This window comes from Pipistrellus kuhlii, unplaced genomic scaffold, assembly GCF_014108245.1.
Source record: "Pipistrellus kuhlii isolate mPipKuh1 unplaced genomic scaffold, mPipKuh1.p scaffold_m20_p_8, whole genome shotgun sequence".
NCBI classification, from domain to species: Eukaryota; Metazoa; Chordata; class Mammalia; order Chiroptera; family Vespertilionidae; genus Pipistrellus; species Pipistrellus kuhlii.
The window spans coordinates 33,260,112-33,369,152 of NW_023425584.1; the positions used below are offsets into that span (position 1 = coordinate 33,260,112).

General features: G+C 43.6%; 1 protein-coding gene across 16 annotated transcripts; it reads right to left on the reverse strand.

Annotated features, from left to right (window-relative positions):
- Positions 1 to 421: 421 nt before the first annotated feature.
- On the reverse strand, positions 422 to 102,150 carry LOC118710749 (transformation/transcription domain associated protein). 16 transcript variants are annotated; one of them, XM_036423401.2, is made up of 73 exons: positions 101,988 to 102,141; positions 99,348 to 99,507; positions 98,889 to 98,938; positions 97,933 to 98,043; positions 96,227 to 96,331; positions 95,184 to 95,267; positions 93,576 to 93,632; positions 92,126 to 92,251; positions 90,161 to 90,238; positions 89,882 to 89,970; positions 88,229 to 88,325; positions 86,906 to 87,044; positions 83,781 to 83,859; positions 81,678 to 81,912; positions 80,651 to 81,017; positions 80,466 to 80,560; positions 79,174 to 79,368; positions 78,573 to 78,764; positions 76,107 to 76,272; positions 75,105 to 75,361; positions 72,249 to 72,449; positions 70,052 to 70,203; positions 68,234 to 68,433; positions 66,209 to 66,426; positions 65,890 to 66,087; positions 65,031 to 65,291; positions 64,393 to 64,554; positions 62,736 to 62,832; positions 60,852 to 60,973; positions 60,390 to 60,560; positions 58,792 to 58,860; positions 56,318 to 56,371; positions 56,172 to 56,192; positions 54,439 to 54,558; positions 53,602 to 53,721; positions 52,786 to 52,950; positions 52,517 to 52,698; positions 52,139 to 52,337; positions 51,054 to 51,182; positions 47,773 to 48,039; positions 46,101 to 46,307; positions 44,744 to 44,902; positions 44,519 to 44,653; positions 42,652 to 42,762; positions 40,814 to 40,960; positions 39,019 to 39,232; positions 38,368 to 38,493; positions 35,941 to 36,087; positions 34,501 to 34,700; positions 32,327 to 32,448; positions 31,800 to 32,013; positions 30,737 to 30,916; positions 29,898 to 30,044; positions 28,563 to 28,682; positions 28,064 to 28,351; positions 27,763 to 27,900; positions 26,982 to 27,094; positions 26,445 to 26,580; positions 25,576 to 25,767; positions 23,346 to 23,574; positions 20,309 to 20,574; positions 19,010 to 19,110; positions 16,008 to 16,209; positions 14,401 to 14,565; positions 11,823 to 11,913; positions 10,505 to 10,704; positions 9,576 to 9,837; positions 6,579 to 6,804; positions 5,331 to 5,548; positions 4,319 to 4,503; positions 3,880 to 4,083; positions 3,600 to 3,794; positions 422 to 1,359 (listed from the first exon to the last, which is right to left on the reverse strand). In XM_036423401.2, exons 2-73 carry the CDS (start codon positions 99,445 to 99,447, stop codon positions 1,075 to 1,077), a joined length of 11,655 nt encoding a protein of 3,884 aa, XP_036279294.1. In that variant the 5' UTR covers positions 99,448 to 99,507; positions 101,988 to 102,141; the 3' UTR covers positions 422 to 1,074. The 16 variants fall into 16 exon arrangements, with proteins under 16 accessions (XP_036279294.1, XP_045432718.1, XP_036279296.1 ...); XM_045576762.1 differs by having other exon boundaries at positions 64,408 to 64,554; positions 80,466 to 80,563; XM_036423403.2 differs by having other exon boundaries at positions 23,379 to 23,574; positions 80,466 to 80,563.
- Between the last annotated feature and the right edge of the window lie 6,891 nt (positions 102,151 to 109,041).

A 109,041-nucleotide genomic window follows, 5' to 3' on the forward strand; every position in this document is an offset into this window, starting at 1 on the left:
TCTCACCGGTGCACGGACTCGCCTCCCTAGACCCAGATGCCATCCTGCAAGCACCACGCTGCGCCTCCCCCAGGGCACAGGGCACCGGGACCCCAGGCTCGCCAAGCCCGAGCAGTGAGGCGGGAGGGCACCAGGGCTCGGGCACAGGGGCGCTGCCTGTGCCATCCCCCCGGCAGCGGCTGAAACACGGGAACAAGGCTGAGACCCGATTCCTGGGCACATCACCGTCAGGACCAGCGCCCTCAGGACCGACAGACCGCGGAGCGTCTGCGTCAGAGCCGCCCCAGCCGAGACCAAGACCTGCAGGAAGGACACACGGAGAGGCCGGCCGGCCTGGCCCTCCAGCCCCAGGGGCCAGGGAACACCCAGGCAGAGGAAGCACCTCACAGAAACAGGCATTTAACACGCAAGGGACACCACCTCCTTTTATAAAATATTTATTCTAAAAAAATCACACTGTACAAATTTAGATAGAACATTCTCAATACTCGTATTTATAAAAATGTGAACACAGACTGGAGCGAACTTCTGTTGCTGCTTCTCTTTAAATTAGGAAGAAGTGATTTTCTTCGGGTACAATGATGTGAGTGAGTGTCTCCAGACGTTCAGAGCCGCTGGCAGGAAGCTGCCCGGGCTCAGGGCTCAGGGCCCCGGCCTGGGGCGCGGAGACCCGGGCTGGCCCCGCAGAGGGAAGCCTGAGCTTGGGTGGAACCAGCGGATCTGTTCCGAATTCCCGTTTCCCTCACCAAGGGGCCCTGCACGGCGGTCACCGCGGTCTGTGCAGGGCACGCGCTCCTGTCGGGGTGACTTCTGGGTTAAAAGGACGTTCCGGACTGTTCCCTACAGCTCGGTCTGCCGGCCGCAGCCGGAGGGCGGGGCCTTCACACGGGTTACTGTAAAAGCTAAGGGTTCAGCTCCAGCATTCGACGGCCTCGCCTCCGTGGCTCAGCGCCCTCTGCACGGCCTGGCCTCTCCCCCCGGCGAGCGGAACGCTGTGCGGGAGCCTGGAGGACGAGGCAGGGGCGCGGGGAGGGCGTGCGGAGCCCAGGGCGGCCTCGCCTCGGTGGGAGCGGGTCACAGCCAGGGGTGCCAGGCCGGGTCCATGCGGCACAGGTTGTCCAGGCTGTTGGCGGCAGCCACCAGGGTGTTCACCTTGCTCTCCCCGCCTTCGAACTGGGCGAGGTTGTGCAGGCGGGTCATGATGGCGGTGACGGCCTTCTGGACCAGGGACACCAGCTGCTGACTGTCCATGTTCTCGGGCTGCCCGGCGGCCGAGAGAGGGGAAGAGGTGTCCTCCTGGGTCTTTTTGTGCCAAGCGATGATCTCGTCCCGAAGCACCGTTTTCAGGATGCCGTCCACCTGGGCGAGGAGAGAGAGGAACGCTCACATTCAAGCAGCAATGACCCGAGGGGCAGCTGCCACCGAGAGCGGCGAGGAGTCCGCAGGGCTGGGCTCCGCCGGCGATGCTTCCCCCGCACATGTGGCCGCCGCCCGGGCGTCTGGGCTGAAGAAAGAGGCGCGGGAAGGAGCACGCACATATGCTGTGGAATATTAGCCACAAAAAAGAACAAAATCTTGCCATCTGTGACAACATGGATGGACCTAGAGCGTTATGTTAGCATTATGCTAAGTGAAATACGTCAGACAGAGAATAACAAATACCACAGGATTTCACTTATATGTGGAATCTAAAAAACAAACAAACAAACAAGACAAACTAACAGATACCAAGGGCAAACAGAGCACGGCCAGATGGGACGGGGGCTGAGGGGCTGGTGGAAAAGGTGGAGAGATTACGTAGCACAGATGGGCAGTTACAACATAGTCACAGGATGTGCAGCACAGCATAAGGAATAGAGCCAGGAATATTGTCACAACTGTGTTCGGTGCTAGGTGGGCACTAGGCTGACGGGGTATTGCTTCGTGGGTTATATTAATGTCTAACCACTGAGCTGTACGCCTGAATCACTTAGAGAGCCTTCTTCCTGTCTAGTTTCAAACTGAATGCCATTCTAAGGAGCCCCCTACACTGGTCTCCAGAAGGACAGCCTTTCTGTCCACCCTCACGCACAACGGCGAACAGTGAACTGCCATTCGCTGCCTCGGAGCACCGACTCTCACCAAGGAGCCGAAAGGCTGTACATTTATCCATGTTCACAGCAGTCACCACACCCTCCCACAGACATGGCACATATGTGCAATGCACATCGGAAAGAGCCGACGTGTCTGTATGTAAATCCTCATTCACAAGTAAGAGCTTATTCAATAGCTTAAAGGCTGTTCCCAGTCAATGTTTTGGGAAAGCAATTCGGGTCTGAAGCCTCCTCCAGGCACAAACTGCCTATCTGAAAAAAATGGAGAAAGGAAAAAGAGATGGCTCATCTCAGAAGTTAGAAAAACAGAAAAGAAAACTGTGTTCTGTCCTCACTGTGAAGAGATAGGTCCCCCTGACTGTATGACCTCTGACATCCACTCACCTTCCCTGGCCTCAGTTTCCCCACCTGCACAGCTGCTGGGAGACCATGACGACAGTCAGTCAGGACCACCAGAGCAGCGCCAGGCGGAGACCGTGCCGGGATGGCGGACGTGCAGCCTCCTGCCCCGCGAGAGCCGTCCCCGCACGCGGCCAGGCTCTCCCACACCTCCCACCACCGGGCTCACAGCCGGCCCATGTCCGCGTCCCGTTTAGGCCGTCTCTCCGCCCTGAGAGACAGGCCCCCCTGTGAGACAGGCCCCCTGTGAGACAGGCCCCCTGTGAGACAGGCCCCCTGTGAGACAGGCCCCCCTATGAGACAGGCCCCCCTGTGAGACAGGCCCCCCTGTGAGACAGGCCCCCTATCAGAGAGACAGGCCCCCTATCAAAAAGACAGGCCCCCCTGAGAGACAGGCCCCCCTGTGAGACAGGCCCCCTATCAGAGAGACAGGCCCCCTATCAAAAAGACAGGCCCCCCTGAGAGACAGGCCCCCCTGTGAGACAGGCCCCCTCTGAGACAGGCCCCCCTGAGAGACAGGCCCCCCTGAGAGACAGGCCCCCCTGTGAGACAGGCCCCCCTGCGAGACAGGCCCCCCTGCGAGACAGGCCCCCCCTGCGAGACAGGCCCCCCCTGCGAGACAGGCCCCCTATGAGACAGGCCCCCCTGTGAGACAGGCCCCCCTATGAGACAGGCCCCCCTGTGAGACAGGCCCCCCTGTGAGACAGGCCCCCCTGTGAGACAGGCCCCCTATCAGAGAGACAGGCCCCCCTGAGAGACAGGCCCCCCTGAGAGACAGGCCCCCCTGTGAGACAGGCCCCCCTATCAGACAGAGAACACATCTGCGCTTTCAAAGGAAAAAGGTTTGCAAAGCGACAAGGCAGCTTTAAAGTGGAGTAAACCAAACTGGCACGCAGGGTGACAGGGGGGAGGTTACCCAATAAAGGCTCCAGGTTCCTCAATCCCAGCGCCTCTCTCTAACGCCCTTCTCCCCCTTCTCCGAGTGCAGAGCTGTCCCTGCACAGCAGCAGCACGCTCTCCCGGCTCAGCTCTCTCCTCCTCACGCACAGGCCAGCACCTCCTGTGGCGAGCCCCGCCCGCGCTCTTCGCAGACAACCCATGACCTACCTTAAAGTTTGGTTGAGCAAAGCACCGGGCAACAGCGATCATGGAGGCGGTCAAGGGGCCAGAGACGCCGATGGTGGTCAGAAACTCGGAAATGTTGGGCGTGAGGCGAAAAGGAACGGGACGGTTGGCGTCGAGGTCTCCAGTCGCATCGTTTATGTCGAATCGGAAGTAGGCGACGTTCAGCTTGCCCGTGTCCTGCGTTTCAGAAGGAGGCGCTTTAGACCGGAAGCAGCAGGACGCAGACGTCCAAGGAGAGGGCCTGGCTATTCGCACCATCTACCTGAGCAATCTGCAGCATCTCGGGGTTGAGCCGATTCAAATGCAAGACGAACTCGGCGAAGCCAATCAGCGCGAGCTGGATGGTGAGCATCTTCCGGAAGGTCCAGTAGTCGGTGGCGTGGGGGAAGGTGTGCAGAGCCCACTCCTTCAGCATGCTGCGCGGCACCATGTTACTCTGCACCTCCTTGAGGATGTCTCGAAGGACCTGAAATGACACGTCACTCCATGGCTCTCCATCCAACTCTTTTCTTTTCCTCAAAAGGAAAACTCTCAAATGGTAACTGCTTACGTGGCACCCACAGAGCTAATTTTGTCACAAGGAACGTCGGCAGTGCCCTCTGTCTGCACGGGGAGATGCACAGATAGTACATGGAAGCAGAGAGCAGCCGTTTCTGAGGCCTCGGGCGGCAGCCCGGACGCCTGAGGTCCTGGCTCAGTACCTGGTGGCTGGCCTGCGTGCCGCGCGCCTGCACCGTGGCCAGCCGGTCGTAGTAGCGCGAGATGGGGTTGTCATGCTCGATGCCCTTCTTGGCGCAGCGCTGCTTGTAGATCTCCACGAGGGAAAGAGAAGAGGGGTTGTCCTCCACGAGGCGCATCTGCGGAGACACCGCCACTACTCGCGGAACTGCGGGGAAAGGGGGAGAACGGGACAGCTCAGAGAATCGCCACAGGCTCACGCGCTTCGGCCTGGATGTCCTGGGGGCAGAGGTGCCTCAGCCTGAGCAGAGGAGTGCGTGTGGGCAGATGGGTGAAGCCGGAAGAACACTGATGTAGCACACGTGGCAGAGCTCCACCTACTGGTGACGTGTCAACATGCACACAGCTTTCCACAGACTTGCTTTTTAATCTACTTATCTGGGCTATAGTATATTTAAAGGTAAGAGGTTTTAGGTAAGATGGGGTTAGATCACACCTTAGCTATCAGAAGAAAGTTCCATGTACTAGGTACTCGATGAGCTCCTAGCCTTGGATTTAATACTGAAATGACTTGACAATGGCTTTCTTCTTTGGGTGGGATGGTAGGTGTCTCTTTCCCTATTACAGACAGAAGCAGGTCCCTCATGAGCCACCCAGGACACCTCAGTTACAGAAAGACCTCACTCAGATGCTGCCATCTGGCCAAGATCCCTGCACCGGCTTTCCGAGTCTTGTGATCACTCGCTGAAGGCGAGCTCGGGGCCCCCGCGAGGCCTCACCTCACCAGGAAGGTGCTGGTGAGACCCAGGACAAGCCGCCCCCGCAGCCCCCGCAGCCCAGGTTTCACCGGAGCATGGGGGCTCCTGGGGGAGTCACAGACATAGCACCTCTGTGCAGTCCTTGTCAGAGCCCATCCTGCAGGGAGGAGCCTGAGGCTGGGGTGGGGGCTCCTCCCCGCTCGGCGCATCCTCGGCGCTGAGGCACGGGCCGGGAGAGCTGGCCAAGGCGCTCTGCCCGCCCCGCAGCGGCCTCTACCTGTGAAGAACAAGTGCCGCTTGGTGGTCTCCTTCCTCTTCTCCAGGCAGGGGTTCAGCAGGCGGAGCAGCTGCAGCACCCGCTCCTCCCGCCGCGACTCGGTCAGGCAGGCGTCGTTCATGACCAGGTACGGGTAGATCTTGCCGTTGTGCCCGCGGATGTACAGCCTCCGGGCCGCGGTGTTGTGCTTCTGCACAATCTCCACCCTGGGCATAAACCTGCCGGACACACAAACGCCCTCAGTCTCCATTTCCAACCCTTTCCTTGGAAAAGAAAACGGGGCTTTCCAAAAGCACTGGCAGGGATGTCAGGGGAATGGAGACTGCGTAGTGATCACGTTAGTTCACTTACTCACGCCCACCCTTGTTCTGACAAGGAATAAATTATGTCACAAAACGAGGGAGAAACCACGGCAGAGGGAAAACAAAAAGCAGAAAGATGAAGCTGGAGTTTCAAAAGAATCAAACCAGGGGTCCGACTCCAGGAGCTTCCCGTGGGCTCCGTCCGGCCCTGGGCGCCGAGCGGCTCAGGGAGGGCAGAGAGGGCACAGAGAGGGCCCCGCTCGGCCTCCGGAAGGACAGTCCTGCCTGGCACACGCAGGTGCCCGAGGAGCAAGCGAGGGACTGACACCCCCCGCCCTCCCTCCTCCCGTGGGCTCGGCCACTGGTCCAGGTCAGAGAGGAGGCACAGGCCAGGCCCAGGCAGATCTGGGGAAAGGAAGGCTGGATTCTGACGTGTGGAAAGCAGAGCTCTGTGTCTGAGTTAGAAATAAAAGGAAGCTCCTGACTATGTTTTAAGGGAGCCTCTTCACAGAATTCTTTCCATTTCAATGAGCTGCCATGCTCTCCCTACCCTCCACAGCGTCCGGTTCTGTTTGCACACTGCACTCCCTACCCTCCACACGTCCGGTTCTGTTTGCACACTGCACTCCCTACCCTCCACATGTCCGGTTCTGTTTGCACACTGCGCTCCCTACACTCCACAGCATCCGGTTCTGTTTGCACACTGCACTCCCTACCCTCCACACATCCGGTTCTGTTTGCACACTGCGCTCTACATGTGAACAAAGGCCCGGGAGCTTCATTTGGTCAAGTTCTATGGGGAGTCGGGAAAGGTTCTTTGGAAGCAAACTTGACTCAAACAAGACCTTGAAGCTGCCCACCACCCTCGCAGGGCTGGTCCCTGACACCCTGGGACGGCTTGTTCTGAGCCCCGGTGCCACGATCGAGCCAGACCACCCTCACTCACCGAGCGATCTTGATGTAATAGTGCGTCGGCTTCGGCATCAGGAACTCCCCTGGGATTTCCACCTCAGCTGTCTGTGCGGAGAAATTGCTCAAAAACCGGCACTTTTCTTCTATGAGGAAGAATTTTGGAAGTTGCTTGGTTTTGGCCTCCAGAATTTTGATCCACTTTTTCAATTTAGAAATGAGGTTATGAAGCTTCATGGATCCTGGAACGCTGAAGTCAAAATCTTCAAGATAAAACATGAATAAGCATTTCAGTCATCAGGCTCTTCCAATTCACCACCAAGCCACTGCTCACGCCTCACGTCTGCGTCAAACCCTAGAAGCCCTCTTGCTCTTCATCATGGAAACGCGGGCCTGAAGCCCGTGGTGTGGCCGGCTCTCCAGTGCCACACGGACCTCACCCCAACCATGTCCTGTCCTCTTCAGGAAGGATGGGGGCCCTGCATAAACGCCTCAGCACTGAGCCCCACCACCACTAACAGGTGCCGGGAGCCCACCTGCCCCCTCTAGAGGTGACCTCCGAGAGCAAGCACCGCCAGGAAAGAGGCCCTGTGTGAGAGAGCGCAGGCACCAGGCGGGCCGAAGGAGACAGTATCCAGGAGGAGACTGAGTTATTACACATCAGTCTCTCAGAAGGAATTAGGGCAAGAAATCAAAATGACAAAAATGAAAAACATGCACTTTTCACTTAAGCAAAAACCCTCTGTTCTCAGAGTTTAATAAAAGGTCTATTAAATGGAAAGCCCTTCTTTAAAATAAACCCCATTTCCCACCCGGATTAACTCCAGTGGTGGAGGGGTTCTCGACACCCTAACCTGCCAGAGCCCAAAGGTGAGGAAAGCCGGTTTCTGGTGGAAAGGGGTCTGAGAGCCACCGGGAGGCACCGTGCTCGTGTGGACAAGGACCGATTGGTCCTGAGGCCAAAGGAGATGGCTGCACGACGGACGGCAGAGGCACCGCCACACAAGCTGAAGGCAGCGAGGGCACCGAGTCTCTCCAGGCCTCTCCCAAGCACTCTCTGCTCTCCTCTCCCAGAGCTAGGCCATGTGGGTGAGCGGGGCAGGCTGCCCTGGAAGGCACAGGCCCTGCCCAGACTCCTGCCCCCTCTTCTCACTGCCTTGTTGGGGGCAGAGCCTCCCCCAACTCCACAAGGACTCTCCCAACACTCAACTGCAGAGAAGGTGGCTCAGAGCCTGGCAGCCTCCTTTCAAGTTCCAGTCTGTGTCTTCTTTTCCCGCCACCCAAACCCAGATTTGTCCCACTCCCAATCTTTCAGACTATAACTGATTTAATAATCTATTTAAGATGAAGACATGCTGAGTATCACCTCGTTTAGAAAAATAGGATCGCTCCCATAAAACTCTAACTCAAACCCTTCCTTTCCCAGGGAAGGATGACAGACCACATGGGCTTTACAGAGAGAAAATCTAAGATGATGAGGGCACTTCAGTGTAAAAGCTCGGAGAGGGGTTAGTTCTTCAGAGGAAGCCTCTGAATCTTACGCCCAGCTCACACCTCAAGAGCGGACACCGGCCCAGGCTGCTGGGAACAATGGGGCGCACACACTGAGCTTCAGGTCAGTCCTGCCTACAACTGCACAGTGTCTTCGCAATGAGTGGGATAAATGTTTCCTTCTGTCACTGCAACCTACTTTACAGCTATACATGTTTTAACTATGCTGAGATGTAAGTCTTCTATGGTTTAAGATAGGGGTGTCGAACTCAATCAGAGAAGGGGCCAAAATCTAAAATCCAGCCTAAATCGCGGGCCGAATGGTTTACTGAACAGTCATAAACTGTCATTGTGATGGAAACGCAGCGGAGTGCAGTGATGACAGCGCGGTTCGGGCCACATTGCAAGGCCTGGCGGGACGGATTTGGCCCGCGGGCCTTGTGTTTGACACATGTGGTTTAAGATATCAACGAAGAAAGAATTTGTTGTTGTTGTTGTTAACCCTCACCCAAGGATATTTTTCCATTCATTTTTAGAGAGAGAGGAAGGGAGGAGAGAGAGAGAGACATATTGATTGGCTGCCTCCTGCACATGCTCCGACTGGGCCAGGGATCAAACCTTCAATCCAGGTATGTGCCCTTGACTGGGAATCAAACCCACAACCCACGGCCAATGCTCTAACTACCGAAAAATATTTGCAGGACAAGAAAGAATGCTTTAAAGATAGTTACAAAAGCAATAATGAAATGTTTCTTTTTGCTTTGGGAAATTTTACGGGCCGAGTCTTGTTTCCATGTGACAATCACTCATGGGCTGACGCTGAGGACGTGGAAGGGCCTGTGGAAGGTCCTCGGGTTCAGGTCTCGGACCCGGTGCTCCCATGGGAGAGCCTACCCCAGACGAGTGGGAGGGAGGCAGAGCAAGGACAGGGAACGAATGCTCTGGATCCTGGGGACCCATACCTTCATGTGCTGGGGTACGAGGACCCCAACCTGACAGATGGAGACAGGCGAAGGGAGACTGGACATTTACCCAGATCACACAGAACACGGTGGAGCCAGGACCCATGCTCCCACAGGTCTGGGAAAATGCATGAGCCTGAACCAGGGACAAGTAACAAAACACAACCTCCTGTCACTGAGCCACCAGAATCCTAGCAGCGTGGACTTTCCTTGTCACCCCAGCCCTGCACCTTGTCTCACTGCTGAGTTTTCCCACAAAGACCAAGTGGAGGGAGGGATTGAGGAGCAGAAGGGTCTGCCTGAAGCCGCCCGACTGCTAACCCCAGAGGTGAGCCTGTGCTCTGGCTCCAAACCGCAACCCGTCACTGGAAAGAAGGACATGCAGCTGCAGGCTGGTGAGCCTTCAGGTTTTCGTGTGATGAGTCTAAACAAAGTATAACCAGCCCGCCCATTATAGTGACAAGACAACTAATGAAAAATGAACAGATAAAAGTAAAATGAATGAACGCAGTTACCCTATGCTAAAGCCCGAGGAAAAGCAGTGCTGGCACGTTCCAGTGCAGGAGAGCCGTGAGACTCACCGGTGGTGAACTGGCCCTTCAGCTTCTGGAAGACGGGGTCCTGCGCCGTGGCCTGCGCCCGCCGGGCCAGAGACTCGGAGGCCGCGCTGGAGAACATGGTGGAGACGTTGGAGACGTTCTCCAGGCCCACCCCGAACGTGCTCACCAGCTTCTTGACGAAGTTCAGAGTGTGGGGGGTGATTTTGGCATCGGACACCGCTCCGCTTTTCTCAAAGGCGACAGAGTAACACTTTGCCAGGCCCTGTTGGAGCTGCCTGAGAACCTGGTGGAAAGAGACCGAACACCACTCACAAGAGAGCTCTGGATTCGAGCAGCGCCCACCACCACCACCAGGGCGATTTCTGTGGCAGAGTCAGTGTAAAACCATGTGTGCTCCACACGTGAGCTGTGTTTTTAACAATGCGGAGAAAGTGTCCTGAGCATGAAAAAAACAACAGCCCACTTTCTGAGTCACATGCATCCCCTTCAATTGACTAACCGTGGGAAAACCTCATTCGGATGCTCAGTGTCAATGCTGCACATCTGTGTGCGCACACACAAGCACCGTGATAACAACTAGAAGAGCATCTGGGCCATAAGGGCTGACTATTTTATCGTCAGCGGGGTGGCCCGCTGCTGAAAGGTCACGGAAGAACCCAATCCGGCCTCTGGGGATTACTGCAGTCAGTTACCTACACACCGCTCCTGGCCAATCCATGGCATGAAGTGACTGAGCTTATATGAATGAGCCAAGTAAGCACTGTAAGGGCAGGATGGTTTTCTCAATTTCACCCTCTTTTGAAATCTCCCACTTCAAATATTTAATGCCACACTAGTGCGCAGACATTAACTCTGCCAACTCTACCGCCCAACTCAACATACAGACACCATGACCAGGCAGCCAACTGACCATCACGTGGCCACAAAAGCATGTGATCACATCCACGTACCTCTTCGTGCCAGTTTTCTCGGAACCAGACCATCTGATCGACGATGCCTTCCAGGGAAGACAGAAGGGTTGGGTGCAGTTCCCGCTGCATGTGCATGATTCGGCTGCAGCGCCACATGGGTGCTGTTGCTCTTATGGGCCCTGGATCTGATGCAGAATGGGACTGGTTACCCACTGAACTTGGCTGCTGCTGTCCAGAATCTGAGAGCAACACACACAACGCCAATGTCAGCGCAAACTGACCGGTGCTGGAGCTTGGTGCTCCAGAGGGCCCACCGGCCAGAGGAACCCCGGTTCCTGCCGATGCCGACACACTGACACGGTTCCCCAGGGCTAAGCGGGAGGACGCCCCGGCTCTCAGGAGAAGTGCTCTGAGGGACTCGGCACAGAGATTGTGACTGTCTACAACCTGGCTTCAGCCGGCTCAGCAGAGTGCGTCCGTGTTGATCAGAAAGCAAACTGGCAGCATGCTGGCTGGGGAATCTGTGAGGCCGCACAAGTGTGCCCTGTACTCCCTCTTTAACTTGACTCTAAGTATAAACATTTTTGTTTACGATACATGCCTTGTAGTGTAGCTCAAGAGTAGTTAACAAACACTAGGAAAGCCAAACCACATGTAAAATGATAATCACTTGCTATATGAGAAATGTTATTAAAACCCTATTTACCTAAGCTTAGAATAAAAACATCTTAATTTTCACATGACCAACACATGAATCTACCCAGGTGGACCCAGGAGGTCAGGGCGGAAGTGCGCTGTGCAACCTCCTAACCCACCAGCTCACTGGCAGGCGATGCTGAGAAAGACTCTGGTCTCACTCGTAGCATGAATGTCTGGGTATAAAAATATTTTGAAGCAAATGATGCTTTAATTGTTCATAAAGCACCATGCTTAGTGGGCAACTGGAGCCATCAAATAAGTTATTTCTTTATATACAGGAACTACTCAATATAGATGTAAAATTTTTTAGTAACTAACATTTATACTGCTTACCAGGATGTATTTCTACTAATTACGTAAGTTATTTGTAATTACCTATAGCTAAAAATTTCATATATGATTTCTACTTAGGGAATCAAGTCACTCAGGTAAATGGACATCCAATTACATTATGGCACAGAAAAACCATAAATTTCACTCAAGAGGATCAGGCTCTGCCTTCTGGCCCCAAAATATTCTCTCACTCACTGGCTAACGACTGGCCCACGTGCCAGGAAGTCCGCTGTGGGGCAGGCGTGTGTTCGCAGCGGACTGGATGGGAATGCCCCATGGAACAAGCCCTCCGCAGCCTGGCCAGCTGGCCCAGCCCAGGACATACCACTCTTGTAGCGTTCCCGCTGCTCTATTTTCAGAGTCAGGTACAGGGTCCGGATGGGAAAGTAGACTGCCTGGGGGTACACTCGTCCGACCTGCTCAGAGACAGGGAGGAATGAAGAACATGCTCACTGTTCTTCTGGAGAAGACTCTTTGTATCAAAATAACTGACGTAAACCATAAATGGGTGGCTGGTCTACCTTTGGACCAAGGAAGCAAATACCGCACCACTGACCCAATAGATGAGGCCAGATTAAATAGCAAGTAAAACATCCAGTTTAGCTTTACAGACCCAACAAAGACCAGCATAGTGCATGCATTTCAGCAGTCCTGCATGGGGAACATTAATGACACAGAAACCATACTTTCACTTAATTCAGTAAATCTCAGGAAGGCAAAACGCATAAGTCCCCGAATCTCACTCAGGCAACCAAAGGAAAACACAAAAGACAACAAATAGTCTTCTATTTGGCACCGTTCACTGGGAACTGGGAAATGATTCTCGCTGACAACTAGGTTTATCCATGAATACTAGTAACTCTACGTAAGTGCAGCAAGATTTAAAGTTTTCTATTTACAGTAAGAAGCGCCAGTTTTACCAAACCGGGGTCACAGGCCTCCTTCAAAGGGCTGAGCAGATACTCTCACTCGGGCACAGCCACCGGATGGTTTGGCTACCGTACATAAAGAGATGTTCAATGAACGACAATGCACATGGACTGAATCTGAACCCTGAGATACATCCCCAAGCAAAAGGCCCGTTTCCAGAAAACAGCTACCTCCTCTCAAGGAAAACATAAAACCTTTTCGCGGGGGGTGGGAAGGGAAGATGATGCACCACATGTTTTTAAAAAGCAAAGTAAACTGACAAAATGATGAGTGGCGTGTTCCTAAGTGCTTGGTGATGATGATCCTCATTCATGAAGTTACACGACTACAATTTTATAAAAGGAAACACAAAGGTACTACATTCCACAATGAGGTATCTTTAAGCTTCTATTGTTTGGGTCCTTCCCCTGATGTTTTCTCAGGACAGGAACATTCTGGAACCATTCTTAAATACTGGTCATGAAAGCCATCTGCCCGATGCCCCGTCACCAACCTCAGTGCACCCAACTTTAATTCTCTAACAGCCACAGCCAAACAGCTCCACCAGGGCAACAACCTCCACATGCATGGGAGAGTTTTATTCTGAAGGGAAGCTCTCAAGACCTCCTGGCACAGACAGGAATTGATTATAAAATAGCAATCAGACACACATTTCACTGTGACCAGCTCTCAGAGTACTCACTAGTAATCTTACATTTTAAGAGAACGGTTATTGGAGCCTTAGCTCTCGAATTTAATTTGTCCTGAAGGCTATTTGAGAAAACGGAATCATGTTTCCCATTAGAAATGTAAATTGAATTAATTTGCTCCAGAGCCCTACCTTAACCTTTCGTATATAAAGTACATAGCTGATGTATTGTTTAACCTATAAGCAAACACTTCTTTTCTCAGACTTACAGAACCACTCCTACTACCCTTAAACCACCTTTGGCACTCATTACAGGGGTGTCTTTCAGAAAGTCAGCATCCAACATCTTCGCTTTTTCACATGTCACTGCCTGTGAAATGCTGTCACCTGCTATCTACTTTTCATTTATCCAAATCAACCAGTTTTTCTACCTCTTCAATTGCCTGTGATCATTGTTTGTTACACCTTTAGCAACATTAGCACTTTTGATGGCCTATATATGTTTTAAAATTATGCTAATCATCCATTTCTAGCAACAAAAGCAAAATACATACACACATACACATACATACGTGTACACACACACACACACACACACATATTCATATACATACATATATATATCAGAACTTCCTAGGAACTGACTCTCATTCGCTCCTTTGCTCCTTTGCTTGTGGCCTGAGAGATACTTTCTGTCATGCTGATGTATCAGCAAGAAAGGGTTGTCAGGCCCTAACGGTTTGGCTCAGTGGATAGAGCGTCAGTCTGTGGACTCAAGGTTCTCAAGTTTGATTCCAGTCAAGGGCATGTACCTTGGTTGCGGGCACATCCCCAGTAGGGAGTGTGCAGGAGGCAGCTGATGAATGTTTCTCTCTCATTGATGTTTCTAACTCTCTATCCCTCTCCCTTCCTCTCTGTACAAAATAAATAAAATATATATATTTTTAAAAAAGGGGGGGGAGGGTTGTCAGGTCGAGAACTGAAGTTGTGTTCAATAACCAAGACACTTTTCCCATGAAAACTTGGTCAAGAATCGAACTGTTCAAGATGGGAGACATTCAAGAACCAAGGTTTGACTATATCTGCATCTTATGTGGCAACATGTTCAAGCACAGAAATTACCACTTTAATACAGCAATGCTATAGCAGATTATTTCATTTCACCCTGATATAACCTTCAATCACACTTAATTATGTTTTGAAGTGATAGTTAGATGTGTACATGTTCCCATCTCTTTGACTTATATCCCATGCTTTGAGAATGCACATTTTCTTTCTGGGGGAAAAAAAGAATGTGAAACAAAGACAATTTTTTGTGTGAACAAAGACACCTTGTTATTCTGACCTGGCTAATGAGGTTCAAAAGCAGCTTTCCTTCTGAGCCAACTAGGCAGGTGAGCAGCTGCGGGATCCAGGCCAGCCACTGGATGGGCGGCACACCAATGCAGTACTTGTCCACAGCATCTGCCAACGTGTTTTTATCATCATCGAAACTTAAAAGCCACAGCACCTAGGGCAGAAGGAAAGATTCTCAAGTTGAATAAAAACTCTGAGGCCTTTACAGTGACTTTTCCCCAGCGTTAAAATACCACACAGTCACTTTACTGGAAACATAGCCACCAAAGGGCCAACAATATTGCTAAACTTAACAGATAAATAAACTAAAAGTTAAAGTTTTTTTATTTAGATTTAGCATTACTGCCAATTATTAATTGAGCCAATCAACTAGCTGGTGGTGGCCAGTGACCCTAAGGTGGTGGCCAGTTCCTAGGTGCGAGCCTGCTAACCTGCTAATCCACACCTGTGATTACACCAATACAAACTGGACTTTTGCTAAAAAATCTCAGAGGAACACCACCCTAGCATCAGGTAGGCCACAGATTGGCAGCCCAGCGTCCAAGGATGTCTGAAACAATGACATCTAGACATAAGCAGATTTGGAGTCAGATATTTAGGTAGTTTCTTTGCCTCGTGGAGTTGGTTTGTTTCTATATCAGGCTGGAACTACTATGTGCTGATGTACATTCTACATTTTAGCATCACCTTAAGGAATTCTAAAAAAGTCTACACCTTTAACAAACAAAACAAGAAAAAAAAATACTTATTCTTGAGTTTCCTGCAAGAATTAATTCTGGGCTGTATTGATACATTTTGTGGCAGGGAGGAGGGACGAGACGGAGCAACTCTAAATGACTCCAAAGCTGATGACCATCACTGGGCATAAGCCATATTGCCAATCCTGTGCCCAGCGCTACACTGAGGCAACAGAGGATGAGAATGCCTGCAACGAGGACCTCACCCTGTAGTGTGCCCAGAAGCCACAGGACTCACCATGACCTGCAACTAGAGTTGACAAGCTCTATGAACATGTGCACTGTCCCTGCAGGCGAGAGAGCAGAATCTACAGGTATCCAGCAGGTAAGTTTTCCTTGCAGACCCCTCATCAGTCTGCAGGAACCTCTGTCCAGTGTGAAATCCCACAGTGAACACTGGACTTGAGACCTAAGACCTAGACTCCAGGCTCAGTTTTTGCTGCATAAATGTCCTGGGATCCCGAGTATGTCCAGGAAAACTGACACAGGAAAGGTAATTACAAGAGTGATAAAAATGGGGAATTAAGCCGAAACCGGTTTGGCTCAGTGGTAGAGCGTCGGTCTCGGGACTGAAAGGTCCCGGGTTCGATTCCGGTCAAGGGCATGTACCTTGGTTGCGGGCACATCCCCGGTAGGGGGCGTGCAAGAGGCAGCTGGTCGATGTTTCTCTCTCATCGACGTTTCTAGCTCTCTATCCCTCTCTCCTCCTCTCTGTAAAAAATCAATAAAATATATTTTTTTTTTAAAAATGGGGAATTAAGCCTCTCACCCAGCATGAATTCGGAAGTAGCTGAACTGTCATCCAAACCTGAAGGCTACCAGATTGATCTCTGATCAAAGCTAATTCTTTTGGCCTCACCTTGGCTAAGTATTTCCTTGATTTGCTCTCGTTCTGATGGCGGCAGGCATGCAGGTAACAGGTAATGGCAGACACTCCAAGATGCAGCTGCCGCTCCTTCACAAAGATGTTCTCCAGGTAATCGCCCCACATGGCCCAAGCCTTCACTAGCACATCATGCATCTGCACAGCTGCAGAAAAGGCCTTGTTTGCTTCCTCAGACCTGTGAGGACACAAATCACAACATTAATTTGGTCTTTTCAGGTGAACATCACAGAAAACAACCATTTAAAAGTGGCATTTAGTACCGTCATGTACTTTGGATATACAGATCGTGCAGCTGCCACCTCTATGTATGTAGTGCCAAACCTTTTCATCATCCCAGAAGAAAACCCTTAGCCATAAAGCAACCTCTGGGGACCAAACAATCTGCCTACTGTCTCTATATAGAATTACAATTCTTCATATTTCATGTTCAGGGAATCACACATAATGTGTCTGGCTTTTCACTTGGCATAGAGTGAATGTATGGGTACTTTATTAGTTTTTATGACTAAATACTATTCCACTACCTGTATATGCCACATTTTGTTTATCCATTCATTTGAAGTGTTTTAACATTCTAGCTACTTTAATAGTGCTGCTGTGAACATTTGTGAATAAGTACCTACGTGAGAACTCATTTTCAATTATTTTTGGTAGTATACCAAGGACTGCTCCTATGTTTAATCCTATGTTTAATTTTTTGAGGAACTGCCAAAGTGTTTTCCATAGTGGCTGCACCGTTTTAGTATCAAACCAACAATGTACAAGACATCAAAGTGAACTACACATCCATATCCCTTATTAATATAGATGCAAACATCCTCAACAAAATATTACTGAGCCAAACCCAACAGCATATTTAAAGATTATGCAGAGTGACCAAGTGGGATTTACCAGCAATGTAAGGAGTGATTCAATATACTAAAATCAATCCATTATACTACACCACATTAACAGAATGAAGGAGAAACACATTGACGCAGTTGATAAAGAAAAAGCATTTGACAAAATGCAATACCTTTTCATAATAAAAATACTCAACAAACTAGGAATAGAAGGAAACTATCTTAATATGATGAAGGTCATATATGAGAAACCCACAGTTAATACCATACTCAATGGTGGACAATAAAAGGTTTTACTCTGAGAATTAGAACAAGAAAGGATGTCCATTTTCATCACTTCTACTTCAACTTAGTGCTGGAATTCTTAGCCAACAGGCATGCAGATTGGCAAGGAAAGGCTATCTCTATTTGTAGATTACATGATCTTATATAAAGAAAAACCTAAAGAAGTCACAAAAGAACTATTACAGCAAAGTTGAAAAATACAATATCAATATTTAAAATCCAGTTGTATTTCTATACCTTAGCCATGGACAATCTGAAAATAAAATTAAGAAAGTATTTTATATCATTAAAAGGAATAAAATATTTAAGAATAAAATTAACATAAGAAATGTAGGACTTGTACTAGGTGTGTAAGTTAATAGTGCAGATTTTTTTATACGAGAAAAAAAAATAGATAAAAAAATACCATGTAACCCATCAACTCCACTCCTGAGTATATACCCAAGAAAACTGGAAACATGCTCATACAAAATCTTTTACATAAATGCTCATAGCAGCATTCCTCATAATAGCTGACAAGTGGAAACAACACAAATGTCAACTATTGAATGAATAAATAAAATGTAGCAATATGCAACAAAACAGTATACAGCCATGAAAAGAAACTAAGCACTGACACATGCTGTAACATGAATGAACCTTGAAAACATGTGAAAAAGCCAGATTCAATTAGATATTATTCTATTTATATGTAATGTTGACAATCATAGAGACAGAAAGTAGATTAATGGTTGTCAGAGGACAAAGGAAGAGATTGCTAACAGGTATGTGGTTTTATGAGAATTTAGAAAATATTTTAAGAAGATAAAATCCTTTTATCTTGACAAAATCACCTTTATTTAAAAACTAGAGGCCCAGTGCACAAAATCTGTACACTCGGGGGTAGGAGGTGGGGAAGGGGGGTCCCTCAGCCTGGCTGCACCCTCTCGAAATCCAAGAGCCCTTGGGGGATGTTCAACTGCCTTGGAGATGGGAGAGGCTCCTGAAACCACTGCCGCGCTCACCAACTGGGAGCTCAGCTCAGGGATTCTGGCTGAGCAGCGCTACCTCTGTGGGAGCACATTGACCACAGGGGGCAGCTCCTGTGTTGAACGTCTACCCCCTGGTGGTCAGTGTGCATCATAGCAATCGGTCATTCCGCCTTTCGGTTGATTTGCATATTAGCCTTTTATTATATAGAATAAGCTTAATGCAACTTCTATAACTGAAAATGTGAAAAGTGAGTTTTACAGCTCTATATATGGCAACAGGTAGCAACTTGTAAGTATATATCATTTGTATATTTTATAAAATTTCACCTGATATTCATTTCTCTAAAACAAGGTTTAGCTACCTTTTTCTGTAATTGACCAGTTAGAAAACGGGTTAGGCTTTGCAGGCCATATAATTCCTGTCACAACTCAACTCGGTGGCCATACTGTGAACAGCCATAGACATGTCAGTGGTGTGGGTGGGTTCCAATATGTCATTTACAAATCCAGACACTGGCTGGATTTGGCCTACAGGCCAAGATGCCTGACCCCTGCTCTAAAATAAGAAGCACCTCCAGTAAAGGGATCAACTCTGTGCCCAAATAGCATGCTGAGAAGATGGGGAAATGAATCCATGTTATCAGCCATTCTGTTTTCAAGCATTTCCTTTTAAAAAAGCTTTTAAAGTACACATCAAACGGGCTTATCCATCTGCTGGAAGTTACTCTCTCTGCAAAGGTATACCACCTGAAACACACACCTGACAACTATAACCAAATCATACCAATTTCAAACTTGACGTTTACATCTGCTTCAAGTAATAAATAACAATTTAAAAGTTGTTGAGTTTTACTTTCCTTCTATGTAACATACATACTTGTTAATCTGAGCCAAGAACATTCCCTTCAGTGCATAAAATTCAGCTGTCATCTCTTTTGTGAAGTATTTTAAGTTTGTAGATTCTATAACTTCAAGTCCCTGTTTCAAAAAAAGTGTAGGAAAAAAGTCTTTGAAATTTTTATACAATAATATGACAAATTCATTAAAATATTAATCTAGCCAATAAATATTAAAGGTCATTGACAAATGTACTTTAAATTGACAACAGATTTGCCTACCATGAATATCTATTGACAAGTAGTATTTAAACTGAATCACTAAATGCTAAATTCAGGCCCTAGACACTTGTAAGTATATTATTTTATACTGGAGTTCCAGTGCACGGATTCATGCTCTGGTGAAGTCTCTCACCTGGCCTGTGCCCTTTTGCAATCCGGGACCCCTCAGGGGATTATTGAAGAGCCATTTGCGGCCTGATTCCCGCAGGCCAGGCTGAGGGACCCCACTGGTGCATGGGACCTCTAGTATGCCTATTACGATCTTCGATTAATCTCTTCTCGCCCTCCCCCTTCCCTACTTCCCAGAGATTCATCAGTCTGTTCCATGTTTCCATTCCTGTGGTTTCCACTCCTGCACTGACATCTGTCCCCTAGTGGTCAGTACACATCACAGCTGGATGGCGGGCTGGCCAATCGGCTGGTCGCTTAGGCTTTTATATATATAGATGTCTAAACAGTTCACTGATTTTATTAATATTCCTCTGAACATAGCCAATATCTACATTACAACATCCTCATACTTCTGCATCTACCTTATACTTCTGCAGTCTTTAATTTTTTTCCTTAAATACGTTAACCAATTATATGATAGAACAGAGATGATAAAATGCAATTCAAATATTTAAGTGGTACCCTGACCAGTGTGGCTCAATTGGTTGGAGCGTTGTCCTGTACACCAAAAGGGAACAGGTTTGATCCCCAGTCAGGGCACACTCCCAGGTTGCAGGCGCATTTTCGATCCCCGATTGGGATGCATGCCTGAGTCAACATTCAATGTTTCACTCTTACTTCGACTTCGATGTATCTCTCTCCTCTCCCTCCCTAAAATCAATAAAAGCATGTCCTCAGGTGAGGATTAAAACATATGTATGTATTCACGTATTCACTCAAGTGGTTTCCTTTCCCTTTCTTGTTCAGGAAGATCTGCTTCCCTACTAAGGCTGTATTTGTAGAAAGTTCTAACCCTCCTTCCTTATTGTCTGAACCAGGAGTCCCATGTGGACACGCCTACCCTTCTTTACTGGACCTGCTGGGCACAGGTCCTGTTGGCACTCTACCTGCATACACTCGTTTTTCCCCATGACTCCGGCCAGTTGGAGGTAGCATTTGACTTGCTGTCGAATCTTCTGGAAGCAATCCACAATAGGAACAGTTGGAATAGTATGAATGCGACTTAATATATCCAGAGCTACGTTGACCAGTCCTTGTTTCCGGGCAATTTTTCCATACTGGATAATTGCTGAAGCTGACGCGTGAACTCCAAGCATAGCATTATTGGAACTTGGATCATGCTGAGAACTATTTTCATATGCAGTTACAATAGCTAGAGAGCAAAGAAATGAGTTATCAGTCCATGCCAAACATTTTCAAAGTGTCCCACAATAAAGCTTAAGTAAAAAATGAAAACAAACACATATGGCTTATGAAGATGGGAAGCTCCATAATAAAATCTTGTTATTTGGAGGAGAAACCAAGATGGCGGCATAGGGTAGATACCCGAATGCAGCCTACCACAATAAATTTGAATTTAGAACTGGAAAACAGGGGAGGCATTGCCCTGAAGCACCGGACGGCTAGCTGAGAGGAGGCTCTGCCATCTGGGAAGGAGAGAGAAGACATGCTGAACCTCAGGAACTGTGAAGGTACGAACTGAGAACTGTGCACGTGAGGAAGGGCTGGACTGAGACTGCTGCTGGCGTACTCCCGGTGCACGGAGAGGATAGACCAGGCTGAGTTCGCTACTGGCTTACTCCCGGCGGAGAGCTAATGCGCGGCTTTCTTGTTCGAGAGGAAAACAGAATCACCCTATTGCTCTGATAGACGGCCCCAGTCAGGGAGAGGCCAGACTGTCAGGCAGCAGACAGAGATCTCTCGGAGGTGTGTGAAGCCAGAGGCCATTACTGCGGGACTTTGGGAGGAGCCGACGGGGAAAAAAAGCTTGTCTGCACCAACCCGAGACTCCGCTCCATCCAAGCTGAGCACAGAAGCTCTCCCAGAGGCTGGCTTTCTCTAAGGAGGGACTGGTCGAAATCCAAAGCTTGTCTGCGCCTTTACCAAAGAGGTGCGTGCGCCTGCAACCAATCTTCTGAAACTCACTGAGAACAGGACTTTTCTAAGGCATGACTGACAGAGAACCAAAGATTGTCTGCGCAACCCCAAGACCCCGCCCCATCCAAGCGGAGTACAGAAGCCCTCTTAGCTGAGACACACAGCCAATTGGCTTGGAGATCAATGCTTCCCAGTGATACCAACAATAAGCAAGGCTTAACAACAAGACTGCACACACAGCCCACAAAGGGCTACACCAAGACTGTCCACCGCAGGTAACTGGGAAGGCTGTGCTACTGGGCTCTACCAGAACAACTAGCACACAAAACTATTCCATCAAATCAGGGAAACAACTAAAACGCAGATAAGAGGAAGGTCACAAAGGAAGGAGATGGAGGAAAAGAAAAGATTGGACCTTGAGTTCAAAACTACAGTTATAAGATTATTCAAGAATATCCTAAAAAAGGCTGATAAAATAAATGAGACCTATGAGGATATGAAAAGTGAGCAACTATAAATAATAAGGGATCAACTAGAAATGAAGAAAACATTGTCTGAAATAAAAAATATTACAGAGTCCTAAAAACAGACTGGAAGATCGCAAGAATCAAGACAAAGATTTAGAACACAAAGAGCCAGAGGACACTCCTCCACAGAAGCAAGAAAAGAGAATCCAGAAAGTTGAAGATAGTGTAAGAAACCTCTGGGACAACTTCAAGCAAACCAACATCAGAATTATGGGGATCCCAGAAGAAGAGAGAGAGCAAGATACCGAAAGAATACTGGAAGAAATAGTGACAGAAAACTCCCCCCACCTGGGGAAAGAAATAGACTTATAAGTCTAGGAAGCCCGCAGCACCCCAAACAAAAGTAATCCAAGGAGGACCACACCAAGACACATCATAATTAAAATTCCAAGAGCAAAAGACAGAGAATATTAAAAGTAGCAAGAGAAAAGCAGGTAGTTACCTATAAAGGAACACCCATACGATTGTCAGCTGATTTCTCAATAGAAACCAGGCAGGCCAGACGGGAATAGCAAGAAATATTCAAGATGATGAAGAGCAAGAACCTACAGCCAAAAATACTCTACCCAGCAAAGCTATCACTCAGAATCGAAGGCCAGATAAAGAGCTTCACAAATAAATAAAAAAAGCTAAAAGAGTTCATCACCACCAAACCAGAATTATATGAATTGCTGAAGGGAGTTATTTAGGAAGAAGAAGATAAAGACAAAAATTATGAACAACAAATACCTAACTATCAACAAGTGAATCTAAAAGCCAAGGGAATTAAAAAATCTGATGGACAATATTAACTGATGAATATAATAAATCAGAGGTATGGAAGGGGAGTGGACTGACGATTCTCGGGAAAAGAGGGAGTGGGGGTGCGGGAAGAGACTGAACAAAAACTGTGCACCTATGGATGAGGACAATGGGGGATGGGGAAAGGACAGAGGGTGGGGTGGGAACCTGGTGGAGGGGAGCAATTGAGGGGAGGGGGAGAGGAACACATTTGTAATAATCTGAACAATAAAGATTTATTAAAAAAAAAAATCTTGTTACTTTTCCTTTTATTTTATATCAAAAGGAAGATATAAAAAGCACTAACTATTGAGTTGAGTGTTACCGTCTTGGCTAACTAAATCATGAAGGCTGTTCTAAACAGATGTCTGAGAGGTTCAGTGTATGAGCAGAGGGGACCAGAACACTGGAGAAGGCTACACACACAGCCACCTAAGAGCAGTTCTTCTGGGAGGTGAGGGGTGGTGCTCAAAACAAAGAGCCACAACCAGAGCTCCAATCACACTGGCCTGAGCCCCTGGTGCAAGAAGCAGTGCCAAGCAGCACTGGTGTTCTAGCTAGGAAAAATGTAACAGGTGGAAAAATCCTTCCCATCTTTCACCACCTTCACCTTTGTCTCACCATACCTACCACCATCTCCCATACCCACCAAAAATTAGACAATCTGGTAAAAGAAAAAAAGAAAACAAAACAAAAAAACCAAGACATGAAACCAGAACAGCGGTGTCTGGGAAATTACATGATGAATGCATGCCGGACCAGGTAGGTTTACCCTGGTAATGATGCTGCCGCCACATGAAGACGCTGCTCCAGTGGGACAAGTCGTCAGACACGATGGGCAGCCTGTTCCTCCAGGTCTTTACCACCGTCTTCATGTCATGCAGGCTGTTGTTCCTTCCCAGGTTGGTTGGCTGTAAACCTGCATTTATTTGCGCAGCTTCCTGAAGTTCAATGATTTGCTGGGCGGCCTGAATGAGACCAGCATAAAAGATTCCACAGTAAGCATTATATCAAAGGTCACATAAGAATATAAATCAGTGTCAATCAGGAATCAGACTGATTGTAAAGATCTCACAATTCTATTATGAAAGAAAGCACTCTAACATCTACAGGCACCTTAGGTTCCACATTTAACTCATTTTCACCTCCAACATTCTCTCCTGCTCCCCCCAATTTTAAAACCTCAGCTCTGTGGCCACTGTGAGACAGGAGATGGGAAGAAGAATGGTGTATATACCAAAGTTGCTAATAGCTCCCAAAACAAGTTTCTCTTTTCCAAATATGATTGGCTCTTTCTCTGCCAATGTCTAAGAAAAGAACAGCCTAGTCCCCTGCCCTCATGCCTGCCTTCCATCATCAACATTTAAAAACCCACAGCCATATTAAGCATTTTAAAACATGGTTCTGATTATCTCTTTGGGCTGGTACAGACAATTTCAATCATGTGTCTTTCGAGTCTGTATAGTTTACTACTTTTTAAACCTTACATGTGTTGCTGGCTCCAAATTTTTGGTGAAATCTTACTGGGAGAGCCCTGGCCACAATTTTGAGTCTATACAAATTCTAGCCATTAAGTTCCACCTTCCTCTCCCACAGGAATTAAAAAAATAAAATTTAACCCTTTGCACTCCGCTGTCCCCTTTCAGGGGACATCGGAATTCTAGCATATCACTCGGATGTCCCCTCTCAGGGGGGACATTGCAGTTTATTAGTGATTAGGGGGAATTGAGTTAATTCAACGCACGTGTCCACCACAAAGTAGCGTCAAGTAGCTGGTAGCCAATGTCCAGAATGGTTTGGAGTGCAAAGGGTTAAAAAATAGTATGGGGAAGGCCAGGTGTGGGGTAAAGGAGGGCAAAAGGGGAGAAAATGGGAGACATCTGTAACACTGACAACAATTTAAAAAAAAATTTTTTTTCTGAGAGCCATTTTGAAGGAAAACTCAGCAAGTCTTGATATTAAGGAGGACTGAAGGGAATGAAGGAGATAGACTCAGAAGCTCTAAGCCTGGATACATGAATTAACCAGATAACTCTTTTTTGGCTAACTATTGAAAGTATTTTTGTTAAATTTCATCTTTCCGCCAGGACCGGTTTGGCTCAGTGGATAGAGCGTTGGCCTGCGGACTGAAGGGTCCCAGGTTCGATTCCGGGCAAGGGCATGTACCTGGTTGCGGGCACATCCCCAGTGGGGGGTGTGCAAGAGGCAGCTGATCGATGATTCTCTCTCATCGATGTTTCTAACTCTCTATCCCTCTCTCTTCCTCTCTGTAAAAAATCAATAAAATGTTTAAAAAATAAATAAATAAATAAATAAATAAATTTCATCTTTCCTTCACTACAATTTGACAAAGATTAAAGTTAAAAATATTAATAATAAAAAGCGAATAAACAAAAAAGCCAAAAAAATATATCCTCTGCCAGCTGGTGTGGCTCTGTGTTTGAACATCAAACAGGAGGTCATGGTTCAATTCCCCGTCAGGGCACATGCTCTGGTTGCATGCTTGATTTCCAGTAGGGGGTGTGCAGGAGGCAAGCGATCAATGATTCTCTCTCATCACAGATGTTTCTACTCTCCCTTCCTCTCTGAAATCGATTTAAATATGTATCTATATAAAAGTTTCAGAGAATGATAGACCTTTGAACTGAACAGTGGCATCACACTAATGGTGGTATAGTGGGCACTAAAGAAAATTCATAAAGCAAAAATGCAAATCATCAAAAGCACTCCTGAGGATCTCTCTGTCACTTAAGTCCCTTGGAAGTTCCAAAAGTGAGAGGCAACATTCGAGTGTACATTTTCACTCTGCCTTCCTTCCATTGAGGATGAGCTTAAATGGGAAAGTCCAAGACAAGTAGAAGGAGTTTCCTCTCTGCCGTCCAGTTCGGTTTACAAATCTATCTCTGGACAAGATGTTCTCTACTATGATGGGCCCAAGATACTGCTCACATTAATGGAGCACAACCCACCTGGAGAAGAGGCGTGTGCACATGGGACACCACATGAGGCAAGCGCCGCCACTCCCGGATGGCCAAGCTGCTGGCCATTTCCACCAGGCGCTCGATGAAGCTGAGCTGCTGCTCCTCAGGGTGGCAGATGGCCAAGTATCCACGGTACATGTTGACCTTCCAAGCCATCTCCTTGGGACAACTTACTTCTACCTGGTAATAAAAGAGCATTACATAGGAAGCTATGGGTATTCTTCCTCTCATTAGAGTCAAAAAGGAAAGTCAGTAGATTTTTGTAGTCAATTCAGCAAAGCAATAACAGCAATTAAGCTTTAAACAGACACTTCTTTTCTTTAGAGAAGTCATACATCTCAACTACTTTCTCTGGATACTCCCCTTTTCCAAATACCAGACCGTGGCCAATCTCTCTAGCTACGAAAATACGCCATAGGCTCCTTGCTTTAAGGCAGTGGTCAGCAAACCGCGGCTCATGAGCCACATGTGGCTCTTTGGCCCCTTGAATGTTCTAACGCCACTTCTTCAAAATAGACTCACCCAGGATGAAAATCGACTTCTGTGCATGGACCACGAAGTTTCAATCGCACTGTATGTGGCGCCCGCACGTGGTATTTTGTGGAAGAGCCACACTAAAGGGGCCAAAGAGCCGCACATGGCTCAAAAGCCATGGTTTGCCGACCACTGTTTTAAGATATCAGAAAAGATATTAGAGATATCCAAAAAGCATTCTTGCTTCCCAAAAGTTATCTTGATCTGCCCAAATTCCCAGGTTGTTCTAAGTGAGGAGAAATCTCCACAGATTCACGGCTCTGGCAAACGGAACCCACTCAGCTGTAGGAACATAACCAGAGACTGCAGTAGCCAGGTCTCACCTGCACCAGCGCCTCCTTCATGGCGGTCCAGTTAGACACCCGCCACGCACACTCCAGGACGAGGTAAGGGTTTATGTGACCTTTGGACTGGCCGTATTCCGTCAAGGCTTCCCACTGGTTCAATTCCTTAGAGCACCTAGAAGACCAGGCATTTGGGAAGTTCGGTTACCAACAAATCAATAGGTTCAAAAAGCATGGGGATAGTCATTTATTCCCATTCCACACTAGAGAATGGAATGGGAGGCCAGGTGGGATCCACTGCACTCCCACCTGCCTCTGGAATGAACTGCTCCCTGCAACCCCAGAACCACCCACTGCACAGCAGAGAGCCCAAAGCACCAGAGCAATGGAGAGGCAGGAATCAGTTTCTCCAACAAACATTTTTAATTACTCAAGTCTTTAAAAATGTTCGTAGATTTGTTTGTTCTTTTCTCCATGGAGCCAAATTCCTTTTTTAAAAACACTTATTATGAGAACAGTCCAGAGATTTGTCATGGGTTCCCTTAACTGACAGGAACACATCCCTGTCCAGCTTACCGAATCCAGTGGTCCTCCCAAAGCTGGTACTCTGGGAAAATAGCAGGGGACGCATTGCTCCTCTCATGCTCTTTTTTGGCTTTATCCATTGCCTTCTCATAGGACTCTTGTGCCTAAAGAAGTTAATAATGCTTTCAAACTGCTGTTTAGGCAAACTTCCCACAGCTGCTGCTCTATGGTTATGGGCAGGTTGGAGGAGTCAGGAGCGAACACCTGACACTCTCCTCTACAGTCACATACCCCGGGAATCTCCCATTCACAGAGCTCAGAGGGGAGGGGGGAGAACGGAGGGTGCGCTGTTCCCACACAGAATGGAGAGGGAGGCTGCCAGCCCCTGGATGAGCCACTCTGTCCTTCAGCGATAAGAGCAGAGGCCACAGCCCATACCTATGCTTCCAGAGTTCCTGTGACTCAGTGTCCTATCAAGGCTGACAACCATACCGTGACCTTGGCCCACCCATGCTATACTGAAAGGACAGGCACAAAGATCAAAATTTAAACACAAAAAGCCATCTAATTCCACTTCCAATAGGGTCAATGAGTGCCGATAACAATCATCCACATTAGCTTCAATGGTAAAGGATTTAGGACTAAACGTTTAAATATGTTCATGTCATATATGTTTCTCTAAACTGAATCTTCCAAGGGCCTCTATGTGTAGGACAGGTGCTTCAAGTAAAACAATAAACTTATGTGAATGTGAACTGACATGAGGACATAATAACATTGTATTTACAGTATATAATACAACCATGCATCCTATTCATTGGACGGTGGCTACCTGCTCAAAGAATCCATGCTGTTCATAAGCAATAGCAGTAGCTGTCTCAGAATACTTGCAACGCTTCTGCCACAAACCAGCCCACATGTCTTCCTCTTGTAACAAAGAGTAAAGTTCTGCAAGGGAGTCCAGTATCTCCTGAAAACACAGACCATGGTTTTTGAGTGCTCATGACAAGCACTTTTTCCCCCCAATAAAGCAACTTCACTGTGTTAGAACTTAAAATCACTTGAGAGATGTCTTTTGAGACCATGACATCATTGGCAAGGAAGATGTAATTAACACATGAGCGGGGCCTCACCTGCTGAGGTGGAGTTATGCTCTCCTGCTCATAAAATTCTGTCGTTTGCTTTGGCTTAATCTGAAGACTCAGACCTTTTTCAAAAGCCTGGTGCTCCAGCATTAGCGTGGAGCGGAACCAAAGGTTGTGCGTTTTCCCCAAGTACTTCAGAACGCAGGGTCTGATGGGGATCGGAGGCACACACTGGGACATGGCTTCCACGAAGCAGTTCAGTGCGCTGGGCTGACAATCCCGCTGCACCTGGTGACTGCCACTGCACAGGAACGGGCTAATCTCACCAGCTAGCGCCTAAAACCAAAGAGCATGTTAATTCAGGTCTCCCTTCAAAAAAAAAAAAATCAACGTTTTGACTCTGTAAATATTTTTAATAATTGACTCTTAGATAACAATCAATAGTTTTTCTTCATCCTTTGAAACTTAATCAAGATTACTTTGTCATAAATACTTATTGAAAGCTAAGACTACATTTTCCAAAACAGAATTTTAAGAATATACTCACATGCTGCTGTCGGTCAGACAGAATTTTCCACAATCTGGGAAAAAGCTGGACCCAGGTCTTTTCTGCCAGTGTGGTGGAAATGTGGCACAGCTGGACGAAGGCACTGAGCAGGGCCCCGGTCTACAGACAGAAAAGAAGTCAGTAAGTGGACATGGCCTGTGCTAAACCTCCGGCCAGCACTGCCTCACACCCACGCTCAGGAGGCTCCGCAGGCCCACTCCTCCACTTCCAAACTTCCCACAGTCTGAGCAAGTGTCTTGCCACAGTGAAAACAGATTCTGAGCACAGCGACCAACCCATCTGGCCTCAGCAGCCAAGCACAGACATGGGTAAGGGGCTCATCAGTGACACGCCTTCATTTTGTAACTTTAAGGGCATTTCCAAACATGCTAGCACTGAAAGTACATATGAGAGGTACACAGGTGCCATCAAGTAAAGGCTGCTGAAAATATAAAAGGGGAAACACAAAAAGCACAAGCTCGTGAGGTAAGCTACATGCCAATGGCACAATTCCGAAGAACAAATCAAGGGCCAGGAAAGTTCAGAGTCTCTGCAACTGACAGCAGCCACAAGAAGAAAAAGTGACTGGAATGACGAAACCATGAAAGGGCCTGGAGCTGGAATCCGAGGGCCCAAAAGCTATCAAATCCACAGAAGCGTTGGTTTTGTCCACAGCTTTGTTGTTTTTGAAAATCTGAATTAGCTGCCAACATTTCCTCTAAAGAGCAAGGCTTCTAGCTCTGATGCAGTCAATAGTCTGCGGGAAGCCTATGGGGCACACCTAACTCCTGATATGACCAGAAACACCGCTGTTTCTTTGAAACACTCCTCAAAAGTGACTCAGTATACGGAGCCATATGTGATTCTCAGAGCCCTTACCTGAAAAATGATCCTCTCTGTAATTAACCTAAAAGTGTGTGAAAGTCAAAGATCTGGATACATCTTAAAATAGATGTAACTGGAGATCCCTGCTCCCAAAAGTGAACTTGATTCACCACATATTCTCATTTTCTCCTGTTTTATTGCACTTGAAATATAATCCAGCAATGTATCATCATATATGTTTAGCAAACAATTTTACCATCCCTTTTAAGGGTCAGTTATGGGGAATGAACCTCTTTTTATTTTTCCCATAGAACAATGTAATTCCTTTCTCGAATCTTTACGTAAAACATTCACATTAGAGTCTCACAACAATAATGGTTTTCATTGAGAAAGGAAAGAAAGTGAAACTTGTAAAAGAAAATATTACATGGCTGTGAAATAATACTGATTTAGGATTTAAAATATGAAGGGAGGGGGGACTCACAACTATCCTTCCAAATCTACACAGACCTTCACTTCTCGGAGAGTATCAAGAAATTTGTCATGTCTGTTGGTTAACATATGCAGCTGGTTTCCAATGTCCTTTTCAGAAAGTTCTTTGGTTTTGGGTGTGCTGGTTTGATCTCCAGGAGCCAGTTCAATATCTATCTCAACATCCTAAAAAACAAAACAAAAAACACAAATAAGCAAAACCAAAGAGTCAAATAATTAAAATCCAACAAATATAATCTTATAAGCTTCGTTACATTTTTGGCAAGTAAAATTTTAGTTAATTTCCAGAAGTTTCCAACTATTAAAATAATCTTGAATTCTAAAATAAACATACAGAATAACTTGACCAGACCTATTTCCTTCTCTTTCTCTTTTTTTTAGTTGACACCATTTTGCATTCATAATTCAATTATAGAAAGCAAAATAAAGTACCAACAGTAAGAATAATAAAGATCATTAGGAGCACTGGCTGGGTAGCTCAGTTGGTTAGAGCGTCATCCTAATACACCGAGGTTGCAGGTTCAATCCCAGGTCAGAGCACATATAATAATCAACCAATGAATGCCTCAATAAGTGGAACAACAAATCAAGGTTTCTCTCTCTTTCTTTTCCCCTCCCCCCTACCACTCCATCTTAAGGAAAAAGAAGAAAAGAAAAAAAAAAATCAATGGAAAAAATATCCTCTGGTGAGGATTAGCAAAAAAAGAATTTTTTTTAACTTGAATCTAGGTATCACATTTAGAGCTTTTAAATTAACAGGTTTCAATTCACTGCTCTTGCCCTAAGGAAATCTAACCCGGATATAAAGTTGGAGAAATGGGCTGTGAAAAGAAGGCACCACGCAATCCAGACATTACCTCCTCTTTGGACTCGCTGTTCTCTCGCTCCCGAGGCTCCTGCTTGACATGTGTGACCATGGCAAAGGCTGCTCGATCGTGGCTGTCGGCCAGGTTGATGACATTGGTGATGGAAGGGAGCATCGCTCCTTGGCAGCTGGTACCAATGGGAGTGCTCTTCTCACACACGGCCAAGAGAAGCTAGAGGGTTTGAGGACAGAAGTAAACCTCAGGGGGCCTGTGGGACCACAGTCCCTTTCTAATCATCCTGACAAGCATGTCCATTCTGACTGCTCCTGACCCACGCACGACTCTGCTCTACACATCTCCCCAGCTTAGACAAAAAGTCTAACCTCGCTACACATTCCTCACTCAGGAGCTTCTAAGAAGAATGTATTTTTTTAAACCAAATAACCAAAAACATCTGACTTACCATCCACTAAAATGGTCTGGCTATTTTACACAGACCTTTATCCCCAGCACCCTGACTCCCCACAGAGGGATCAGAGCCCATGGCCTGGCCTGGAGGTCACACCTTCCTGCTTTAAGAATTAGGAGAGCTGCTGAAACCGGTTTGGCTCAATGGATAGAGCGTCAGTCTGTGGACTGAAAGGTCCCAGGTTCAATTCCGGTCAAGGGCATGTACATTGGTTGCGGGCACATCCCCAGTAGGGGGTGTGCAGGAGGCAGCTGGTGGATGACTCTCTCTCATCAACATTTCAAACTCTCTATTCCTCCCCCTTCCTCTCTGTAAAAAATCAATAAAATATATATTTTTTTAAATTAGGAGAACAGTTATAGCACATTCCATCTTCTAGAGCATATAGACAGAACTTACAACTTTTCTATTTAAGGGATAATGAATCTGTGGCTACAAACTAAGGAATATTATTCAACATTCTAATTAAAGCACTTAAAATCACCCCAAAAAAACCTCTGGATAAAAGTCTTTCAGTCTTTTTTTGTTCCTATTAGAGATTAAAAGTGGGGAGATTGAATGGGGGATTTGTATTCATCTTGGTGTATGTGAACGCTTCCTGGCTTCAATGCCCCAGCCAGAGGGAGTGAGCTGAGCTTTTCCTACCTCGATGCACTGCTTAATCCAAAAGTGGTTCCCCATAGCTTCCCAATTCTGGGAGCAGGTCACATAAAGCAGACGCTCGTAAACCCGGCGTTTCATGGAGTTGTCAAAAACCTCGGAAAACTTCGCCCTGGTGAGTGGCTGTGCACAACGCAGCCCGGAGAGAAAGGCAGGCTCGAGCTTCGCAGTCAGCTCACTGCCAGACAGGGTCTCGTCCCTGTAACCAAAAGAATAAATCTAAGATGAAAGAGCCATACCCAAAGGTGGATGCCTCAGCCGTAAGCAAACAAGTAGTACCAACTTCCCAAAATGCCTTTATGAAAAACGAGAGTATGCTACAAATCATCATAGGCTAATGCAGCATTTGTGCAAAATGTTCAGTAATGATGCCAAAATATGTTACTTGATTTAGAATTTAAACGAATTTATCTTGGGTGTAACAAAAAAATTAAAATGTCATGTAACGTTGCTTACTCAGAGAACACACTATAGATTGGTACACAAAATATTTGATAATTGCTGTAAATTACCTGTAGACATAGTTAACGAGGTCTAAGAACTGTGCATTTAACTCAAGATCTTCTGGAAAACGCTTTTCTATATAGGTCATCATTTTCACAAGCAAAATGGACTTCTCCCGGAGAGTAGGTGTCTGTATGGATTTTTTAAGACAAAAGGTCAATTACTTCTATCTGAGGGAAAACATGTCCAAAAGTACTTCAGCCATCTGCTCTACTACTTTTTAAGCTCCTACAATTTTGCCAAGTAATTTAAGACAGTCATTTATAAACAAAAAAAAAAGTTATGCTTGAAATCACGATGAGTGCCAATGTAATTTTCCTAGGAACTACAGGTCACTTTGGAGAGAGAGCAATTCAATTATAAAACCAATCAGAAGTTTGCAAGCATCCCAGGGTCCCTAACATCCAAAACGACCGCAGGCTTGACAGGCCAGAAGTCAGTCCTGGTTGCCGAGGCGACCCAGAACTGACTGCTACCGCTGGGGGCACAGTGAACCAGCACTGACTGCTGAGGGGGCTGCAGATCAGGCCGAGAGAGAGACCCGGAGAGAGAAGCAGCCTCCTTAGCAGCTGTTGATCAGCCGTTGCCTCTCTTTCTCTCCAGGCCTGGCCAGCAGCTGTGCCTCTTTTTTTCTCTCCAGGCCTCCAAGGGGGCTGTTGATCAGCCCCACCTCTCTGATCAGGCCTGGAAATGGGCCCAGAGACTCTGAGTAGCATAGAAACCAACCAATCAGAACCAAATCTAGATGAATTGTAAGGAGCCAATGGCTGCCTAGGAGGCAGAGCTCTGGATACTGACTGGCATAGAAACCAATCAGAACCAAATCTGGGTCAAGTGTGAGGAGCCAATGGCTGCCTAGGAGGTGGAGCTTTTGACACTGATTGGCATAGTAACCAACCAATCAGAACCTAATCTGGATGAACTGCGAAGGCAGAACCTAAGGTGGGGGCTGAGGAGAGGTTTTAAGGGCAACATGTTTGGTGTAAGGTAGGGGTGTCGAACTCAATCAGAGAAGGGGCCAAAATCTAAAATCCAGCCTAAATCGCGGGCCGAATGGTTTACTGAACAGTCATAAACTGTCATTGTGATGGAAACGCAGCGGAGTGCAGTGATGACAGCGTGGTGCGGGCCACATTGCGAGGCCTGGTGGGACGGATTTGGCCCGCGGGCCTTGTGTTTGAGACATGTGGTGTAAGGTGTAAGAAAGCAGTTCAATTTTTTAATGACTGGTTTGACAGTACAGTGCATATGGCTGGCTATCAGTCCAGATATAGAGATTATGTACGGTATTTTTGTCTTCCAAGAGCACCTCCTGCTGCAAAAAATCCCCCACCCCCCATTTAAGTAATCCTATCCTATATAATTTATCTATACTAATAAAATGGTAATATGCTAATTAGACCGGGTTGACTAGCCATCTTCCAGAGTCCAACTTCCTTCCAGACAAAGCCATAGTGGTGGGGGCCGAGGCAGATACAGTTAGGGGCAATCAGACAGGCAGAGGAGGGCCATTAGAGACGAGATCAGGCTGGCAGGGGAGGGCAGTTAGGGGCCATCAGGCAGGCAAGCAGAGGCAGTTAGGGGTAATCAGGCAGGCAGGCAGGGGAACAGGTAGGAGCCAGCGGTCCCAGATTGTGAAAAGGATGTCCAACTGCCAGTTTAGGCCCAATCCCACAGGCCAATATATAGGACTAGTGGCTTGGTGCATGAAATTTGTGCAAGGGGCGGGGGAGGGGGGTCCCCTCAGCCCAGTCTGCACCCTCTCCAATCCCTTGGGGCATGTCCGAGAGCAGATTTTGGCCCAATCCCACAGGCCAGGCCGAGGGACCCCACTGGTGCATGTATTCATGCACCAAGCCTCTAGTCATATATTAACTAATAATCTCTATTTTTTTCTTGGCTTATCTTTATCATCATACAAAGACTAAGTAAGGTTCATTTAACATTTTAACAAGTAAAACCACATTAAGATAAGTGACCAATTATCTTGTTTCTATTTAAAATCTGTTCAGCACAATGAGAAAAAAGATCTTTGAAAAGAGATACTGTGAATGCAAATACAGGAGAAAAAAGTTTTACCTGACTGAAAACTTCCAAAAGAAGAGCTGAGAAAGTGAGGCCTGAATTTTCTTTTACATGCAAAGGTCACCTAGCCAACTTGCAGCCCCTCTTCCCAGCTCACCTGATTGGCTGCCATTGGGGAATTATTTTTAACCCACTCTTCCACAATTTTAACCACAGCCCGGAGAATTTTCGCATCAAGTGATTTTTCAATGAGGGAGGTCAGGATGGCCTGAATAAAGTTCTTCCTCATCTCCAAGCTCATCACAGCCAGGCGTGTTTTCACCAGCTCCAGACTCAGCATCACCAGTTCACTAGTTCCTATTCATGTGGAGAAAGAATACAGCTCAACAATTTCTATAAGCATGCATCAACAGGCAACCACTCTGCACTACATGGGAAATTAATTCTGCTCACTTTTCCTAAAAATATTTTCTCCAGTCTCATCACTTTGTTGCTATTACACTGCCTTGCAAGGCGGCCCTGTTAGACACTCCCCCTGAGGAAGAAATGGTGGAGCGGTTGAAACCAGTGCAGGCAGCCCTGGGGTACAGGCAAGTCCCACAGTCACATCCCTAGCACTTGTGTTCCCAGCTGCATTGTGCAGCTGTGCCGACCAGCCCCCCACCAAACATGTCACCCAGATTTCTGGAGCCCACTCCTCAAGTCTACAACCTACAATGTAATTCAACATCAGATGTAACAACCCTAAGCAGTCTCTGCTTTACAACAAAACTGTTAGGTAATTCTCATTTAGTGGTGCAAGTTCCACATAAATGACCAATCATTTAAAAATTTCTTCAGCCCTTGCCAGTTTGGCTCAGTGGATAGAACGTCAGCCTGTGGACTGAAGAATCCCAAGTTTGATTCTAGTCAAGGGCACATATCACAGTTGCAGGCTCAATCCCTAGTCCTGGTTAGGGCTTGTGTGGGAGGCAACCCATCAAGGTATCTCTCTCACATAGATATTCCTCTGTCTCTCTCCGCACTTCCACTCTCTCTAAAAGTCAACAGGAAAATATCCTGGGGAGCAATTAAAAACAAATAAATAAATAAAAATTTCTTTACTCTCACACTCACAAATTTTAAAAGCAATTCATTTAAAAAATAAGTCTCATTTTGGTTTTAAATGAACCACTTAAACTCTTTGTTAAGAGCAACTAATAACGAATTGCCCGTGAACAGCAAGCATTAGTGTTCACTTTAAAATTCAATCACAGTCCCTTCGGTGTGGCTCAGTGGTTGAGTACTGAGCCATGAACCAAGAGTTCACCAACATGATTCCGAGTCAGGGCACATGCCCAGGTTGCAGGCTCAATCCCCAGTGGGGGAGCATGCAGGAAGCAGTCAATTGATGTTTCTATCTCTCTACCTCTCCTCCTCCTCCTTCCTCTTTCTTCTTCTAAGGGAGAGGGTTAGAGAGATAGAAACATCAATGGGGGGAAGAGGAGGAGGAGGAGGAGGAGGAGGAGGAGGAGGAGGAGGAGGAACATAAAATTCATTGACAAAGCCAGCACTGTTCAGTCTGAGGAAAAACTGGGGACCAAGTCAAGGGTGTCACCTGAGGTAGCCTCTGTGCTGCCGGAGGCTGCCTGCGGATTGAGGTGCTCTCGGACCATCTTCTGCAGGGAGCGCATGAAGACCGAGATAAGCCTGTCTATGTAGCTCGGGTTGTTGCTGCAGGCAGACTTGAGGATCATAAGGGTCCCTAAAAGGTAGAAATTCAGTGGGTTTATTTTTAGAAAAGTTTTTAAGAGTCTCATGCTCTACAGACTGAGCTAGCCAGGCACTCACTATTTTTAGAAAAGTTTTTAAAAGTAATTGTCAAAAGTATGCTAATCAAAGCCTATTAAAATGTGCTAAACAATAATGCTATATCAACAAAAGTATGAATTAATCCCAAATGTCAACATTATAAACATAGACTACATTTTGAAGTATTATATGTTCACTCTTAATTCTTAATTCATGAGCAACATCTCCAGGCATAAAACTGATTTTTTGTGCTTTAATAGAAACAGTCATCCTTCAGCTCTGCATTTAACTTTAGGCCTTGTATGGCCAAATAGCCTAAGTAAAAATTTTTGTCCCCTAATATGTTTGGGGAGGGAGAGGGATACTTCCTTTTTATCTAGACTATTTGGGCATGATATATGTTTTAGAATTCAATTTGAATTCTAAAAAACTGTTTAACATCAGACATGAACACTGAGTATGTGGGAAAAAATTTATTTCCCATACTGGCATTTTTATAAACATCTTCACACTGACCTACACATTAATTTAATGTTGTAATCATGGCTCACAACATAGAAAAGTAAAAGGGTATGTATTTGCCATTTAAAGTACAATCATCCCAGGTTTGGGTGATTTTAGGCTTGCTTTGTTAAAAGGCTGCTGGCTCTCACAGCAGCAGTAAACGGCTAGCCCATCTGATTCTTTGACAGGTAACCCATGACTCTGGAGGGAGACAATGACGAATACGGGGAGTGTGGTCTGGGTTTCCTGGTTGCCAGGCTCCTCTCCTGAGCTCACCAGTAATGGAGCCCTGGATCTAGCTAGCAGTGTGGCCGACTCCAACAGACCCACTCGCCCCAAGGCTGTCCCTGGCCTGCTGTCACCCCCACACAAACAGGGAGGCAGAGTCAACAGTGGTCAGCTCTTCTAAAAGAGAGTCCTTCGGAGAATTAACAAGGTGTGCATGCTATACTGCGATGCAAGTCAGGTTGCAAAGCAGGGTCTACTGTGTGATACCACTTTTTTAAAAGTCACAGAAGCATCCCTCGCTATCCAAATCTATCCAGTGCCAAAACAAAAATAGTAAACGTGAACAGCAAGGGATACGCCATTTTAACTAAATTTATCAGACTCCTGAATTTCATGTAGCAAGTAGGAAGAGTGTGGAAAGCAAGAAACTCAATTTAAAAAATCATGTAAACAGCCAAGACCAGTTTGGCTCAGTGAATAGAGCATCAGCCTGCGGACTGAAAGGTTCTGGGTTCGATTCTGATCAAGGGCATGTACCTTGGTTGCGGGCACATCCCCGGTAAGGGGTTTGCAGGAGGCAGCTAATCGATGTTTCTCTCTCATCAATGTTTCTAACTCTCTATCCCTCTCTCTTCCTTTCTGTAAAAAAAACAATAAAAATATATATATTTTTTTAAATCATGTAAACAGTTTACAAATGCAGACACAAGTATCTGCATAACAAGGGCTTTCTGTATATGTATTCCTATGTGTATGTATAGAAAAAGACATGCACTCCAAAAATGCTGTGTCGAGAGGCTCAGATTACTTTTATTTAGCTTTCCTTCATTTGTATTTTCAAAGTTTTATACAATGAATATATAATAAGGGAGAGAAAAAATTTTAACCCAAGGTTTAATCCTACTCACAGATGTGAGTTTAGCAAAACACACAGTATTTTTACACATTTGACTTCTGGGTATCTGGATGCCAATGTTATCCAGCTGCCCTGATCCAAGAAACCAACTTCCTTTTCACCTGGGGCAGCCAGAGCCTCACCAAGAAGCTGGGAAGGCGTTCTTGGCTTGTGAGTGGCTCACAGGTGACCACATAGTGAAAGGCAGAGACTCTACATCTTGGTATACTGTTTTAGCAGCATCTCTCTGCTGGTGTAAAATGGGGTCAGAAGTATCCATGCAACTTAGAGCAATTCCTCTCACAACAAACCCGCATCTCAGGAAGAGGCAGAAGAAACAAGGAAGCACTGGTGTTGGCTGGGGTAGGGGAGGTTTCACCTCAAAGACCAATGGGGACCATGGCCTGGTATGTGCCAGGCCACACACCAACACCACCCTCAAGGCCCCCAGACGGCCTGAGCCTTTCCCTTCCCACCAACACCACCCTCAAGGCCCCCCAGATGGCCTGAGCCTTTCCCTTCTAAGGAAAGCTTGTCCAGGAAGCACAAACAGAACAATGCCAAACTGGACCAGGGCTGGGAAAACCAAGCCTGGCACATACTCACCAAAGAGCTGGGAGGGGTTTGCGTTGGTGGCCTTCTCATAGTTGGTGAGTCCTTCATAGATGACCTTCCCTACGGCCGCATAGAGGCATTCCAGCTCTTCGTACTTGGAGGCCACACTGGACGTGCCTGAAACAGAAGCAAGAACCTGGGATCTGTGGTCTTGGTTCTTAGGCCTGTCCAGGCCCTGGGACGTTAATGTCCCTCACACTAAAGCTGAGCTTTAGTTATTCTGGCACCTGTGGCAACTTCTCTCCCACTGGTGCTCACTTCTGGGCAGGGTTCCTCTTTACAAAACCCTTTACAGGGTTCCAACTTTTATCTCACCTGAACTCACTCTAAATACACTTAACAGTATTTATTTTGTCAATTGTTCACCGTTTCACAAAAAAATTTCACCTAACTTCCCTTTAATACCTTATAGAATCAGCAGTACTCAGCTGATGAAGAACTGCATTTCTAAGGCAGATTAAAAATAGAATGCAGTGACTATTGCTGTTCTCATTTCCATTTTTTTAAAAAGGTTGAAAATATAAAGAACAGTGACATAATAAAATGCTCCATATAGTAATAACTGGAGGATGAGCCCTCTCCAATAACAAGCTTTGTGACCACCCATCTGCTCACAAAGGCACCCATGGGAAGGTGACATACTTGGCTCTGTTGGGAAAATGCTCATTAGGCGTGAAAGAAGGCTATGGACTGCTCGTAAGACTTTGGTGTTTCCACACGTCATACAGGCAGCGATTCCGCGCTGCAGGGGTTTGAAGCTACTGAGGATGGCTGGAGACTGGAGAACAGTGAGCAAGAAACTCAGCACTTCCAAACCCGTGCAAATATTTCCATAGTTAACTTGATTAGGCTGCTCCTGGAAAGGAAAACACAGGTTGCACACAGATGAAATACTCTAGTACAGTAAATTATAGTCAACCAAAATTTTAAAACTATGTGCTAGAAGTGTAGTAAAATATCACTAAAGAATGAACACATATATGTATAAAAACATGTGGCCATTCAGTATATATATAAAAAAAATAGAGGCCTGGTGCACAAAATTTGTCCCCTGCACCCTCTCCAATCTAGGACCCCCTCTGACATCCCTCACACAATTCAGGACTGCTGGCTCCTAACTGCTCGCCTGCCTGCCTGCCTGCCTGCCTGCCTGCCTGATTGCCCCTAACTACTTTTGCCTGCCAGCCTGATCACCCCCTCACCACTCCCCTGGCAGCCCAATCGCCCACAAATGCCCTCCCCTGGTTGCCCGATCGCTCACAACTGCCCTCCCCTGCCTCAACCCTCCTCCTCCGCCAGGACTCGCCTCCTCCACGCCATGTGGCGGAACCCCTAGGCCTCACCACGCTGAGTGCTGAGCGGCCACCAGGCCCCACCTCCGCTGTGCATGTGGCCATCGTGCGACAGCATAGCACGAGGGTGTCACACGAAGGGCATGATGCCACCTAGCTTTTTATTATATAGGATTTATTATTATTATTATTATTATTATTATTATTATTGATTTCAGAGAGGAAGGGAGAGGGCGAGAGATAGAAACATCGAAGTTGAGAGAGAATCATTGATCAGCTGCCTACTGCACGCCCCTACTGGGAATTGAGCCCACATCTCAGGCATGTGCCTTTGACCAGAATCAAACCCGGGATCTTTCAGTCCACAAGCCAACACTCAATCCATTGAGCCAAACCAGCTAGGGCAGGAGTCATTTCTTTGTTACCTGACTATACAGTGCTCACTAACAAATTCTATGTCCACCTACTTTAAAAATTCAAGTTACTTTAAAGGCTGTTTCATAAATCAATTTAAAATGTTTATTTCAAGCTAGCCAGTATGTCAATTTAAAAAATGAGACTTCACAAGACAAGAGGACTATTATGTTTTCAAAAGTAACTGTACTTGGTGCTGAGGGAGGTGGTGGGAGCTAAAGTTTTAAAACCATTTTCTGGAAGTGAAATTCCCTCATTAGCACTATGAAAATTATCAAAATAAAACCTCATTTTAAAGGCCAGAAGGGGGAGCCCTCAAGCACTATGCTACCACTCCTCAATTATAGACCCCCCAATAGGAATTGTCAAATGCAGATCTCAACAGGGAAAGAAAAAAAAGCACACCTTTCTTGCCTGGCAACTTGGCCAACAAGAATTAATCACCATCTCCTCCAACCCAACAGACTTTTGTTCAAAATAATCCCTCTCGTTTCCTTCTTTTTCTCTAGAAAGTAAAGTTCCTCTCCTTTGCTTGTCAGACTTGCCCTATAGTTTTTGCTATAACTTGCAATTCCTCTGTTATTCTCTGGTAAAACAACTATTTTATTTTTAAGGTTAACAGTAGCCAGCAGACAAAGTGGAAGGGGCCACAACTGGACAAAGGAATGAAAGATTCAGTTTTGGTGTCCCAGCCCCAAGCCCAAGCAATAGCAACAGATCCCCGCACTTACCACACTCATCAGCAGTTTGTCGAACCACTGCAGTTTGAGCTCAGACTTGGACCACATGTCCGGTCGCAAGGCAGTTTTCAGGAGGGTCACACACCGGCGAGAAAGCACCTCCCCAGGAGACCCAGCAGTGTTGGTGTTGTCATTAACCTGGAAATTCATTAATTCAAGTCCACATTTCACTACATACATGTTTAGTCATTCTTGTGACACTGCTTCTTGCCCATACCCCATGCCCTTGCATCCCAGATGTCTACCTCACAGCCTCCTCTTCTCCTATCTGACTCAACTCAGCCCTCTTGGCTGCAGGGACCCTTCCCTGCAGGACCTCCCTCTCAGTTGCATTGGGCCAGGGGTTATTTGCAACCGTTTATGTGATTGATTGATTGATTGATTGATTAGTGTCAAGAGGCTCCCTGAGGGCAAGGATCCATGTTCCTCCCTTCTGGATTTCTAAGCTATGCCTAGCACATTGCAACAGGCAAGAATGCAGTGATTGAATAATTCAGTACATCAATTTTCAACTGGTGTGCCACAAGAATTTTTTTAAATATGTTTTTATTCATTTCAGAGAAAGGAAGAGGGAGAGAGATAGAAATATCAATGATGAGAGAGAATCATCTATGGGCTACCTCCTGTACCTCCCCTGCTGGGGATCATGCCCAGAAACCAGACATGTGCCTTGACGGGGAATCAAACCATGACTTCCTGATTCATGGGTGGACACTCAACCATTGAACCACACCAGCCAGGCAAGAATCTTTAAAACATGCAATATCTGACTACTTAGTAAGGAGCACTAAATTGTTCTATTAGACTGTCAAATAAAAATATGACAACAGCCAACACAACAACAGCCATCGGAGCAACTAAATCAAAATTATACCTAATTTGTCAGATTGGCAAAAAAAAAATATTTGTTGGTGTGCCACAGAATTTCAATGATTATTTTATGTGTGCCATGATATGAAAAAGGTTGAAAATCACTGGTTTAGTAGGTTCCTTTCAGTACTACTGATCTCAATAGTCAATAATAGTATTGCAAGACAAATATTTTGTTAATAGTTATAAAAATGCAAGATTACCAAATTTTAAAAAACGTAGAAAAATTTCATTTGCAATGTTTGTTTGAAATATAAAAATGAAGTTTCAGAAACAGATCCACTAATACTCCATGAAAACTGATATTTCTGAGTGGTAAATAAATGCTTTCATTTATTTTTTGTATATTTTATCTATTAATTTTTTGGGGGGCGTGGGGGGGAAAAAGAGAGAGAAGAGACAGGAGAGAGGAAAGAGGAGGGAGAGAGAGAGAGAGAGAGGGCATCTATGTGTTGCTCCACCTATTTATGCATTCATTGGTTGCTTCTTGTATACTATGTCCTGACTAGAGTTTGAACCTTCAACCATTGAGTATCAGGAGGACGCTCTAATCACCTGTGCTACCCATCCAAGGTGTAAAAGCATTTAAATTACTAAATGTCGTGTTGGACTTTCCCAACACCTTTATGAGCTATGTAACTTGAAAGTTAAAATAATTTGCCCAAGATCATTGAACTAATGCCACAAATCCATTAATTATTTGACATACCATTATATTATCACTGCTAAAAGAAAAAATATTTCTTAAATATCATATGAATTTAAGACAAGGCAGACTTCAGAATTATCAGCATGTTATGAAATCTGATATGAAAGTGACAGTCTACATGTCAGACCTGGTTTGTCCCTCCCTCCCTCCCTCCCTCCCTTCCACTAAACTGTCACAGAGAACATTCTATAATTGACCAAGTAGACTCTGTTCTGAAAAATCCTTCATATAAGACATTCAGAACCCGCACCTGACAAGCCACTCGGATGAGGAAGTTCACCACGGTGTCTGTGTGCTGTTTATCAATTGGCTTGGCAAGAAGGGAGTCCGCTCCAGGCAGCGACTGGCTCCTCCCAAACACCTACAACGATAGGAAGAGCCGCTCAACAATGCATTCCAAGGTACAGCACCAGCCTGTGCAGCCCAATAACAGGGAACAGATGCCATTCTGGGTAGATGGGCACCAGAGGCAGGTTGTAAACAAAGTAGCCACCAAGTAAGTAATGGGTCATTTGCAAGACTGGAAGGGAGTGTGGTCCAGGAAGTGAAAGGATGCTATCAAGGTACCTCTCAGGCTGAAAACGCCAGCCATGGGAAGAGAGGACTGAGCCAGCGAGAGGTAACGGAGTCCTAGCGAGCACAGAACTGGCGTTTCTGAGGTGGAGGAAAGGTCTGTGACCTAGTGCAGGGCATGAAGGCCATCAGAAGGGCCTGGTCATGAGGCACTGAAAGCCAGCGTCAAGAGAAAGGATTGTTGAGGGAAAAGGCAGCCTGCATTTTTTTAAGTGTTTATTTGAAATTACTATAACAGTCACAAGAAGTAACAAAGACAGTACAGAGGTGCCATGTACCCTTCATCCAGCTTCCCCTAACTTGAATTTTGAAAAGAGTGTTTTTTGGTTCTCTGCTCTGTTTAAAGTGTAATGAAGAGAAATAAAAGTGAAAGGTCTGAGAGGAACTGGGGGGCCGTTTCAGTAATCTCAGTGAGAAGGGACCAGGCATCTGCTCACACCACCATGGTGGTACAGAATTGAGGAGAAGGTGGGGTATTCATGGCTGGGCTGCCAGGACTTGCTCTTGACCAGTCATGTGGAGAGAAGGAAATGGACAGATTGCAGATATTTCCAAGTTTCTAATCTGAATACAGGGGGAATGCAGGGCCACATACTCCAGAGAAAGAGGGAGAGTTCATACCCACAGGGCTCTTTTGATACCCAGCTGCCCACCAAACAAAATAGGACATGCTATCTTTTCTAAAGCTGAATGCACCACGGGTGCATGTCCTCAATCTATTTTACTGATCCAAAGAGTTTCCCTTGATGCCTTTCTGCAAGTAATCTTATATAATAAAAGGGTAATATGCAAATTGACAATCACTCCAACCCACAAGATGACCGCCCACATGTGGACACAAGATGACCACCACAAGATGGCCAGCAGGGGAGGGCAGTTGGGGGCAATCAGGCCTGCAGGGAGGGCAGTTGGGGGTGACCAGGCCTAAAGGAAAGGGCAGTTGGGGGGGGGGGGGGTTGACCAGGACTGCAGGGGAGGACAGTTAGGGGCAAGCAGGTCGGCAACGGAGGGCAGTTAGGGGTGACCAAACCAGCAGGGGAGGGCATTTAGGGGTGAGATAAGGCCATCAGGAAGGGCAGTTGGGAGCAAGATTAGGCCAACAGGGGAGGGCAGTTGGGGGCAACCAGGCAGGCAGACAAGTGGTTGGGAGCCAGCAGTGCTGGATTGTGAGAGGGATGTCCGACTGCCAATTTAGGCCCCGATAACTCTTAAGGGATCCCAGATTGGAGAGGGTGCAGGCTTGGCTAAGGGACATGCCCCCAGCCCGTCCACAAATTTCATGTGCCGGGCCTGTAGTTAACTAGTGCATGAAATTAGTGCGTGTCCCTCAGCACTAATGATATTAAGTGGCACAAAGAAAATTGCATCTGGTAATTTTCGGTAGCATGTCATTGGATTTCTCTTTGTTGGGGGCAGCCTTTCTCTCTGGCACTGTGCTGGGCACTTAGTCCACACTCAGAGTCTGTTGAGTAAGTGACCACACTCCCACAAGGAAGCACAGGACCTATAAAAGGAAGCACACTCGGGGTGTGCAATGATCTTACTGCGCTGATTGCTCCTGTGGCCGTCCTAAAGCGTTTCACTTCCTGGGCGGAATCCACCGATAGGCCTCTTTTAATGGAAGATGACACAGAGTTGACTCCTTCTCCACTGGAATTTGGATCCATATCTGAATCCGGCTTAAAAAAACACACACATTTGACTTTAGATTTTGCAGGGAAGCGTAAGGAATACAATCAAGAATGACACACGAGGGCTAACATCTTTACCTGCTGGTCCTTGATCCTCTGGAGCTCCCACTTGATGACAACTTCTGACAGGTCCACAGCCAGCCTTCTCTGCTCAATGGTGACACTGGGTGTGAAGCCCAACCTCTGCATGGCACTGACCATGTGCTGTACCAAGTGGTGCCGCACGGGGTAGTACACCTGTGAGCACAGGGCTAGGGTCACACCGGAGACGTTGTACTGTGACCCCACACACACAAACACATATGCACATGCACATATATACACATACAACCTGCCTGGGTCTCAAAATACTCACATAAGCCAACCATAGCTTTAGTGAGGAAATGCTCATTACCTGGTGTGTGTGTTTATCACTTCCCCTGGCTCTGGTTGAGTCCCATACAATAGTGTAATTCAGTGATTTAGTACCATCTTTAAAAAATGTTGAAACACTCACCCGGCTAGTGTCGCTCAGTGGTTGAGTGTTAACCTATGAAGCAGGAAGTCACAATTGGATTCCCGGTCAGGGCACATGCCCAGGGTGCAGGCTTAATCCCCAGTAGAGGACATGCAGGAAGCAGCCAATTGATGTTTCTCTCATCAATATTTCTATCACTCTCTCCCTCTCCCTACCTCTCTAAAATCAATAAAAATATGTATTTTTTAAGTGTTTGTTACCAACTTTATCTGAAGGTATATAGTACAGCACTGACAAACATATAGGTACAATCAAGTCTGCGCTGCCCCACACACTGTGGGGCTAAGGAAGACACAGTCCTTCCAAAGGCTAGAAACAGTCCCAGATAATTAGTTATGAAAAACACTTTTTTTTTTTTTTTAATGCTGAAACACTGAGTTCTCTTTAGGTAGACAAGCTAGTTACCTATATCAAACTTAACACTTGCTATCATAACAGTTTAGCCTTGCCAAGAAGCAACTTCCCAATTTAAAAGCTATAACAGCTTTCAGCTCACTACTACTAAACCCTTCACCTCTACCCAAATCTACAAAAATTGTGTAAATCCAACAAAGTGGGCAATTGAGCTACATAAAGGAAACACCAGCAACAATAACATTTTTAGCCACGTTACCAAAATCTAGAGTTAATGATGACTCCTCCCAAAGTAACAATTCATGTGTATCCACTGTTAAATGAGAGTAATTACAAGAAAAATGCAATCTAGGCAGAAATACACCTAACACATTCTCTAAACTATAGCAATTTCCATGTTGAAAAGCCATGCACATACACACATATACACACTAATCAATGGATCTGAAATAACTTTACTGAAAAACTAACCCCCTAATTACTGCAGAAACTGAAAAATGGGCAAAATGTTAAAGCAAACGCCTGGATGTGCATCTGCTATCAGTCTGCAGCCCTTTCGTGTACCTTAAAATGCTGCACTATCAAATGCAAGATATGAACCAGCTGAGGAACCGTGTGCCCCTCCTCCACAATGATCTTCCTTGTCCAGTGGGTCAGCATCTGGTGCCCATCCTCCATTCGGGCTGGCACTGCCGGAGTCAAGATGGCCATCGCTTGTCTGACAATTGCTCGAGCTTCCATTGCATGGGCCTTGAGAAGACTGTGAAAAACCTAAAACGGGAGAGAAGTTCTTACCTTAGAAGAAATGAAGGCTTTAAACAATCTTGAATTGAATTAGAACCAAGGCATGTTTTTTTAAAAAAATTCCTCTGAGCTCTCTTATTGGGAAACAACATAGTTGCATTCTCCTTCATTCAGTTTTGATCAATGAATACATTCATTGTAATATTGATCGAGCACCTACTAGGTGCCCATGCCTGGCTAGGGTGGAATATTCCAAGAGAATAAGACCTAGCTCCCTGCGGACATCAATATCTACCATAACTTGTGGGAAGTCAGCCATTTCACTCTGGTCACAGAATTAAAAAGATGGAGTGAAAGGGGCCACGATCAGAGGTAAAACAGATAAAGTGAGCAGTGAAGTGCTTATGTCAGGGGAACACCAAGACCACCCAATAGTACTGAGTGAGGGTGAAGGGACAGGAAATCCACAGGACTTGCCAATGCCTCCATGCTGGGCAGAACGAGAGGGTGTCACAGATGGCCCTCAGGTCTCCGGCTAGGAAACTGGGGGAGAGCAGTGCCAATTACCCACATTTATATCTCAAGTGCATGTGAAAGGAGATGTCTAAGAGGCCACTGGCATTATTGGGGCCTGGGGTTTAATTCCACAGACATTCACAAGAGGTGGTAGTCAGAGAAAAACAAAGAATGACCTCACAGAATAGGACAAGAGCAACTGCTTACCAAATGCTTAAAGGGAAAGACAGGCTGAGCACTCGAGTCTATTATTACATTGAATTCTTACACAGAGACAGTAACCAACTCACTCAGAGTCATGGAACTCCTTAGTGAAGAAACAACTCAAATCCAGGTCTATCTGACATCAAAGCCTAAATCACTGAGGGGCTCAGTTCAAGATCATCAGCATAATGGAGGGCTTATACAATGAGGGTTCAAAAGTACCCACTGTCTATAGTTTGCTATAGAATGGGGTGGGGTCCTTGACCACAACATTTTCTTTCTTTTTTTGAAAGGGAGAGTGAGAGACAGAAACATCAATGATGAGAATCACTGACTGGGTGCCGCCTGCACGCCCAGCAACCTGGGCATGTGGCCTTGATCAGAATCAAACCTAGGACCCTTTGGTCCAAAGGCTGACGTTCCACCCACTGAGCCAAACTGGCTAGGGCCACCAAAACATTTTCAATGGAACAAAGAATTGAAAGCCAGAATGCAATAGGTGAGGAGCATGAGTTGGACAAAGGAGACATTTTGTTGTTTTAAAAGCAAGGCTGCAGAAGAACTCGAGCAGAGCAATAACAGGGGAGGAAGGAGAGAATAAATAGTCATGGGAGATTTCTCAGTGTGTAAGAGATGGCAGAGATGAGCATTACTAAATGGCATTGCGAGAAGTGAACAGAAGAGGAGAGGTCACAATGGTATAGGAGCAGTGTGTACAAGCATGGAAATGCATCCAATTGTTGGGCAGACATGAGGGAGCCACGCAAAGTACCTGCAGGACAATTTTCTTATGTATTGCAAATTTGGCAATAATGTGTGCCAGCAGTAAGTGCCCACTGTATTTGCAAGCTGGGTCTACACAGGCCTTGGAGAGCAGGCAGGGCCAGGCGAAGGTCATCAGGCGGCGCAGCTTGCTGTTGCGGTTCTTGTTGTTGTCGTGGATGTGGTGGGGGGCGTGCTCCACCAGCAGCGTGGCATACTGCAGGAGGTAAATCCTCAGCGAGTCCAGCATGTCCGCCTGCTTCTCTGGGTCCAGCACCTGTGGGAAAGGCAAGCAAAAGGAATTCCTTTCTGGTTTTGAACTGTGTTACCTACTAAGGGTCATACACGTTTAAACTTTAAAACACACACACACGTACTTACATTTATCTATATTATTAAGTTTTCCAATGAGGAACCCAATAATGACATATCAAGTTTCCTTTAACACATATGGATTAGAAATTCACTGAATTTTATTTCAACCTGCAAAAAAGGGGCAGGCTCACAGTCAGAATGCAGTGGGGAAAGTGGCTTGATGTGGGAAAGAACTTCCTCTTTGATACGAGGTGAGTTAGGACTGCGTTTCTTAATTTCCAGTAGTTGCTTTTTTTTTTTTTTTTTTTTTCTGGTCAACTACTATATTAGGATCAAAAATGTTATCTGGAAAAAAATCTCTATTTTTTTTTTTTTAAATTGTTATGGTTTTCTATGTAATCAAGTATCTGATAGATTTTTGTGTGTGTTTCATGGATATAAGGAAAACAATGTACACTCTTTAAGGAATATTCTGCGTGTCTCTATTGAATCAAGTATTGTAACTGCACTATCCAATTCAGCTAAATAGCCTTAACTACTTTGTGTCTACAGAAACATCTAAAAGACTGAAATCTTCCATCACTGTGTCTTCATTCGGGTCCCTATCGGCCCCTAAGACTTCCTTCCCCGGAATTCACTGCAGTCCCTCCCCCAGGGCTCCCGCCTGCCCAGGGCCACTTATCCTCGGCCAACATTCGGAATCTCAACTCCTCCTTGTGCCGAGTCAGTAGGGAGACCAAAAATAATCCCCTGGGCTCAGCTGGGATTACCCTGGGAGGGTGGAAGTGGAGTCAAAATAGCAGGAAGAGACAAACACTACCTAAAGACCAATAACCTGCCAATAGGAACAACAGTCCACTCTACCTGGACCCCCCCCCCCATTGGAACAGGCAACAGAATGAGTAAAAAAACTGTATCCTTCCATAGAGCATTAATGTGCATATGGTGCACTGCAGCCCTGGAATGGCTATCACTCCTGCACTCCCAACAAATAGCCCACATACAAAACAGTCAATCTAACACCCTCATGCAAACATGAAGTTTAAAGGCCTACCCTGCAGAGGACAGCCCAGGCTTCCTGAAAATAACACACAGAACAGGCATTTCTCAAAGAAATATTAAATTCCAAAAATCTCTTTAGGGAAAACTATAAACACTATTATAAAAATGTAGACCTTAAAGCCTAAGCTAAGTTCTGATATCATCCTGCCTCAAAGATGTTTCATTAAATTGGCAATGAAGGGTCACAGCAGCAACTGTATCCAACCTTAATATTCTCACTGGCTTTTATAGAGTCCTTTGCAAATCTTAAGATGTGCAAAAAAAACAACAACATTAAAACTTGCTGGGCCAGCATAGCTCAGAGGTTGAATGTCAACCTATGAACCAGGAGGTCAGGGTTTGATTCCCAGTCAGTGCACGTGGCAGGGTCTCCGGCTTGATCCCCAGTAGGGGGCCTGCAGGAGGCAGACTATTGATAATTCTCTCTTACCATTAATGTTTGTCTCTCTCTCCCTCTCCTTTCCTCTCTGAAATAAATAAGAATATATATGTATTTTTTAATCAAAACTCTACTGACCAGCAATAAGGGTTTTTATAAAATTACTTTGAGATCTAATTTTTCATTGAGATACATTGTTTCTTACTGGAATTTATTAATGTAGAAAAAAATAGTTCGTTTGTTCCAAATGAAGCTGCCTTAAAAAATTCACTAATAAGAATCATAATACATGAAGGCTGGGGCTCGGGGGCGGGGGCAGGCTGGGAGAGGACAATGGGGAAAAGAGGGGCACATATGTAATATTTTCAACAATAAGGAATTTTTTTAATAAAGAATTATAAGTGTCCACCCTCTACCCCATGGTTTCACTTTTCCCAATATCAGTTACCCACAGTTCACTGTGGTTCAAAAATATTAAATGGAAAATTCCAGAAATAATTCATAAATTTAAACTGTGCGCCCTTCTGAGTAGCATGACAAAAATCTCTTGCCAGCCTGTTCCATCCCGTCCAAGACATTAATCATCCCTTTGTCCACACTATATACACTCCCCGCCCATTTCACTTAGCAGCCATCTGGTTATCAGATCAGCTGGTTATCATATCAGAGTATCCCAGTCCTATGTTCAGGTAACCCTTATTTACTTAACAATGGTCTCAATGTGCAAGGGTAGTGATGCTGGCAACCTGGATATGCCAAAGAGAAGCAGTAAAGTACTTCCTTTAGGTGAAAAGGTAAAAATTCCCAACTTAATAAGGAAAGAAAAAAAATTATATGCTAAAAGGTTGCTAAGATCTTCAGAAAGAACAGAGTTCTGTGAAACTGTGAAGAAGTAAAAAGAAACTCATGCTAGTTTTGCTGTTATACATCATGCAAAAGTTTCAGCCAGTGTGTGTGATAAGTACTTATTTAGATGGAAAAGGCATTAAATTTGTGGGTAGAAGATATGAACAGAAAATGTGTTGTTCCAGAAAGCACTGAGCCTATACGAAGACTTCTGCCCCTGAAATGACACCAGGCCATTTACTCCAATTAAGGATTGTGATTATACAGATCAGGACTAGATCTCACATCATCACGAGAAGAAGGGTAAACAGTACAATAAGATACTTTGAGAGAGAGATCAGACTCACATAATTTTTATTATAGCATAGTTATAATTATTGTATTGTTATTGTTAATCTCTTACTATGCCTAATTTATAAATTAAACTTTACCACAGGCATGTATATACAGGGTTCAGTACTATTTGCGGTTTCAGGCATCAAATACTGGGGGCTTAGAACTTATCCCTCCATGAATAAATAATGTTCTGCTATAAACTAATGGAATAAGGAAAAATAAAAGCCTTAGGAAAATAAGCTTATTTCAATGAACGCATCACGCACGTGTTATGTGTATACACACACAAACACGTACACACACACTCATCTGCCAAGTTCCTTTTCAAGTCAATATACTGCTAGTCAGGTCACCTTGGTTATAAACACACTGGTGATGCTTTCTGGATTATCGCCTTCTGGATTGGGAGGTCCTAAGAGCTGCTCTCCTTCTCCCTTCTCAAAGCTGTATAAGAAAGCAGGATTCAAGATATGCTGCAGAACCTACAAAAAAAAATTTACAGTAATGGAAAAGGAAAACAAAGCCATGTTCTTTAATTTCTTCAATACAGTGGGCAGGCCCACCAGTTTGGTCATATTATAACCCATAAAATTAGAACTCAATCAAGGTTACAACTGATAATCTTATTTTTCAAACAGTCAATTGGAAAGGTAGGTTTAAAAACTTGAAAAGAGAATGTCAGTTTGTTTTACTTTTCTCACTTCAAACAAGTCATTTTCTAAAACCAAGGTAACCACACCTAAAACCCGTATTATTTTAACTAACTAGAGGACTGGTGGAGTGGGGTCCCTCAACCTGGCCTGCGGGATGGGGTCAAACCAGCTCTCCGACATCCCCCGAAGGGTCCTGGATTGGGAGAGTGCAGGTCAGGCTGAAGGACCCCACTGGTGCACTCGGGCAAAGGGAGAAACTTGGGAGACTGGCCAGCTGGGGAGGGACCGTGGGAGGGTGTGTCCAGCTATCTCACTCAGTCCGGAGACCCCAGCAGCAAGCTTACCTACTTGTCAGAGCATCTTCCCCCTGGTGGTCAGTGCACATCATAGCAACTGGTCGACCAGTCAACTGTCTAGGCCCTGGTGGTCACTGTGCGTCACAGCAAGCAGTTGAGCGGTCTTAGCATATCATTAGTATATTATGCTTTGATTAGTTGAACAGCTGACCAGTCGACCGGAGACTTAGCATATTAGGCTTTTATTATAGAATATCACCCCAATAAATTCAATTTTAAAAAGGTAAAAGTAATGAAACTAACAAACTTCTTTCCAACACCAGTTCACTGTTGAATCTATCTTATGTTTCTCAACAATGGCATTTTCCTCATAATAGTCCAGACTACTATTCAAGTGTCAACAGAGACATAGAACACAAATACTGTCCTTGGTTCCCCAGTAAATTAGCTCAAAACCCATGGCTTCTACTATGTAACAGTGGGACTCACCTTGGCTTTCAGTTCATCTCCAAAGTTGGGGTCACTGAAATCCACAAAGTGAAAAAACAGGGCACGTTTTTGAGCAATGCTATAATTTTTGGGAATTTCTTCCTCCATATACTCTTTTAAGAATGTCATGTTGCAGAGAAAACGACCAGTAAAGGCTCGGAGCAGCTGGAACAGCAATTCTATGTCTCCATAATTCCTTCTGAAGGGTCGGATAAGAACATAGGTTAAATTGTGAAAAACTTCCTAACTTGTTTTAAACAGCTAAGTCATAAACCATTCTCTATACCAATGACCCACAGCTATACACAAAAGTCTTTACTAAGACTGCTTATTGGATAAATCAAGTCACTTGATGTAAAGCAGTACATGTGCACCCACTTGCAATAATTCAGCAGACAATAGGCCAGCAGCTTGGGCTCCTTCCAGTTTGTGGCAGCCATGTTCTCCTTCCGGTGTCTTTCTTGAAAGGTTTCACTGATCCACACGCGTCTCAGCTGGCTCACCAGAGAATGCTGATTGGCCAGCCAGGAGTCATTGTTTTTAACTATAATACTTATGATCTGTCAAAGAAGAGACAATTAGGGGACTGGCAGGGTTCTCTGTGTTTCAACTTTTAAGATTTCAGGTGTCTAATGAAGAGACACTACCTTGATAGCCTGAAACTGAAGATCCAGGCGCATTGTGCTGGTGCTGGGCGAGCCGGGGCGCACGGCGGTCTGAGCACCGCCGGGCAGCAGCAGGGTGATGAACCTGTTGGGGTTAGCTGCCAGCACATCTCGCAGAGGCCTGGCATCTTTGTGTTTTAGAAAACTCTAAAAACAAAATAAAACAAGCTGTTTTAAGCTAAAAAAAATCACAAAAGACTGGGGTATTAACTATAAGGTTCTTTCTAAGTCTTTCTAGGCAGGCTGAAAAAACAACACTTTTTTTAAAAAGTACTTTTTGGTGCGAGCTCTCCCTCCCAGGAGCACACTGTGAGCCTTTCCCCTCCCGCAGGCATGCATTTCCTAAACTTACATCCAATGGAGAAGAGGTCACAGCAGTTCATCCCAGGCAAACACCAACCTTGTCCCTCAGCACCCCTGTTCTCTGACTTCTTAGCAAGCCAAAGCAGCCCAGGCCAGGCTAATTTCCCCACCTAGTCCCCCTCCTACTGCTTCTTCCATCCTAGACCCTTGCTTGTCTCACTGTCCCCAGCTTTAATAAATGTACTCTAAAAAAATGTTTAATGCTTTTTAACCGGTAATCACACTTTATGATTCTGATTCTGATAATCCTAGCAGCTCATTCATTTGTTACCCCCACCAAAATCTACAGAGAGGGATTCCTTGGGCTCTTTATATACACACAGTGATGTTTCTAATATTCAAATGTATTAGAAAAAAAGCCTGACATTGAACAGTGAGATATAAATTTCAGATTCAGAGAGGCACTGGCAAGAATCCAGCTCCTCGCACTTTTACCATGAACATTCTGCTCCACTGAGGGTCATTCAATGTTGCCTCCATCATGAACAGCTCCACCGTCTGGGAAGGATGGCGAGTCAGGAACTTGATCAGAGGCTCTCTGAAGGGACTGCCAGCCTAGAAAACACATGATAAAGACATCTTCTCAGGGCTTGAGGTTTCTGTTGGTCTACCAACCTAACATGGTAGGAGTATACATTTCCTTTCTTTCTTTCTTCCTTTCTTTCTTTCTTTTTTTTTGGGGGGGTGGGGGGGGAGGAATAAAGATAGAAACGTGGATTTGTTGTTTCACTCATACATACATTCATTGGTTGATTCTTTATATATATATATATTATTGATTTTTTTTTTTTTTTTTTTTTTTTTTTTTTTGTAGAGAGGAAGAGAGAGGAATAGAGAATTAGAAACATCGATGAGAGAGAATCATCGACCAGCTGCCTCTTGCACACCCCCTACTGGGGATGTGCCCATAACCAAGGTACATGCCCTTGACCGGAATCAAGCCTGGGACCTTCAAGTCCGCAGGCTGACACTCTATGCACTGAGCCAAACCGGTTTTGGCCATTGGTTGATTCTTATATGTGCCCTGATGGGGGACTGAACCCACAACCCTGGTGTATTGGAATGACACTCTAACCAACTGAGCTGGCAGCTAGGGCTGGAAGTATACATTTCTCCCCCTTGTAACTGTTTATATGCTAACAACCATAGCAAATAGTAATATCTAACATCTTTATATTTTTAAGATTAATCTATCTAAAATATAACAAAGTGAAAATATTGTAAGCAACAGATGGAGGAAGAATCAGAATTAATCCTATATCTGACCATTACCTCAATCAGCATAGCCCGTTCTGTTTTCATCACAACCTCTAACAAAGGCTTGACCAGAGTTTGAGGTGCAGCTGGGATCAGATGAAAAAGGTTTATAATTGCTGAACAAATTTTCATTTCCTAATGAAGAAAATCAGAAATTACAAAATAGGCCAATTGATTTGACAAGCTAGAAATATCAAAATTACTATAGACCATACTATGGTCTAATTGCATTTGCAAGGCTAGCCACCAGAAGCAAAGAATTGACATGTAAAAAAGCACAACTTACCAATCCCACAGTATAGCTGTAGCCGAAGGAAACTAACTGCCCTTGGCTTTCATATTTCATCTCGAGGAGACGGGGGAGAAAGGGGGGGAGGGAGGGGGGCGCTGACTGTGCACATGGCGTGACTGGGCTGTCTGTCTCTCACGCTCTGACAAGTGTTAGAAGTGGCCTGATGGTTGCCGAGGCCCCTCATGGAGGAGGGGTGACCATGCCTGTGGCTGTGAGTGGTAGGATTCCCTCAGTTTGCTGTGGCATCATGGGGTCTTCCCAATGTACTAAGCTCTGAAGGCAGACTTATTTTGCTCTCAAAACTTAGCACAAAGTCCTCAAAAAATTCTTCAGTATTTTCTCTGGAAATCAAATATCAATGTAAATAAATAACTGGCTATGGCACTAATTATTTGTCAACCAGGCATAAAATAAAGCTGACAACTGCTTTCATTGAATCTTATTGAAAAATGGCCGATTACTGAGTGTCAATCCAACTCTCCCTTATCATTTTCAGTTCCCCCAATTTCGTGTCTGCAATCCTAGGGAAATCCCCATGAGCACAGAAGGGAAGACTCCCTGATGCACCACCCTGCATGGTGTGCAATAGGTTGTCCATTACTCTAAACACAGTAAAATGGGGATGATAAATACTAGTGGGGAGGAACCACATCCCACAGCATTTTAAGATTATTTTCCCAAAAGGCAAAATAGTGAGATGTGTAAGAAGTGAGAAAAATCAGCTCACTGTCACTTCATACCCATACCATCTCTAAAGTTCTTGTCTATAGTCTTTTCAAGTCTTGGGACAGAACAAGTTCTATGCCGAAATTAGAATAACATTCTAGTAATGATTTTATATTACAGTTTTTTGTTTTTAAAGCACTGTTACAAAATCACTTCTTTTGGTCTTCCGATTCCATCAGAAGACAGGAAATGATGTATTATCATTCATCCCCATTTTACAGAAGAGGGAAACCTTACAGTTTGACTATCCAAAGTCAGTGCTGTACTACGTCAGTGTGGTGTGTGTGAACAAGAGATGCAGGGAATGGGTTCAGGGGAGCAAGGAGGTTCTAAAATTCACGGCAGTCTGTCAGTGTAACTGTACCACACCTCTCAATTTCTAGCAGGATTATTTATTCTTTGTGGAGTTTCCTCTCCAGAGGTTGTTAGATGTATGAGTTCAAACGAACTATGACAGCAAAACCCAACAAAATCTTAAATATTGAGATGCTAATATTCTAACATGTAGAAAACCAAAGAACTTAGAATCTTGCTTAAAACATCCTAAAAGAAAACATGCGTGACACCCAGACAGTTCACAGCAATGATACTAATACAACTCTGCCACAGACAGACAGTACGGCTCACTGCACTCAAAGGCACAATGCACTCTGTCCACCACAGAACCACAAGTCACAGCAAAACCAAATGCGACCACGGCCCCCTCCTGCGCCTCCACTGAAATTCTCACCTCTACCCCTTCCATGGCAGGCTGAACCAAAACAGAAATTACAGCATGAAAAAATGCAACAAAAAGGTAAAAAAGAAAAGAAAAGAAAATATAAACTGTTCTTCACATTGCAAGTCATAAACTGACTTTTAATAGGTTGTTCTCACCTCAAACTGACAGAATGGAGACAAGGAACATCTCCCGCACTCTGAGATGTTTTCCTGAGGATGGGGAGGAAAATCATCTTTTTCTATTTATGTTATTTACATTAAAAATTCCCATATACTCATACACAGTCAAGGTTATTGGGGTAAACAAGACAGTAAAGATACAATTATCAGAAAGCACACAATAATTAGTAAATGCTCAACAGCAAAACAAAAAACACCTTCCACCCTTCAGATGTCAAACGTAGCCCTCTGATAATGTCAAATAGAGTGTATTCCTTCCATACATCAAATTTTAAAATACAGAATTTTAAATTTCTTGTCTAGAGGAGAAACTGTAAGACTTTGCTGTGTACAAATACATTTAAATAACTCTTTTGCTTAGAGGGAATATTTAAAGCTTTTTTATGAAGTGATAAGAAATTTTTAAAAACCTCTTTCCCAGCTCAAGTCTTCTAAAAGAGAACCAGGGGGCTTAAGCCCCATCAGTAGGCATGTCTGAGATCCCCACACCCAGGAGAACCCACAGGCTAGGACTGGATACCTGAGCAATCTTGTCAAGTAAAGCTGTGCGTGTATGCGTGCATGTTGTATGTATGTGTATTGTGTATGCATGCATGAGTGTTGGGGAGTGTATGTATAAAGACAAGGCATAATATGCCATGAGTTCTGCCCTGTAAGTTCAACGCTAAATAGCCAAGCCTTTCTAAACATGATGATATACAAATCTCTGATCATTGAGGGTGCCCAGCATTACAAAGCTTTATTTTTAGTCAACTATTTAACATGACTTCAGTTATAGTTTCTCAATGAGACAATATTATTTGGTGATTTGACCAAATAGGAACAAATTACTTTCCAAGATCTACTCCCAATCCTGGACTGCAGGCATAAAAAATAACCAGGCCTCAAGAGCAGAAAGGCAAGGCTTGGCCCTGACTGAGGTGATGGAGCTATGGCCATGCTGCCTGTGGACTCCAAACAACATGTTAAGGATTCAGACATGGGGCCTCTCTCACACAGCTGGGCGTTCCCAAGCAGCTCAGGGAATACACTCATCCGACCACCAACATGTTCATTGAGCAGGAGCTCAAGGACTTCCCAATACCCACCATGCCGTCCCCTATGCAGTGCCCCTCCCCAAACCCTTCCAAACAACTTGATGTAAAGTTTGTGGAATCTTTTTGACCTAACATAAGACATTCATCTACCCATGAGGTCTTTTAATGTTTATTCTGGAATTGCTGTGTGTTTCAAGTAATTAATAGCTTAATGTAAAGACAAATATAAAATTTACAGCAAAAATACCTAAGAAATGAAAGATGGGAAGGAAAAGCACAGAAGCACTTGCACCTACTTCCAAGAGCTTAGGGTTTAAAATACACTCTGCTCTCCCCACGAAGTTTCCCTGACTTGATTCCTGTTTATATCAATAACAAACCTTCAAAGAGGTCACGTGTGGTATACCAATCCTAAAAAAGTTAAAAATCCTGGTTTAGTTTTGCTTAGTTTGCTCTTTAGAAGCAGCAAGAAACAAGACTTACATAAATAAAACAAGTGACACAGAATGGTCAAAACAAAGCATAATAAAGCAAAAAAAAAAAATCAATTTGGGATGAAACACAGCATCCGACAAACAGGCACAGGAGGACAAAAAGCCACGTTAATTATGCCTCTGAAGAGCTACGGAATTCCCTCATCAGGACACAATGGCACCAGAAAACAGAAACTTGGCAAAACACAACCTCACTGACAGGACAAGCATCAACTTAAAAAATATTTTAAAGGAATAGTAACATGTACAAGTAAAATTAGAGTCAAAACAATAAGAATCATTCATTTTTAAGAGGCAAAATCTTTAATGACTAATATAGAATGCTCAAAAGATTTAACTTGTGGTTTTCCCTCAAAACCGTAAATGTGGGTTTTGAAGTACCAGCCATTTGACTTTTGACAAACAACTGGGTTGAGGTATTTAGACCTAGAAAATATAAAATTATTTTATTTTTATGTAATGTCTTATTACATTCTCTTTAATGCTTTAAGTCCTAAAATCACTCCTTGGTTTTATGAGGCAATGATAATGGAAAGTGATGGAAAACAACAGCAGAGGAAAGCACCACCATGCAAACAGCAGCTGCCAAGGACAGTCTAGAAAATACACTTAGTACACTTTAACACAAAAACAGTACAATTCAAATACTAACATTTCAAGTTTCCAAGAATTCTCAGCAACAAAAACATCAAATTAAAGTGAACAAAGGGAGATTTTTAAAAAGCATAAAAAAGAATGTTTTCAGCAATCATGAGATTTTTTTAAAAATGTAATGATAATAAAGTATGCTTAACAATTTAAATGGACTACAATCACTTAGACTGTACTCTGACCGTCACGTTAATTAAAAGCCCAGTACTAACACTGACTGTGGCAGGGCCAACGGGTTGCCCTTCCCAGAAACAATCGAGTCACTCACGTTTCCGTCGCTCCTCTGGCCCCCTTTATGGGTGAGGACCACCACTTCCATCCACTTTCGCAGATGTTGCTGTTGAAAGAAATACATCCTTAGACATTTCTTCCTCACAACAGGAGCATTTCGATTCCAAAATGCTGCTTTTAGGTGAAAACACATATGTAATCATTCATATTTAATGTGAGAATGGCAATGTTTCTGTTACTGAAATAGCCCAACCATTCAACTCGTGATGGGAATAACTGGCATTGGTTTATGTTCTATAAAGAAAGACTGAAACCACCCTGCTACAGAAAACACCCTGAGACCTGCCATTCCAATATCAGGAAGTTTACTCCTGTCCATCATTCCTGCCATCACCTTATGACCCTGGTACTTTGTGTTACAGCTGTTCATGGAGTGCTGCCATGCACCCAGCACCGTGCAAGCAGGGGGCAGAGAAGTGAACACACAGGCATCGCCTGTCCTCCTGGTGTTAGGGTTGCAGTAGGAAAAACAGGGTAGGGCACAGGAGCGTGGGTGGGGAACGAAGATGATGAGATGTGTGAAAGCTGTGGATGCAGGTTCAGATCAGGTCCCTGCTGAGGCTCATGTGCCAGAAGCACAAGGAAGTGCACTCCAGGCAGGGACTGGAAGAGGGCGCAGGCCGGGCTGAGGAACCCAAATGTCGTGCACTGGGCCTCTAGTAAATAAACACTTTTCTCTGAGCCTTTAATGTAAACTTTAAGAGAGGAGTACAGAAAGTTGTGTTTCCCAAACTTACCAATGGAGGTTTTCTCCCCTACAAATTACAGGGCCAATGTTCTAAGAATCTTATGCTGAGAACCACTAAAACAACAAATTTCTTTAAGGAACTAAGTACACTAAGCTAACAATGTTTTACCAATAAAATTCCTTAAAGGAAATCACCAGAATATATTTTCATAAAACCTACAACCCTGTATAATCATCTGTAATAGCAAAAGACTGGGAAAATCTAGATCTGATGTGGGCAACATCGGCCATCGGGCCATACCATGGGCCCTACAAAGCCCGTGAAATCATTTGGTCTGGCCCCGGCAAAGCAATAAGGGTGAATTAATTAAATGTTTGACCAAATACAGCAGGTAAATTTTTAAGTTTATAATTTTGTATGGCCCATGAACGATGCTATAAATATTCAAATGGCCTCTGGCAGATAAAAGGTTCCCCACCTCTGATCTAGAAGGTCATCAGTGGAGGCCTGGTTACATAAATGAGAGCATGGCCACAGAAGGATTATTGTCATCGTAAAACAGAATGAAGAAACACTTTACGTTCTGATGAAATGGTGGGGTAGTAGACAGGAAAAGTAAGAACTGTGTGTACACTATCCTTCCTTTTGTGGGGAACAAAAGAATAGACATATGTGCTATTACAAATGTGAAAGCCTCCAGAAGGACACTGTTAGCACTGGGTGTCTCTGGGAAGGGGGAGGAGAGTTGGAGGACAGGAGGGAGACTTTCATAGCACACCCTTCCATACCCTTTGAATTTTAAACCATGTAAATATATTTCTTATTTTAAAAAATAATTCCAATTTTCACGTTTATTATAGAATATATTTACATGCACTTAGCTTACCATCATCTGATCACAGAACTTATCATTGAAGGAGTTTGGGAAGAGCCTGGTAACCGAAGTCAGACGATTCACAACATTCAGCGTCAAGCTTCGATAATCCCCCAGCATCATCAGCAAAGGTCGCATATGTGTATGGATTTGGTCTACTTCTATGGTAGCACCTTCTAAAAACTATTTAAAAAAAAGGTTACAAATAAAAACAGATAACAGAATATATTTTAGAATAGAAAGTATGTGTGACTCTAACAGCAAGTTTTTGTGTTCCTTGGAAAAACGAAATATTAAACTTATCAATTGACTAATCATTGCTATGTAATATTTTTAAAGGTTTGGTATGACTATGGAACCAGTAGAGACATTATTACACTTCAGTGGATATTAACAGGCAAATTTCCAGGCACACAGACAAGATAAACGAACTCGTAAGCAGAATACACATACACACACACACACACACCTCACCTTTCTCATACAGGCTTCTCCAGCCTCCTGGAGCTCACTATTTGTGGAATTAAGTGCTTTGAAGAGTGCAGCAATGATCTTCTCTCTAGACTGAGGAAGGTAATTGCAGGCAGCAAGTGCATCTTTAGGGAGAAAAATAAATATCTCATTATTAACCTGAAAATACATGAACATATTGCTTATCTAAAGCTCTTACCAGCCATAGCCAGTTTGACTTAATAGACAGAGCATTTTGGTCAAAGGCATGTACCTGGGTCACAGTCTTGAATCCCATTATGGGGTATACAGGAGGCAGCCAATCAATGATTCTCTCTCATCATTGATGTTTCTCTCTCTCCCTCTCCCTTCCTCTCTGAAATCAATAAAAATAAAAAAGTGGATCTTTAAAAATAAATAATTAATAAAATAAAGGCTCTTACCCACAAAAATTATGAGTCACTAAACCTCTTTCCTAGTATCTGACCAGGAGAAGGACAAAAAAAAACACATGATCTCTACTGACATTATCTAAGGGTGAAATCAATAGCTAGAGGGCCATGACAAATTTTATATTGTCCAGATAGGAGGAAGAGGGCAGAAAGAAGGTCCCCAATGACACTGCTGCCCCAAGACATCTTCATACAGGGTGAGCATGGCTGGCCTGTGGGCAGATACTTGCTGAATTCATGAAGAGTGCATGGCCTTGATGAAAGGAATAGACACACAAAGCCAGGCTTCTCTCCACTATTCACCTCTAATCAGGCAGCAGCCTCCTCCTAACTTGAGAGACTTTGAAAATACAAATATTCTGAGGAAAGGGGACACACCTCAATCTTATGCTCCTTAGGAGACAACAGCCTACCCCTGGCTGGGGTGGCCCAGTGCATTGGGCCAGTGCATCAAAGGGTCACAGGTTCAATTCCTGGTGAAGGGCATAAACCTGGGTTGCAGGTTTGTTCCCACCTTGGTTGGGGCTCGTGTGCGAGCCAACTAATCAATGTGTCTCTCTCACATTGATGTCTCTCCCCCACTTCCACACTCCCTAAAAATCAACAGAAAAAAACATCCTCAGGTGAGGCTTAACAACAACAAAAAAGAGGAGAGGGAACAGCTTAACAAGAGGAATAACTATATTGCTAATAGGAATGTATGAGGGTACCCCAACGGAAAAATCCCAACTCAGAAGTGAGAATCTGCCAAACATCCCTGCTCTGCACCTCCCTCACTCTGGCTTGCTTTGTCTGAAATGGCCCAGCCCCATCTTCAAGCTTGGATATTATTTTCTCTGTCTCTCAACTTCTCTACTGCTAATTCAAGGAATCTGACAAAAATTTGTTAAGGGTATAAATATCAACAGACCAAGAGACAAAGTCAACTTAAAAAACCTGTATTGGGTATTAGCAAAAAGGGGGGAGAAAGACTGTTTCTAAGCACAAGGGTGAGTACTGGTCTAGTATATTTTTCTAAACTTAACACAATTCCTGTACTAAACACTGATAACTAACACTCATGAAAATCTAGAGCCAGCAGGATTCTCAGATGCTTCTAAATCATTACCAAGTCTATAAAGAATGTTGTATATCTTACTAAATACTCTGAGTTGGATGAAAATGGTAATATATGAACAGTATGACAACTCTCATAAACCAGAATATTAGGTTCATAGGAGAACTATAAATAGTTTATTAGGTAGTAAAATTCAGTTTACTATAGAATAAAAAATTATTTAAATCCTAACAATCTATATAACCACTAACATTTCATTATCTATTGTAGTTTAATACACATAGTTTCTGATCCCACCTTAAAAACAACACAAAAATAAAAAATTTAAACAACAGAAAAGGCTACTGTCTCCTTTCACTTTTGTCCCCAGTAACTTGTTTCAGATTTATATGAACTTACTTAGTGCTGCAATTCTCAAAGGCACAAGTGATGGAAGACTTTTGTAACAGGGCAGCTTTGTTAAAGCTGAATCTTCAGCCTCACACAAATTCAAAAGCTGCAAAAGATAAAGCAATGCAATTTAGCCTTCTCTTACTGTAAAGACACGATAATCTTACAAATAAAAGAGCATAGCCGAAACCGGTTTGGCTCAATGGATAGAGCGTCGGCTTGGAGACTGAAAGGTCCCGGGTTCGATTCTGGTCAAGGGCATGTACCTTGGTTGCGGGCATATCCCCAGTAGGGGGTGTGCAAGAGGCAGCTGATCGATGAATCTCATCGATGTTTCTAACTCTCTCTCTCCCTTCCTCTCTCTATAAAATCAATAAAATATATTTAAATAAAAAAAAAAAAAAAAAAAAGAGCATAGCAATCTTCCACACACCCCACAACACAATTAACTAACAAACTGAAATCAAATTCTACAGAATTTGATTCCAGGTCAAGAGCATGTACCTTGGTTTCAGGTTCATCCCCGCCCCCAGTCAGGTGTGGGAGACAACCAATCCATGTGTTTCTTTCACATCCATATTTCTCTCTCTCTCACCTGGTTCCTCTCTCCTACTTTCACTATAAGTAAATGGAAAAAAATATCTTCAGGGGTAAACATAAAAAAAAAAATAAAAAAAATAAAAAAAAAAGAATGTTTATAATTTGGCTATATCTAATGTTTAATTTCTGTTTATTACTGTCTACACACTGTAAACTGGAGAGTTTAGAGTAACAAATACTTGAAGATGCCATCTGCGTCTGCCCATTATCTTGAATCAAGGGACAAGTCAAGTGCACTAAACAGCACGAGAACCTGGCAGGACAAGGCAGTGATCAGAACCCCTGCTCTAAAATAACAGTCATGGTTCCTATGACTGCAGCTTCTCTGCTGTGACCTTAGGTGCACATCAAGTGCTCAAGCCGTTTCTATACCTTCAGGAGGCCAGAGTTACAGAGGGCATTCAAGTAAAGTAAGGTCTCCCAACAGTGCCTGGCACATTTAAGTGATTAACTAACACTGTCAGCTGCCACTGTTTGTGCCGTCTTATTCTGAGCACCAACAGATGGGACAGTGACTAAAGTAGATGGTATAGTCTTAGCTCTAGATTACAACTTGAAGGCTCTGAAGAGCAAGATTCCTTGTTAGAGGGGTAATAGAGTTCAAAAGACTCAGGAAACACCCACCTTTTTTAAAAATTTATTTTTATTGACTTCAGAGAGAAAGGGAGAGATAAAAACATCCATGATGAGAGGAAATCATTTATTGGCTTCCTCCTGCACGTTGGACCGAGCCTGCAACCCAGGAATGTGCCCTTGACCAGAATCAAACCTGGGACACTGAGTCCACAGGTCAATGCTCTATCCACTGAGCCAAACTGACCAGGGTGAAACAGTCATGGTTCCTATGACTTCAACCTTCTGTTGAACATCTGCAATCACTATGCCCACCTTCTCCCCAATTCCTGATGTAACATACCTGTGCCGAGTGCTGTGCCAGGCTATTGCTGGTTCCCTGTGGTCACCCCCCAGGCCTTCTCTGAGTGCTGCCTGACCAGGCTTCGTGCACAAACAGTTTACCAGACACACGTCATCACCATCCACACCACGAGTACCACCACCCCCCTACCTCTGTGTAGAACACCTTATGTTCCACCACGTTAAGATCCATAGTGAAGAGCCTGGGCTGTAATGTGGTACAGAATGTATTCCCCTCCATCAGGCCAATCTGTGCATTGGCAGGCTGGTGTCTGAGCAAATGCTTCTTAGGTGGGACCATATCCTGGAGGACCTAGGACAGGCAAGGAGGAAATACAACTGAACACATGCCCCTCAAAAAGACTCTCATCACAATATTCTAAAGCAATTACCAATTTGAAAACCATAAGAGATGAAAGGTTATTACAGATGTCTTTTAGTTAGGTGACAGAGAGATGTTCCATGTACTAAAACTGGGCCACGGATGTCTGATACACTTCTTTCCTAAGGCTTCAGAGTAACCTCTTTTAATACAAACACAAAACTACCAGACTGTGCTATACTGATCCAGGAAACCAATCTTCTATCCTCTTGACACTGACAATTAGCAATAGAACCATTAATATAAGACATTGATTTTCACATATCTGAGGTTAAAAAAAAGCATATGTAATAGCATTCTGTAAAGCGGACACAAAATTATAAATTATATATCCTCTACATCTCAGATTTGAAGGGGGGAAAAAAGTTTTGCACACGTTACCCTAGTTCTGGTGACAGAAATCTCACCTCTTTATGGGGTTCCATTATCACGGTCACACTTTTCCCAGTGACCTGGGCCAAAACTTGCAGTGAATGCATAGCCTGTTTTCTCACAGTGGAATTTGGAGAGGTGACTTCTCGAACCAAGTCGTGTGTCACGTGGTGAAACGACTTTTCCTGAGCTGCCACAATCTCTTCCGCTCTCTCCTCATCTTTTAACGGTGTCGCACACCTCATCAGCAGCTGCTCCAGGGTGGTTTTGGCCATGGCAACTGCCCCATTGGAAACCTGCAGGACAAGGACTCCTTAGATCGAAAAGGGAACAATGCTGCCCAGGAGACCCATGTCTCCTGTGCAACCTGCCTGCCATCAACACCGTCTCTGGGGGGGGTTCACGCCCCGCGTGCCAGCTAATCTAATAAGACTCCTTCATCACTTCCGTTAGGTACTTTAGGTAATTCCTGTGTGCCACTCAGAAAGGAAAATGTGGTGCAGACAGGATCTTTGAATTTACCAAACAGATAAGCTGGCAATGCCCAGATATTCTCCCTGCATCTAGGATCATAAAGAATGCAGCGTCTGTGGAAATGCTGGAGCATATGCACTACTGAGCCCCAAGGCAAGCCTGAGGAGTGGTGCTTCTTCACAGGTCACAGCTGTTCTGTGGTTAAGTTCCCTGGCGTGACTGCTCCTTATGAAGACAGAAAGGTATCTGATAACCAGACAAAACCTAAAGGGGTTCTGATCTGTCCTTTCATTGAAGGTGCTGTTATGAAACCTAAGCTTTTAGGAGAGCAAATTTGTAGAACTGATTCTTGCTACCTATTCTCTGGGCAAATTAGCTAGTTGAGACAGCTTGGTTAGGTTTGGAGGCACCATCACCTACCTCTCCAGTTAAGTCCATCATGACAAAAAGAAGTGCTTTGAGGAATGTCTGCTGGTTCTGGAGAACCCAAGTGAGAGGAAGCCGCTCCATGAGGAATTTAATGGACACCACACCCCCCAACTTTGCATACCAGGCCTGCTCATAACAACACGCACATAAGCGCTCCACAATGTAAGAAAACAGAGGCAGCTGGCATGCCTGGGGAGAAAAACAAACACAAACTTTAATGTGTTACTGCAATTCTTAAAAAAAAGTTTCTAGAATGACACCCTCAGGTACAAATCCCACAAAGAGAAAACACTCCTCAATCCGGCCTTACCCTCTCCTTGGAGCCCAGGATGATACTGGCAACATCAAATATCACAGCGAGAGCCACCTCTCCAATCTTGCAAAGTTCCTTTTCTTCATATGCCATGCATATAGCTATGGCGTCAATGAGAACCAATGGATCCATTCCTTTTGACCCGTTTTCTTCACTGTGAAACATGGCTGTGCTGGGCTGGCTGCCCACCTGGTAGCAAGGCAGCAAGAAAGGACCTGGAGGAGAGCACAGGACACATGAGAGAGAAGAGTGTTCGCTACCAACATTCTTGTCCCTCCAAGTGCAAAAGTACCTCATTTTCTTTTCTTTGAGGTTAGGAGCTTAATACTTTAGCCCAACTTCTGTTAATATTAAACTGATTTACACTAAGGTTATTTTTCTGAATATTTTCCATTATACACTGTATTATTTTCATTTTTCCTCAATCATAAGTCAGAAATGTATTACTTTAAAATGAGAACCACTTGCTAGGTTGGCTCAGTGGATAGAGTGTCGGCCTGTGGACTGAAAGGTCCTGGGTTCAATTCTAGTCAAGGGCACATGCCCGGGTTGCAGGCTCAATCCCTAGTAAGGGTGTGCAGGAGGAAGCTGATCAATGGTTTTCTCTCAGTGATTTTTCTCTCTCTCTCTCCCCCTCTCCTTTCCACTCTGAAATCAATAAAAATATATTTTTTAAATAGTTTCTCTTTCTCCTAAAATATTCTCATGGCCAACTATATTTATTTTTTTTAATATATTTTATTGATTTTCCACAGAGAGGAAGGGAAAGGGATAAAGAGCTAGAAACATCAATGAGAGAGAAGCATCAGAGAGCTGTCTCCTGCACACCCCCTACTGGGGATGTGCCCGCAACCAATGTACATGCCCATGACCGGAATTGAACCTGGGACCTTTCAGTCCGCAGACCGACGCTCTATCCACTGAGCCAAACTCCACTAATCCATGGTTTCGGCATCATGGACAACTTTAAATAAAATTTAAAAAAAGAGAGAGAACCACAATCAGATACCTTCTTTTTAAATTCATTAAACAGGCCAAAGAGCAGAGCATGGTAATGACTATGAGGCACCCTCTGTACATTCCTGACATACAAACTACAATCAAAAGCAACAGCTCACAAAAAAAAAAAGCAACAGCACCCAGCTATGACACCCAACATACACACAAAGAACCAGCTAGTTGGGAATTATCAAAAGGCTTACAGGTCTGCTGGGAAGTGAATGTTAACAGAGGAAACACTGAGAAACAATCTAAGTGCTAATTTGTACAGTACCAACTGCTCAGGCCAAGAGTTAGGAGGGGGAGTCCCACATGTTCTACAGGCTCCAGAAGCCCTTATCGTCCTCCAGGGTGAGGCTCTGAGGAATGCCGAGTGCAGTGCTCCTCACGGAGGCTGCTGGCCAGCCCCGGGCTGGGAGGAGGCACACAAGTCGGGAGTAAATGTTCAGAAACTTAGGTAGCACTGGGGAGCCCTGACAGTCCCACTGTGTTTTACTAAAGCACCAGTCTGCGGTGGCTTACAAATTAAAACCAAGGAGACAAAATCTGTCTGCACACCCAGAGCCCGAGAACCCCTGCCGCAGGAGCACGTAGCTATTCCAGGCAGAGAGAAAGCATGGAGGAGAGATGACCATGCCAGGAGCAGAGATGAGCACTGCAAGGGAGCCTTCAAGGGGCTGGCTAAGAGCAGACAGGCGACGGTGGAAAACACATGGAGGAAGGTCAGCAATAAGTGTAGCTGCAAACTGCCTCTGTTTTACACATTCAAGCCTATTCAACCCCATTGTTCATAAAAAACAAAGGGCCAAAATACTGAGTATAGTTTATAGCTAATACTTGGAAACAATGTTCACAATACAGCACCCATCAATGAAATACCAATGATCTTTTTCAATGTGTTTAAGTGGAAAATTAGAAAAGAAAGGCCAAAAAATCAATCAGCCAACCTCAGCTTCTCTGAAACTCCACCAAGTCCTGACCATGTTTTTGAAGTCAAATAACCAGTTCCTTGGCCCGACTCACCACACTGCTGGGCAACTGCCACCATTGTGTAGTGGCGGATCAGGCTGGCTACAAAGGGCAGGGCGCTGGGCCGAAGATCTTTAATGACTGCAGACATGAAAGCCCCGGTCAAAGCCTGCTCAAATGTCTTCCGAGCTGGAGTGTCTTGTGCTTTGTAGCGATGTGATATGATGACATTAGGTATGGTCTTTTCTGTGAAGCTGGAAGACAAAATTTAATTCACCATCACAACACCGAAGTCCTGAACTGATGGCTTCACCATGACTTAATTTTTTTATTTTAACCTACCCTCCTTCCTCATTCAGATAGGACTGAGTGAATTAATTTATCTGCTTTAATTTCAGTATGAACTCTTATGACTAATGATTCAAGAGACATTACATATGTTCTACCTGATGGGAGCACAGGCAATGGATCAGAGGGAAATTATAAAAGGATAGCAGATTCAATTTTTTATATTTCATTTTAGGATGATGTTTGAATTTATCTTTTATAATTAAACTAGTGGCCCAGTGCACAGATTTGTGCATATTGAAAGGAAATTAATTAGAAGAAATATTTTAATTTCACTATTCACCTTTTCTCTATAATAGAAGTGTCAGAGATGAAAGAAAATTAGTAAAATGTGTATGGAAATATATAAATTAATTTTTAAAAATAACGATACAAAAACATGACATAAAAATAACAAAAACATGATATAACGACACTGATAAAAACAATGACTGATAAATTGATTAAACTTATCTCTCTGCACACAACATTAAGAGTAAAAACACTTTCAGAATGCTTGCATAATTTCCTTTTTGATGAAGTATTTACAACTTAAACATCTCACGCTTTTCGAACTTGAGAGAAAGCAACATATAACTGACCATGTTCAAAAAAGGGTTCAAGTAGGAATAATTCTACTCTGTCTAGAGTTTGTTTTTGTGATTTATTAATAGTCATTGCAAATGCTGGCATCACAGGAAACTTTCTTCGAATTAATTTAAATGGGAGGCCAGTGTCAGACTGGAACAAATAAATTCTTGGAATCAGAACAACCTCTCCTTCCATAGATCCTGTTAATACTTCAGCTTTGATTATGTTAGGTCACAATCTTTTGACAATAAATCTAGAATCATTACAAAGACCCCATTTACTATTAAGATTTCTCAGTAGCATGATGATTGCACCTTTCAATTTTAATTTATGATACAGCATTCCCAAAGGAGTAATACTACTATGAAACTCGATGGCAAAATTATCCTTTTCAGCATCATCTATTGAATCGATGGAATCATTACTCAAATAGGTGTGAAAATCTCCACCGGGTATATCCAAAATTTCATTTACTTTATGAATGTGCTCATTTTTAGGGCAAAGAATCACACATTTAGATATACTTTTAATATTATCTATAGATATACTATTTCCAAAGGTAACTTCAATAATAGATCCATTACAAATCATTTCATAGGGGATTTCAATAATATCCACTCCAAGAGCTTTATCTGTATCACACATGCACGAAGTTAACGTCTATTTTTAAATTGCCAATGTGCGTCATATGTACCAGTCGGTAAGTCGATGGTCGAACAGATGTCCCATCGGTCACTTAGCCTTTTATGTATACAGATAAGCCAAAATCTAAAAAGTAACTCCATCATTGATCAAATAATGATGGAAAAAGCTATTACTTAAATGCAGCTATAGACCTGTTATACATTAAAATTCACACCACTTATTATTACTACCACTTATTATTACTCTCATTAGATATTTTATCTATATCTAAGAAGAATGAAAATGCAGAGAATTAAATTACCAACATACTTAGGGTGTGCAAGGAGCTGGTAGAGAGCATGTTTGTTGTCCTCTAGACTCATCATTGCCACCAGGAAGCACTTGATCACTTCCCATGCCTGCCTCCGGTAGTAGGGCTCAGTGTTGGCACTTTTCAGGCAGTCCAGAGCGGTTTCAATGGCCTGTGACAACAAATAAACACAAAAACTATAGTTGGTACCAAATTACGTATCCTTGAAAGGCTTTCACTGAAAGCATTTGCAATTCCCAAAAGAATCTTAATGCATATTTTTTCCTCTTGAAGTGAGCAGAGTGGGACCTACAGAGGGTAGCGAGTACTCCCTGTAAGACCTCCAGAGAAGGCGATAAAAGTATTACGAATAAGGAGCTGCACAGTTCAAATGAAAATGTAAAATGGAGTTTACTAATTTTGTGCTTAAACAGACAATGGGAGATTCCAGAAATAAATGAGCCCATAAGAGTCCATGAGGTAGATTTGCTGGATTAAACTAGACATTGGGTCATCTACAAACTTATCAAGGTCCTCAAGAAAATAATGAACTTTCTGCAGACCACAGACTTTCCCATGTTTAAGTTCAAAACTAAAAAAAAACTTTCCTAAGTTTTCATTAAATTCCTCTTTAAAAGAGAAAAAGGTTTACATCGTTTTTTCAGAACACCTATATAGCTACACTCATATTTTTATCCTTTTCATTTCAATAAAATTGACCAGACAAGACACAATCACACAGAAAAATAATTTGAAGCCTTTAACAGCTAAGATATTAACTTAATGATAACTATATACATATATACCAAAGAACTAATCTGTATCAAAGATCAAACATTTATCCAGGCTCTGTGTGAGGAGCCAGAAAAGGGACAGAGCCCTGTACTCCTGCAGGCGACAAAGCACACAGGGCACTTGGTGTGATACAGCTTCCCACCACATCACCCCAGTCGTGTGTCTGAGTCTTCTGGGGCACAGCAGAACTGTAGTTTCTCCTACTGCCTCTAATCTGGTCATTAATAGGTAATAAATCATGTGAGGTAACTTTAGAAATTTTATTTTTAAGAATAAATGTAAGCTATGAGCCAATTTCCCATGAAAAAAATAAATGAGCCGAAACCGGTTTGGCTCAGTGGTGGAACGTCGGTCTGCGGACTGAAAGGTCCCAGGTTCGATTCCGGTCGTGGGCATGTACGTTGGCTGTGGGCACATCTCCAATAGGGGTTGTGCAGGAGGCAGCTGGTCGATGTTTCTCTCTCATCGACGTTTCTGGCTCTCTATCTCTTTCCCTTCCTCTCTGTAAAAAATCAATAAAATATATTAAAATAAATAAATAAATAAATAAATGACTGTTTTACTGGCCCTGGCGTTGGCCTCACTGCTCATTCCCTTTGCCTAGTTGACGCCTTTGGCTCACCAGACATGCCAGGGCCCTGAGGATGCTGCCTGCTGGGAAAGGAGCTCCACAAACCCATAAGGTTTCCATATGGAGGACTGAGGAAGCCTATCTTCAAAACCTGGTTTCTCCCGCCCTCGCTCCTGTGGCTCAGTTGGAAGCACTTATCCCTTACACCAAAAGGTGGCAGATTCAATTCCCAGTCAGGGCACATACCCAGTAGGGGGCATGTAGGCCACCTGTCAATGATTCTCTCTCGTCAATGATGTTTCCCTCTCTCTCTCTCTCTCTCTGTCTCTCTCTCTCCCTCCCTCCCCCCCCTCCCTCCCTCTCTATCTCCCTTTCTCTCTCCAAAATCAATAAAAACATTTTTTTTTAAAAACACTAAGTTCCAGGGTCAAGTGGACAGGGCATCACCTTCTGATTCCTCAGGAAAGATGGACCTGCTCCAGGGTCCATATGGAGTGTCGTCCCTCAGCCCGGAATTGCTAGAGGGCGCAGGCCAGGCCAGGGACACCACCAGTGCATGATTGGGGCCAGGGAGACACAGGAGGCTGGCCAGTCGGGGAGGGACCGCAGGAGGGCTCCAGGAAGTGTCCTGCTCTTCTCGCTTAGTCCCAATCAGCCAGACCCCAGCAGCAAGGTAACCTACCAGAGTGTCTGCCCCCTGGTAGTCAGTGCACCTCATAGCGAGCAGTTGAGCGGCCTTAGCATACCATTAGCATACTACACTTTGATTGATTGGACTGGATGACTGGACACTTAGCATATTAGGCTTTTATTATTAGGATTAAGAAGCTCCCAGAGACTTCCAAATTTACCTTCTCCATTGGAAGCTGAAGAGATGCTTTACAATCGGAAAACTCCACTGTAATACTGGGGCCTTGAACTTCAGTCAAAACATAGTGCAGCTTCTGAGATTCCTTTAACATCTTCCTATTACTGCCACCAAATTTACCAAGTACACGATAGGCTACATGAGAAATGCTATCAGCAGGATTACGTAAAGTGCGCCATAAAGCCTAGAAATCAACACACTTTCATTAAAATCCTTTCAAGGTAATACATTCACATGGCTCATAAATTAAAACCCAAAAGTTATAAAAGACTATAGAGCAAAATTTATTTCTTCTCTTTCCCCCAAATATACAAGTCCCCTTCTTAGGGGAAACCAATGTTACCGATCTTATGCATTCTCCCAGAAAAAAGTTTATGTCTTTACAAAAATGCATAGACAAATATAAACATTCTTCCATGCTCCTGAAGCAAAAATGGTAGCATATAGTAAATACTGCAGAGCTCAAAAGCAAGAAAACTAAGCAATATATAGCTTAGGCATCTTTACAAAATGGGATTGGTAGGTGATTAGAGAGAAATGTGGTTTACTGGTAAGTTCTCACCCTGAGGTTAGATGACAAGTTCTCAAAATTTTACTTCTATTAGGTTTTATAACTTTAAAACATGATATATAAATCAAATCATATATCTAAAATATTCCATACATTAGGAAGGATGATAGCAAAGGGGGAAAATGTGGATCATGTTGGGACCTGAATTATAGGAAGAACAAATAATGTGCACCTTGTACACACACACTCAACTGTTTGCCAAAACTGTCCATTTTCCATTTTCCCAGCTAAATTATCATATCTTGAAAATTATCATAGCTCGTTATTAAAGTCTATTTCTTAAATCATCTTCTGAAACAATGCCCAATATTAGTGTCAAGCAACAATCAACAAAAAATCTTGGTACTTTCCTCTAAAGCAAAATTCCAATATCTCTTATGTACCTGTAGCTCCAACGAGGTTTCTCCGTAAGGACTGCTGAGAGGTGTTGTCTGGTCCCTTCTCCTCTATCCCTTCTACCTGCCCACCTAATACTCACTTATCTTAATAAGTACCTTGGCTTTACCCCCCAGGTGGAGTAGGCAGTGGAAATGAGTGTTTCTGTGCTTCTGATCTCCAATGCTCATGTCGACTTAGCTGGATGATGGAGCTAAAGTGAGACAGCTTATCCCACTTGACAAGTGGACAGCTTATCCCACTTGACAAGTTTCTGAGCCTCCAAAAGCAGGCTGGACCCTGTCTCTCCCTAAGGCTGTCTGCCTCACAGAATGGCAAAGGCTAGAGAACCCCTCCCTGCCTCCTCTCCCACATGGTGCTTGCCCACGCTTGAGTCAGTTCTTCCAAGCTGCCATCTCCAATCTATTCTGCCAAAGACTTCTGTCCTTTAGGGTTACTGAGGCCCCATCATATAATCAGAATTCTGATCCCAGTGTGGGGTCAAATACTCTATGCTAATGGGGCACATGAGCAAATAACAGGAAGCGTAAACCTCTAACAATTAGCAACCACATTAAAAATAAATAACAGCAGCAAGACATGAAGGAAAAACCTGGCATCTGACATATGAACTCTAATGAACAAAAAATACAAAATGTTGCCTGACCAGTGTGGCTCAATTGGCTGGCATGTCAACCGTACACCAAAAGGTTGTGGGTTCATTCCTGATCAGGGTACATATCCAAATTTGGGGTTTGATCCCTGGTCAGGGCACATGTAGAAGGAAACTAATTGATGTTTCTCTCTTTCTCTCTCCTCTCTCTCTCTCTCTCTCTCTCTCTCCCCCCCCCCTCTAAAAACAAACCAGTTACATTAAAAAATTTTAAAACTGTTAAAAATATTCTATATAATAAAAGGCTAATATGTAAATTGACCAAATGGCAGAATGATGGGTTGCTATGACATGCACCTACCACCAGGGGGCAGACGCTCAATGCAGGAGGTGGTCAGTGTGCTCAGCCAGAAGCCGGACTCATAGCTGGCAAACGCAATAGCAGTGGCGGGAGCCTTTCCTGCCTCCATGGCAGGAGAGCAGGCCTAAGCCGACAGTCACACATCCCCCAAGGGCTCCTGGACTACGAGAGAGCACAGGCCTGGCTGAGGGAACCCCCAAAGTGCACGAATTGCGTGCATCAGGGCTTTAGTATACATATAAAATGATTGCAGACAGCTATGCTTTCCCCCCTTAATAATCTGCATCTCTGTACTGTGTAGCTCAAGATCTTTTGTGAATAAAGAAAGGATCTCGTCGAAACCGGTTTGGCTCAGTGGTGGAGTGTCGGTTTGCGGACTGAAAGGTCCCAGGTTCAATTCCGGTCAGGGGCATGTACATTGGTTGTGGGCACATCCCCGGTGGGGGGGAGGGGGGTTGGTGCAGGAGGCAGCTGGTCGATGTTTCTCTCTAATCGATGTTTCTAGCTCTCTCTCTCTCTCCCTTTCTCTCTGTAAAAAAATCAATAAAATATATTAAAAAAAAAAAAAAAAAAAGAAGAAGAAAAGAAAGGATCTCCTGGTAGCAACAGTGACCATAACACCTGCCTTTGTAAGTCACCAACTATTGTAAATGAACATGACACCTGTAAAAGCCTCCAAAAAAAGGGCAGTACTGCAAAACAAATAGTCGCTCAATACTTACAGTATTTCTTTACATATTGTCATAAGCCAGAAGGTGCACAAAGTAAGTTGAAAACTTCACTTCATCCTGCAGACAGTCCACCACAGAGCATGGAGAGCTCAACAGAGGCCTGTTGCTACCGGATGGCCTAAATCTTCTGTAAGAACTAACATGAGCACCTACCGCCCTCTGCTGACACTTAGGAAAACCAGACTTACCTGCATGAGCTCTGCTCGTACTGGCTGAATGTGGTCATACAGGAAATCGGGCTGTAGGTTGTCCACACACAACTCCAGAGTCCTCAGGCCTTGGCTGACCAACGTCTGAGAGCCATTGAGAGCAGACACTAAGGGATCCATTAACATGGGCAAATATGGCAACAGAGAGCTCAGCCGTACAGGCACCGTGAGACACAGCTCCACGAACAGATCCTTCATGTGCTGCTTATGCAGGCCGCTCTGCAGCATGTTCAGACCTAATAATGGTGTGTGACAGTCAGAGGTGAAGTTACCATCCAGACATAGGCCAAAGTTAACTGTACAAAATAACTGGTACACTTTTATTATATACATCAACGTGATGATAGGAAGACTTATTATACCTTATAAACTACTGTATTAATTAACTAACCCTATTCTTAACTGCATCCACAATCCTCTTTGTCTGCCCCCTGGTGGTCAGTGTGCTTCATACCTACCAGCCAGTCAGATGATCACTTAACCTTTTATATTATACATATAGATTACTGAATTCTGGTTGTGTAAATTAGCAACTAAATAAAAATATAAACTTATAAATCAGCTTTATAACTCATTTTCCCTTCTTATTCTGATTCTCTTTCAAAACTAGGGATTCATGTTACAAAACCACAAGAAACTTTCTAAACTTGCTTACCAAATGCTATAAAAATACAACCAAGTCCTAACTGAGGAAACTAAAACCTTCCAACTCTCATTCAACTCTGAGTGTAGAGGAAGAGACCAGAACTGAATGGGGAGGGGGGCGCACCTTTCAAAGTCCCACTGACTTTAAAGAGAGTGAACATGGGGACTGAAGGGCTTCATTCTCATTCTCTCTCCCTCGCCCTCTCTCTTTGTGGGGGACATACATTATCTCCTCACCATGACCTTCAATGGGTACAGAGGATGAACCCCAGCAGCCAAGGGCAGCCAGACCAACCACACACACAAGGCTAAAAGTCAACCAAAATCATTGCTCACCTTGCAAGAGGTTTGGAAGAAGAGGCAAAAATTCCTGATACAGGAGATCATGGCTGCCACCCCCAATAGAGCGGAACAGGGCCCGAAGCAGCAGGAAGTAGTTGTAGGGCTCTTTGGCAGTCTGTGCAAGCTCCATGGAGCTGTTCACAATCTTGTGCAGGTGGGGCTGCAGGATAGAGAAAAGGCAGGTTATTAGGCTCTAAATGAGGCGCATCCACATCCTCAAGAACTGTGCTACACATTCATTGCAATCAGATGGAACGGAAGGTCATTCTTATAAATTTGTTGAAAAACAAAACAAGAAGTTGCCAACTTTTATTCGACTCAAATTAATTACTCTTAAAATATATGTTGGTTTCCACCAGTTTGGGTGTGAAAGCAGCGTTTAATAGGTTCCTATCTGTCAGCGCTGCAGTTCTCATGAATATAGTCACTCATGTATAAGACTAAATAATCCAACAAGATGAAAGGAGCCTGTTTCCTATGACACTCTAAATGCAACAAGGAATCTAAAGGAACTAAACTTGCCTATCAATCAAATATGTAAAGTTTGGAAGAGCCTCAAGACATTTATGATAAGGTTTTGGAAGACTTGATCGAAAAAATGGGTATTTCTTTAATAAAAAAGCACTTTATTAGCTTACAATATCTTTAGTTAACATTTTATTTTTTTTTAATATATTTTATTGATTTTGTACAGAGAGGAAGGGAGAGAGATAGTTAGAAACATCGATGAGAGAGAGTCATCGATCAGTTGCCTCTTGCACACCCCCTACTGGGGATATGCCCGCAACTAAGGTACATGCCCTATACCAGAATCGAACCCGGGTCCCGTCAGTCCCCAAGCCAACACTCTATCCATTGAGCTAAACCAGTCTCGGCTAGTTAACATTTTAAGCCAGATTGGGTTTTTTATTGTGTACTTCAAATCCTAGTTTTGACATATGACAGGTTAAATTTAACATGATCCTTTCTTGCAGGTATATTTAAAATGAACTGTGAACTGTAAACTATTGGTATAATCACTAAATCAATCCCAAACTTGTTACTGTATATGGCATATTTATTTTACAGAATAAGTGTTCTCTAGACAAAAAGTTTTATGAATTTGTGATTTCAAAATTTTTCTTAAACATCTTCCCCTTAGTCTTTTTATCCCCCCATTAGGTTTTGTTCTGTGGTCATTCTGTATAGTTATATCTAATGTCAGCAAAAACTGAATTATTTGACCATACAAAGTTATTTGGACACATTACAATTAAGTACTTTTTTTAATCAAGTATTTTTCTTCCATAACAGAAAAGTAATGTTAAGGTTGTTAACAGATTACTATGTAACTGAAAAAGACTAAGAAAACCATCACATAAAAGTACAGATTACTTCGACTTTTTATCACTATCTGTACTTTTGCTCTAGAAAAAAAAAAAAAGGATCTTATTTACAGCTTCAAATTTTCCCCATGTCTTTTCAGACTCAATGGTGATAACATTCAACTTTCTATATAGAATTAAAATTTTGCCCGAAATGGAAGTGAATGTTTACAAGGTTTTTGTTATGTTATCTGCCACTTTTAAAGGGTGACTTAACCACCAGTTTGTTTCTACCCCTTTTCTAGATTCAAACAATTGATAGGATCAAATTATATAAGATTAGTCCTCTATAAACATGTTGGAGATACATTCCTCCAAGTTTATCTAAATTAAGGAACACAAATGGTTCGAATTCTTGATCTAAACATTCCATTCATGCCGAAACCGGTTTGGCTCAGTGGATAGAGCGTCAGCCTGCAGACTGAAAGGTCCCAGATTTGATTCCGGTCAAGAGCATGTACCTTGGCGGCGAGCACATCCCCAGTAAGGGGGTGTGCGAGAGGCAGCTCATCGATGATTCTGTCTCATCGATGTTTCTAACTCTCTGTCCCTCTCTCTTTCTCTCTGTAAAAAAATCAATAAAAAATATTTAAAAAAATAAAATAAAATAAACATTCCCATTCAGGAATGTTTATGTATTGCCACAGAAAATATGAACACAGAACAAAGTTAAAGTGGAAAATGGCTGATACATTTCATCAGATTTGAGAGGTAAGTGAAGACATTTTCCCTTCTATAATGTTTTGCATCACTTAATTTTTAAAATAAGGATATGAGCTTCTAATTTTACTTGTGTAAACCAGAAAAAGAAACTGAAATTAAAAAAGAAAACTAACGGTAGCATGTTAATGATAACCCACTGCCTACCATAGGAGTTGTGAAATTTTCATTTTAAATCACCAGATAAATTAAGCTCTGCTTAGAAATAAATGGAATGTTTTCCATACTAGGCCCTTATTTGTTGCAAATATTTTAACTCAAAGGGCACTTTACAAATATAAAAAGAGCCATTATGGTTTTTGTTCAAAAGTGAAAACAAGACTTAAGCAATAACAAACCCTAAGACAAAGTACCAGTTGAATCTAAATAGCTTTACCTTTAGCATTTGTTCATTTTCAGCTGCAAAGAGGGAGACTGAGCCAAAGACCAGTTTAAACAGCTTGAGGTACAGGTTGGAGAGCTCCACGTTGGAGCCCATTTCTGGCAGGCGATCCAGGAGATACTCCACCAGAATTGTAGCAAACAGAGCAGAGGTAGTAGGATTTGCCAAGAAGGAATTGGCAACAATCTATCAAATAAGAAAAAAGGGTAACAAAAAATAACTCCTTCCCCAAAGCAGTTTTAAGAGAAATATACTCCAAAAACATAAAATCAGACACCCCAAGAAATTAATTACTCACCAAAAGAAAAAAATGAAACAGATTTACTGAGCTTTGAGTGGAACAGTTCAAGTACTTAATCTGTTATTCTATCCTTACTATCAAACACCAAGAACCTACATCTAACACATATTGAATTTCTACTAATGAAAACTGGTCCAAAGCATCTTCAGATTTTTTTTATTGGGGGGATTTTATATTTCTCTAAATTTTGCTCTAAAAGCACCTTCTTACACATAGTATTTAGAAAACCCTCCAAATAAACAGAGTACCAAGAATTCATGTATGTTGAAAGAAAATAAGAAAGGAGTTTTATACCTGAAGAGCATAATTCTTTGAGATTCTTTCCACCATATAAGGGACTGTAGTTTGAAATATTTCTTTAAATGTTAAGGGATTCATCATTGTGAACACACCAGCAAAGTGTTCCAACACCTCCTTCTCTTCCTTCATTCTAACAGTCTGGCAGTTTGCTACTCGAATGTATGTTTGTCCATTTCCTGCTATCTGAACCTAGCATAGAAAAAAAACAAACCATGGGCATTAAAATCAAACATCTCTGAATATATTCCATTCACCTAATCAGATCAGCTGCATACTTAAAAGAGCATTTGAATTAGATACCCTCTGAAATCTTTCAAATTCTCTATTCTTAGTTTAATTCTAGAAAATAATTTTTTAACCTTCACCAGAGGATGTTTTTATTTATTTTTAAAGACAGAGAGGAAGAAGAGGGAGAGGGAGACAGAAACATTGATCAGTTGCCTCCCATACATGCCCCCAACTGGGGACCCACAACCTTTTTAAGTGTATGGACAACGCTCCAACCCAGCCAGGACTAGAAAGTCATTTAAGCCGAAACCAGTTTGGCTCAGTGGATAGAGCGTCGGCCCGAGGACTGAAGAGTCCCAGGTTCGATTCCGGTCAAGGGTAAAGGGTATGTACCTTGGTTGCAGGCACATCCCCACTAGGAGGTGTGCAGGAGGCAGCTGATCGATGTCTCTCTCTCATCTATGTTTCAAACTCTCTATCCTTCTCTCTTCCTCTCTGTAAAAAATCAATAAAAAGTATTTTTTTTAAAGTCATTAAAAAAAAAACAAAAAAAAAAAACACCACAATTTTCTTAGGAGTTCCAAAAAGGAAATTTAATAAACTTAAATCTTATTTCTATTACATTCCATTTACACCTCCTCCCCCCAAAATACACCCATGGACACTTATAAATAAGAATTCTCACCATAAACACAATGCTGTGCTACAGAACAAAAGCAACTTGGGTGTAAAAATACTGTAGACCACATGTGTCAAACACAAGGCCCGCGGGCCAAATCCGTCCCGCCAGGCCTTGCAATGTGGCCCGCACCTCGCTGTCATCACTGCACTCCGCTGCGTTTCCATCACAATGACAGTTTATGACTGTTCAGTAAACCATTCGGCCCGCGATTTAGGCTGGATTTTAGATTTTGGCCCCTTCTCTGATTGAGTTCGACACCCCTAATGTAGACCATCCAAAAATAACAGAACTCTCAAGATTTGTTCCATCACTAACATATCTAATTCTAAGGGGTAATTTCCATACTCAATAGCCTGGCTTAAGGGCACTGCCTTACCTGATAAATATCTAAAGCCTGCATCGCATATTTCACAAGTTTTATGTAAATCTGAGTTTCTTTGGGCTGTAACTGCTTGTTAGGAATGAACTGAGCTTCTGGAAAAGAGAGAGTATAATAAGTCAATGTGAAAAACCCCACCCTGTAAAACACTGTTCATCTAAATAATTCAAGAGCATAGTTACCACCAGGCGCTTTACAGGACGTTATGCCCCACGTGATTGTCTTGACACCACAGACCAAGGTTTTCACCAAACTTCGGCAATCTGTAACTTGAAATGTCTGCTTGTCCTCCTTGTCCTTTTCTCCTTGCTTCTCAAAGGCAGGCATAGGGGCTGGGGTCACAGGGGTGGCAGGGGGAGGCGGAGGGGGTGGGACTGGGGCTGGGGTGGGAACGGGGGCTGGGGATGGGGCAGGGCCCGGAGCTGTGGGGGCAGCGGGCACCCCCGGCAGAGCTGCTTCCACGGCTCCAAGTTCTGACTGAGGCTTGCACTTCTTAAAAATGGCAGAGAGCTGGTACCGAGCAATGGTGTGGAATTTGAGAACAAAAACCTAACAGGATGAGAAGGTGGAGAGGTAAGACAAAAATCATTACTTTTAAAATGGCCAACAACCCTATCAGAAGACAGGATAAGAAACTCTCTCTGAAACCATCTGCTGAAATCATTCTGCTTTGTATAAAAAAAGGGAGTGTGCGATCTTTCCTCTTCCGTAACTATCGATGTATCAGTATCTCCACTGCACCTGTGAAGAACCCACTCAGGACAGCGGGTGACTGGCCAGACAGGCAGGACCAAGACTGCTCCATGGTCCATGCAACTGCCCACTGGCGCAGGCATCACACTTTACCCCTCACCCACATCCCCAATTGGGCACCTCGCCAGAGATGCTCACAGCTACCTGAGCACTTTGCTATATGGTGTCTCAGGACCCTTGCCAGGTACTGTACTAAGAGGCCTCATGTATTATTTTATTGTCTCTCATAACAATCCTGTGCAACAGACAGTGAGCATCCCTGGTTAGAAGTTCAGCATCCCACTCACAAACACTTGACTAGTTAATGGGGGAGCAGGGATTTAAACCAAAGAAATCAAATGCCTATGGTTACTCTTGGCAATGTGGCAGCTCCATAAACTTGCCAGTTAAGCACTGGTACAAGTTCAGCAGCAAGTGGGATTAAAGAGCATGGGGACCTATCTGGGGAGCTGGTACCTCCAGCATCCGCATCAGAACGTCTCTCCCATTGCCGCTCTCCTGTTCGCTCTTGGAGCGAATGCAGTCCACCAGGTTCAGCAGGAGCTTGCAGGACATGGTCTGGATGCTGCTGGGCAAGGACTCGTCATCAATGTTCTTGGCAAAGAGCTGGACGGCGAGGGAGAGGTCACTGAGGGGCAGATGTTGACGAACGTGGTGCACGAGGTCAGCCAGAGTGCTGTAGGCGAGGGGCCTGTGGAAAGAGACCTCTGTTAGTGCATCTCAACATCCCCACAGGACAACATCTGCAAGCCACCCTTCCTTCCACTACCTGCCCAGGAACACCACAACTGGGACAGCACACTCTACAGCGTTCCAGTTTCCCCAGCTACACAACTGACACTCTCATCTTGGTGCTTCTATCTTTACTTTCCAAGTTCATGAATGTCATACTAACACTAGCACACAGAATTAACAAGAGCTCAATCATGCAATGAATGGATTTTGTTGCTCAAAGATAAAATAGTATGTATCAATTAATACCTTATATACAGGGCAGGGCAAAAATAGGTTTATAGTTGCAAGTATGTAAAACAGTTTATTTTGTATTATGATTTATTAATTATTGTATTACTTTCCATAAGAACTGTAAACCTACCCGGTATAGGGGCCTTTTTATAGAGGTACAAATGTCTGGATTATAAAGTGCTTTCACTCACTAAACAATTGGACACCTGCCAGATATTGGGCTAGATACCAGGGATACCACAGTGACCAAAATAAATAGAACCCTGTCCTCAGGAAGCTTACTTTCAGGAAGGGAAATATACAAGTAAAGAAATAAAGTGTATAAAATGACTAGTGCTTGGGAGATGTGAAAAGAGCACTGTAAGAAAGACAGGTGGGAAAACCACTCTAAGATAAGATGCCCAACAAAGACCCTTTGAGGTGACATTGACACTGAGACCTTAAGGGCAAAAAGCAGGCTTAGGGCAAAAAGCTAAGGACATTTCCAAATGGAGGAAACAGGGAAGACAAAGCCCTGAATGGGAACTGCCTAGAACAGCCAAGGAGCTGAGAGGCCAGTATGTCTACGGAGTTTGAGTGGGGAGGGAAGAGCCAAATCCCTCGGGATTTGCATGCCACAGTCAATAGCCTGGGTTTTGCCCAGCCAGCATGCCTCAGGGGCTGAGAGTGGACCTGTGAACCATGAGGTCACAGTTTGATTTCTGGCTGGGGCACATGCCCACGTTGTGGGCTCAACCCCCAGTGTGGAGTGTGCAGGAGACAGCCAATCAATGATTCTCTCTCATCACTGATGTTTCTACCTCTCACTCCCGCCCCCTTCCTCTCTGAAATATTTTTTTTTTAATTTTTTTAAAGAGTTTGGATTTTGTCTTTGTCTAATGGCAAGGGAAAGCCACTGGAGGGTTTCCAGCAGCAGTGACATGATCTAACGTCCAACAACAGGCAGGTTCAACCCCAAGTTATGAAGAATGTCTTACTATTTTGTAACTTTTATATAGAAACAGTGAATAGTCTGCATCATATGGAAAGCATGATTTTCAAAAGATGCATCACACCTCCCTTATTAAAGCCAAAAAATTACTAATGTTGATTAATTTTAAATTTTAAATATGACTAAATGTTCATTTTCTCCTTGAGAAAGAATAAGCATGATCATAACTACATTTGACTTATAAAATGCATAAAATAAAAACTAGAAGGAAATACATCAAAATATTATTTGTGTTACTTGAGCTCCTTGTGCAGGACCAAAAAGCTTTCTTCCCTTCTTTCTTCTTGGTAGGTTATAAAATACTCATTTCAGTGAAAAGATTCATTTATTATATAGGAAGCAAAAATAAAAAATACATTTAAAAAAAGAATGCTAGTCAGATAAAGTTATACCTACGTTAAAATCTAAATGACTACTCTGATTTTTCCCTTTAAGCTAAAACACAAAAAGCAACTGAAGGCATTTAAAAATTCCTGCAATTCTAAATTCAATGACAGTGAGGGCCCAACAGCCAGTGTTCGTTGAAACACTCGTAGCATAAAGTGCCAGGAATCACCAACCCTCGCATCTCATCAGCTGATACCGTGGGTTTAATTTCATACCTGAGAGTCTCTCGAGCAGTATATCCTGAACCAATGAGTATGGATTCATCAAACAGCTTGTCCATGCAAGGAATGAACTCTAGAACACAAATACCCATTGCATACATCACCAACTAAACCAATTACACATTATATAACAGTACTTTCATTGTAGCCAACCTGTAGTCATTAGCAATGCAGATTTTTAAAAGGGTGAAGAGGAAAGCACGCACATTGTGTTTTAGTCACACTGGTTTTACTGAGCTGCATGAGCCATCTGCTGTCAGAACCGCATTCAGTGTCAGAATAGTAGACTGAGAACACGACCTTCATATCCCCCCGTAGAGACTTCGCCCCCAACACTTCACTGGAGGCACATTCCTTTGTCCTTAAAAGCTGCCACCATCAACTGAAACCTGCCTGAGAAGGGGCAGTAATTTCTAAATGCCCCTGGAGTCGCCCTTCTTAAACATTTGTGGTTAGTCATCGTGGAGAAATAATAAATGACAAAGATCTGGGAAGTTTTCGTGTTCTCAAAGAAATGGGGTTAGGGGGTCCCAACTCCCTGGATGAAACGAACTAGATGGGGCTCCTCTGTTCCTCCAGGCTTGCAGAGAGAACCATCACCACCCTTCTCCCTCTCCCCTGCAAACCTGACATTATGGCCAGTTCAATAAGAAGAGAAAAAAAAAGTACATTTTTAGGGTGGGGGGAATCACTGTAAAAAATAAATAAATAAATAAATTAATAATAATAATAAAGTACATTCTCTACCAGCAAACGGCTGAGAGTCAAAGCTAAACGAAATATGTACATTGGGAGACACAGTGCACGACCTGTTAATAACAAAGCACGGCAGCACAGGGCGTCCCGCCCAGGTCAGAGCGAACGTCGCTGGACGGTACTCAGTGAAGTGGCCAAGAGGTAGGAGGCAAGAGGGAAAGGTGCAAAGGGCATAGACGTCTCATGCTGGAGGGCCGGCTAGGGGATGAGTTTAAGAAAAAGGAATAAAAATTAAGTCATACAGCATTTGTTTCCAGATCCCCCTCATGACCAAGAACCAGAATCTCTGGGGAAATGGGTAACTTTGTTAAACCATCAGGTTTTCTAAAACTACTGCTCTTCAGAATTAGAGCAAATGTGTTACCTTTGTTATCATCTGAGATGCCAAAAATTTAAGGCCATGTGAAAGTGTTGGTGGATGTGTAAAATTTAACTATGTACATACATTTTTTTCATTTTATAATAATGTGGTTAATATTTAACAAGATTCTTTCAATGTTTCTTCTAATAAAATCTCTTTTTGAGATGTGATGCTATTACCTATTTAATTCCAGGAGCTACTAAGGGCTTTAAGATAAAGTATCCTAAAAGCTGAATTCAACAAGGCTAATGTGTTCAATCCCTGGAGAGTAGCATCTTGGAAACCCACTGATCTTTGTGGAGCAGGTTCCATGAGACTGAAACCTCGCCGTGCGACTCAGAGAGCCTGGCTGTGCGTGACAGAAAGCATGAGGAGTTTTCAATCCATCAGCACTTCAACAACTTTGCTACAAAACTCCCCAGATGCACCTCCAAAACCCTTTTACTTAAATGGCAGGAATATCATAAGTTACTGTGAGAATGGTTCCCAAGGCACAATCTAGTAACTTTAGTAGATTTAAAATGTTTCTTTTAAAATTCTTCTATTTTGCCCTGGCTGGAATGGTTAAGCTGGTTGAGCACCATCCTATGCACCAAAAGGTCACTGGTTCATACCCAGGGCACATACCCAGGTGGCAGCTTTGAACCTAGCGTGGGTGTATACAGGAGGCAACCAATCAATGTTCCTCTCACATTGATATATCTTTCTTTCCCTCTCTCTCTCTCTCTCTCTCTCTCTCTCTCTCTTCCTCCCTCCCTCCCTCCCTCCCTCCCTCCCTCCCTCTCTCCCTCTCTCTCTCTTTCTCAAAATCAAAATGTTTTTATTTTTAAAATAAAAGTAAATAAAAAATAAAATTCTTCTATTTTGATATTCAGAGATGAACACATAGGAAAGGTAAAAAGAAAAGGAAGCTGCCAGTAACCAGACAAGTCCCAATGGCAGTCAGCTCTAAAGGGGAGTGGGCTATGAGGACTTGCAATGCTCAAGTTCTCAACCTGGGTGATGCTTACACTTCTGGTGAAATCATACATTATTTTTGGTGCACTTTTCTATGTGTTACATTTCAAAATAATGTTTAAGTCTATCTTCCATTCAGCGATATCTACATACAAGAGGCACACTATAATTTGTATTTTAATAACACAAAAATATCTGAGCTTTACTGTGTTAATTCCAGTGTAAACACTCAAACTGTACCCTTCTTTTCATGCTTAAAAAATATATAAGGAAGCCCAAACTCAGTTTTACCCCTGCTCTAATTTACAAGCATATAAAGCATTTAATATTGAAAAAAGTATTGGGGGAAGTGACTATCATAACAAAACAATTAGGATGTAACTTCAACCTAATAATTTAAATGTAAAATGTATTTAAAAATTAAATTCAATAATTGATAGAAAAAGTATAATTATCAGATTAGCAAAAAGCAAGTATCGGTCTTGTGCACTGAAACAGAACCAATCATTATTTCACGCATGGAGAAAGAAATCACTGTTTCCTTCTCATATTGTAAAGTCTGAGAGCAAATGGTTATTTGCAATTTATAAAAATATGCAGTTGAAAAGCAAAAAAGTACCAAGGAAGACTCGGAACTTAAGTAAGCAATGCTGAGGTTATCATCACATTCATTATGAGATTGTTGACAAGATAAAGAGAGGACCTGGAGGCAGGCTCAGAGGAAGAGGGAGGAAGAGAGAGAGAAAGGGGGGGAGAGGGAGGGAAAGAGACAGAGAAAGAAGGGGTAAGAATAAACTCAAGACAGCAATAAGAAAAGGACAAGTTGAACCTAAAATATGTAAGCATTGGCTTGAGCTAAAGACTCCCACAACAAGGAAATATCAGGAGAAGGATATCCATGTCGCCTTCTGCTGCCCAAGACAGACCTCCTATGTAAGTTCCCGTAACAAACTCTTAATGTAAAAAGAACAATGGCATGTCAGCAGAGTTCCACCCCCAAAGATGTGGACAGCACTCATGTCAGAATTCCAGACAAAAGACATACGGTTTCTTAGCTCTGTCGTGAGGATGTGCTTTGCAGCAATCAGAAGCTCCTTTCTGAGGTGTGCAGTCTCTGCTGGGCAATTTGAAAGTAACTGTAACATTCCTTTTACCATTTGCTGAGAGTACTTAGTTACCAACTCCTGTAAAAGTAAGAGGAAAACAACACAATTACATTGACTGGTGGATAAGAAAAACCCAAAATTGCCCTAGCCGGTTTGGCTCAGTGGATGGAGCATCGGCCTTCAGAGTGAAGGGCCCCGGTTCCATTCCGGTCAAGGGCATATTCCTTGGCTGCCGGCACATCCCCAGTATGGGGTGTGCAGGAGGCAGCAGATCAATATTTCTCTCTTATCAATGTTTCTAACTCTCTATCCCTCTCCCTTCCTCTCTGTAAAAAAATCAATATAATACATTTTTAAACAAAAGAAAAATAGAAAATTTATAAACTTTTTTTTTTTAATTCAGTAAAACTAAACTTGGCTCAAAGGACCCACAGGAAATAACAGATCTAATAAACAAGTATTATTAATAGTTGTGTGTGCATACTGAAATACTAGAAGGATGGTTAGAAACATAAATAGCAGTTTATTTTACATAAAGGGATTGTAGAAATCTTTTTTTGTACTTTTCTGTGTCTTCCCAACTTTCAAGAGAGAATATATGCTATATTGAGGAAGAAGAAATATTGAAATTTAAAAAGTAAACAAACATGTCATCCCATTAATGTAAGTTCTGAATGACACCAAAAACATATTTAATCAACTCAGAATAAGTTCTAATCACAATCTCTTTTTGAGGTGTTTTGGCAAGGCAACTCACCATAGTGACTCAAGCTGACCAAAATATCAAGGGGTACGTAACTAAAATTTTTAAAACAAAAAGCCCCATTTTCAGTGCTTGATAGATCCTGAAAGTGGGAGGAGGAAGTGAACTACAAATGTACAAAGAAAATTTTGAGGGGGTGATGGGAACATTCTATATTTTGATGTCTTGGTGGTTATCAACTATATGCATTTGTCAATTAATAGAATTGTATACTTATAAAAGGTGAACTTTATTATATGTAAATTATAGCTCAGAAAACCTAACTAAAAAAAATCATGCCCGGCTGGCATGGCTCAGTGGTTGAGCATCCACCTATGCCCCAGGAGGTCATGGTTCAATTCCTGGTCAGGGCACATGTCCAAGGGTGCAGGCTCGATCCTCAGTGGGGACCTGCAGGAGTTAGCTGATCAATCATTCTTTCACATCACTAATGTTTCTGTCTCTCTTTCCCTTCCTCTCTGAAATCAGTAAAAATATTTTTTAAAGCAAATGAACTTACCTGGTAAATTCTGATGATATAAGCTAAAAATGACAATGTTTTAATCTGAGCAGCAATGAAATCGGCATACAACTCCTTGTTGTAAAGCTTATGTTGCCTGGATGAGAAATAAATAAAATTTATAATATTAGCTCTTAACTCTTTAGGTGACATTAATATTAATTAAAAGTCTATAATAATTCCTGAGCCCAAAAGTCTGATTTCTGCACAGATCAGAACAACAGAGCAGCAAGCTATACTCTTTACTGTTATGCATTTCCAAATAATATAAAGAGTTTAGAGGCATAAAGCAAGCAGTTCTCTAAGCCATTCCATCGCAGTTACAATGTGTATCCCACAAAGCCACTCACTCATCCAACAGACAGTGTTAGGCTATCGATTTGCTCAATAAGAGCCAATGCTAGGGCCACAGAGGATGTTAACACTCATTCACCCTCAGATCCTGCCCTTAAATGACTCAGAGCCAAATAGGCCAAAAGAAAGTGAGTGTTAAAGGTCTTAAGAGGACATGTCTAAAGTTTAAGAAAAAGTTCTCACTGAGAGAATGAATATGGTTCACCTAGAGTAGGGGTGTCGAACTCAATCAGAGAAGGGGCCAAAATCTAAAATCCAGCCTAAATCGAGGGCCGAATGGTTTACTGAACAGTCATAAACTGTCATTGTGATGGAAAGGCAGCAGAGTGCAGTGATGACAGCGCGGTGCGGGCCACACTGCAAGGCCTGGCGGGACGGATTTGGCCCGCGGGCCTTGTGTTTGACACATGTGACCTAGAGTGATGGGCAGGGAATAAAGAACATTCTGGCACTCATGCTGAAAAGAACAGCAAGAACAAAGAAAGGCTTAAGGGTAGAAAGGTTTGCCGGGACCGGTTTAGCTCAATGGATAGAGCGTCGGCTTGGGGACCGAAGGGACCCAGGTTCGATTCCAGTCAAGGGCATGTACCTTGGTTGCGGGCATATCCCCAGTAGGGGGTGTGCGAGAGGCAACTGATCGATGACTCTCTCTCATCGATGTTTCTAACTCTCTATCTCTCTCCCTTCCTCTCTGTACAAAATCAATAAAATATATTTTAAAAAAATTTAAAAATTTAAAAATTTAAAAAAATTTAAAAAAAAGGGTAGAAAGGTTTAGAGATCCCACAGATAGTACTCTATAGTATAATTCCTAATAATAGTTCTAAATTTATGAAACACCACCAAAACTAAGGTTTAATAACTTTAGCTAATCTTTCTAAATAAGGAGTAAAATAATTATTACTATCATCATTGAAATACAAGTTCAAGAAGTAAAAAATAGCCAAAACCGGTTTGGCTCAGCGGTAGAGCGTCAGTCTGCGGACTGAAAGGTCCCAGGTTCGATTCCGGGCAAGGGCACGTACGTTGGTTGTGGGCATATCCCCGGTAGGGGGTGTGCAAGAGGCAGCTGGTCGATGTTTCTCTCTTGTCGACGTTTCTAGCTCTCTATCTCTCTCCCTTCCTCTCTGTAAAAAATCAATAAAAATACATTAAAAAAAAAAAAGTAAAAAATATAATTTGTCCAAAATTTTGTCACTTAAAAATTTTATATCTTACAAATAATTACAGCAAGTATATTTTTACTTGAAATTAAAGCCCTGTGACAGTCAGCTTTGTCATTGTCCAAAGAATTCTCACCTGGCTTGTGCAGATACTTGAATTGCAATAGTATTCATGATCAGGGGCACAAATTCAGCAACAACATTGTGGATATTCAGTTTGTAGAGCTAAAAGCAAACACATCAGATTTTCATGCTTTTACACTTCCTGCATAGTAAAATAATTTGGCATACCAAAGAAACTACAGGCGTTAGCATGTATGTATCATACACATCTATTCACCACAGATTATTAGATGTGAACTTTATCATAAAACAAGAAGCCAAAAACCCAAGAAACTAGTAACAATATACATACCTGATACATTAAAACAACAATAATGGGCAATTCTGCCAATACTTTCAGAGAAAGAGATCCTCTTGGAATGATGGAATGCTGAAAGAGAAAAATAAGCAGGACTGTAGTTATCCCAGTGGCACTTAAAACAGCCCCAGTCAGTACCCCACTACTGAGCACTGCCCACTGAACTAAAAGGAGAAAATACTGACACCTTTGTCAATATCTGTGGGGAAACTATTTTTTATAGAACTATGATTTAATACAGCTTTTTATATTTTCCAATGTAATCACCTGTAGTAAATAACTTTGGAAAATTTTGTCAAAACTTAGAAATTCAAATCAGCAGAGAAAAAATTTATATATATATATATATATATATATATATATATATATTTTTTTTTTATTTTTTTTTTTTTAATCCTCAGATAATGTTTTTATTTATTTTTAGAAAGAGAGGGGAGAGGGAGAGAAAGAAACATCGATCGGCTGCCTCCAGCATGTGCCCCAACCAGGGAAAGAACCTGCAACCTTTTTGGTGTACAGGATGATGCTCCAACCAAGCGACCCTGCCAGGGTCATCTGAGAAAAATTTTAAATTAGTATCTATTGTAGTATTTTACTTAAAAAAAAGCAATAGCAGAAAGTGCATATTTACCCGGTTTTATTCAAAATATTTAAAACAGAAAATGCTTGCAATAAACTTAATTAAAAAATTTAATAGTCCTAATATAAAAGAATTCATAAAACAGGTAAGGAAAATGTCACACTCATACAAATGGGCAATGAATAGGAACAGACAAGCAAAACAAAGACTCATAAACAGAAAACAAAATTGTAATTCAAGAGGAAAGGAATGAGAGCTTTATTTTTATTCAAAATGCAGTTTGTTTATCCTAGCACAAATTAAAACATTCTGCAGCCCTAGCCAGTTTTGCTCAATAGTTACAGCATCAGCCCACAGACTGAAGGATCCTCAGTTTAATTCCGATTTTTATTCTGATCAAGGGTTTGTAGCTCAGTTGCAGGCTTAATCCTTTGCCCTGGTCAGGGCATGTACAGAGGCAACCAATCCATGTGTTTCTCTCATAAGGATTTCTCTCTCTATGTCTCTCCCTCTCCCTTACAATCTCTCTAAAGATCAATGAAAAAAAATATGCTCAGGTGAGGATTAATAAAACATTCTGCAAAACCATTGCAGTAAAGCAAATACAGATGATATTCTTAATTCAATCATAAAAATATAGTCAACAAGCCAGGACTGGTTTGGCTCAGTGGATAGAGCGTCGGCCTGCGGATGTTTCTAACTCTCTATCCCTCTCTCTTCCTCTCTGTAAAAAATCAATAAAATATATTAAAATAAATAAATAAATAAATAAATATATATATATATATATATATATATATATATAGTCAGCAAATGCTCAAGACACATTACCTATGTGGCAGATATAACAAATACATTACCTGCAGACAATTACTAGCATTACCTTCACAAAATAGGTTTTTCAGATAATGAGAGGGAAAAATCAAGGCCAAAACAAAGGTTCATGAACTTTCCTATCATCAGAATCATCCCAGTGCGTCTGTCCCCAGAGCCAGGGCTCCCAGGGACTGAACTACAATTTATATGTAGTTTAAAGAGGCTCATTAATATCAAAATTAAGGATGGAACAGAGACTGGTCAGCTGCTCTTTCCAACAGGTGAGTGACTTCCACTACAATTCTGTTTAAACCTTTGCATGAAAGCAAGAGTTCATTTCACCACTCAGAGGCTGCACAGCAGAATCAGTGATGCTCTCATGCACACATTTGTTCATCTTAAATGCTTCTAAGTGTTTAAGAAAAAAAACAGAAAACAAGTTTAAAATATATAAGTGACTTTAAAAAGTCACTTATATATTTTAAAAAGTCACTTATATATTAATTTTGCCTCTCTACCAAGTAGAGGCAAAGAACAAAAGCAAAACAATTGGAAAAACTTACTGTTCTCGTCTCACTGTCCTCACGCTCAGGATTTACCTTCACAGCAATTGCTGTAATCATGCCAACCATTTCTGGGGGAGGGACTGTGTTCTCAGGAATCACCTGAGGGTTCTCAAAGTAGCGGTTCTACATAAGAACAAGAGAAATGTTTTTTCCTAAAGAGTCATACACAACATTCCTCACAAAACAGCCCTGACACATGTGGAGGAAGAAACCAAATGCCCCACATGTATCTTGCTCAATCCCACAGTACTTGAGATCCACTCTATTCAACACCAAAAAGACAACATGATAGAGACATTTCTCCACCTTCCACAACAGAAAATAAAAAACTTGTCCTAAGTATTTTTTGCTCCTTTCTGGATAAGAAAAGATGAAATGCATGCCAGATTACATTAAACCTCAATGAGGCAAGGAGAATGGACCCCATCTCTCCAGTGATAAGAAACTAGAAGCCAGTCTCTCTTGAATTAACTTTTCAAATAGTCTCCTAAATAGAGATCAAAGATAGGACCAGAAGCAAAGAACAGAAGGCATGTTTAAAGGCCAGGACCTCACTGTCATCCCTTAGTTCTCAGTGGAGTTTGGACCTCATATTAAACAAAACAGCTTCGTATGAAAAACTCTGACTGAAATGATAGGTGACACAATTTGATAACTCAAAATGTAATTAATTTTGTTTGACACATTATTAGCAAATTAAAATCCTTAAAATACCTAAAAGTTAATTTTACCATGTTTATTTTTTAAAAATTTTTAAACTTAACAAAATTCTTTAAAAAACAGAATTATGTGCAATAAATTTTTACCAAAGCATTATTTGTGATAGTGAAGAATTGAAAAATGAGAAAATCAGCAACAGAGAGATGGTTGAAGTATACGCATATCATAAAAAATTATGGGGCCTCTAAAAATTACGACTGCCAGAAAAAGATCTTGGATGTTCCAAACTGTTAACAGTGATTCTTCTAGTAAGTGAAAATAAAATGGAGAGGAGACATTCCTGTTCTAGTCCACACACTTTTACATTGTTGGCATTGCTTGGGAAGAGTTTTTCAACAGAAAGAATTTTAAGGATGCAGAAAAATGCTAAAAGCATACACCACTTCCCCAGAAGTCTTTATAATTGAGAGCATAACCATCTTTAAAGAGCACAAAACATCAATATCAATGGTTGCTTACAAGTCAAAACATTATGGATTTATCTTGTTGTTTTTTGCAAAATTTCTACCCTAAGAATATATTAAAGTATTTAATTTAAACAATGAAACCAAAAGAACTATTTTTTTAAATGACTGATTTATCAACCTAGATACTGACTATCGATAAACATTCCCCACTCTAAAATTAGCATCCCCCAATTATTCCTCCAATGCAAACGCTCCAAAATACCTTTGGAATAGGAAAGTAATAAATATAAGTAATAATTCAAATAATGTTAAAACCATACCACTACTTTTGGAAGCTCCTTATAAATCTGTTTCACAAAATCCAAAAAATGATGAATCTAAAAAAAAAAAAAAAAGTATAAGGAAGATATTTATAAACAGAAAATGCTTACAATAAATAAGAAAAATGTTAATAGTCCTAATATATAAGAACTCATAAAATAGGTAATCAAAATATCAGACTCAAAACACAAACAGGCAATGAATGTGAATAAAAAAGAAATACAAAAGATTGACAAACAGAAAACAAGCTTTCTAATTCAGAAGAAGCAGAGAAATAAAAATTGACTCTTTGACTCCCAAAAAGTAATACTACACCACGCTGGAGAGTCTGCCACAAGAGGAAGACTCTCATAAACTACTGAAACCTTTCTGGAAATCAATTTAATACTATATTTATCAATAGCATTAAAACATTAACATATTTGACCTACTAATTCTGTCAATAAACCTAGTTTATGTAGTAATTTGAACTAGAAACAGATATTCAATCATAGTCATAAAATAAAAGTTTTTGAAATACTTTAAATATCCAAAAATGATGGCACCCATGTGTAAGAATATTATACATCCACTAAAAAGTAACTTTATAAAGAATTTGAGTGGGGCCGGGACCGGTTTGGCTCAATGGATAGAGCATCGGCTTGGGGACTGAAGGGTCCCGGGTTCGATTCCGGTCAAGGGCATGTACCTTGGTTGCAGGCATATCCCCGGTAGGGGGTGTGCAAGAGGCAGCTGATCGATGACTCTCTGTCATCAATGTTTCTGGCTCTCTATCTCTCTCCCTTCCTCTCTGTACAAAATCAATAAAATATATTAATAAAATTAAAAAAAGAATTTGAGTGGGAAAATTCTTATATATAATGTGAAGGGAAACTATATAAAACGTCGTATACAGTATTATTGCAATCATGTAGAAAACATTATAGAAGGTGGGAAAAATGAAAGGTAATCAATATTGTTTATAAGATAGGAGGAATTCTATTTCATCATTTTGCTTCTTTCTAACTTCCAAATAATCTATAACAGGCATTTACTAAGCTTATCATTGCAGAAGACACTGTATTAATTACTGCTAACACAGAATATCTAGTACTTACTCTGTAGGTGCAAATCACTGTGTTAAGAACTTTAACTTTTATATTTAATTCTTCAAGCAATCTTTGAGGATATACTGTGACTGTCCCCATTTTACAGAAAAGGCTCCAAATGGCTACAAGTTTACCCAGTTTCACATAGCTACTGAATTGCAGAGCTGATGATATTCAAACCCAGCTGACTTTAGAACACATCTTAACCCTTGAATAACATAAAATGATCAGAGCCTTCTGGCACATCAGACGTTTCTGAATACCAGAAGCAAGCAAACAGCTCTGCCAATCTGGTTAAGTAACACATAGCCACACGACTGAACAAATAAAGTTAAATACTCATACACACATTCAAAATAGAAAAGGTAACTGCTAAACCAAAGAATTTTCCCCAAACAGGCTATATATTTTCTACACTTTAAGTACCATGTGTTCCGTCAATACTATAGGAAAAGAGAATTTACACAGCACAAAGAACTGTCAGCACACTACAGAAATGCTCTCAGGATAAATACTTACTTCTTGTGTGATGGGTGGCCTGAATTGTTTGTGAAGCTCAATAATTATTCTTAAACAAATAAGGACGTTTTCTTCATTTTCCGTCTTTAAAAAAAGCATTTGAAGAGTTACAATTCTGAGGACTTAGTTTAAAAATTAAAGACTATTTTCTAAGCATTTTTCTTTATACACACACTGCATCAACCAACTTAGATTTGATTTATTGAAAATTCATTAAATCATAAAACACAGCTGCCCAAAGAGGAAGACTTCATGGTCTTTGGTAGACCATCTGAAGGGCAGCACACCAGTGAGTTCTGGTCAATAACTCTGACAAATAACTGACATTTGTGGCAAGTCACACCATTAACTAAGGTCTAATGGCCCTACCAACACTTTTTATTGCTTGAAAGTAATGCCAAAAGAATGAATTACTGAGTACCCACCAAATATTGATCCTGTGCTTAACATTTCACACATACTCTCTAAGTGTGAGGTTCCATCCACACTATATTCAGAGGAAGCTAAGGCTCAGAGAAAATAAGCAACATGACTAACATGATATATTATAGTTAATAAATGACAGAGCCAGGATCTGAATCCAACTCTCTCCCCCTCCAAAGCTCATCTTTCCAAGGGCCCAGAAACCCAATAGAATTCTAAACACATCAAGACTAAGTACAGTAAAAAAACCATTTTAGAGGTTAACTTAATAGGTACCATATGAATTAGCCCCAAGTATTTGAGAAACTCTTTATGAGCACGTACTGTGCTTGACACACACAAAACTAGAAAGCACGAAGCCAAAGAACCCAGTACTTTGAGTCTGTCAACAACCAACTCATTCTGAAAGATTTCTACTATGTAGCTTCAATTTATCAGTGACTCAAAAATACGAAAACAAAATGAAACTTTAATTAATAATCTTTCATGATAATTTGGTTGGGAAATGGGCATCAGGAACTTTAGTGAAGGGGAAACAGTTGTATAACACTAGATTTTACATTAAGAAAATCATTTAAAGTTTTTAATATTGCAAAATAACAAGAATTCTCAAAGGTTACCTCTAAAAAGCGAAACATCACAGACAAAACATTTTTTGTATGAGGACGAAGATGTTCATTCGTTGGTATCCTATGAATGATTTCAAGAACTAGTTTCCGCAATTGCTGGTGAAGAAAAATAAAAAAGTAAATATAATATCCTCCCAAGAGCTCCGAAGTAATTCTTTTGCCTACTAAAAGGGTCACACGGCTGTCCGTACCCAGCACTGGTAACACACCAGAGGATCAACCCCATTTTAGAAACACTCCTATATATTATTTCAATGTAATCCAAAGCAAGTACTGCAAACCATTACTTTCAATATTTCTACAATTGTGTAGCAAATCAAGTGAGTCACCTCTTTCACACTTATTTTCAGCAGAAAGGGCACTAGTGTGCGAATGCAGAGTGGATTTAAAATGAAAGAGCAAAACAAATGGAACTTCATTTGAGATCTCCCTCCATAATCTCAGTTTAGCTTCAACAGTGTTCTCCCCAATTACCTTGGGCCCAACGACTAATTTCATCATAAACTGAACTAAGCTCTCATGATTCTGACTATGGAGCTGACAACTAAAAGGTCGACCAGCCCTGGCTGGTGTGGCTCAGTTCCTTGAACGTCGTCCCATGTACCAGGAGATTGCCAGTTCCCTTCCCAATCAAGGGCACATACCCAAGTTGTGGGCTCAGTACCCAATAGGGGGCATGCAGGAGGCAGCTGATTCAGGTTGTGCTTTCACACTGAGGTTTCTCCCTCTCCCTTCCTCTCTCTAAAATCAATAACTAGCCCTAGTCGGTATAGCTCAGTGGATAGAGCGTCAGCCTGTGGACTGAAAGGTCCCAGGTTTGATTCCAGTCACGGGTACATGCCTGGGTTGTGAACTAGATCCCCAGTAGGGGACATGCAGGAGGTAGCTAATCAATGATTCTCTCTCATCATTAAAATGTTTCTATCTCTCTCTCCCTCTCCTTTCCTCTCTGAAATCAATAAAAATATTTTTAAAAATAAAATAAAACAAAATCAATAAACTATTCTTTATAAATAAATAAATACACACACACACACACACACACACACATATATGTGATGGGACTGTTTTAAAAAGAGGTAAACGTGTGGATGGAGCTATAAGTAAAATAAAATTGGCCATGAATTATAAAAATTAAAATGAATAAAAATAGAGTTGGACAGTGAGTATGGGAGGTTCAACAGACTACTGTTATATTAATTTGCAATATATTCCAAGCACGTCAAACTTTGCAGAGTCCCACAACAAATATTTTTGTGGTCCAGCCAATATAATGGTATATAAGAAACATTTTAATAAAAACCTCATAACTTAATTTTTACAATATCCTGTTATACATAATTATTAATAACAAACTACAGTGGGGAGCAGGCCTAAGCTGTCAGTCAGACATCGCCTGAAAGCTCCCAGACTACTAAAGGCCCAGGCCGAGCTGAAAGGACCCCTTCCCCCCACAGTGCACAAATGTCGTGCACCAGGCTTCTAGTTTAAACTATAAAAGAGATGTTCTTGACAAAATAAAACCAAGACATTTAACTAAGCAGGCAAAAGCCTTGGGTAGAGTTATCCTTATGTGATAAAACCACTTTGATTTGTAAGTGAAACCATGGTGTGTGTTTTTAAGTATTTTAATTCAGAAATGCTTGCCATACTACTATGTGACACCTTTTTCTCACTGACAGTTTTAAACAAATTACCTGGGCTGGTTTCTCCTGAAGAAACTGAACTTCTCCATCTTGAAGAAATGTAAGAAACCGAGGGATGATATGTTCCAGGAATGTAGAATATTGAGGAGATGACGTTACATTCTAATTATACAAAAATAAAAACTTCATTTAATTTGTATATATATTTTCACTTCAACTTCACCTAGTCTAACATAATAATAGAGCAATATGCAAATTAACTATCAACCCGCTACACAAGCCATGCTCATCAGCCAATCAGGGTGAGTATGCAAATTAATCCAACAAAGATGTTGGGTTAATTTGCATAAGCATAGGGAGGGAGAAATGAAGACTGAAGACAGCACAGAAGGGAGGAGGAGGGAAAGTGGAAAGCAAGGCAGCGGTGCAGCTGCTGGAGGGAAAGCACTGGCAGCGTGTGCAGGGAGGAAACCAATTGATCTATCTCTCTCACATCAATGTTCCTCTCTCTGTCTATCTCCCTCCCTTCCACCACTCTCTCTAAAAGTCAATGGAATGAGTATGCCCTAGTGTGAGTAAATAAAATACACTTAATTTAAAAAAAAAAAAAAATGCCCTGGCCAGGTAGCTCAGTTGGTTAGATCATTAACCCAATATGCCAAGGTTGCGGGTTTGATTGCCAGACAGGGCACATACAAGAATCAACCAATGAATGCATAAATAATTGGAACAACAAATCAGTTTCTCTCTCTTCCCTCCTCTCTCTAAAATAAAAAAATAAAAATAAAAATATTAAACAACCAAAACCAAGGCAAGTATCACTATATGAAAAAGTTGGACAACACTGTGGACAAACTTACAAATTTCACTTTTAGAATACAATAAAGTACATCAACAAAGATAATGTTTTTTAGTTACTATAGTAAAAAGATTGACCAAAAAAGCAATGGGAAAGCCCAGGACAATATCTAGCTCAAAATGAAAAGCTTAAAATATAAAGATCATACCTCAAAATTTTCACTAACTTCTTGCATCATTTTTAACTTTGTTTCATCAGCTGTAAAATAACCAAAAAAAATCAGGTAATTGAAATTATGTTAAAGATTATCTCAAAATCACTGGATTTAATAAGAGAAGCAATCAGATCTTATCAGTTTGACTGTCATAGTCCCACAGAAGGCACATAACTAGTTCCCTACAACTAGTCACACACATTCACACTCCCAGACATACGTGTGCATGCACAGACAAGGACAGATACACACACACACACACACACACACACACACACACACACACGCCTCTTCAGGGCTCCAGCCAGTAATGATCATCACTTTGCTTCTCCACAAGGCAGAACAGAAATTCGGATAAAAGTTAATGTTATTTATCTCCAAGTGCACATTCTTCGAACTGAGATGAATGAGTCAAAATAATGCACTTCTTAAAGACAAAAAGGATCAACTCACGGGTATTCACATCTGTGAGAGCTGCCACAAACTGAAGATATTTTTTCATCAGAGTGGTTTGGTCAACCACTGTGGCCCCTTGTGTTGCAACAAATGCCATTTTTCTTTTGATCTAGTTTATTTCCAAGAGAAAAGTATCAGGTCCATGAGTCCACCCAGTCTATGAAAAGAAACATAAGTTAGCCAATTTATTAAGGGCACAGGTTCACAATCTCTATGAAAATCCTACTTAGATGCCTAAATTTATCTAAATGCTTTGCATTAATCCAGATACACCATTCCCTCTGTTTTTATAAAAATAAAATTTCCACCCTATCCAGTTTGGCTCAGGGGCTAGAGCCTCAGCTTGTGGATGGAAGGCTTCTGGTTAAGGGCACGTACCTCAGTTGCAGGCTCGCTCCCTGGCCCAAGGTTGGGGTATGGGAGGCAACCAATTGATGTGTCTCTCTGCACCTCTGCCCGTCTCTCCTCCTCCCTCCCTTCTACCCCCACTGAAAATCAATGTCCTTGGTGAGGATTAGAAAAAAAAATTTTAAATATAAACTTTACTAAGCCCATTTTATCTACTAATTTTTAAACAAGGCTTTTCTAGCCAGATGCTTTTTTCTACCATATTTCCTCCTTTCCCTAAACAAGAGGTCGGCAAATTTTATATTATCTACAAAGAGCCAGATAGTAAATATTTAAGCTACTTGGCCATAGACACCATATAAATGAACAAGAGCAGCTATGATCCAACACAATTTTACTTCTGGACATTGAAATTTAATTTCATGTAATTCTCACGTGTCATGAAACATTATTTTTCTTTTGACTTTTCCCAACCATTTAAAACAATGTAAAAGCCATTCTTAGTTCATGGGCTATATAAAAACAAGCAGCAGGCTGGATTTGGTCAGCTGACTGGCCGCTTCTGCCCTAGGTGACCTGTTCTCAAACTTCAGTGTACATTAAATCACCAGGTATCAAAAGTAGATTCCCAAGCATCACCCATAGTCAGTTCAGACAGTGTTTCAGTGAGGAGTCCAGGAAGCTGGAAGCTGTTTGTAGATGGCACACAGTAGGCACTCAAAAAACGCTCATTTAGCCAGGCCAGTGTGGCTCAATGATTGACATCAACCCTTGAACCAGGAGGTCACGGTTGAATTCCAACACATACAGGGGTTGCAGGCTCGATCTTCAGTAGGGGGAATGCAGAGGCAGCTGATCAAAGATTCTCATCGTTGATGTTTCTAACTCTCTCCTTCTCCTTCCTCTCTCTGAAATCAATAAAAACATTTTTAAATGCTCATTTAATAAATGGGGGGAAATGCTCTAAAAAAAAACACCTCGGTGAGTAGGAAAGAGGCTGTTGCCAATACTTTGAGAAGTGCCACTTCACACTGAGAAACAGAGGGAAACAAGGCTCTATTTTAAAAGTCTCTAGAGAACCTGGGAAATTGCCTTTACCCATCCTCCTAGTAGTATATATCGAATTTCACTCTGCCTTAGGAGCAGTTTCCTGACTTTTCTTCCAACAGACACACCAATAACTCTTCTGCAGGCCTTTGAAAAGTTTTATCCTGACAGACACACACTTCGAGGCGGGGACACCTTGCCACCACAAAGCCCCTGTGGCCACTCCCCCAGAACACCAGACCGCCCCTAGGCAGAGGACACCACAGCTGTCCCCTGCTAGCACAGCCCCAGCGGTCCCACTCCTCTGCCTCCAGGCAGGAAAAGGCCCAAAGAGACTACAGGGACGGAGGCTGTCAATCCTACTAGACTAGATGATGTCCAGACCACCGCTTCCTTTTTCAGGTCACCCTCCCTCCTCCAAATGCACAAGGCCCCACACTCCCATCCCCATCCCCGGGTACCCAAGTCTCAGGGTCACGGCCTCTCCCTGCCTAAGAAATTTCTGGTCGTCCCGTTATTTCTTAAAGCCTTGGATACCCCCACCCTCACCCCCACCACCACCCCCTCGCTTTTTTTTTCATCCAATTCGCCAACTCTTCCATTTCCCAGGGCCCGGAGAGGCCTGGCTCCGCTTTCCGGCCCGGGAGGGGCCCTCCGGTGCAGGTCTGTGGAGAGCGGCTCCGAGGGCCCCGAGAGGCCGGGGTGCCGGGCCTGAGGCCCCGCGCCCGGCGCCAGGTGGGAAGACCCCGCCCGCCCGCCCGCCCGCCCGCACCCGCACCCGCACCCGCACCCGCACCCGCACCCGGCAAACGGCCCCGCCTCCCGCCGCCCGCCGCCGGGCCCCGAGGCGGCGCCGCCGGGCCAGAGGGGGCGCTGTCCTCCCCGCTACCTCCGCTCTCCGAGCCCGGCGGGCGAGCCGGGTGCCTGCGAGGAGGCCGGGAGGGGCAGGCCCGCCGGGGGGGCCCGGTCCCACGCTCGATCTTCCCGGGCTCAAACGTCCCTCCGCTTCCCTCCTTTTGTCACCGGCCCCGGACGCCGAGCGCCCGCCTCCCGGGCCGGGCTACGGCAAGCGCCGAGGGCCAACCTCCGCGCCACGAACCTCCGCCCCCCGCGGCTCCCGGCTCGGCCAGGTGACGACGGCGAGGTTCCCGCGGGGGAGGGAGGGCTGGGCTGAGCCGGGGCGGGCCGGCCTCCCTCCCGCAAGGCCCTCCCCCGGCCTGGATCGCGCTGCTCCCGTCGTACCTCCCGGCGCCGCTCCGCTCCTCGCCCACGTTTACCCCGATCTCCGCGGCCGGCCTCCCACGGCCCGGACCCGCGGCCACACGCGAAATCCAGGCTCTGCAGCGCGGACCCGCGGCCACACGCGAAGCTGAGACGCGCAGTCCCGCCCCCGCTTAAAACCGCTTCGCCCGCTTCGGAGGAGCCGGCCGGCGCCGCCCCGCGGGGGTGTGGCCTGGGCCGGGCGGGCGGGGCGGGGCCAGGTGGGCCCGGTCCTTTAAACCTCGCCCCGGGGGCGGGGCCCGGCGGGAGGGGCCCCGCCCTCTCCGAGCTGCTTAGCGGGGCTCCGGCCGCCCGGTCTCCCCGCGGGAGCCGGGCCCCGGAGGGCGCGGGAGGGCGCGGGGGCGCTCGGCCGCTGCTCCCGGGGTGGGCGGCGGTCTGGTCCGGGAAGAGCCCCCAGGCCCCGACCTGAACGTGGCAGACCAGGGGGGTTTCTCTCCCGCGGCCTTCACAGGGTCCTCCTTAGCCCGGGGCGGGGCCGGGGAAAGGAGGGTCGTGGGGAAGTGGGAGGCCGAAGACTGAGGGATACCCTGAAAGTACACAAAGGGAGGTGCTAGTGGTCTGCCTCGAAGTAGCGACTCGCCCATTTGTTTTGCTGCCGGATCACCCCGAGGCCGGAGCTCAGAGGACAGACAGCTTTCTGTCTCTTCCCGCAGGCGCCTCGGTCCAGGCCAGAACAATGATGTGCACAGACACCCTGATGCTCAGGTGCGATGGCGTGGGCTGGAGATAGGCCTTGGCAGAGAGCACTCTAGGACAGCTCAAAGCTTTAAGAAAAACGTCTAAGGCGAAAACCCTCAAGTGCCCATAGGTACGCGGGTGCGTAGGAACTGCAAACCAGCAGAACAGTGATGGGGGGGAGGGGGGGGTATGAAATTAAATAGGGGAGGACCTGTGACGCCAGGGGTGACCAGAAAGGGAATGGACCAGAGAAATGGCAAAGGCTGGACCAGCGATGAGGGAAGAACCTCGCTGGAGCAGGAAAACTGACCTGAGAAGGAGCGGACTTTGTCAATACCTGGAACCCTTCCTCCACCAACCTTTCCTACCTAGGCCTCACCCTAGATCTCTGGCTCATTGGTCATTTTTCTTTTTTTAAATCTATTTTTCAATTACAGCTGACAATTTATGTTTCAGGTATATAAGATAGTGATAGACATTTATATACCTTATGAAGTGATACCCCAATCAGTACCCATCTAAATCATACACACCTATTACAATATTATTGACTATATTTCCTATGCTGTACTTTATATCCCTGGGAGAGTCACTATTTTTAATCATTTTTTACTTTTCAATTACAGTGGACATATTATCGTTTCAGGTGTACACCCCAGTGGATTAGACATTATAAAACCATTAAGGGATCATCCCAGAAAATCTCATACCCATCTAATAACGTAATTATAGGCTATATTCCCCAGGCTGTACTTCAATTCCCCATGACTATATTGTAACTAATTTGTACTTCTAAATCCCTTCACATCTTTCACCCATTTCCCTAATACCCCTCCCATCTGGCAACGGTCAAAATGTTCTCTGGCCCTAGCTGGTTTGGTTCAGTGGATATCTACAGCCTGCAGACTGAAGGGTCCCAGGTTCGATTCTGGTCAAGGACACCTGCCTGGGTTGCAGGCACAATCCTGAGTAGGGGGTGGTGCAGGAGATAGCAAATCAATGATTCTCATCCATGTTTCTATCTCTCTGAAGTCAATAAAAATTTATCTCCCTTCCTCTCTGAAGTCAATAAAAAATATATTTTTTAAAAAATGTTCTATGTTGTTTCTGTTCTGCTTTGTTTGATTTTTAGATTCAGTTGTTGATATGTATTTATTGCCATTTTATTGTTCATAATTTTTTATCTTTTTTTTGCCTTCTTCAACATTTCATGTAATACAGGTTTGGTGGAGATGAACTCCTTTAACTTTTTCTTATCTGGGAAGCTCTTTATCTGACCTTCAATTCTAAATGAAGGTAGTGGGCTAGGGCTCCTTGGACAGTCTTGATTTCTCCTTCTTGGCCTGGAGCTGCTCTTCACGGCACTTGCAAGCTTCCTTGGTTTTAGACCTGTGGGCCTCAGCTTTGTCAGCCAGAAGCTTCCTGCAAGCTTTGTCTGCCTTCAGCTTGTGGATGTATTCCCTAAGAGCCGCTTGTTTTTGAATGCTACCCTTCACTTTCAGGTACAGGTAACAGTCAATCTTCTTAGATTCATAGTATCTTCTGAGTAGCCGGCCCGGAATTCTCATCCTCCCCAACCAGGTTACTTTCTCAGCCATTTAAATACCGGCAGTACCCTTTTGCTTACTTATGCTCATGTGCCTGTGCTTCCTGCAGGCAAGGTATTTTTCTGGCATCGAGCCCAGGAATGGACAGCCACAGGCTTCCAGATAATCGGCCTATCTTTGATCACCTTCTGAACCTACTGACGGGAGTTGGCATTGGCTGTTTCACTGGTCTCCTTGGGGTACAACCAGACCTTCTTTTAGCAGAGGACACTGGAGACAAGCCTCCTTTGAAGCCTGATCATACCCATGGCTGTTGCCACAGCAGCAAAAAAGCCACTGGAATACTTCTTGCCACTCCAATTTGGCTTGCAAAGTTAGTGTTGAGAAATCAGCTGAGTCTTACGGATACTTACTTGTAGGTAACTAACTACTTTCCACTCTCCTGCCCGAAGCAGCTGCTCCTCCTCTCCTGACCCTGCCCATGCTCTGTGGCCATGCTGGTGGCAGGCACCTAGAGTAAGGTGACCAGACGTCCCGATTTTTAACAATTCGTCCCGCGGCCCGCGGCGTTTTCTTTCCAAAAATCAGGACTTTTTTAAAACGCCTCAGAGCATGGGACAGATTGTTAAAAATCAGGGCTGCCCACCAAAAGCGGGAAGTCTGGTCACCTCTAGATCCTAGAGGGACAATGGTGTCTGCCTCAGAGACATGAACACAGAAGGCAGGCGGGACATGTCTTTGTGCCGTTTGCTGCTCTTGGGGATGAAGTCACACAGCTGGCCACTTTCCCCTCAGATGCTCTGCAGGTGGAGGCAGAACAGGTCTCAGAGCTGCCTGCCTTTCCCTGAACTAGTGATGCTCTGCTGCCACTGAGAAAGGCTGCTTTGCCAGCCTACTCTGGGGTACTTTATCCAGAGGTCCCCAGCCCTGTGCCCTCTGACCTGGAGCCCCGGGAATAACCTTGGCATAGGAGGAAGCCTGGCGTGGCTCTGCCTTAGGGCCTCTTCATTTGTCACCTCTTCCAGGAATGCTCTTCCCCCAGACCTGTTGCTCATGGCTTATTGTTTCTTGTCATTTAGGACTGAGTGCAGGCCTCGCCTCCTCAGAGAGGTCTTCCCTTGCCACCCTAAAGTTTCCTCCTGTACCTCCACCCCTGCCCACCCTCGCGCTCTCTGATCATTACCTCTCCATCAAAAGTTCCCCACCTGGAGCGGCCAGGCCCGGAGCAGCCGGGTCTTGTGCGGCCAGGCCCGGAGCAGCAGCTGCCAGGCCCGGAGCAGCGGCTGCCAGGCTGGGAGCGGCCAGGCCCGGAGCAGCCGGGTCTGGTGCAGCCAGGCCTGGAGCAGCAGCTGCCAGACTGGGAGCGGCTAGGCCCGGAGCGGCCGGGCCCAGAGCAGCCGGGAAAGGTGCGGCCAGGCCCGGAGCAGCAGCAGCCAGGTCCAGAGCAACTAGGTCGGGAGCGGCGGTGACCAGACCCGGAGCAGCTGGTTGTGGAACGAACCAGAGCAACAGAGGCCAGGCCTGGAGCAGCTCGCTCCTCGCCTGCCCCTGCCCCACGGCTGCCTCTCAGACATGGCCGGAAACTTTTGCGGGAACTTGAGGGTCTGCTGAATCAAGTGATGAAGGCTTAGATCTGGATGTGTTGAGTTAGTATAGGGCTGGGGTGTTAATCTGTGAGTGCCTTGGGTGGGGCCTGGATGAGGCTGGTTGACCTATTTGGAAATGTATTTTATGTGAAATGTATCATTGGGCATGTGGTGGTATTATTGATATGAGAAAATGCTAAGTAACTGATTTACTATCTGAAAAGGGATTTACTATGGGGGAAAGGGAGGGAGGAAGAGACTGAACATAAACTGCACCTATGGATAAGGACAATGGGGGATGCGGAGGGTGGGGTGGGAACCTGGTGGAGGGGGGGAAGAAATGAGGAACCTCTGTAACAATATGAACAATAAAGATTGATTAAAAAAATAATAATAAAATAAAAATTAAAAAAAAAAAAAGTTCCCCACCTGGGGCTCCTGTCACCTACTGGCCCTGGAGGAACGAATGTGGTATCTCAGCAATTACTAACAATATAACTGAAGTTGCCTCAATGTTCTGTGAACCTTGTGTGTTCTCCAGAAAAGGACTGTGGTGAAGCACTCAGAAAACTCAGTCGAAAGGGATCTTCAAAGCCAGTCTTTCTGTAGAGAGCGCACCTGGGAAGGCACAAGAGCATTTCTTTAAGTATTGTCAGCTGAGTCCAGTGTCAAGCAACTTCCTGGAAATACACCTTGCCAGAGGCATGTGTGTTGTCAGCCTGACCTTCAGTTCAGGCGCCAGGAGGTGGGTTTCATTATCTAAATCCAGCCAAGCACCAGGAACAAACACGATTATCAGATTATCCAGGCCCACCCAGAAGTGATAATTACAAAGAAGCCACAGAATGCTCATAATCTCCCTTGTCTTAGGCCACATGTGTCAAACACAAGGCCCGCGGGCCAAATCCGTCCCGCCAGGCCTTGCAATGTGGCCCGCACCTCGCTGTCATCACTGCACTCCGCTGTGTTTCCATCACAATGACAGTTTTTGACTGTTCAGTAAACCATTCGGCCCGCGATTTAGGCTGGATTTTAGATTTTGGCCCCTTCTCTGATTGAGTTCAACACCCCTAGTCTTAGGCTTTCGTAAAACTTCCTGGTATTATTCTGCTGTAAAAGTAAAGGAGCTGTATAGGCTCTGGATCAGTCTCTCCCTCTGAGGACAGCTTTCCCACCCAGCCCCAACTCTTCCCTTCTATCTCTGTGTCTCTCTCTTCCTTTCATTTTCTCAATCCCCAGAAGTCCCTACTCAGGAACCAGACCACTCTCTAGCCGTACCGGCCACAGAAAAGAGAGAAATATTTACAACTTTCAAAAACTTCCATGTGCTAATGTGCACCAGTGGAAAAGTGGTGATGAAAGAATCCACCATATCACCAGGACCGGTTGTGGCTCAATGGGGACTGAAAGGTCCCGGGTTCGATTCCGGTCAAGGGCATGTACATTGGTTGCGGGCATATCCCCAGTAGGGGATAAGCAAGAGGCAGCTGATCGATAACTCTCTCTCTCATCGATGTTTCTAACTATCTCTCTCTCTTCCTCTCTGTATAAAATCAATAAAATATATTAAAAAAAAAAAAAAAAGAATCCACCATATCTCCAGCATATTTGATGGCAGGACTCTTTTGGGACATGATGACTGTTATATTCTATGGAGCCACAGCCTTGGGAATTGCTCTAATGAGTCTTTGCTTTTGGTTGCAATTAAACCAACAAAACCAGCTTACGCTGATGCAGTGGAACCGTTTGTAAGGACTGGTGAGGGACTGAAATCAATCAGACACAGCCTTCAGGTCCTCCGCAAAGAGGTGCCAATAAAAATCTCAGAGCCCTGATCGGTTTGGCTCAGTGGACAGAGTGTCAGCCTGCAGACTGAAAGGTACCAGGTTCGATTACAGTCAAGGGTATATACCTTAGTTGTGGGCACATCCCCAGTAGGAGGCAGCTGATTGATGTTTCTAACTCTCTATCCCTCTCCCTTCCTCCCTGTAAAAAATCAATAAAAGCCCTAACCGGTTTGGCTCAGTGGATAGAGCATCGGCCTGCGGACTGAAAGATCCCAGGTTCGATTACAGTCAAGGGCATGTACCTTGGTTGCGGGCACATCCCCAGTAGGAGGTGTGCAAGAGGCAGCTGATCAATGTTTCTCTCTCATTGACGTTTCTAACTCTCTATCCCTTTCCCTTCTTCTCTGTAAAATAACAAATATATATATATTTTTTTAATTTTTTTTTTTAATTTTAATCTCAGAACTCCGTGAGCCCAAAGGGCCATGCAGTCAGTCATTCTACTCATTCCCCCAGCACCTGCCGTGGGCCAGGCTCAGGATTTCTAGGCAAGGTCCCTGCACTCATGCAGTCTGGTAGGAGACGTCAAGCAGATTAAAAGGCAGTTATGGCTGTAATAGGATTGATTGTTAACAGGAAGTCTGGGGCATTGGAACTACAAGACACTTCCACAGCCTGGGAAGAGGAAATAGTGGTAAGGAAAGCTTCCTAAAACTGGCATCTGAACTGAGTAAATCAACAAGGTAAGGGGACAGCCTAGTCAAAGACCTGGATTTGGGATGCTCTGAAGGATAAAAATTACAAGGCCAAAAGCAAAGGCCCTCAGGAGCTCGGCTGCAGACTACATCCTGAAGGCTGTGCTGGCAGTGCATAAGGGCCAGGGAGAGTCCAATAGGGGAGGGCTTTCTGGGACAGACCAGTTTCCAGCCTAATGTCCTGATGGTGTGGAATGGATGAGCTGCCTTCAGGAACCAACAGGAGAGACATTAAGTGAAAGCCTAGGCTTACTCATTAGAAAGACTTGACTACAACCCCCCCACTAACACTTCTCAAGGCTGTTCTTAAGATGAAGATAAAACTACAGACCCCTGTGGGTTTTATGTGAAAGGATCTATGTAAGAACACTAAGCTCCTCTTTCCAACTGCAGTGACTTATAGAAATAAAAGAGGAATAAGAGGATTTTTGTTTAGCTGAGGGCAAACTATCAAGACTAAGAAAATGCCCAGTGCCCACCCCCACCCCCACCCCCTGCTTGGGAGGGGAAAACACAAAACCATTAGAGAAGTAAAACACCTTTGTTTTATTATATATACAATATATTCAAACAAACCACCCACTCTGAAACGAGCAGTTTCTTGCTTTTCCTAGCGCCCCAGAATAACACAAATTGAAGCCTCCTTTCCCCAGAGAGGGAGT

Excerpts from the sequence above, each read along its gene's own strand:
- LOC118710749 (XM_036423396.2), bottom strand. The coding sequence starts at position 99,447 with ATGGCATTTGTTGCAACACAAGGGGCCACAGTGGTTGACCAAACCACT. Across the intron at positions 60,974-62,735 it reads TTTGAGAATTGCAGCACTAA|ATGCACTTGCTGCCTGCAAT; the intron begins GTAAGTTCATAT and ends TTCTCCCTAAAG. Across the intron at positions 10,705-11,822 it reads GCGGGAACGCTACAAGAGTG|ATTCTGGACAGCAGCAGCCA; the intron begins GTATGTCCTGGG and ends TGTTGCTCTCAG.